We start from the raw sequence: 144,179 nt of genomic DNA, 5'->3' as shown, positions 1-144,179 counted from the left end.
CCAACCTAGCTGATTCTGTGATTCTGTGATTCTGTGTTTGAAGGTTCCACCCCCCATTGCTCTCAATGTAGTTTTTAACAGTCCATTGTAGCGCTCAATCTTCCCAGAGGCTGGTGCGTGGTAGAGGATGTGGTAGACCCACTCAATGCCGTGTTCTTCTGCCCAGGCATCTATGAGGTTATTTTGGAAGTGAGTCCCATTGTCCAACTCAATCCTCTCTGGGGTGCCGTGTTGCCACAGGACTCACTCTTCAAGGCCCAGGATGGTATTCTGGGTGGTGGCGTGGGACACTGGATAAGTTTCGAGCCATCCAGTGGTTGCTTCCACCATTGTGAGCACGTGGCGCTTGCCATGGCGGGTCTGTGGCAGTGTGATGTAGTCGATCTGCCAGGCCTCTCCATATTTATATTTCATCCATCAATCTTCATTCCGCTGGGGCTTCACCCGTTTGGCTTGTTTGATTGCAGCACACGTCTCACATCCGTGGATGATCTCTGCGATGGTGTCAATGGTGAGGTCCACCCCTCAATCTCGAGCCCACCTGTATGTTGCATCTCTGCCTTGGTGGCCCGAGGTCTCATGGGTCCACCGGGCTATGAACAGTTCACCTTTACGCTGCCAGTCCAAGTCCACCTGAGCCACCTCGATCTTAGCAGCCTGGTCTGCCTGCTGGTTGTGTTGATGTTCATCAGTGGCCCGACTCTTGGGTATATGGGCGTCCACACGGCGCACCTTCACAACGAGGTTCTCCACCCGGGCTGCAATATCCTGCCATACTTCAGCAGCCCAGACGGGTCTACCCTTGTGTTGCCAGTTGTTCTGTTTCCATTGCTGCAACCACATCTACAGGGCACTTGCCACCACCCACAAGTCAGTGTAGAGATAGAGCCTCGGCCACTTTTCTTGCTCAGCAATCTCCAAAGCCAATTGGGTAGCTTTCACCTCTGCAAACTGGCTCGATTCACCTTGTCCCTCAACAGCTTCAGTGGTTCGTCATGTGGGATACCACACCGCAGCCTTCCATCGTCGATGTTTTCCCACAATGCGACAAGACCCATCAGTGAACAGGGCATATCGCTTCTCCTCCTCTGGCAGCTCGTTATATGGTGGGGCCTCCTCAGCACGTTTCACCTCCTGTTCTGGTGACATCCCAGAATCTTTTCTCTCTGGCCAGTTTAGGATCACTTCCACTAATCCTGGGCGGTCGAGGTTCCCTATTTGAGCCCGTTGTCATTTACTCCACGTGGCATCTGTTGCATGATGTGTGGAGGAAACCTTTCCTTTGAACATCCATCCCAGCACCGGCAGTCGGGGTGCCAGGAGGAGCTGTGTCTCAGTGCCGACCACTTCTGAGGCAGCTCGAATTCCTTTGTACGCTGCCAGTATCTCCTTCTCAGTCAGTGTATAGTTAGCTTCAGAGCCTTTGTATCCCCAGCTCCAAAAGCCTAGAGGTCGACCTCGGGATTCCCCAGGTGCTTTCTGCCAAAGGCTCCAGGAAGGGCCATTCTCCCTGGCTACGGTGTACAGCACGTTCTTAATCTCCTGCCCTGCCCGGACTGGCCCGAGGGCCACTGCCTGGGTAATCTCCTGCTTAATTTGTTCAAAGGCTTGTTGTTGCTCAGGGCCCCATTTAAAATTTTTATTCTTGCGGGTTACGTGGTAGAGAGGGCTCACAATCAGGCTGTAGTTTGGGATGTGCATCCTCCAGAACCCCACAGCGCCCAGGAAAGACTGAGTCTCCTTTTTAGTGGTTGGTGGGGCCATGGCTGTTATCTTGTTTATCACCTCCATTGGGATGTGGCGACGCCCATCTTGCCATTTTATTCCTAGGAACTGAATCTCCCTTCCCGGCCCCTTAACTGTCTGTCACTTGATGGCAAAACCAGCCTTCAGGAGGATTTCAATTATTGTCTTTCCTTCTCAAAGACTTCCTCAGCTGTGTCCCCCCATACAATGATATCATCAATGAACTGCAGGTGTTCTGGAGCCCCACCTTTCTCCAGTGCAGTATGGACCAGTCTATGGCAAATGGTGGAGCTGTGTTTCCACCCCTGGGGCAATCGATTCCAGGTGTACTGGATACCCCTCCAAGTGAACGCAAACTGTGGCCTGCACTCTGGTGCTATTGGGATGGAGAAAACGCGTTGGCGATGTCAATTGTGGCGTACCACTTGGCTGCCTTCGACTCCAGCTCATACTGGAGCTCTAGCATGTCCAGCACTGCAGCACTCATCGCTGGCTAAACTTCATTCAGGCCACGGTAGTCCACGGTCAGTCTCCATTCGCCATTAGGTTTTCTCACTGGCCATATAGGGCTGTTGAAAGGTGAATGAGTCTTGCTGATAGCCTTCTGGCTTTCTAGTCGACAGATCAGCTGATGGATGGGGACCAGGGAATCTCGGTTAGTGCGGTACTGCTGCTGGTGCACCGTCTTGGTAGCAATTGGCACTCGCTGCTCTTCAACCTTAAGCAACCCCACCACCGAGGGATCCTCTGAGAGGCCGGGTAAGGTGGACAATTGCTCAACCTCCTCCAGGGCAGCTGTACCAAAGGCCCACCAGTACCCTTTTGGGTCTGTCACTCCGGAGATGCAGATGGGTTCAACTCCACTGTGACTTGATGGCATCAGGGTGCACTGTGCGCCAGTGTCTACCAAGGCCTTATATGCTTGTGGGTCTGATGTGCCAGGCCATCGGATCCACACCTTCCAGTAAATCCGATTATCCCTTTCCTCCACCTGGCTGGAGGCAGGGCCCCTCTAATCCTGCTCACCATCACTCACTTGTTCTAAGAATGACTCCTCCAAGAATGACTTACTGGTCCCCTCAAGAGGGTCAAGCATGATGTTAGCCATTCTATTCTGTCTGCGGGATTTCTGACTGGACACTGGAGCTGCGTCTCTCTTGGAAGACTCCCCTTTCATGGTGGTCTTCCCTTTCAGCTGCTGTACTCATGCAGCTAGGGCGGAAGTGGGCTGTCCATCCCACCTCCTCATGTTTTCCCCATGGTCACAGAAAAAGAACCACAGGGTGCCCCGTGGTGTGTATCTTCCACTGCCCTTCTCTTGGGTGGGGAAGTGCCTGCTTCTAATGGCTGAGACATCGTCCCGTGCAGGTGGAATGTAGGACACGTCCTCTTCCACTTTCTGGAGCCTCTGAGACAGTTCCTCTACAGCTGAAACCAAAGCATGTTGGGAGGAAGGGAGATTTCCCTCATATTACCGGAGCTGGATAATCACTTCATCCACTGTCTGAGTCTGGGTGTCTCGCCACCAGGATGCTACTGCTAATGCTTTGGAATGTGCCTCTGGTCCACTTTGCAGGAACTTCCGCCACATCGACTGTGTGCAAGGGGCCTGATCTGGATCCATTGGTGACCGCTCATCATTCAGATCAAACACAGTCAAACACAGCCAATTCCCTGAGGTTTTGAATGCCTTTCTCCATGTCGGTCCACTTGCCTAACCGACACAGAGCATCATCTTTGTAGGGGTACCTCTCCCTCACACTGAGCAGGAGTCGCCTCCAAAGGCTGAGGGTTTGAGCCTGTTTCCCTATTGCCTTTTCAATACCAGCCTGCTTGGCTAAAGATCCCAACTGCTTAGTCTCTCTCTCCTCCAATTCAAAACCAGCAGCTCCACTATCCCAGCATCAGAGCAGCCAGGTGCAAATTTGCTCACCTGGAAGGCGGCTGAAATCCTTCCGCATATCTCACAACTCACTCAGGGATAGAGATCGGATGGTTACCTCTGGCTCTTCCTCCTGCTCTCGTGATGGGCCTGGTTCATCATCACCTTGTACACTGCGAGAGGATTTTTTGGTATATTTGGTTTTCCGTATCGGGGCGACTGATATTGGTACTGCTTGTCCCTCTGGCCCAGCTGCTGTGCTGGTGGAGGCGACTGGTACTGGCACTGCCTGTCCCACTGGCCCAGCTGCTGTACCAGTAGGTTCACTTTCAGATCCTGCAGCCCTTTCTCCCCCTTGAGGGCAGTGAACAGTGTTAAAGATGACACGGTAGGCATGGGCAAGCCCCCAGCACATCACAAGGATTTGTGTTTCCCGGGGTTTGTCAGACTGGCAGCACACCTTTTCCAAACACTCCACCAGTTTATCATGACTCTGCACTTGTTTGGGAGTGAAATCCCAGAATGTTGGGGGTGACCACTGACTCAGGCACTTGCCCATCTATTCCCACACACCTTGCCATTTATAACTATCTGCCCTCGGGGCAGGTTTCCGGGTGGTGCCATTATTGGAGAAGTACCGCATGGCCCAAAACAAGATCTGGCAGTCATTGAGAAAGCACTGTGCTGTGAACACAGTGGCCAGGATGCTCCAGGGATAGCTGAAACTCTCAAAAACCGAGAGGATCTCTTCCTCTGGCTCACCCATAGAGGGGGTGAGACCCCAAACAAAAGCCCAGGCAGCAAACAGGTACCGGTTCACCCCCACAAGCAGCGATACAAGCCCATTATAAGCAGTCTGCAGCCAGTACAGCAAAACAAGACCCTTGATACATTTTCCACCGACAACAAACACCAGCACTGGGAACACACAGTGGATATAAGGATTAATCCAGCCCCACCACGCAAGCAAATTGGCCAGCATTGCAAACGTTTCTTATCAAGCAATACAAATGAGAACAGAAAAAATTGCACCTAACAGATTGCTCTAACACACCTTCTCCTCTTGTCCTTATTTCAGCCCTCCAGTGCCCCACGTTGGGTGCCAAAAGTTGTGGTGGTTTAGTCCCTGCCTGTGTCTGAGAACACGCGGCCGCTGCCCCTCCCCCACAAAGGGAGTGAAATACAAAGCCCCGGGGCTGAGATAAGGAGAGGTTTAATACAACAGTGCAACAGCAACACAACAAACAATAACAATAACAATAACAATAACAGTAATAACAATGAACAGAGCAAGATATGTACCGATACAGCAGTGAGAGGAACGGCTGCACAAACGCACGCACTCACCAATTTTTCCCGCGCTTGGGCACCCGGAGCTGACGTCAGCATGGTATATGAATAACCTGGCTAGAGCTTCCCCTCCACTGCTGGGGAAACTTAACCCTACCCTAGCTAAACCAGGACACTTAGGAATGCTCAAGAGAAGAGAAGTTACCTTTTCTGCAAGGTACATTTCCACCCCTCAAAATCCCTGGGAAGCGAGGACTCAATAGAGAGGAGTGTTACAGCCTTGCTATACTTTGCCTTTGAGTCTTTTTTGGTGTCCAGAAAGGCACATGCTCACCAGACAAAGGTGTACCTCTGTATTGGTTTTGCATGACAAGGTTTTGGTAGCAGGGGGGCTACAGGGGTGTTTTCTTTGAGAAGCCGCTAGAAGCTTCCCATATGTCCCATAAAGCCAATGCCAGCCAGCTCCAAGACGGATCCACTACTGGCCAAGACCAAGCCAACCAGAGACTGATGGTAGCACTTCTGTAATAACATATTTAAGAAAGAGGGAAAAAAACCTGTGCATCAGCAGTTTCAGTCAGAGAGAGGAGTGAAGAGTCTGTGAGAGAAACAACTCTGCAGACACTAAGATCAGTGAAGCAAGAGAGGGAAGAGGTGCTCCAGGTGCTGGAGTAGAGATTCCCCTGCAGCCGTGGAGGTTAATGGTGGAGCAGACATCCACCTCCAGCCTGTGGAGGACCCCACACCAGAGCAGATGGATGCCTGAAGAAGGCCGTGACCCCATGGGAAGCCCATGCTGGAGTAGGTTCCTGGCAAGACCTGTGGACTTGTGGAGACAGGAGCCCACGATGGAGCAGGTTTGCTGGCAGTGACCCCACGCTGGAGCAGACTGTTCCTGAAGGACTGCACCCTGCGGAAGGGACCCACACTGAAGCAGTTCATGAAGAGCTGCAGCCTGTGGGAAGGACTCACATGGGAGAAGTTTGTGAAGAACTGTCTTTTGTGGGAGGGATCCCATGCTGGAGCAGGGGAGAACTGTGAGAAGTCCTCCCTCTGAGGAGAAAGGTGCAGCAGAAACAAAGTGTGATGAACTGTCCGTAACCTCCATTCCCCATCCGCTGTGTTGCTGCAGGGGAGGAGGTAGAGAATTTGGGAATGAAGTTAAGCCAGGGAAGAAGGGAGGAGTGGATGGAAGGTGTTTTAAGATTTGGTTTTATTTCTCATTATCCTACTCTGATTTGATTGGTAGCAAATTAAGCCAGTTTCCCCAAGTCTTGCCCATGACAGTAATTGGTGAGTGATCTCTCCCTGGCCTTATCTCAACCCATGAGCTTTTTGTTATATTTTCTCTCCCCTGTCCTGTTGAATAGGGGAGTGATAGAGTGGCTTTGGTGGACACCTGGCATCCAGCCAGGGTCAACCCACCACAACCTCACTGCAAAATCCAGTCCCGCAGACATGGAGAAACACAAAACACACAAGTTACACAGAACAGCTGAGTCATAGAAGGGGTGAACAGTTAAAGTAACTCTTTTTCTACCTGCTCCCAATACAGGTTTTTCTCCAGCACCTTGTGAAAATTAGGCAGCTCTGGAGTAGAACTAGGAAAAATAGAAGATGAAAGTCACCATAGGTATTTTGCTAAGAGCTTCTTTTAAAGTTCTCATTAATCATACAGCAATTCTACATTCAAAACCTATCCAGCAAAATGTCTGCAATTTCGTTGTCTCAAGATGAAAGGCAAAGAATGGTAACACAGTTTCCTCTTTCCAGAAAGGAAGTGGGAGGAGGGTTGGCATAGATGTGTATAACAGAAAAGTGGCTGGTGAAACATGTCACAGTGTCCTCTGCAAACATACTGTCAAGTGAATGTAGAAAAAGGTCATCTTCCTGCTGGCTGTCAAAGAGACTAACCAGACCAGCAGCTGTATTGGTGAGCACAGCTCAAAAGAAGGCAAGGTCTTGCATTGACTGGTGACACTCTGTTTTGCTTGCATTGCAGTTTCAAGGCTTGTTAATTTAAAGGGGAAAAAAGTTATATTCCAGTGGATATGCAACAGTTGCAACAGCATTCAGACTGTGCGAGGCACTTTCTACAGAGGCAACACAGAGTTTTACATAACCAGCTCCCACTTCAGGCTCTCCTGTAGGTATGCCCCTGCCCCTCATATTTGCAGCTATGCTCCAGCATGTTTCTCCAGCAGCTTGGCCTTACATAGCTTTTCAACATGATCAGCATGTACACCCATCTACAAGAGAGGCAGAAAGGAGGATCTAGGAAACTAGAGACCTGTCAGTCTGACCTCGGTACCAGGGAAGGTCATGGAACAGATCATCTTGAGTGCCATTACAAGTCATATAATGGACAACCAGGGGATCAGGCCTAGTCAGCATGGGTTTATGAAAGGCAGGTCCTGCCTGACAAACCTGATCCCCTTCTATGACAAGATGACCCAACTATTGGATGAGGGGAAAGCTATGGATATCGTCTACCTGGATTTTTGAAAAGCATTCGACACAGTTCCCCATAGAATTCTCAAAGAAAAACTGGCTGCTCATGGCCTGGATGAGCGTACGGTCTGCTGGATCAAGCACTGACTGCATGGACGGTCCCAGAGAGTGGTGGTCAATGGAGTTAAACCCAGCTGGTAGCCTGTCACAAGTGGTGTTCCTCAGGGCTCGGTGTTGGGACCATTTCTGTTCAACATATTTATTGATGATCTTGATAAGGACATAGCGTGTATCATCAGTAAGTTCACAGTTGACACCAAGTTAAATGGGAGTGTCGATCTGCATGAGGATAGGGAGGCTCTACAGAGAGACTTGGATAGATTGGATCGGTGGGCCAACGTCAACAGGATGAGCTTCAACAAGGCCAAGTGCCAGGTCCTGCACTTGGGCCACAACAACCCCATGCATTGCTACAGGCTTGGGGAGGTGTGGCTGGAGAGCTGTCTGGAAGAGAAGGATCTGTGGGTTCTAATTGACAAGCAGCTGAACATGAGCCAGCAGTGTGCCCAGGTGGCCAAGAAAGCAAATGGCATCCTGGTTTGTATTAGAAACAGTGTGACCAGCAGAAGTAGGGAGGTGATAGTCCCCCTGTACTCTGCACTGGTGAAGCCACACCTGGAGTATTGTGACCAGTTTTGGGCACCTCAATATGAGAGAGATATCGAGGTGCTGGAGCGAGTGCAGAAGAGGGCGACGAAGCTGGTGAAGGGCCTGGAGAACAAATCCTATGAGGAGTGATTGAAGGAGCTGGGACTGTTTAGTTTGAGGAGGAGAAGGCTGAGGGGAGACCTCATCACTCTCTACAACTACCTGAAAGGACATTGTAGAGAGGTTGGTGCTGGTCTCTTCACAGAATCACAGAATCACAGAATCATCTAAGTTGGAAAGGACCTTGAAGATCATCTAGTCCAACCGTTAATCTAGCACTGACAGTTTCCAACTGCACCATATCGCTAAGCGCTATGTCGATCCTACTCTTAAACACCTCCAGGGATGGGGACTCCACCACCTCCCTGGGCAGCCCATTCCAACACCTAACAACCCATTCTGTAAAGAAATGCTTCCTAATATCCAGTCTAAACCTTCCCTGGAGCAACTTGAGGCCATTCCCTCTTGTCATATCACTTGTTACTTGGTTAAAGAGACTCATCCCCAGCTCTCTGTAACCTCCTTTCAGGTAGTTGTAGAGGGCAATGAGGTCTCCCTTCAGTCTCCTCTTCTCCACACTAAACAATCCCAGTTCCCTCAGCCACTCCTCATACGACATGTGCTCCAGACCCTTCACCAGCTTCGTTGCCCTTCTCTGGACACGCTTGAGTAATTCAATGTCCTTTTTGTAGTGAGGGGCCCAAAACTGAACACAGTCATCGAGGTGCGGTCTCACCAGTGCCGAGTACAGGGGTAAGATCACTTCCCTGTCCCTACTGGCCATGCTATTGCTGATACAAGCCAGGATGCCATTGGCCTTCTTGGCCATCTGGGCACACTGCTGGCTCATGTTCAGCCGGCTGTCAATCAACACCCCCAGGTCCCTCTCTGACTGGCAGCTCTCCAGACACTCCTCCCCAAGCCTGTAGCGCTGCTGGGGGTTGTTGTGGCCCAAGTGCAGTACCCGTCATTTGGCCTTATTGAAGCTCCTCCAGTTGGCCTGAGCCCATGGCTCCAGCCTGTCCAGGTCTCTCTGCAGAGCCTCCCTACCCTCGAGCACATCAACACTCCCACCCAACTTGGTGTCGACTGCAAACTTACTGAGGCTGCACTCTATCCCCTCGTCTAGATCATCAATAAAGATGTTAAACAGGAGTGGCCCCAAAACCGAGCCCTGGGGGACACCACTCGTGACCGGCCGCCAACTGGATTTAACTCCGTTCACCACAACTCTTTGGGTCCGGCCATCCAGCCAGTTTTTTACCCAGCAAAGCGTGTGCCCATCCAAGCCTCGAGCAGACAGTTTCACCAGGAGAATGCTGTGGGAAACGGTGTCAAAGGTCTTACTGAAGTCGAGGTAAACTACATCCACAGCCTTTCTCTCATCCAATCAGCAGGTCGCCCTGTCGTAGAAGGAGATCAGGTTTGTCAAGCAGGACCTGCCTTTCATAAACCCATGCTGACTGGGCCTGATCATCTGGTTGTCCCACATGTGTTGTGTGATGGTACTCTGGATGAGCTGCTCCATCAACTTCCTGGGCACCGACGTCAAGCTGACAGGCCTGTAATTTCCTGGATCATCCTTCCGACCCTTCTTATAGATGGGCGTGACATTGGCCAATTTCCAATCTGTCGGGACCTCCTGGTCAGCCAGGACTGCTGGTAAATGATGGAAAGCAGCTTGGCGAGCACCCCAGCCAGCTCCTTCAGCACCCTTGGGTGTATCCCATCTGGTCCCATAGACTTGTGTGTGTCTGTGTGATGCAGTAGGTCACTGACTGTCTCCTGGATTGCGGGGGCGGTTCTCCTAGTCTCTGTCTTCCGGCTGAGGAGGCTGGATTCCCTCAGTACAACTAGTCTTGCTATTAAAGACTGAGGCAAAGAAGGCATTAAGGACCTCAGCCTTCTCCTCATCACTTGTTACCATGTTTCCTCCTGCATCTAGCAGAGGATGGAGACTCTCCCTGGTCTTTCTTTTGCTACTGACATAGAAACATTTCTTGTTGTCCTTGATTGCTGAAGCCAGGGTAATTTCCAGCTGGGATTTAGACTTCCTGATTTCTGCCCTGCATAGCCTCACAGCATCTTTGTAATCACTGTGAGTGGCTAATCCCTTCTTCCAAAGGCTGTAAACTTTCCTTTTCTCCCTGAGTTCCAGCCAAAGCTCCCTGTTCAGCCAGGGTGGTCTTCTCTTTCACCGGCTTCTCTTACAGCACCTGGGAATCGCCTGTTCCTGAGCCAATAACACTTTCTTCTTAAAGAGTGCCCAGCCTTCCTGGACCCCTATACCCTTCAGGATCGTCTCTCAAGGGATCCTGTCAAGCAGGTGCCTAAACAAGACAAAGTCAGCCCTTTGGAAGTCCAGGATGTCAGTTCTGCTTAGCTCTCTCCTGGCCTCTCTAAGAATAGAGAACTCTATTATTTCATGATCGCTGTGCCCTAGTCGTCGTCCGACCGTCACATAATCCACCAGTCCTTCTCTGTTCACAAAGAGGAGATCCAGCAGGGCACCTTCTCTGGTTGGTTGTCTCACCAGTTGCGTCAGGAAGTTGTCTCCCACACATTCCAGGAGCAATAGAACAAGAGGGAACGGCTTTAAACTGCAACAGGGGAGGTTCAGACTGGACATTAGGAAAAAAATTTTCACAGAAAGAGTGGTCAAACAGTTGAATGGTCTGCCCAGGGAGGTTGTGAAGTCACCATCCCTGGATGTGTTTAAGGGTCGTTTAGAAGAGATGTTGGGGGATATGGTGTAGGGGACAACTTTGTAGAGTAGAGCTGATGGTTGGACTCGATGATCCCAAGGGTCTTTTCCAACATGAATGATTCTGTGATTCTGTGATCCCTTTCCTTCTGAAGGAGAGGTCTCACCTGGTAGTAGGGTACAGCATAAGGACATTTATGACTCCTCAGGAGCACTGTGCCTTCCTTGCAGACTTCATGGCATCTCTTACCAACTGGTTTCAGCACTCTGTACTCAAGTGTTGAGGTTTGAACTCAGCCAGCAGCCGGACGCCACGTGGCTGGCTGTTCACCTCCCCCCTCCCCAGCGAAATAGGGGAGGGACAAAAAAAAAGAGAATTGGTAGGTTGAATAAAAAGAAAGAATTTACTAAATATAACAAGAGAACAACAGTAACAATAGTGAGTCCAAAAACAAACAGGTGAAATACAGCCGTGGCTACCGAGCGCGGCCACCGCCCCCACAGCAACACGCACCCAGTACGGCGACCGCCCCCACAGCAACATGCACCCGCACCCTGCCGACCGAAATCCTGGAGTGCCCGAGAGAGCCCGCCCCCCTATATCCCTGGGCATGACATCACATGGTATGAAATACTCCAATGAAAGTTAACCCCATCCTGGTCGAAACCAGCACATCAAGTGTGTTGGATTTCATGAGTATTAATCTTAATTACCTACTTTCCCTTATGCATAGGAGGCAGCTTGACTGCAGGACACCTGAAGGTGAGCCAAGTTCCCCCCATTTTCCTCTCCCTCCTACTACTGTGCAGTAGTTGCTATAATCGCCATTCTTTTACTCTGTATAAATGGCAAATTTTCAGTCTTGTGAAGTCATCAGCCCCAAGGAATTCTTGTGGCTAGAAGATTTCCCAGTCTCACCACATGTGCTTCAAAAAGGGCTGCTTTGTGTCTGTTTTGAACATTCACACCATATATTTGCAATGGAAAGATACATTGCAGATAATATGTGTAATATATGTCATGCATAATAGCTTTACCTATAGATAGATAGATGGATATGTATATTTATATTATATAGAATTATATAGATAAACATATATTTTTCAGTATCTTCTTGCCCTTGCACCAAAAGGCAATGGTTATTTTCTGGCAAACCTCTGATTATATTTTTTCTCATGTAAATTTTGTCTTCATATTTGAAATCTGCAGTAATCTCTGAAGATTAATTCAACAAAGAGATGCTATTGGCCACTGCTAGAGGACATTTTTCTTTTAAATTCTGATAAACTTAAGTGCTGCTCATTAATTTCTGTGTCCCAGAGGAGTGCCTGGAGCTTGCAGAATAATTTCCTTCCAACAACTTGCACAAAACTTTGAACTGCACTTTGGATTCAAGCCAGGTTGTCAGGGTTGTTATTCATTGTAACTAGTAAAAATGATTCTCAGCTGTTTTAAGTCAGAGACATCTGAATGACTTTGGTGGAGCTGTGCTCATTTATCTTGACAGCCGAGTAAATACCCTGTAATAAGAACTAACAATGTTGATGTATCAGTCACTGTTACAGCAGTTATCAGTGGATTTTGAATTACTCAGAGGAGGAAAGGCAAAAGGAGAAAGAAACCTTCTTGCAAAGACACTGTAAGCTAGCTGCCTAGCTCATGACTCCAACATTATAAGCCTCCACTTTCATGCACCTTTGTGCTCACACACTTTTGTTTTTAGTTTTTCACATAATCCACTAAGCAACCTGTGGTCACCAGTACTGGCTAAACCTATCTTCTGTCACTATAGAAGGTCCCTCCTTGGGTCTTTGCAAACAAGAACTAAAGCAAAGCCAAGAGGCAGTTACTCAAGAAAGAAGCAGCAATCAATAAAGGGGAAAGGGGCATGCTGAGGCAATGATGCTAACACGCCCCATCAAACAGTGACCACTATTAAGAATTGTCAGTGGCTTGAGGCACAGAAGAAATCTGAAGAGGCAGGCTATTGTGTCCTGCTGTGCTAATGCCTCAGGCTACCTTAGAGGTGACTGTTGTCTGACATGTGAAATTCATGACAATTCACTTTCTTCAGTAGAAGGTATCTGCTCTACCATATACCCTGTCAAAGAGAAGCAGAAACCCTAAAAAAGGTTGAAATTGTGGCCAAGTTCTTTCCAAACCAATTGACTCTTCCTCTCAGCCATTGTCTGCTTGTAGAAGGAGCACGCAATATTCACACTGTGTCTGAAGAAACATGAGCTAAGCTGTGACCTTCAGCTCCTTGCTGCATGGAGTGTTTGCTTTTAAGATGTTGTCTGGCTTGCAGACCCTGAGCCCTACTGGTCAACCTATACCTGAGGTGCACAAGCCTGGGAGATCAAACCTGTCTTTTCCCCATGTGTGCTTAACTCCTGGTCTAAGCAAAGACAAGCTGACACTGTCCTTCTAGCTGTTGTGGGTAGGTGGCTGACTCCATGGTTTTGATGTAATAATCTCTCTTCATATAAACCTTTCTCACTGGCATAGCTAGACAATGATGTCATTCTTCCCCTCAAATAAACAGAGTTCCCAGCTCTTAAAATCAAAGGTAGTCTCTTCTCATATTCCCTCTGTGCTAGATCCCAATGTCTTCTAAGTCTGCATATTTGTTCCCGTTGTTACTTCCGATTGATTTTTAATGTGTTGCATTTGATTTTATGTTTCCACATTCATCCTGGCCACCTGATTAATGTGTTCAATAACAGCAAACTTGAGGTGACACACCCCAGCAGCAAGTCAGGCCTGTTAATATGACACAAAGATTTTTGTGCTCTGCATTTTCTGACCTCAAGACTCTTTGCAGTGGCTGTAAAGTTTGGCAGTCAATCACAGAATCACAGAATCATCTAAGTTGGAAAAGACCTTGAAGATCATCTAGTCCAACCATTAACCTAACACTGACTGTTCTCAACTACACCATATCCCTAAGCGCTATGTCAACCCAACTCTTAAACACCTCCAGGGATGGGGACTCCACCACCTCCCTGGGCAGCCCATTCCAACGCCTAACAACCTGTTCTGTAAAGAAATACTTCCTAATATCCAGTCAAAACCTTCCCTGGTGCAACTTGAGGCCATTCCCTCTTGTCCTATTGCTTATTACTTCGTTAAAGAGACTCATCCCCAGCTCTCTGCAACCTCCTGTCAGGTAGTTGTAGAGGGCGATGAGGTCTCCCCTCAGCCTCCTCTTCTCCACACTAAACAACCCCAGTTCCCTCAGCCGCTCCTCGTACGACATGTGCTCCAGACCCTTCACCAGCTTCGTTGCCCTTCTCTGGACACGCTTGAGTAATTCAATGTCCTTTTTGTAGTGAGGGGCCCAAAACCGAACACAGTAATCGAGGTGCGGCCTCACCAGTGCCGAGTACAGGGGTAAAGTCCGTTTATTGCTTTTGAGGTCTCTTGCAGCCTTTGTGGACCAAAGCTTGACTGGTGTAGTTCAGTGTGGCTCCATTGACTTCAGTTAAGCAACACAGATTTCTGCCTACTGAAAATCTGGGCCTGCATCTTTTTCTCTCTCTCTTCTGCCTTCTCCTCAGAATCTCTGTAAGGATTAAGGAGACCTAGGTTTTCAGTAGGCGGAATCCTGCTGAAGAGCATTGGGTGATGAGCCCACACCACTGTTAATGGGAGCGAGACAGCAAAATGTCTTATCTGTTTTGCAGATTTCACCTTTAATGTTTAGCAAGTGAAGTGGATTAGTTCCTTCAGTGCAGCAATAGGGACTGATCCAAAACCATCTCAAGTCAAGTCAGTTTTGCATTGATTGGGCAAGTTTCCTAACCATCATGATGAGCTCCTCCCAGTCCAATATGCAGCCCCCACAGAACTGCCTGGCTTCTCACCTATTATGTCTTTAGTATGAATCTGAGTGCTATAGACCTGACTCAGCAGCTATCAAGCATTTTATTCTCTTTCCCTTTTTAATGTTAAAAAAAAATCAATTGATTGTAGTTTCCACCTTTATTTCACTCCTTGAAATTAATACCACTATTACTGGAAGAACACATTGCAGAGCCTGCTTTTCTCTTCTGGTGTTATTTTTATATACCACTTTCTCTGGAAACGTTTTCATCCTTGCTGCACTGGTGTTTAGTAATATTTTAACTAAGGCTTCAGTGCATGTGAGGCCAGTATAACCTTAGACACGTGTTGTCCATCTGAAAAGAGGGAAGCAGAGTAAGTGAGGGTGGCAGAGATCAGGATTTGAGGTAAACATCATGTATGTAATGGCACAGTCTGGAAACTGAACTGAATCATTGGCAGGTGAAGAGAAACAAGCAAAACTAGAGCATAAAGCCATCAGGTTTTCAGATCTTCAGAGGGATAGCAAGCAAATTAACTTTCTTTCCTGCTGCTCCCATAGTCCTACTCGTTGAGGGTCACCTCTGCTGGCTGAACAGATGCTGTCAGAGTGGACCCAGAGAGTCCTGTAATGGCTTGTGCTTGTGATGGCACCTGAGGTTATGGCCAAGATGCTCTCTCATTCCAGATGATACTGCATAAATTCAGAAGGAAGCAGCTTCTTTCCAAATCCTTAGGGTTTAAGCAGGCAAATAGTAAGAAGGGAAATAAAGTCACAGACCCGGCTGTGACAAAGGGCCTCAGAAATTCCTATTGTCCATCCAGTACTTTTCTAGTAGAGAAAAATGACTCTTCCCCAACAGGCTCAAGAGCACTCAGTCCTCTCCTCATGTCTCCTCTCTACTGGACAATGGTGAGGTTAATCCTACAGCAAGAGAAATGTTCCTTTAAAGGGCCTTGGTCAGGTTTGCTAAAGCCAGCTCATACCAGGCAAAATAGATGACATTGCTCTTAAGCTCTGAAAGCAATACATTGCTTCCTGGGGCACCTCTGAGCTGCACAACTGCCAGCACGGAGGGCCTGCCAAACACAGGCATAAAATGTGCCACTTGTGGTTGGAAGCATGGTTATGGTATAGTTGGACATGCAACAGGGAGAGGGACAGAGGGTCCTCTCTATTTCCACTCCAGCGCCTTGGGTCTGAGAAGCACTTTCTTGTACCAGGTGCTGGTGGGGGATGCAAAATGCTGTGGTGACATGAGGCAGCCAGCTGGCTTGCTGAGGTGATGTTCATTTTGTTGAGCTTGGCTCGGCCTTGAGCAGCAGAAAGAAACAGTGACACCATTTCCCAGAAGTTTAGCTGGCAATAGTGGTGGTTGCAAGTGCTTAGCAAAGTGTCTTGTGTCACATTTTTCTAACAAACAGGGGTCAGGTCCCTTCTGCTTGTTACAATATAAATAACTTAATTGGATCTTTGAAAAAGAGAGAGAAAAGAAATCTAGTAGCCTGGGAGATATTTTATTATTTCTTTTTTTTTTTTTTTTTTTTTTTTAGTATTAAAAGTATAACTCAAGCAGTGCTGGCACCAAGATGCATAATCCACTTACCAGGGCAGAGAGGACTCTGGAGCTGCACCACAAATGCATCATTTGATAACCCTAATGAAAAAGACAGCAATCTATATCTGCAAATAGCATTAGAGCAGACTTGGTTTGGGGACCAAAGGAAGCTGATGCTGAATTTATGAGGCAGACATCTCAAATATTTGAGACCAGTGCTTTCTTTTCTCTGTTTTGTTTCATCCTCCCTTATTTTTTTCTTTTTTAATAACTTGACCCTTTGTTTGGGTCAGCTCTTAGGTTTATAATCAAAACAATTTAGTCAAAAGTCATAGAGTGAAGTGGGCCTGCCTTGCCTCATGGGCTGAGTGGGATCAGCCAGCTCTTGCTCATTTACCCTGCCCTGCAGGCCTTGCTCCATCGCTTCATCTCTTCACAGTGCAGGTGCTCTGAGATGCACACACCACATGGATCCATGACTGCAGTGTCTGCTGCTGAGCTGGGGCTGGAAGAGTTACAGGGCCAGACAGCAGAGACCCCATCCAGCTAAACACTAGACAGGATCCTCTCCAATAGAGAAGTCCCATGTAATCTTTCTCTATCCTATCTCACATTGTCCATCACATGGTTCCTAAAAGGAGCCTCCTAAAGGAGGAGTGAGCATTTTGAAGGAAATATGTGGGATCTGAAGGGAACAGCCATGGATAAAAGAGTGTAAGAAATGGTCTACTACTGATGCACAGCAGTCCTCTTGGCCAGTATTCTGTCCCTGGCTGTGGCAGTAGGAAATGATGTTTAGGTAGAAGTCACAAGCCCATCCACTTACCTGAGTTTCTCCAGTTCCTTTGTGAGATGTCTGCTGTCACAATCTCCTGTGCCAGCAGGTTCCAAAAATTCCCTTCCCCTCTATATAGAAACAATTTCCTTCTTTCCTGTTTTAAACCAGTCCCCTTGGCCCCAGTGTTGCAGGATTTGGTGAGCTACAGTTCCACTTTAAACTTGCCCTTCACTTTACTGATTTTGCATGTGCCTGTCTCATACCCTTCAGCCCAGTCTCAGACTAAAAACCCTCAGCTTTTTTAGTGTCCTTGAAGGTAGTTTCTCCATCTCCACGGTCATTTTAATTGCTCTTCTCTTTCTGATCTCTGCATCCAGCATGTCTTTCTTGGAGACAAGAGGGGCAAGACCTGCACTCTCTGCACAAAATGCAGGTGCATCAAGATTTTCCCATTTACACCCTTTTCCAGCTCGTTGATGGACATGCTGAATAAAACTGGTGCCAGCACTAATCTCTGGAGGATCTTCCATTAAGCCCCATCAGGCAAAAGGAGCAGTATGCAGCTTTACAAAACCATACTGGTTATTTCTCAATACACTGTGTTTACCCATGCACTCTGTCACTTTAGTCTTGACTGCAGACTTCTATCATCTTCTCAGGAGTGTAAGTCACCCATTGGTTAGTAGTTCCAGCAGTCACGTGACACCCTTGCTGACATAACCCCAATGACAGGTTATGAGCCTTGAGCAGCAAGAATCTGCAGGTTCATACCTGAATTCCCACTCAGCCCTCCAGTGAATGCCATCTGGTCATAGGAACTTGTTAACATCTTACTAACGAGTAAGGCTTTCAGGCCTCTGGTGTTAGAGTAGACCAGCACTTGTAAATTTTGCCCTTGCTCTGTCTCTTGGTGTATGCCAAGCAACTAGAATTGCAGGTAACCCTAATTTTCTCTGTGATTGTGTTCTTGATTTCTGTACTGATCCTTTCTAAGACACACCAAATGTTAGTCAAATCCACCTTGTAGGCCATGCCAGTCTGAACAAGGTGCTTTTTCCCAGCTCAGAGCTGGCATACTCCTCTATGACCATTCTCCTCTCCTGTGCCAGCAGACAAGCTGCATTATGAAGAGGGATAGCCAGTTCTTTCTGCATACATTTTTCTTCTCCTGAAAGCTCTACCAGGTCCTTACCACCTACCTCTTCACACTATCACCTACCTTACTGACAATTTGAGGCTCTGAATTTCTCCCCTAGTTTCTCAGCCTCACACAAGCCAAGGGATTTCAGGCATTGCTACCACAGAGATCTCAACCTCCAGTCTCCAGTTTTGGCATTGAGACGGTAGAGTTCACCTCCCAAGGTGAGAGTGGCTTAGAGGAACAACAGTTCACAGGCAAGACCCGTTGTAGTGCTGCAGAGAGTTCTGACTCATGATGAATGGGTGTTAGTGATGGCCCAGGTACGCAAGGACCTGCTGATAATTCTTGATCTGATCCTGCCAGTGGAGGCCTGGCCTCACAGATTTTCTCTCCATTCAGTGTTTTGCATCCCGTAGCAAATTTCCTTGATTTCTTCAAGCATGTCTCTGAGGCATGCTGTCTGAGACATTTGTGATAGCAGCAGGAAGGACACCTTGAGCTGTTAAAAGCTTCTGGCCTCTTCACCTCTGTTGTTCTTAACATCATGGATCACTTTAACAGGATTGCTAGCAAACCTTAGAGGAACAGCTGCGATCTGAATGGGTTCAAACAGTGGAGAAGGGTTTAGCTCAATCTCTCTCTTTTAAAGAACACAGAGTGATAGCAGGACCCTCAAGGCTCTTGAAAAGTCCAGGGATTAAGAGTACGTAAGTTTTTGTCCTGGTTTAGCTAGGATAGGGTTAAGTTTCCCCAGCAGTGGGGGAAAGTTCTAGCCAGGTTATTCAATACCATGCTGACGTCATCTCCTGGCGCCCAAGCACGGGAGCGTGGGAGAGTCAGTGAGCGCGTGCATTGTGCGATCTCTCTGTTCTCACTGCTGTATCGGTACATACCTTGCTCTGTTCATTGTTATTACTGTTATTGTTATTGTTGTTGTTTGTTTTGTTGCTGTTGCACTGTTGTATTAAACCTCTCCTTATCTCAGCCCCGGGGCTTTGTATTTCACTCCCTTTGTGGGGGAGGGGCAGCGGCCGCGTGTTCTCAGACACAGGCAGGGACTAAACCACCACAACTTTTGGCGCCCAACGTGGGGCACTGGAGGGCTGAAATAAGGACAAGAGGAGAAGGTGTGTTAGAGCAATCTGTTAGGTGCAATTTTTCTGTTTTTATTTGTATTGCTTGATAAGAAACTTTTGCAATGCTCACCAATTTGCTTGCGTGGTGGGGCTGGATTAATCCTTATATCCACTGTGTGTTCCCAGTGCTGGTGTTTGTTGTTGGTGGAAAATGTATCAAGGGTCTTGTTTTGCTGTACGGGCTGCAGACTGCTTATAATGGGCTTGTATCGCTGCTTGTGGAGGTGAACCGGTACCTGTTTGCTGCCTGGGCTTTTGTTAGGGGTCTCACCCCCTCTATGGGTGAGCCAGAGGAAGAGATCCTCTCGGTTTTTGAGAGTTTCAGCTATCCCTGGAGCATCCTGGCCACTGTGTTCACAGCACAGTGCTTTCTAAATGACTGCCAGATCTTGTTTTGGGCCATGCGGTACTTCTCCAATAATGGCACCACCCGGAAACCTGCCCCGAGGGCAGATAGTTATAAATGGCAAGGTGTGTGGGAAAAGATGGGCAAGTGCCTGAGTCAGTGGTCACCCCCAACATTCTGGGATTTCACTCCCAAACAAGTGCAGAGTCATGATAAACTGGTGGAGTGTTTGGAAAAGGTGTGCTGCCAGTCTGACAAACCCCGGGAAACACAAATCCTTGTGATGTGCTGGGGGCTTGCCCATGCCTACCGTGTCATCTTTAACACTGTTCACTGCCCTCAAGGGGGAGAAAGGGCTGCAGGATCTGAAAGTGAACCTACTGGTACAGCAGCTGGGCCAGTGGGACAGGCAGTGCCAGTACCAGTCGCCTCCACCAGCACAGCAGCTGGGCCAGAGGGACAAGCAGTACCAATATCAGTCGCCCCGATACGGAAAACCAAATATACCAAAAAATCCTCTCGCAGTGTACAAGGTGATGATGAACCAGGCCCATCACGAGAGCAGGAGGAAGAGCCAGAGGTAACCATCCGATCTCTATCCCTGAGTGAGTTGTGAGATATGCGGAAGGATTTCAGCCGCCTTCCAGGTGAGCAAATTTGCACCTGGCTGCTCTGATGCTGGGATAGTGGAGCTGCTGGTTTTGAATTGGAGGAGAGAGAGACTAAGCAGTTGGGATCTTTAGCCAAGCAGGCTGGTATTGAAAAGGCAATAGGGAAACAGGCTCAAACCCTCAGCCTTTGGAGGCGACTCCTGCTCAGTGTGAGGGAGAGGTACCCCTACAAAGATGATGCTCTGTGTCGGTTAGGCAAGTGGACCGACATGGAGAAAGGCATTCAAAACCTCAGGGAATTGGCTGTGTTTGACTGTGTTTGATCTGAATGATGAGCGGTCACCAATGGATCCAGATCAGGCCCCTTGCACACAGTCGATGTGGCGGAAGTTCCTGCAAAGTGGACCAGAGGCACATTCCAAAGCATTAGCAGTAGCATCCTGGTGGCGAGACACCCAGACTCAGACAGTGGATGAAGTGATTATCCAGCTCCGGTAATATGAGGGAAATCTCCCTTCCTCCCAACATGCTTTGGTTTCAGCTGTAGAGGAACTGTCTCAGAGGCTCCAGAAAGTGGAAGAGGACGTGTCCTACATTCCACCTGCACGGGACGATGTCTCAGCCATTAGAAGCAGGCGCTTCCCCACCCAAGAGAAGGGCAGTGGAAGATACACACCACGGGGCACCCTGTGATTCTTCCTCTCTAACCATGGGGAAAACATGAGGAGGTGGGATGGACAGCCCACTTCCGCCCTAGCTGCATGAGTACAGCAGCTGAAAGGGAAGACCACCATGAAAGGGGAGTCTTCCAAGAGAGACGCAGCTCCAGTGTCCAGTCAGAAATCCCGCAGACAGAATAGAATGGCTAACATTATGCTTGACCCTCTTGAGGGGACCAGTAAGTCATTCTTGGAGGAGTCATTCTTAGAACAAGTGAGTGATGGTGAGCAGGATTAGAGGGGCCCTGCCTCCAGCCAGGTGGAGGAAAGGGATAATCGGATTTACTGGAAGGTGTGGATCCGATGGCCTGGCACATCAGACCCACAAGCATATAAGGCCTTGGTAGACACTGGCGCACAGTGCACCCTGATGCCATCAAGTCACAGTGGAGTTGAACCCATCTGCATCTCCGGAGTGACAGACCCAAAAGGGTACTGGTGGGCCTTTGGTACAGCTGCCCTGGAGGAGGTTGAGCAATTGTCCACCTTACCCGGCCTCTCAGAGGATCCCTCGGTGGTGGGGTTGCTTAAGGTTGAAGAGCAGCGAGTGCCAATTGCTACCAAGACGGTGCACCAGCAGCAGTACCGCACTAACCGAGATTCCCTGGTCCCCATCCATCAGCTGATCTGTCGACTAGAAAGCCAGAAGGCTATCAGCAAGACTCATTCACCTTTCAACAGCCCTATATGGCCAGTGAGAAAACCTAATGGCGAATGGAGACTGACCGTGGACTACCGTGGCCTGAATGAAGTTTAGCCAGCGATGAGTGCTGCAGTGCTGGACATGCTAGAGCTCCAGTATGAGCTGGAGTCGAAGGCAGCCAAGTGGTACGCCACAATTGACATCGCCAACGCGTTTTCTCCATCCCAATAGCACCAGAGTGCAGGCCACAGTTTGCGTTCACTTGGAGGGGTATCCAGTACACCTGGAATCGATTGCCCCAGGGGTGGAAACACAGCTCCACCATTTGCCATAGACTGGTCCATACTGCACTGGAGAAAGGTGGGGCTCCAGAACACCTGCAGTTCATTGATGATATCATTGTATGGGGGGACACAGCTGAGGAAGTCTTTGAGAAGGAAAGACAATAATTGAAATCCTCCTGAAGGCTGGTTTTGCCATCAAGTGACAGACAGTTAAGGGGCCGGGAAGGGAGATTCAGTTCCTAGGAATAAAATGGCAAGATGGGCGTCGCCACATCCCAATGGAGGTGATAAACAAGATAACAGCCATGGCCCCACCAACCACTAAAAAGGAGACTCAGTCTTTCCTGGGCGCTGTGGGGTTCTGGAGGATGCACATCCCAAACTACAGCCTGGTTGTGAGCCCTCTCTACCACGTAACCTGCAAGAATAAAAATTTTAAATGGGGCCCTGAGCAACAACAAGCCTTTGAACAAATTAAGCAGGAGATTACCCAGGCAGTGGCCCTCGGGCCAGTCCGGGCAGGGCAGGAGATTAAGAACGTGCTGTACACCGTAGCCAGGGAGAATGGCCCTTCCTGGAGCCTTTGGCAGAAAGCACCTGGGGAATCCCGAGGTCGACCTCTAGGCTTTTGGAGCTGGGGATACAAAGGCTCTGAAGCTAACTATACACTGACTGAGAAGGAGATACTGGCAGCGTACAAAGGAATTCGAGCTGCCTCAGAAGTGGTCGGCACTGAGACACAGCTCCTCCTGGCACCCCGACTGCCGGTGCTGGGATGGATGTTCAAAGGAAAGGTTTCCTCCACACATCATGCAACAGATGCCACGTGGAGTAAATGGGTTGTGTTGATAACACAACGGGCTCAAATAGGGAACCTCGACCGCCCAGGATTAGTGGAAGTGATCCTAAACTGGCCAGAGAGAAAAGATTCTGGGATGTCACCAGAACAGGAGGTGAAACGTGCTGAGGAGGCCCCACCATATAACGAGCTGCCAGAGGAGGAGAAGCGATATGCCCTGTTCACTGATGGGTCTTGTCGCATTGTGGGAAAACATCGACGATGGAAGGCTGCGGTGTGGTATCCCACATGACGAACCACTGAAGCTGTTGAGGGACAAGGTGAATCGAGCCAGTTTGCAGAGGTGAAAGCCACCCAATTGGCTTTGGAGATTGCTGAGCAAGAAAAGTGGCCGAGGCTCTATCTCTACACTGACTTGTGGGTGGTGGCAAGTGCCCTGTAGATGTGGTTGCAGCAATGGAAACAGAACAACTGGCAACACAAGGGTAGACCCGTCTGGGCTGCTGAAGTATGGCAGGATATTGCAGCCCGGGTGGAGAACCTCGTTGTGAAGGTGCGCCGTGTGGACGCCCATATACCCAAGAGTCGGGCCACTGATGAACATCAACACAACCAGCAGGCAGACCAGGCTGCTAAGATCGAGGTGGCTCAGGTGGACTTGGACTGGCAGCGTAAAGGTGAACTGTTCATAGCCCGGTGAGCCCATGAGACCTCGGGCCACCAAGGCAGAGATGCAACATACAGGTGGGCTCGAGATTGAGGGGTGGACCTCACCATTGACACCATCGCAGAGATCATCCACGGATGTGAGACGTGTGCTGCAATCAAACAAGCCAAACTGGTGAAGCCCCAGCGGAATGAAGATTGATGGATGAAATATAAATATGGAGAGGCCTGGCAGATTGACTACATCACACTGCCACAGACCCGCCATGGCAAGCGCCACGTGCTCACAATGGTGGAAGCAACCACTGGATGGCTCGAAACTTATCCAGTGTCCCACGCCACCACCCAGAATACCATCCTGGACCTTGAAGAGTGAGTCCTGTGGTGACACGGCACCCCAGAGAGGATTGAGTTGGACAATGGGACTCACTTCCAAAATAACCTCATAGATGCCTGGGCAGAAGAACACGGCATTGAGTGGGTCTACCACATCCTCTACCACGCACCAGCCTCTGGGAAGATTGAGCGCTACAATGGACTGTTAAAAACTACATTGAGAGCAATGGGGGGTGGAACCTTCAAACACTGGGACACACATCTGACAAAGGCCACTTGGTTAGTCAACACAAGAGGATCTGTCAACTGAGCTGGCCCGGCTCAGTCAAAACATCCACGTGTTGTAGACGGGGATAAAGTCCCTGTGGTGCGCATGAGGGATGTGCTGGGAAAAATGGTCTGGGTTAGTCCTGCGCCGGGCAAAGGCAAACCCATCCACGGGATTGTTTTTGCTCAAGGACCTGGGTGCACCTGGTGGGTGATGCAGAAGGATGGAGAGGTCCGATGCGTACCACAAGGGGACTTGATTGTGGGTGAAAACACACCATGAATTATAGTATGCTTTTGTTAATTTTTCTTTGTTATTGCTAATTGCTAAATGGCAGCTGGATGTGACGCAGATGGTATAGAATAAAGGGGTGGATTATGTCCTGGTTTAGCTAGGATAGGGTTAAGTTTCCCCAGCAGTGGGGGGAAGCTCTAGCCGGGTTATTCATATACCATGCTGACGTCACCTCCTGGCACCCAAGCGCAGGAAGAATCGGTGAGCGCGTGCATTTGTGCAGCCGTTCCTCTCACTGCTGTATCGGTACATACCTTGCTCTGTTCATTGTTATTACTGTTATTGTTGTTGTTTGTTGTGTTGCTGTTGCACTGTTGTATTAAACCTCTCCTTATCTCAGCCCCGGGGTTTTGTATTTCACCCCCTTTGTGGGGGAGGGGCAGTGGCCATGTGGTCTCAGACCCCAGCAGGACCTAAACCACCACATTTTTAAAAAAACACCTCTAAATGCCAAGACTGTTACTTGCATTTATTTTGTGAGTTCTTCCTTACACTCTCACAATAATCTACAGGTGGAAATTGCAGAGTTACAAGCTAGAAGGAGTTACAAGCTAGAAGGAGTTACAGAGCTACAAGCTAGAAGCCATCAGAGAGAGAAAGGAAAGCTGGAGCACCTAGCAGGAACAGCTGGACAAGTGCAAATCAGCTAGAGCAAGCAGCAGCATTTACTTGCCCAGGAAGACAGTAAACAAGTCCTAAGATGTTACTGATAAGAAATAATCAATATATATATATCCATATATCCATACACACTGGAAATTGTGTGATTGTTTTCTATGGTACCTGGTTTTCTTTGTGCTATCTTTCTCTTTTCTCCCTTTGATAAACTTATGTTTGTTAATCCATGCTTTTAAAGGGGAAAAGTTAGTTTAATCCTTTTTGTTTAACCTTTTTTGTGTTTCAGTCTCAAATCCTTTTATTATGACCACTAAAATTGAAAAACAGCCATTGCTGCTGCAGTGAGTCCTGGTGAAAAGCTCCCATATGCTCTTCTCAAGACCCTCACCTGAAGTAAAGCTACGTGATTCTGTTAAAAGAAGTGAAGAAATTATTCCAGGAGCTGGAACACTGGCTCGCATCTTGTGACAGTATTGAGCTGGATTATGAACCCATTTATCAGCCCAGAAATAGGCCATGGTAGGCAGTCATTACCACCTCAGATTTCAGTACGGTTTGAGCCAGGACGTCATAGGAAGGCATATTACTTGTGCATTGAATGTCTGGGTTTTACGGGAATGTAGCTACTATCCTCACCACACTGCTGCTACACCTTCCCTGGGTATCACGCTCCTTGCACCAGTTCTCACATGTGTAGCACACCTGACTGCAGGATTTTGATGGCTTGGAACATATCTTTAGCTTTGCCATTTAATGGGCTTGCTTCATCTGAAGCATCTCCGGAGCCATCAGGGGCGATATCATGTAGGGCTCCTCCTGGCTGGGCTGGCTCAATGCCTTATGCCATTGCCACCGTCTCAGGCTGCTTCGCTTGCTGCCATGAGACCAGCAGGGCTGCCTGTCGGCATCAGCTGCGTTTATTAGTCAGTCTCTCAATGGCTCAGAGGAAAAACATCCCTGGCAGACCTCAGTTAGAGGGAACACCAGTCTTTCCTTTTTACCAGTAGGTAGAAAATAAATTGACTGCTTGCCTTTTTTTCATTTATGTACATGAAAATATGAGTCATTTTTCTTTATAAAACTTCAAAAGCTTTCAAAATTGCTTAAAATCAAATTAGGTGAATGTAGTTAAAAAAAATAGAGCTGCTTTTTGAAGGGAAAAGAAAACCCTGAACCAGTGGAAATCCTTATCTGAGCCCTGGGGAAGAGAGTGTTTTGAAAAGGCAAAGTCAGCTTGAGAGAGCAGTCACTTCCAAAGGTGCAGAGAGACTATTTTCCTCATTCTGGAACACTTATTTGGCTGTTCAGAACTGAGAACTGAAAGGTAAAAAGAAGGGCAGAGAAGTTTAATTTTCCTCTTCTAATCTAGGAATATAAACAAGATGTAAAATGAGATTTATTACTGTTAAAACCTTGAAGGTCATTATGACCAGGAGCTAAATTCAAATCACTGGCTAAGGATTGTATTAATTTTGTTTAATAAATCACTTAATAAATCACCTTCTCTTTTGTAATGTGCATATAGTACTTTATGTAATTACAAAGGAAAAAGAAAGAAATGAGATACCTTTGTTCACACATACAAAACTCTAGCTGAAATGCTGTTTCAGGGCTAACTGAATGCCAGTTCTCTTCCAGAAGCTGTTTAACCAAGATCACAAGAAAGAACCATTAACTAGGAAAAACAAATGGGTTTTCATCAGCCTCCAGCATCATAAAGAAAGCAAAAATTATTAATCTGAATAAACATGTTCAACTCAATTGAATGAAGAATAGCTGTGGGTCCTCAGTTTATCCCCAGCTCAGCCAAAAGGTATGTTGAATTTTATCAGCAAATGAGAATCAGACTTTCTTTGAGGAGAAAGAACCCTGAAAGCTCACACATAGCAAATTGTAAGCAATAATTTAAATTGAAGCTCCCTGTTTTCTGATTTAAATCATGATTAAACATGATGTTTTAAATCATCATGATAAATGAATTTACCCTCTTGTCAGGACTCTCCTTTTTAAAGGAGACACATCTAAATACTGTCAGAAAGGCTCAGCTATTAGTCAACATAGGCCTCCTAGAGGCAAAAAAAAAAGGTTTATTCCTGCTTCCCCATTTCTCTTTTTTCATCTAATTCTGTTTTCTTCTGTTGATTTTGTTTCTATCACAGATACTCAGCTTCTTTGTCATAAGTAATGTCACCTGCAGTTAAAATCATGGTAAGCAGAACAAAGATTGTCAGGAGCACGTGGTAAAGATATATATTAAGAAAATGCAGATGAAGGTCATACTTTGCCTAGGTTTTTTAGGATCCATGTCCATGTGAGGTCTCCCTCCCACTCAGCCTTGTTTTTCTGGTTGCTGTTTTGTGGTGCTCAGACCACATGAGACCCAATATACCTGCCCAGACCAACCATGAGACTTGTGGCAGAAGATTCCCCCTGCAACCTCCTTCCTCCCAGTGCTACCCCGCAGGTCCCTATGCCTCAGGAGTGGATGACTGCTTCATGACTCATGTCATCAGTGCTTTGCCAGTTCATTGCATCCTGGGACGGCAAGGAGATTTGTTACCTCCAGCAGCCACTGCAGCAGTCAAACTTGTCTCGATCCTCTCTGCCTGATTTTAGGCACCACAGTGCCCAGGCACAGAGGGACAGCTTTCAGAACAACACAATCAGCCCACCTGAGGACCCAGGCCCAACTGCACGGCAGCACAAAGCCTGACTTTCCGTGGAAGGGGGGACGGCTGCAGAGACACTCCCATGCCCACATGCCGTCAATATCTCTATGCGGGTTGCCAATTTTTACCTTAATGCAATATTGCCTCAGTCCACCAGGGGCCATTGCAGAAAATTCTTCTCCATCACTGACCCTGGTTTAATCTAATACAGTGCTCTTCTGAGAAGGTGCTCGTAAACACTGCTAAGAGTGCTTCAGTCATCTTTGGTAATTCTTTTGAATTATTTTATGTATGTCTGTCAGCAACCAAACAAGGAGGTAGACTCTGTAAGTTTTTACTAAAACACCTTTTCCATTAATAACCTCTAACTGTCCATTTATTAGTTGCATTTTGTCATGCAACTTCTGGTGGGGTTTTTTTTTGCTGACGGTCCGGTATACTGAGGTTTCAGTTCTTTTAAATAACAAATAAGAAAACCCAAATGAGGAAACCCTGGCACATAGCAGGGATCTTTGTCACACACATGGATTGTTGACACACCAGGGAGGCAGAAAGGTGATTACTGGGGAGAACTGAGCAGTTGACAGTGACAGACAAGCAACTCCAGCACCTGATGACTGAATTGAGTGTGGGAAGGCAAAACTTGGGGTTTTGTCAACAACCAGGGCAGCATGCAGAAATGGGACTGTCCTTGCCTGCAGAAATCAGGGAAGATGTGCCAGACCTTACTGGTTTAACTGCACAGTCTGATGCCATAGGATGTCAAGCTGCAAATTAAGCTTCAGAAATGTAGAACAAGGATCAATCACATTTCAGTTTGATCTTGAATGGGATACCAATATGAATATCATAACATTAATAATGACCTGTGGATTCTTCTTGTGAAAAGGGAAAAAGTCACATAACATTAAATACTTGCAAAGCAACACTTACTCATTTTCTTCATTTGTGTGAATAAACCATAGTATTAATATGCAGACGCCTATTAATTCAGTACTATAGTATTAATAATGTAAAGAAACTGATGTAGTATTATTAAACTGATCAATAAACTGTAGATAATTGTTGTTTGGGAGTAAGTTTTGATGTTTGTAAACACAGCTTCTCATAATGAAGTGTTTTAATGGTGTTGTATGGATTTGTCATCTTCCTTTTCTTCCATTTGTGCTTTCCTGCTGTCACTGACATTGTCATTTTGTAGTTAGCTTACTGTGCAGGCATCCCAAAGAACCTGCAGTGGACTGAAAGTGAATATTACCATTAGTTGCTATTTCTTGGAGCACAATGCTTTTTAGGATGATAACGGGAGGGCCATATTCATAGGATCTTGAGTGCCACCAGCGCCGTTGAACTCAGTCCCCTGTTGTGTCAGGCAATGCAGAGCAGATATGTATCACACACAGGACAGAAGGCTACCTATGTCACGTACCCTTCAGGTGCCTCAGACAGCTTCCTGGCACAGCCTAAAGGACATACAGGCTGGTTACACATTCACAAGCCAGTGCTCTGAATCCAAGAGAAACAGTAGCTTCAGGTGATCTTAAAACCAGATCACACTCCATTGTACAGAACAGAGCAGAAAGAACATCTGCATCTCTCCACAAATCTGTCCTGAAGGGAAAACTGTCTTCTGAACCCAGTCTAAAGACTTTTGTTAAGTCTGGCTGTGTTGTAAAGATGCACCAGAAGCATCCACAGCAGTGTAAGGCTCATGCCATATGAGTCCTGTCTTGACTATGGTCAGCTCCAGGAGTGGAGCTGAAGAACAGTAACATTCTTCACATCCTTCTTCTATAATAATATTAAAATAACACACAGTCTGGTGTGAATTTGTAAATAAACTATGAAATGGTTCACGTGCTAACAATTCAAGGTTTATTGAATCTGATACAATGGCAGTTTTCTCATTTGCTGTACAAAGATGATCTTGAAGAGAGAGCAGTCCATAAACGCAGGCACACTGAAAGGCATTCACTCACGCCCACATGTGCCCAGGCTGCTTGCCAATGGGGTACCCCTAAAGTTCAGCCTCTTCGGTCCAGAAGTCTGAACACTTAATTCACTTCTCATTCTCATAAGTGTTTGGCCACATCATTCCCATGACTACATGTTACGGGAAATTAAACAGAGCTTTGAGTACCTCTTTCAAAGAATACTTGAGAATACTTGTATTTCATCCAAGGAAGCATGAAGGATTCCCTGGGCTGACAAGGCAGGAACCGCAAGTGACCATATCATAAGCGGTTTCTCATATGAAGGATCACGTATTTTAGTTTCCCTGCCCAACTACTTAGCTGAGATACCACCCAAGCAAGGGCTAGTTTCTCTTTCTTTACAGGTGAACAAGATGCAGAGCTCATATCCTGCTCTAGGGGAGGTTCACCCTTTTCAAGAGCGATGCAAGATACCAAAGCGACCAACACCACAAGGGACAAAAATCACTGGTGGGCTCACCAGAGGGGTTTTGCCAGAATGATTTTTGATGTTCAGAAGAATGAGGGGTGTGTGATAAGTAGTGATATCAGTTCTGAGGATGTGGTTGGCTGAGGCATCAAGAATGTAAATGCAGGCTAATCGACACAGGATGTATCAACCATGAAATGCATCTGCAGGGCTGAGTCAGTCCCATCATCTCTCAAGGTTATGTTGCCCCATCTGTTAACAAGTATCTGGGACAACTTCACATCCAGTCCTGCTGCTGTTTGGGGCATTGGGATGCTGATGCACAGAACAGTATTTCGGGTACCCACAGTCACACCTGCTACCTGTGGCAGACCAAAGGACAGACCCAAAATTAAGCTACCTCCACCCATCCACCCTGGACACCCTTCATGCACTACAGCTGCCATTCAGCCCATGTCAGAGCAGATCTCAGGACCTCCTCTGAGAACACTGGGTCTGTCACATACCAGGGGACATATCTGTCCTCCTCCTGCAGCAGGAGGGAAGCCAGATGTGGGGGTGTGGCCCTGCTTCATCACTGTTGGCTGTAGCATGGTGCCTGAGCCTCTCTGTTGCTCAGGAGTTGTGGTGCCAGTGAGCAAATCAAAGCTTTCACCAAGCAGTGTTCCCACGAGGAGCAAGAAAGAGGCTAAGTGGGCTGCAATCTTGGGAGGCATGTCCCTGACTCGAAGGGTTTGAGGTGGGAGCTAAGTGGGTCAGGTCTCCCAGTCCCTCAGTAGCAACTGGTGCCTGAGAAGAGAGGTAGTATTGCCCATGATCCTGGGCTCAGTGTTCAGTGCCTTTTTGAGAAGACACATTTCTGCCCCTCCTTTCCTCTCCATTAGAAGCCTGGCACTTGCTCGTGATTCCTCTGCTCTTCCCCTCAGTAAACTCAACATTGACATTCCATTGGGAAATGCTGTAAAATCCCATGTTGCGCTGTGACAGTCTGAGTCACTTCTGTGCAGAGCCACAGGTGACAGAGATAAAGGAGAATTCATTGTCAGAGGGCTGAGATTTGACCACACGCTGCCTCCCTCTGAGGAAATACTGCAACTTCTTTGACTCTGTGAAGCACGGTCATATCTGGGCCAAGTGAGGAAAAAAAAACAAAAACAAACCAAACAAAGAAACCCCAAACCAACAAAAATCACATGCAAAAAATCTACTGTTTTGTCCCCTTACAGACAAATCTAAGGTCTCAAAACTGGCCTTTCCAAGTGGCAGAGCATTCAGATGTTTCCATTTCACGTGTTGAATTACTTAGTCTCTTTTCCAAAGAAGATGTCCTTAGCAAAAGATACTCCATCAGGACATCTGCTTGACCCTGCAAAGAGCCTGGAAAGAAGTGCTGCCAAGGATAATCTCCTCTGGCACCTTAGCAGTAGATTTGGCCACAGACAGGGGAAATGCCCTCAGGAAGCTGAATACCTCCATGAAAATGAGAAACATCTTTCTGGTGGCTTTTACCATGAGTACAGGTACAAGTACCTTTATGTAGCAGCTCGTGAAGAGGTACAGGACATGTGCTCTCCACTGATGCTGGAGTGAACTCCAAATGTAAAATACTACCTACAAGACTGAAGAGACAGGAGTCATGCAGACACTTTGGGCTGACTCCACAGCAACTGTATCTGCTTCTCCAGAAGTGTAAAAATTTATATAGCCTTCCAGCTTTCCATAGTGTCCAAATCACTGTTGCTGCCCCTATAGAAAACCTCTGGATATCTCCCCTCTCTCAGCACCCCAAGAGATGGTTTCCTGCCCAGAAAACTAGTTTTTTGCTCTAGAGCAAAGCCCTGGTGGGAGGTAGCAGGCATGCCTTTTGGACACGTGGGAGAGGGGATGCTGGAACAGCTGCAGCATGGGGGCACAGACACACCCTGGTAACCCTGCCCAAAAAAAGTGGTTGGCTCTGCAGTCACCACCATCTTCCCACAACGCCACTCAGCATTTGAATTATCTACAGTTTTCTGTAGATACATGCTGTGGGCTGGTGTTTCAACTGCTAAAGAGCCCTTACCCTGAATTTACATTTACACTATTCTGATGACATACAGAAACTTCTGAGCAGGATTAAATTACATTACACTTACTATAAGCCCCTTTGCAATGCCCTAGCAGGATTTGGTATCCAGTAACTCATGATTCCTTAGTAACTACTAAGTAACTACTACTCATGATAACTTAGTAACTACCACTGACCTCCTTGCGCAAGATGCAAGAGGTCTTTTTCCACATGCAAGCCACAAGCCGTATGGTGAAGTACCATCAGGTGTGCTGTGCAAGCATGTAACAGGGGTAACCCTGACTGCAGTTAAACTATACTCTAGTCACAGCAACTACTTACCTTCACTTGCATGTCTTCAGGCCCAGTTTTAGGCCCCTATGGTAGTGAGATATCCTCATATCAGGACTTGGCACTCCAGACTGTGTCACAGGGGTGACAGACATAACCAAGGATGACTCCTGAGCAAGATTACCTCCTCCTGATGCCATACGCACCTGAGCAGCACCACCCCCAGAAGACAGATTCATGTCAATACATCTAACCTAACTTGCCTTACCTTAAAAACAGCTCAAAGTTGTCTTCCAGAGGTTTTCAGGTGCATTATCAGCAAGCTTAGCTCAACCTTCACACCTCTCAACCACTATCTTCTCTGCCTCTACCCAACAAACCCCAAAAAGAGCCACCAATTTCCTTCCAAAGCACTGCTCACAGTCACGGCAATGAGGCTATCCCTGGGGAGCATCCTTGCCCTGTAGGGTTGTGGTGGTTTAGTCCCTGCCGGGGTCCGAGACCACGCAGCCGCTGCCCCTCCCCCACAAAGGGAGTGAAATACAAAGCCCCGATCTGAGATAAGGACAGGTTTAATACAACAGTGCAACAGCAACAAAACAAACAACAACAATAACAGTAACAGTAATAACAAAGAACAGAGCAAAATATGTACTGATACAGCAGTGAGAGCAGAGAGAGATCGCATAAACGCATGTGCTCCCCGATTCTCCTGCGCTTGGGCGCCAGGAGGTGACGTCAGCATGGTATTGAATAACCCGGCTAGAGCTTCCCCCCCACTGCTGGGGAAACTTAACCCTATCCTAGCTAAACCAGGACAGAGGGTTTGGTAGAGGGGGAGGTGCTGCAGGTACAGCAGTGGCCCCTTGTGAGGAGCTTCTCAAAGGTCTCCCAGCTCCAAGTTGGACCCGCCTCTGCACCAAGGCTGAGCCAATTAGCAATGGTGGCTGCACCTCTGTAATAACATATTTAAAAAGGAGAACCTGGGAGGAGGCGTTGGAGTTGTGAGGAAGAGATTTGGAGACACCTATGCAAACACCAAGGTCAGTGGAAGAAAGGAAGAGGAGGAAGTGGGGAAGGTGCACTTGTTCTGCTCATAGAGGTTGCCAATTAAACTCAGACACTACAGTGAAAAGAGTAGGCTTATTTTCCTGTTAATAATTAAAGGATATAATGAAGTAATACAGAAAAAACATAGTAAGAAAAATAGAGAATAGTACACTTAATTATTACTATATACAGTTAATTATAGAAAATAAGAATAAGCAAGGCAACGCACCTAATCATTACTACATGATGGGGAGAACAGTGATTAAGAAAGATACATCACCACATGCATACATTACAGATCCCCAGTCACTGGGGAGCCCTGGTTTCAGCAAGGATTTGGACTGCCTGTCCCGGCAAGTGGGGAGTCCTACGTGGTGCATCCATCTGTAGGTGAGGCATCCAAAGTCATGGCAAGAGGGTCCAGCCTTATATACCAAAAACCAGCAAGTCAGAATGACTTGCACTTTTCTTTGAGTGGAAACATCTGGTTTCATCCTCCTGTTGGATTCCACCCAAAGCCTGGCCAGGGCTCAGGGGGGAGAACCAAGGGAGTTTCTAACAAGGCCAAACACTTGGGTTCTCAGTCTTGAACAAGGCTAAACAAGGGAAGTTGGATACACATTCTCACAGAAATTCATCCTCACTACTAACTACATTTTGTCTAAGCTACATCTTTCACTAGTGAGCATACATATTTCATTAATGATCAGATACTAATTAATAAACACTAATGGTAATACAGATTTTACTAATTAGCAGATACTAATAATGGATAACATTTGGTTGTGAGGTTCATCTAGAGGTCAGCTTTGTTTCAGGGCCTATTATTCAGGCCCTAGAACTACAGCACTGGAGCAGACATTCCCCTGCAGCCCATGGTGAGATGACAGGCTGTCCCCCTGCAGTCCATGGAGAACCCTTTGATGGAGCAGGTAGCTTGTGCCCAGAGAAGGGCGAAAGTCTATGGGAAGCCCCAGTTGTTGTTGTTCAGTCTCAGAGGACTGTGACACGTGGGAGAGACCCACACTGAAGCAGCTTGGGAAGAGTTGCAGCCTGTGGGAGGGACTGTTCCTTCCCCCCATTCCTCTTCTTCCCCCCATTCCTCTTCTTCCCAGGTTCAGCTTTGCCCCCCATTTCTCCACTGTGGCACAGGGAGGGGGTTGGCAGGGAATGGGGGGTGTGGCCAGTCCCACTGCTCCTTCCACCTCAGTGAGAGGACTCCTCGCATTCTTCCCCTGATCCAGTGTGGGGTTCCTCTCATGGGAGACAGTCCTCCACAAACTTTCGTTCCCTTTAAGATGCAGTAATATTTCTCACTGTCCTTCTCACTGTTTGTTAAGGGGTGGGGTTGTTAGTGTTTGAATTAAACTGATGTCCTTTTTCTTCCCCTAACGAATCTGTCTTTTGTCCATGACCATAATGGGTGAATTGTCTCTCCCTGACCTTATCTTGATTCCTGAACCTTTTGTTTTATTTTCTCCTTCCCATTCCTGAGGGGGAAGGGGTGAGCAAGCATCTGAGTGGTGCTCAGTTGCCCTCTGGGCTCAAACCATGACAGGCTGTGGGCTTGTCATTAGACCAAACAGTCCAATTCTGACTTCTCAGACAGAAGAAGAAGGGTTTTTCTTTAAATCTAAAATTAAGTCTTTTTAGGCAATGAAGGGGCCTTTTCTGGTCAGTTTGAATCTACTTCCTTTATTACCAGGTTTTTTGTGTGCACTGCTTCCACCCCTGGAATGGGTCTTCTTGGGTTTCTGTGGTCTTTGCACAAAATAGACAGCATAAACAGAAAGGATGGTGACTCTGGAAAAATGACAAAACAACCAAATGCGTCAGTCAGGAACAGCGAGTAATAGCTTTAAATGCAAACAACTATTAGCAGCACATTTTAGTGCATTCATAATTTACACTCCATGGAAAGTTTAATTTATGCAAAATGAGAATTTTGTGGCATAGTTACAAAAGGCACACATGATCCTAGGGATAACAGATCTTTAGCGAGCCTATGACTTCTCCTGGGGAGCCATACGCTGACCGCCAAGTCTTGGTTTCATCACAGGTCTTGCTGTACAGTTTGTACAGTGTCTTTCTCAACGTGCCAATGCTGGGACAGGAGTGCAGTATGAGAGCATTTCTTCATCCATATAAAGAAAAAAAGGTATTCTGAGGTCTATCTAGGCTAAAGAAATACCTGAAACTGCAAAGTGTGCACACCAAAACATTCAGAAATGTTGCCATCAAGGGAGAAAAATACAATTATCTTCCAAGTCTTATCATCCTGGAAGGCTTGCTGGATTTTTACCAAAGCACTGTCACTTCCATCTCCAGGTTGCAGCTGCTGCACCTCAAGCCGCCTTGGACCCTCCCCTGCCACAAAGACTGCAGCAGTCAGTGTCCACTGGAGGCCCAAGGACACATGCTGGTGGGCCAGAAGGAGCTGGCTTCTCTGCAGGCAACACACAGCATTGAAAAGGAGATTAAAGAAACTACCAAGCTGCCCTGGAGCCTGCAGCAAAGCCCATCAAGCAGAGATGACTTTGCTTAGGCTTGTCCAAATCTGCTGTGTGCAGCACGTTTCAGTGCTCTGAGCTTACTGCCCTACTTTTTCCTCCCACCCTGGGGAACCATGGGACCACAGACCTGCATACCCAGGGGACCCAGGGCCCAGGAAGGTTTCTTTCTGTCTGAAGCCATCAGAAAGCAACATGCAGACTCTTGCTATTTAATGTAGCTTTCTGTGTATAGAAGACTATCAGACTGGCAAGTCAAATGCCCCACAGGTTAGAGACACCAGATGTTTGCCCCATGCCTCGGCAGAAGGATACAGCCTCTGGCTAAGTCTCTTCGATAGTGCTTTTCCCAGACTCTCACCTCACTTCAGGTTCAGAATGGACACCAAATGAAAGAAAGCAGAAGGAAAGTCATTTGTGTTTGTGTGTGGTTTTGAGATGGGACTGAGAATGCAAAATGGATTGGGCTTAGTGTTGCCCCAACTTCCCATAATATTTCAGGGCAAACCCTCTGTTTTTAAAAAGACCAGTTACACAAGTGTTCTTCACTCTACTTTAATTTGCAACCTTAGCAAACTTCAGGTAAGTTTTTCCCTTCAGAATATATGTATATATATTAAACAAGATTTCTTTCAACACATTTGATTGATCAGATGCAAAATAGCCATCTCTACACCCTATCTTTTTCCAAGGCCAGAGAGCTAAGAGATCAGCAAATGGCTGTAGGTTTTTAATAATTAATTCATTAACCCTGAGTCTAGGAGACACACTGAAAACAAGGTCTGCACATGAGAGTTCAATAACAGTGGTTTAAAAACACTTAGGGGGGAATGTCAGCCAGCAGCACACAGCAGCATATGTCCACACCATCCCACACTACCTGGCCTTCTACCCTTCCTGCTCCTGGAGGAAGTGCTCCTGTGAAGGGTCATTCAGATGAGCTCTCTCTTTCCATTAATTATGCAGAGAGAGTCTGGCTTTAACCTCATTCTGTTTTTCGGAACAGTCTCCACAGAGCTGTGCAGTATGTCACTTTACTATGTCAGCTATATGAAACTAGTGACATGCTTTTCTACAGAAGCACGCAGCCACCCTCATTGTATTTCATGTTAAGCTAACTCCTCACTGCTGACAAAACAGACTATCACGTGCTTTGCAAATGTTTTACCAGCATGAAGATCTTTGGCTTTCTTCAATGCCTGCCCCAAGCAAGCAATTGGCTTCATTTCTCTGTAGAATACTGAATGAGGGAGGAAAACTAGGATTTGACCTCTGTAGCCCACAATGCACAGTTGTGCACCCACAGCATAGGATCAAGGCTTGTCTTGCATTGAAATGAACACAAAGTCCTCCTTATATTTCTTTTCTCATCATTTTCCCAGTCATTGACTTGCTGTTCATTTTCTGGGGTAAATTCTCCACTGTTCCTCTAATGTATGCCTAGCACAGCAATCTTATATGATCTGCTTCCACCTGTGTTAACACCTCCACCCCATCAGGTCTTCCTAAAGGAAATGAAACAAGGCAAGTGTGTTGGCTAGTGTCAATGTTAAGGGGATTTTTGGAGAGTAAACAAAGATGCAAAAATGAACCAATCTGGGAAAAACAGGTCGAGTGGACAGAGTTCAGAGGAGGAAAGAAATTTTGAGCTTGAAGTCTGTGCACACTTGGGATCAAAGCAGTGTAGCAGGAGACACCCCCATCACTGGAGTGCTGCAAGAAGGCAAGGCAGAGCATGGTAGGTAGAGGATGAGCCCGACTGCACTGCACTTTGCCATGGGACTGGGGATGCGGCTGTCAAGGGCTTGTGGGTAATGGTGAGAGGAGGGACCAACACAAGGGGTGGTGTGGGGGCACGTGCTGCAGACCAGCTCACCAAGAGGTGAGGCAATTCTTAGACAGTTGGAGGAAGTCTCATGATGGCAGGACCAGGTATTCTCAGGGGACTTTTCCCACCAACAGTAACTTCTGGAGTGGCCCCTGGCTGGGGTACAAAAAAATCCACTGGGAGTGGAGCCAATTGGGAAGCATCCCCACTGGGGTGGAGGGGATGCTGCACCACAGGCAGAGTGCGCAGGGCAGGGATGGTGATGAGGGGCAGGGTCAGCCACAGCTCAGTGATTGCCCAGCAGGTCCACAGGGACAAAGCAGGTCAAGATTGAGACAGAAGTCCAGAACTTTGGTCAGGGTCAGCACCATGGCCAGGCACAGACATGGCACAGCTCAGCCCAGACAGGGACTCAGGACCTCAAAAGCAGCTCTGGCATGACAGCGGGAGTTCCAGGTGAGGCTTCTCCCAGCTCATTCTCACGCTCACCTTAGCTGCTTCCTGACAGCCTGATCCCAGGTATCACTGCACTGGGTCTGAGGTGACCTTGAGCACAGGCAGCCAGACCCCAGGGAGGACAAAGAGGACTCTCAGGCCCCTGACACAGCAAAAGTGAAGTGGGAAAATGTGAGCAAATGTTTGCAATGAAAAAACAACCCCCCTGTGTTTTGTTTCCCTACACGACCAGATGCCATGGGAGGCACAAGGGCACAGGTATGTCAGTGGGAGCTGGTGGAAGGCAGAGGATGAAAGTAAAGAGGCCAGGGGAGTGTAGTGGGGAGGGTAAAAGCAATCCCTGCCCCAGTCCTGATTTTCCTTGTGGACAGGGAGAGGGAGGACCATGTCCAAGGTTGACCTCCAGAGTTGCCTCTTTCACCAGGCTCTTCCAGTCCTGTCAGGATGGCTGCAAATCCTCGGAGATAGCTCAAAGCTGAATGCAGGCATGTTCTGAAGGGGCAGTCTGGTCTCTAGGTTTTGTATTTCTGATGCAAATCCCACTGCAGGCTCAGAGGCCACTAATATGTACAACTCCTGAGGCACCTGATGGATATGGGCTCAGGGGAATAAATGCAAGCTCAAGTAGGAACTGTCTTTGTGTCTTATATCCCACGACAGGGGAAATCAGGACAGCTTGTTACCACTATGCAGGAGGTTAGGAAGCATGCACTCACTCATTCATCCAGAATCAGCTCTTGTTGGAAATACAGTTTTTCTCAGCTCTTTTGCTATGGCCTTTCTAAGGCAAAAAGAAACTGAAAAAGAAAGGGTTGTGCCATCCAGGATATATATAAGCCTGTCAAACAAATTGAATTCCTCTGTTGGCTAGAATTACAAACCTGTACATGGCATGAAGGCTAGAAAATCAGCTAAAAAAAAAAAAAAAAAAAAAAAGACAGAATGGTCAGCTGTTTCTGCTTATTCCTTCTCAGAACAGTAGGGGGAGAAAAGAGATCAACTTAAAATTCAGGAGTCTTACATTTCATTAGCCTGCATAAATCCTTGCCATAAGTCTCCCAGCGTGATGTTCACTAAGACTTCTCTCCACCTAGCACAGGAAAAAAGGCTCTAGAGGGTGATGAAAGACCAAGAGGCCAAATTTATGTTGCTGTGGGAGCCAAGAGCTTAATGTTTATCCTCTAGAAAGGATGCATTGTGGCAGGATCTTGTGATGCTGAGTGACAATCATCAGTACACCTTCAGCCAGCTGCTCTGGAGACTCATCTTTCTACTGTGTATAGCAGTGGATGAAGATGTTACCTCTTCTGAAACACCTGCTGCTGACCACCAGTTGCTGACCACCAGTTACTTCAGTGTCCTTTCCCTCCCACTCCACCAAAGTAAAATGAGGGATAATCACCATATACTGAGATAAATATCCATCATATCTTTGGATAATATCTATCAGATTGCTCAGGAAGCTCAGGATATGACAGATTCCACCATGGAAATGAAAAAAAATCTTCACTTGTGCAGCTCCTGAGGTTTTTGAGATTGGCTTGAGATTTTTCACAAAGCAGACAGCAGATCGTCACCAAAAAAAGTTAGTCCTTCATGCTGCAGATATTCTTTGCCATCCTGGGAGCAGAAACAGAGATTCATGGCAATGCATGGGGGATTCAGCAGTTCCCTTTGCAAATGTTTGGGGTTTATGTCCAGCTCTTGGTCCTGATTTAGGAAAGCCTCTAAGTCTGGTGTTAATGCTACTTCCCTGAAGGGTTTCATTTGTGGAGCTTAGTTATAATTTGCACTGTAGATCACTGGGAAAGAGTTTAAGACTTGTCCAACAGATGCTGCGTGCAACACTGGCAAAATGCTAGTGGTGAGAAATTTTAGTGGGACTGTTTAGCTTAATCAAAACTAAGTACATGCTCATAGAAACAAGGGCCAATACTATAGGGTTTGTGGCTACAAAACTGGTCTTTCTCATGCTAGATTTAAAAGTAATAAAAAATTCACCAGCTATTTGGAGAGGAAATTTCTGTTGAGGAAACTTTTCCAAGGTAAGCAAATTTTGCAGCTGAATTTTTTGGTGTAAATGCTATTCACATCCTTCCCCATGGCTACCCATTCATAAAACAGCCAGATGCCTGACAGCAATCTTAAAATAGCCTGCTACAAGGAACAATTCCATAGAAATTATCAGACAGGTGAAAATCTGCCTTCCCAGCAATGTGAAGAACTTCATATTAGTAGTTATATTTGCCTGTGTCATCATACACGGGCAAGTGTATGACTGACTGTCCCTCATTTGAATGGCTCCATCCAGGTAATGCCATTTAGTAGATCCCGTGGAAGTTGACTCCTCCATAGACTGAGGTCAGAAGAATTTGGGATGAAAACTGCAACAGTCTGCACACCAGGCTAAGGCGTGTCCTTCAGCAAGTGATGACCAAGATCACCTAGGTTTTTTCCTTGTCAGATAAAGTAATTTGGGGTTTTCTGTGTTAAAACAGGGATGCTGCTTGCCTGCCTCTCCTTGTGCCTATTGAAGCACCCATGGACTCTGTTTCATCCCTGCCCTTTCAAGCAAATAATTCAATGTTTATATGTGACACAAATACTAGTCCATCATCAGAAAGGCAAGAAGGTAAGTCAGATTGAGGCCAGCCCTATTTCTGGGGAGTGGAGATATTCATGTGCTCTGCTTATTTTTAGCAGAAGATGTGGGTAAATCTGAGCCAGCACATTTCTCATTCAATGTCCCTGGACACTAACAGATGGTGCTTCCTTGTGCCAAGCACTAATGCACTTTACATTGGCACTCAGTGCCAGGACACAGAGCCCGCCAAGTCCCTGCTAAATCTGCTGATGCCAGGAAAATTGACAATAAATAGCTAGCCAGGGACACAGTCCTAAATTTTTCCTCTACCTCCAAAGAAGCACAGAAGTTGTACCACTGCAATGGTGTCAGCTGCTCTCCAGCTTGTGGTTATCAGTGCAGCAAAGAAGGGTCCTGGTCTGGGGGAAAAGAGGTCCTGAGACCATGAACACAGGTATGTATCCAAAGATAGAGGGAGATCCATCCATCCATGGGAATTAACTGTGTGTTTAAAACTGGGCTTTAACAACCTTGACAAGTTGTGCCTTAATGTTCAAACATCTGAACTAATGCCAATTAATATGAATAACATCATTCTAAATATAAATAAATATATGTATGTATACATATCACCTGGCAGGGTGATTCTATTGTTTAGCACTTCTTAGTACCCCTTGAGCACTGAACATAAATTCAGTCTTACAGGTCTACTTCCTCTGGCTCCCAATCTTACATATGATAAGGTCACCTACAAAAGAAAATTCCACAGACTCCTCTGAAGAGCTCACTCTGTTTTACAGGTTGATATGTTTATTCTTTGAATACAAGCATCCAAAATTCTTGAGCTGTAAAATTCCTGTTCCTTTCCACCAGGTTCCTTAGCACCCAGGCTTCTTTCTTGGATTGCTCAAAGCTTGGCATCCACATCTCTTGGAGAGAAGTCCAGCTGTGGTTTGAAGATGAGAACCAGAATGCCTCTGGTTTAGGGCAGCTCAGATGATTAACCTGAGCCCTCCAACTCTGGGGCAGCCATCCCTGGCAATGGAGAGAAATAAAAAGGCTTATTCAGGGACGCCGGCAGACAGAGAAGAAAGGTGCTATGCCATTAGTAAACTATCAAAGCAAGTCAGTGATGCTTTCTTTCTCACGACAGGCTCTAGTCATGTCCCTATGGATGTCAGAGGAGAAGTTGTCCCCAAAATGTCTAGGACAAGACCAGTCATGCTGAAAAAATCCTGAGTCTCAGATCAGGTCTGGCTGCATATGAGCAGCACCAGCACACCCAAACTGAAATTCTAAGGCAAGGAGTTCTATTTTCATAATTATATTCTGTTTCCATCTTAAATATGTACACACTTAATGATATTTTTTTAAGGACAAAAAACAAGTCATGAATCTGACCAGGAGAGCACACTAGTCTTCATAACCTTGACTAGAGAGACACAAAAGCATGGGAAAGGATTATCTGTATGCAACATTCTATACCATTCCATGGCTGTATTCCTAACTCAAAGAGAGGACATCTGTCCAGATTTGCACCAGATTCAAACAGGAAAGCCTGGTTAAATGTAATGCTTACCAGTTTGCCTTCCCTATCACTTCAGCTCACCTTAGTAACATCAAATGCGTTCTTCATCTCCCTTCTACTGGCTGACCACATAGTGTACTGCTCAGACTGTGACCAGCTAAAACATGGGCTAATGGATACAGGAGAGCTGTAGGATACTAAAGCCATTGACCAGTTCCATTACTGGACACAAAAGGGTTTTTTTGATTCATGATGATACGTGAGCTTGTGGAGAGTTTAAAAAATGGCTACCGACTCTTAGTATGTAAATCTGGAAACTTTAAAGTAATGTGGCAATTAAAATGAGTATCCATCAATTCAGAAATATATGTGGTGAGAGTTTTAAGCTTCAGTCTAATTCTATGTAATGCTCTGTTTACACCATCCAAATCCACCACAGCTAGTAGCCTCGGGAGACTGATGGTGCCCTTGAAATGGCCTTCTGATGTCATGGCTGGCATCCTTGCAAGACTGCTGGGATGCTCAGTGCTGGGCTTCCTGACAAGACAGTCATTTCTAGCTGGTCTCCATCAGCATAATTTCAAGAGGATTAGACCAGGAGGAACAAGTCCAGTTCTTCTCACAAACACACAACCTGTCTTAAATATCGATGTTTCAATGTTTAGTCATCAAACGTGGCTACAGACAATGGCATGTTGTCATTACAGGTTTGAATGTACGCACACATACACAGACCCAGACAGTCATAAAGTATTTAAGTCAGGAGGGATCTTGAGTGATCATCTAGTCCAGTTCCCCCTTCCAAAAAGGTCTAATCATATCTAATTGCCTAGGGCAGTATTGTGTTGAGTCTTAGAACACCTCCAAGGACAGAGATCTCACAACCTCTCTGGGCAAACTGTTTCCAAAATTTCCAGGTCATCTAAAGGAAGTCACCAAGTTAGGCTACTTTCTGTAGCCAGATAAAAACCTCCTCCCTGAACAATTTAAGCCTTCTGCTGAAATGACCACCAGCTCAACGATAACTGTGTATGAGCTCAAGCACTGCAGCAGTATGAGGAACACATGCTTTGGCCGTGCACCCACATATTTTGCCAACACCTTTTGACGTGACGATGCACAACGCAATGGCATTGCAGTACCAGTGATTGTAGGCTGGCCAGAAATCTGGTAACCAAACTTCCTAGGACAAATCTAAGCCCACTGCCATTTTAAAGCCTCTCTGAGACACAAGGACAAAGTCACATGTACCTTATGTTTCCTTCTGATGTTTTCCCACACTCTGTTACACACCATGCACTCAAAGGTGTCAATGTAATTATCCTGGGTGCTATCTTGCACTCCCCACTTGCGTTCCTTCATTGCTGTAAGTAGCCTTGGGTTGGAAATGTCCCCTTTCAGCTTCCATTGTAGGTAGGACTCATATTCTTGGTCATTTGTATCCAGTGCTTTGATATAGTGGGCCAGCTCCTGAGGATGTGAAAAACTGGATACCAGGATTGCACTTTTGTTACTAGGAAGCCAGTCTACAATGCTGGGAGACCCAAAGTACACCGGTACCACTCCCAGCTTCAGCGGTCGCCAGAGTTTTTCAGTGATGTAATCTTCACAGATAGCATTTTCAAAAGCAAGAATGAACTTGTACTGTGCCAGTATTTTATAGAAGTTCCCATCATCCATGGCAGTTGGATTTCTGAGATGCTGAGGAAGGTCTCTGTTATGCAGACATTCCCCATAAGAGTCTACTTCAATGTGACACATCAGCTCACGCACATAGCTGTCCCGATCAGAAGGAGGGTTGCAGTCAGACTGCACATATACAAGTGGTGCAAGCCTCTTCCTCAGGCTGTTCTTCACCTGCAGTGGGATCATGTACCTCAATGACTTCAGGACCTCTACACCCTCAAGGTACTGAGTGGTCAATGGTAGGTGAGAATGGCGGCTAAAGGTTGCAGTGTGGTTGAACAGGGTGATGGTTGGTTCGTGGAAGAGTTTGTAGTTGTTTTTTGGCGACTCTTCATGGAAAAGGGCCCAATCATGATAGTCTTTACGAGGGAGGGGTAGGCTGTCTATACTGAAGTCAGTACCTAGACAAAAGCAAACAGTGTTTAATCTGGCCCTATCTATCATGCAACACTAACTGCAATGACACAGAAGTCTAGTTTTAATCAAATATCAGCCCTACAGCCATTGCATCTATGACATTACAAGGCAGTATTGCAAAGAAAGCAATTCATGCAAAAAGAGGAGTGTTAGGACAGACAAAACCGAATTTGGCAGCAGAAGAATCTAGAGAATGGGGATCAGTAGTTAATATTAGAAATGGTTTCCTTTAAGGTCATATTGGTTTAAATGCCTCTCATTTCAAAGGCTCACTAGGAATTTTACATTTTAATGCACTGAAATTAGACTAATAAAATGCTTAATAATCCCATTTCTGTAAATAGGGGAACAGATGGTACTCCCTCTATCTATGATGTGAAGGAAATGGTTACTGCAGGGCTCAATTTGGTTCTAGTAGCAAAACAACAAAAGGATGCTAAAATGTTGGACAGGGTTAAGGAGAAAAATTACAAGAATGACTTCAAGTCTTGGAAAGACATTGTAGTATAGAGGCTTTGGAAGCCAGTCTATTTAGTTTATCAAAGAGAGCTGCCTATCAGATACACAAAGAAGTAGCTTCTGGCAGAAGATGGCTCCTCAAACTAATGCCAATAGTAGAAGAACCATATGTAAACTCTAAAAGCAGAGCACTGCAGTTTCTTGCATCTTCCTGTGAAGACACTGAGCCTCCAGAACAACTTAGGCAAGATGTGGTGGAAGCTTTAGGACAAACCTAGAAGCCTTTTCTCAAAGGCTGATCTGTGCAGAACTGAATTCAAAATACCAGCTCGTGAATCTGACCCTTGCTCTCCCTTCAGTACTGCTGTAACACACTCATACAACTAGCCTTACTGCAGATTAAATGCAAATCTTCATCAAGACACTTCCTCACTGTCTTGTAACTGTATCTGTTTTACTTAAGTACAAGCACTGAATATACAAAACTTTTAACTGGTATTGTCAAACAAGGGAGGTTCATAAACTGAAACAGTGAAGAGCAGGTTCAGAAAACACCACAAATCCCTTCTCTTTGGACAAGTTATTCTACCATCCCAGTCACACTTGTAATTTTTCACTCTGTTCTACACTTGACCTAAACCACTAACAGGAAAAAAGAGGGAGCAAGCAAAAGTCTAACACAGAATTTTGATATAAATACTAATGTATAAAGTAGGAAAAAAAATGCCCAGTGGTCTTTGCAGCTGCACTAGCCTGCCAAGATGACTCCAAGGATGACCTTATAAAACCAAAATAAGACTTCACTACTGCAGTGAAGATAGATGTTAGTTGCCAGTGACATAAAGACTCCCTATAGCACAAGATCCTTCAAGAGCATCGGGTGAGTTTTTTTAAGGCTACTAGGTATTTGACCTTCTGTTTTCCACTGAAGGGTAGTCCCAAGCCCTCAACACTAAAAGGATGAAGGGCTGTGCCACTCACTGAAAAATGCAAAATGCTATTTGCTGCCTCTGTTTTTGATGTGTTATAGTGATACAAGAAGATGAGGAAAACTGAAAGTGAATCATATTCTCACAGGGAAGCTTATAAGGCCTATCTGGCTTTGAAAACACTTTGTTCTAAGTGATGCCCAGAAGAGAAGCAGCAGTGCATATAGACAATAATGAAATGCTGTGGTTTGAAACCATAGCACTTCAGCTCTGTCTCTCGCACGGCTGCTCCCTCTTTAAGATAGTATTGCAGGGAAGAGAGAAGGAAAATGCAGAAAAGATTGAGACAATGAAAGGGATGAGAGAGAGACAAAAATGCAACACGTAAAACTTACTAAACAAGGAGACAATTAGGCAAAGAGAAACTTACAGAAAAAAATACACTATGGATCAGAGCACATCAGAATGACTGATGCTAATATAACACTTAACCTCAATCCAGCAAGAAGACAAATAGCTTTTAAGGATTAAAGGGAAGATAACATCAGCATGTTCTCTATCCCATGAGAGGAAGGAACTAAAGGAGCTTATGAGGGGATAAAAAAAGCTCAACAAGACTACAATTATGAGCAATTTCAACTTCCAAGCGATTAATCAGGAAGTCTTCGATATGTGGCAAAGTGCAGAAGAGAAAGACAGACGCTGTCAGGAGATGTTCTGCATCTTAGGAAACATCTTTCATTCAGAATTCATAATCCAAGGACTCAACACCCCAGCACAGAAAAGTTAGACATCCTCCTCCCTTAGGAACAACACCCCATGAGGCTCTGACAGCATGGCACCAGATCCAGTTCATGCTGATTCAGTTGCATTGGTAGCTCATGCTACACAGAAAACTCTGTGAAGTATGTGACACTGAAAAGGTGGAGCTGGGAATCCCTACCAAAAGCAGAGGCAAAATCAGCAAGTGGATGCCACATCTCACCTCCAGACAGGAGATGGTGGTACTTGACATCATGTACATCTAGGGGCTTCCCAGACCAGGACAGTAAGTCAGGACAAGCTGCAGAAAAGAAGGTGTTCCTAGGCGGGCAAATATCTGTACCCCGTATTTTTGCATACTGTTTTGCCTAATCTTTGGATCATTCTTCTCTTGACTAGTTCACTGACCAAGTATTAGGGGGAAATTAATGCAGTTTCTTTGGAAAGCAAAACGGTGTCCTAATCAAACCTTAGCATGGAAATGCAGATGTTCAAGTTTTCACTCAGCAGTCTGTTTAGAAGGAAGTTGTGGAATAGAGAAATCTGCCTTTTTGCAGGACTGCAGCGCAGCGCATCAAGAGGGTGGGTGTGGGGGGGTGGGTGGGGGTGGGGGGGTGTGTGAGAGAGAGAGAGAAGCTTTTCTGTACTGATGCAGCATTTTTATCACCTTTGATACCATCTATGACCCTTGTTTCTGCAGGTTTTAGCATTGTGAGATTATTTACTGTGGTTTAAAAAAAAGTAACATTTTTGCATATTTTGACACTTGTCTTTATACAGTTCATAGCTAGCATCACCAGAAAAAGAAAAAACTACAGGGAGAGTCTTTTGCTCAGTACAAATAGTCCTTTAAAAACAAGTAATTTAACCTTCTGTTAACCTTCTACAAGCCTGCTAAAAATGAATAGACCTTTTACTGCTGAAATAGAAAAACAGAATTACTAGCAGAGACCAAAATCACCAGACTTTACAGCCTTCATGTGATGCAAACCCAGCTTTCCTTGTCTTTAATTGGGTCAGCTTCTCATTCCTTTGCTGCTATTCCTTTGCTTTCATGCTTGACCACTGTATTGTCAAGTGACAAAGCTGATGTACTTGGAGGTCTGAAAAGGTTAGTGTTGAGAAGTTTTTGGTTCAATGTTAACAACCAAGCTAAAGGCCATTCTCTCCTATATTTCCAGTTCACCTGTATCCTGAATGAGTGAATGAGATTCAGGATTTTGTTTTATTTTGCTTTGTTTCCAGAACTGAATTTGCCAGTCAGAGAAAAGCATTTGGCTTTATTTTTCCATCTAAAATTCACTTTTTCTCTGAAAAGCAACTGTCTAGGAAAAAAGAACAAAATTAACAAAATAAGGCTTACTTTTAAAAGATGCATCTTTTGTGGTTTTCAGACTCACTTTACAGTGGGAAGTTTCTGAGGCAGCAGAGCCAGACCAGCTCAGAAAGTTGCACTAGCTGCTGCTCTCTGTGCAGAATCAATAGGTTTCTTTCACTATTTTCCATTTACAGTCTGCTAGCAATCTCTTGGCACATGAGGCAGCAGAGCTGCACAGTTACCAGTGAGGGCATTATTTTAAGACAAAAGACTTGCACAAGTGCAACAAAAACGTTGCAGAACCTCTGCTAGGGGTGACACACCAGAAGACTGAAAAAAGCTGGCTTGATCTCACACCGTCTTTCCATGACTTGGCAACTATGGGAAAATACCTCTTCTCCCATAAACACGGAGCACATGTGATTAGAGAGCAGCATGAGACAAGGCAACAGTCATCCCACAGATGTGCCCGGTCAGTTTTCAGAGTACTTTTACAGACAATGTGCATCTCTGGATCTCTACTTATGGGATTCAGCACCAGGCAAAGTTTAGCACGATGAGTTGTGCAAGTCTCCTGCTCTCAGTAATTGCCACCTAGATTATTTAATCTCTAAAGGAAAATAAGTGGGGAGGAAGGAAAGTTACTCCTTTAAAAAGAAACAGATCCTTACCATAGAACAGAAATGCTCTTGTCATTTGATTGTGTTGGTAGGTCTTGTTGATAGTAAAGAAGCAAACATCCTCTCCACACTGACCCAATCTCCCTGTCTCTCCAGTCAGGGGAGACCACCAGAGCAGGACGGGATAGTGATTTACATCAGTCTCTGTCTTCAAGCTACTGTGAAGTTCCTGCTTCTTAAACTGAAAAGCATGGCTCTCCAATGGCCCACTGTGTAAACTGGAGATTACTACCACCTTATTCTCTGAATTGCCCAGTTCAGTGACAACCTTCAGGGAAATAAACATACATATCACAGCACATCACTGTCATTAGCCAGGACATCTGCTTGACAAATCAAAAGTTTAAGCATCAAGCACTAAGTCTGCATGTGAAGTTTCTGTCAAGCAAAGCGGATGCATTTCACTGACTGCAGCTATCATCCAGCTGATTTATGTCAGAACAGCAAAAGCTTTAATTTGACTTTGTAAGGAGGCAGGAAATACATTTCTGTACTGAGATATGGTCACATCACATATGATTTAACAACACAAATTCTGCTTTCTCCCTGGAAAAAAAGCACAAAACCAAGATCAGCCCTTTTGTAGCCAGGTTTCTTCTGGAAATTAGCTGTAAAAAGCCCATGAAGTTTTCATGTCTCTGTGCAACCATCTGTACTCACCCCTATTAATTTTTAAGCCACTGACTAAATAAACCAGGTGCTGACAGGTCTTAAAGACAATGTGACTACAACTTCATGCCTAGGTAGAGGGAAAAAATCCCATCTGTATGCAGAGAAGTTGAAGACCTACTAGTATGAACTATCATTTACATATCTGAAACACTGTGAGGAACCTTAAAAATTCTCCACCCATAGGAGAAGTCTCTAACACTGCTCACCATCAGCCATGAGACAGAAGTCCCCAGAAAATATGTGGGATTTCTGGTGGTCATGAAGCCACAACTTTTTTCTACAGGTAGTACCTGCCATAAAAGTGTCATGGGGCAGAGAAGTCTGTTGAGAAAAGTGACAGGCATGGTGCCAGCAGGTATTGCCACAGGATACATAGCTCCTGCTCTTAGCTTTAGTGGGGCAAAGACATTCCTGATACCATGCAAATGGCTTTTTGTGCATGCACCTTCACAGGCAATGCATAATGCCACCTCAGGAACAGCTGCAAGAACGATGGGGGAACTCAAACCCACCAGACAGCTTTGGCCACAGCACTTTCACTTATCGGATGACTATGAAGGAGGATATTGGGAAGCAGGAGAGTGTTGTTTATATTAAGTGGTTTGAAAAACATTTATCTTCCCTGATAGCTTTAATGCACATACCCATTTTGCTGTTTGCTGTGTCATTCACTCTCACTGTGTAACAAAATACACTGATTGTAGCGAGACTAAATAGGCTCTGTGCAACACGGGGTACTGGGACAGCACACCCAGGAGGCTGTGCAAAGTGCAGCTGTACGGAAAAATACAGAAAACACTCCCACATTGGTGAGTGGACAAGATACTAGCTGGGGAAAAGATTCATATATCTAATACCCTGACAAGATATAACTGCAGCAATATAATTGAGATAAGTCTATAACTACCTCAGGTCCAGGTTTCTCCAGGAACACGCTCCTTCTTTGCTTACAGATTTTGCCTTGGCGGAATTTAAGGAGTCTCTATATTTGCAGAGAACTTCTAGCCCCTCTCTCTGAACAGCTGGGGGTTGATACACTCTAACTATATTGACAGCTCATGTGCTACAGCAGTCCCGGCATTAGGGCACCAAGAGTCACCATCCAGTGAACACTCCCAGGTAAGAATCCCAGCTAGACACAGGGAAGCTCTAACCAGCTCCAAACCTGCTTAGCTGTGGAGGTGCAGCAAAGTCACAGACCCTCCCAACAAAGGCCCTAAAGACTTGCTAGCATTGCTCCTATGCTAAGACAGCCATATCACCTTTGGATGTCTTGTTCAGGGGAACAGAACTGAAAGTGACCATTGAGAATCAGTGTCTGCCCCCAAGAAATGGCTCCAATGTGGAGTAGGCAGCTGGCCTGGGAGAGCTTCAGAGGTCCTTCTGCTGGCTCCACTGGGAGTTACCTGAGGAACCAGAGCCTCAGTTCAGAGCACAGCCCAAGCACAAGACATCTCTGGGGCAGATCCTGACCCTCTCATGACTGAAGTCTCCTACAGTCCCATGACTGCCAGCCACGGATGATTCAATTTGTCTAAAAGTTGTTCTCTTCTAACAAAAATCTAGGGTATCCTGCACCAGCCACAAATTAATATGTCTCTACATTGATTTTTCTCTCATGCATTTTTTTACTGACCAGCTACTGGACTTCCTAATGGTAAGAATGGCCTTTAAGTCAGGACTGATGGACAGATTTCCACTTATTGATGTGCTCAGATTTCCCTGGTCTGTTTGCCACATTAGTATGAAATGGGTCCAGCCTTGACTCCCTGCCTAATGAGGTCAAACACATGAACAGCGGAGGCAGTGCTGGATGGAGGCAATACAACATGGCATGGTGTGGCATACCACTCCTGAGAAATTTCTCCAGGAGCTGAGGAGCTAATCAAGAAAGGTGTTCTTTGTGTAATGTCACTTCTGGAGTCAGCTATTAGCACCTGGCCAATGCTGGTTTCTTTAAACACTACTCTTAAAGCACAGACTTGCATGGAAAATGTGTCGTCTTCAATGCTCTCTCTCATCTGCCAGAATTGTGTCATACTTTGAGACTGATCTCATGCATCCCCCTTCCCTTTGCCCCTGTACCTGGAGCGTCACCACAAGGAAAAAGGCAGCTGCAAAGCAGAAGCAAGATGCCCACAGTTTCTTCCTCCTCATCCTAATCATGCTGCACTGCCAGGCCTTCCAGAGCAGTTACAGCTAGGCATTAGGAAGACCAGCGTGTTTAAAGTCTTCGGCCTTTGCTGCAGGTCTTTCCCACTCCATCCTTACTCGTCTTCATGGTGACCACTGCTGAAAAAAGGTACAGCATTAATAAAGACTGCTCCTCAAGCTCAATGGTTATCTTGATGTCTACCCATAGATTTCTGTAGACGCCAGAGCCACATTTTGAAACAGCTACCCAAAAGGCAGCCGGCACAAAACAGCTCTCTCATGCACAGCCCCAGGCATCTACTCTCTCTCTGGTCATCTTGAACTTGGGCATCCTCTATAATCAAGGTTACACATACTCTCATCCTTGCAGTCAGCGTAGAGACACTGATGGGCCTGGCTCAGTCCTGTCTGGGAAGGGCAGCCGTTTTCCTGAGTTTCAGATGGCAAACTGTGCTGCTTTTCAGCTGACTCACAAACAGATTGAGTGATGAAAGACACTTCTTCCCTGGGCAAGCCCTGAAAATGCTTCTGGAGGAGGCACACAACTATCTGGCCTTGGGACTTACTACACAACAGTCTTCTGGGACTTATGTTCACCAGCGTATCTAGCCCAATACATAGAGAAAATAATCATACAGCACACAGATGAACTCTCTCCACACCTGAAAACATTTAAATTTAACGTTTCCCTTCCCCTGTAATCTACATCTGTGCCAGTCTGACTTTCCTCAAATAACCCTTCCTCTTCCCCAATGCTTTTTTTAGCTTTCACAGAGCCCTACTGTTTTGCTGCAAGCTGGATGTTACTGTGTGAAAATCCCAACTCCTGACAACAGGAGTTGGTGCAAACTCCACCTTTGTCTTAAAAGAAAAAGAAAAAAAAAAGAAAGAGGATGAGAGAAAGGTAAGACTTTACCTTTCAACACAGAGGAGTAAAGTTTGGAAATGTGTGCGTTCTAAAAGCTCAGAAAGCAGAAACATACAAAAAAATTGTTTAATAAAATGCTATTTTAAAACATCTCTTTAGAGATGTGCCCTCTGTAATTTAGGCTGATATTCCATGAAAAGTTGTATGTGATTATATTGTCTCCACGTGCATGCACCTGCCAGCTTTCCCCCTATCCTAATCTAACTCACAAAGTTCTAAAACAAAGTCCCTGACAAAGAGGGATGGGTCCCAAAACTACTGCCTGCCATAGTGCTAAGTCTGTGGCACTGGCAGCTAGAGACAAAAGAATGATCCTGGTTCTGCTTCCACTGCAACATGAGTTCTTCTCTTCCCAGTGACCATCAGAAAAGCCTCTTCAGTAAAACCTCACATGAAACCATGCTGTGTGAGTTCTGCCCTGCATAGGACAGGTGCTTTTGAAGATTTTGTGTGGCACAAAAGTGCATGGTTGCCAGCTGAGTGTTTCGCAAATCAGGTAGGATCTTTTGTAAAGCCTCTGCATCTTCTGTGACTCCTGCACTATAGCCAAAATAAGGCACCAGGTGGGGAAGGGGCTGAATTCAGCCCACAGCTGTGTTGGTGAAAATCTACTCAAGGCACACCCTGGAGCAGAACAGTATCTTTAATACCACATCTCACCCTCTGCATGGCAAAGAATAAGACTCCAATGACCCACTGAATGCCCCTCTATGCCCTGCCTTGGTAAAAGTCTAGTAATAGTCACATTTTCAGGTATTCTAGAGGGGCAACTGCCCACATCGTAGGTGTGCTGTACCTGGGTGTTACCCTAGGTCATGGCTTCATTCTTGCATTTGCAGCGCCCAACACTCAGTACTTCTACCCAGTCGTGCGATGAGATCCGTTTTTGGAGTGGGCCACACAAGGCTCTGTTCTGTCCCAACCTCGCGGGCAAAGCTGACCTTGCAGCGATTTCCCAGCTCGGTCACACTAAAGGGAGGCCCTGAGGACTTGAGGGAAGAAAGAGATCACCACCCCCGGCTGTCCTGCTGGAGCAGCAGCTCCCTCCAAACTTCCAACCAGCTCTCCTTGCCGCCTCTCCAGGAAGGAGAGCCCTGCCTCTCTGCATTTCTCCGGGCTCAGCATCCCAGTCGGTGCTAAGCCTGTCCCCACAACGCCGCCCCTTCCCTCTCCGAGGCTCAGCCTGTCCCGCAGCCCTGGGGGCTGCAGCTGCGGCACTGCTACCCGGTCTGTCGGGCATCGTCCAGCCGGGCGCCCCCCGCTGTACTCACCCTGAGAAAGTCGCTCCCGCCTCACCGCCGCCGTTCCCCTCTGGTTGGGTGTGAGGGGGATTGGGGTGGGTTGGTGGGGTTTTTTTTCACTTTGTTTGTGCACCTACTTGGCGCACGGAGGAAGGCGGGGGACGGGCGCTGGACGAGTGCTGCGCGGCGCCCCGCGGCGGGGCGGGGCGGATCCGCGCTTCCCTCCGCCCAGCTCTGCCAGCCGCGGGGTGGGGGGGGTGTCGACTCTTTTCTGGGTCCCCTGGCCCTGAAGAGGAAACTCAGAGGGCTAATCGGCCTGAGAGCGCCATCACTCCCCGCATCTTTCTGCAAGTCCCGCACTGCAAGAACTCACACACCCCCGAAAATAAATCCGTCCCTGTCACTGATTTCTGTAGCTGTTAGCATAACAACTTTTTTTTCGTTTTTTTTACAGCAGCGCCGTTATTTTAGCCGGTGCTACCCCAACGAGGACGCAGACTGACCGCATCAAGCCAGAGGGCTGTCAGGAAAAGAAACGCGTCACGGAAGCTGGGAAGCCTGAGGCGGCTGGAGAGCCGGCCCCGTCTCACCGGGACAGAGCGCATCCCTCGTCCCGCAGGCGCAGAGCTGCGGCACGCATCCCCTCTGAGACCAAGCCTTGCTCCCAGCCTTGCCGAGGCGTTCCCGCAGGGCCGTCCGTAGCGATCAGGAAACAGTCCTGGCTGCCCGCTCGGTGTTTCCAGAGGCTGGGCCCCTCTCTATGCAGTTTTTGGCATTTGCTGTTTGTCGTGAAAGGTATTTCCTTGAAAGGCTGGTTCTGCTGGCTCAGGCCAGAGCCCGTATTTATCCACCCAATGCAGACACATGAACCATGCGTGTTTGTATTTACAACACATCTATCTCATACAAACACATTAACAAAGAGATACCTGATACCTACACACTTCTGCATATGTACTTTTATTTATACACAATCACTGGAAAGTGCCAGATCTGCTGCTTCTAACCAAGACATGGCAGGCAGGGGAGGTGCAAGGGGTTGATTACCTGGGGGAGTGGGGAGGAAGAATCGAAGAGGCAGAGGGAGCACCTGATGTGCCTCGACTGAAATGCATGAGTGATGTAAATTAAGACCTTTGACACCATTTCCCACAGCATTCTCCTGGCAAAACTGGCTGCTCATGGCTTGGATGAGCGCACGCTTTGCTGGGTAAAAAACTGGCTGGATGGCCGGACCCAAAGAGTTGTGGTGAACGGAGTTAAATCCAGTTGACGGCCGGTCACGAGTGGTGTCCCCCAGGGTTCAGTTTTGGGCCACTCCTGTTTAACATCTTTATTGATGATCTAGACGAGGGGATAGAGTGCACCCTCAGTAAGTTTGCAGATGACACCAAGTTGGGTGGGAGTGTTGATCTGCTCGAGGGTAGGGAGGCTCTGCAGAGAGACCTGGACAGGCTGGAGCCATGGGCTAAGGCCAACTGGAGGAGTTTCAATAAGGCCAAATGCCGGGTGCTGCACTTGGGCCACAACAACCCCCAGCAGCGCTACAGGCTTGGGGAGGAGTGTCTGGAGAGCTGCCAGTCAGAGAGGGACCTGGGGGTGTTGATTGACAGCCGGCTGAACATGAGCCAGCAGTGTGCCCAGGTGGCCAAGAAGGCCAATGGCATCCTGGCTTGTATCAGAAATAGCATGGCCAGCAGGAACAGGGAAGTGATCTTACCCCTGTACTCGGCACTGGTGAGGCCGCACCTCGATGACTGTGTTCAGTTTTGGGCCCCTCACTACAAAAAGGACATTGAATTACTCGAGCATGTCCAGAGAAGGGCAACAAAGCTGGTGAAGGGTCTGGAGCACATGTCGTATGAGGAGCGGCTGAGGGAACTGGGGTTGTTTAGTCTGGAGAAGAGGAGGCTGAGGGGAGACCTCATCGCCCTCTACAACTACCTGAAAGGAGGTTGCAGAGAGCTGGGGATGAGTCCCTTGCAAGTAACAAGCGATAGGACAGGAGGTAATGGCCTCAAGCTGCACCAGGGAAGGTTTAGACTGGATATTAGGAAGTATTTCTTTACAGAACGGGTTGTTAGGCATTGGAATGGGCTGCCCAGGGAGGTGGTGGAGTCCCCATCCCTGGAGCTGTTTAAGAGTCGGGTTGACATAGCACTTAGGGATATGGTGTAATTGGGATCTGTCAGTGTTAGGTTAATGGTTAGACTAGATGATCTTCAAGGTCCTTTCCAACCTAGATGATTCTGTGATTCTGTGAAATTGCACAAATGCACACAGGTCATCTCCTGACTCCATGGTGGGTCATGCCTGCAGCCTTCCTGAGAGGCTCACAGAGGTACCCAATGGACAACCTAAATCGAGCCCTCTGCGGCAGTTTAAGTGACCCCTTTCATGCTGGCTCTTGCCCCCTTTCCTCCATAGCTATGCTTGCTTGCAGGCCATTTGGAGCAGCACCCACCTCTTGCTGCACATACTGGACAATGGAGCTCTGATTTATCTCTGAGCTACCATGCTGAAAACTAGTAACTGAGATTGCAGCGCTACAACATGACAGATTTATTTCATAGAACCGTAGAATGGTTGGAAGGGACCTTTAAGATCATCTAGTTCCAAACCCCCTGCCACGGGCAGGGACACCTTCCACTACATCAGGTTGTTCAAAGCCCCGTCCAACCTGGCCTTGAACACTGCCAGGGAGGGGGGATTCACAACTTCTCTGTGTAACCTGTTCCAGGATCTCACCACCTTCACAGTAAAGAATTTCTTCCTTATATCTAACCTAAATCTACCCTCTTTCAGTTTAAAACCATTACCCCTCATCCTATCACTACCCTCCCTGATGAAGAGTTCCTCCCCCTTTAAGTACTGGAAGGCTGCTAGGTCTCCCTGGAGCCTTCTCCAGGCTAAACAATCCCAACTCTCCCAGTCTGTCCTCATAAGGGAGGTGCTCCAGCCTTCTGATCATCTTCGTGGCCCTCCTCTGGACTTGCCTGCTGAAGCAGGTCCATGTCCTTCTTACGATGGGGGCTCCAAAGCAGGACACAGTACTCCAGGTGGGGGATTCATGAGAGCAGAGTAGAGGGGCAGAATCACCTCCCTTGACCTGCTGGCCGCACTCCTCTTGATGCAGCCCAGGATACAGTTGGCTTTCTGGGCTGCAAGTGCACATTGCCAGCTCACAGTCAGTTTTCCATCCACTAATTCCCCCAAGTCCTTCTCCACAGGGCTGCTCTCAATCCACTCCTCGCCCAGCCTGTATTTGTGCTTGGGATTGCCCTGACTCATGTACAGGACTTTGTACTTGATCTTGTTGAACTTCATGAGGTTTGCACAGGCCCACCTCTCCAGCCTGTCAAGGTCCCTCTGGATGGCATCCCCTCCCTTCAGAGCATCAACTGCAACACTCAGCTGGGTGTCATCAGCAAACTTGCTGAGGGCGCACTCAATCCCACTGTCCACTTCACTGACAAAGATGTTACACAGCGCCAGTCCCAATACTGACCCCTGAGAAACACCATTCATCACTGCTGTCCATTTGGACATTGAGCGCTTGACCACTACTCTTTGAGTGCAACCATCCAGCCAATTCTTTATCCACTGAGTGGTCCATCTGTCAAATCCATGTCTCTCCAATTTAGAGACAAAGATGTCATGCAGGACAGTGACAAATGCTTTGTACAAGTCCACATACATGACATCAGTTTCTGTTCCCTTATCCAACAATACTATAACCCCATCATCAGGCATAATTTGCCGTTAGTGAAACCATGCTGGCTGTCACCAATCACCTTCTTATTTTCCATGTGTCCTAGCATAGTTTCCAGGAGGATCGTGGAAAGGATTTTTCCTTCACTCTTTGTTTAGAGCTTCATTACAGCTCTCATCCTATTTGTTGCTTCTTCCCAAAGGTCCTAGTTGCCAGTCATACTTTTAAGTAGAAGCTTTGGGTGGGGTCTTAATGTTCTCTGTGAAGTGTGGTTACAGGTATCAGACATGTAACGTAAATGATCTCCACTAACTCTGAGCCAGGAGACATATGCTAGAACTTTCAAGTATTATTTTGTAAAGCAGATCTATGCTAAGATAGACTAATGCTTTTGCAGGCCTGACTAAAGCTTTCAGAGTGCCCCAAGGCTGCGAGGATTGAAGCTAGCATGCCACAAGAAGTGTGCAGTTCAGTAAATTAAACTGAGCGGTTAGGGACAGATCAGAAGCCTAGTACAGTTAATAGAATGATTTGCTGTGATCCCACTGGGTTTTGGTCTGGTCCATCACTTTAAAACTCAGTTATACTCATGGCTTTCAAGCTTCCTAACTTGCAGACTCATAAGTTGCTCTCATGAGGACACAACTTGTTTGTAACATGCTTCAGCTTCCTGCAACAGGCTTGCTTTTCTCAGTTACCATTCCTCAAGCCTTTAGAAGCAGTCCACAGACTCCAACACCCACAGGTTCAGACTGAAAATGCAGAAGCTTGTCCTAAGGGCAGTGGGATAGCTATCCTATCTGCTGTCTGCCCCATGTTGGACCAGGTCCATCCAGTGGCTGGCATCAGAGAAGCTCACTTTTGTTTCTTGTCCTGCTATGCCACTCTGAGGAAATTAGCTCCTATTGCAGAACCTGGCCTGTCTGTAATCCATGTACCAGTATAAGCAGCGGCAATGCCAGGTCATTACCTGTTAGTTCTGGAGGAAGCACGAACAAAAAAAACCAAATTGTTGCTCAAACAGCAGAGCTAATAAAGCATTCATAAAGATCTGCGTCTCAAGTGTCCTCTGCCCATGCAGAGCTATTGGTGTCTAATGAACTCACAATGCAACCTTTGCCTCAACAGGTCAGGAACAGTGACTTTCCTTTCTGCTCTGTCTCTTACAAAACAGGATTTACTGCCTTTGAGGTTTCTCTCACTCATATGTGCACAGTTTCTCTGATCTGGTTATAATATACCATGTTCCTTTTTAGGCCTGTCTTGGTGCTTCTTCTCGTTTTTCAGAATGTTCTGCATTTTATAACTTTCGTCTTTCACTTAGCTACTGCTGTATATCCTCTGTCTCTAGGTATGTCTTTCTCCATTTCCTTTCTGTGCTATTCATAGTCCTGTAGTCCAAAGCAACCTTTCAGTAGATTGTTCTTTTTTTCCCCTCCCTTATGATATTACTATAGTCTGTATTACTGTAATATCCAGAGGCACTAACCAAACTATGCACTCCAGTCACTATACAAACATCCCAGCAGAAACAAATGAAGTCCCCAAGTGTACCATTAAAATGGGGCAGAAAAAAATCAGAGAGGCAAGGAAAGCACAGTGGTCAGGTAACTTCCCAAAGGAGAAAAAGCTGCTCTGTGACAGAAGAAGCACCTACAGGCCCAGTTCTTCCTTGTCCTGGATCTTGTGTTTCGATTTGCAGCTGAGCATTTATACTCCCTCATTTCACCTCTGGCAGCATTCTTCTTTCCATAAAATCACTGTAAAAGATGTGACACACCTACAGTCCGTTCAACTTCATCACCCCAGAATTAAAGACTTTAACCTTTTCCACCACATATAGAATGATTTCCCACCTCCCTGAATATACAGCACAGATGCATGGCCCTTACTATACGTGTGCTCTGCCTGTCTTTAACCCCCTCCTCCCCAAAGCATCTCAGCATGCCCTGGATTATGAACCTGTAACATCGGGTCAGTTGCTTTCCTAATGACTTTCTTCAGCTCTGCTACTTTGTTCTACTGACCAACATCACTTCAGAGGATCTCCTGCCTTCCACAATTTCACCCACTGGTAACAACTGGCTGTTTCAAAGCCTGCTCTAATTCCACCTTTTACAGAGACCAACCACATTCCTCAGCCTTGCCCTGTCAGAAAGTTCGACTGAAATGGTGCCATTTTGTGAGTTTCCACTGGGGAGGAAACACAGCTCACCATTCCTGCCACACCACAGAGCCTGAGCATCGGTAATGCCAGGGACCTGCTATTTGCAGCGTTCTAACTTTCCACCTCAGCTGCTGCAGCAGCATTTCCCAGAACCTCTTGTCTCCCCGTGCATTCCCACGGTGTCAGTCTGGTGCTGTTGGTCTTACTGCCTTGCATCTGCAAACCCCAATATTGGTGCTAGAGTGGGTTCTCACAAGAAATACACTACTGCTGGCATGAGAAATGCCTCCCTTTGCTTTTTCTGTCTCTGATTTTAGTTTATAGTAGTGTAAACCAAGCATGAAGTACAACAAATACCAGCCACCCAAGTAACAGCTGAGCACTGCCCTATAATGTGTGGGCAGGGACGTGACCACTGGTCACTGCACAACGCTGGTAGACCCTGCTGGGTCTACAGGTTTTCGTCAGGGCATGGTGGAACGGGAAAAGTGAACTGGAAAAGTACCCGGGGCCCGGGCCGACCCAACCTCCCGCCGCCTACCCCGGTACGTTTCTGACGGTTAATTAGCAGACCCGTGGATTAAAACTCCTCGGGGCGCAATGCGACCCCTGGGCGCTGCAGCTGCCGGGTCCGCGGGGGAACCGCCCTGCCCGGCGGCGGGAAGGCCCTTGCTCGGCCCCTGCCGCACAATCCCCGCCCTCCGTGCCAGGGGAGGCGATGGCGAGCCACGCGACGCTCTGCCCCGCCGCCGCACCGCCCCGGAAGCGGCAGCGGGGCAATGGCGGCGGAGGGGACGGCGGTGGCGGAGCTGCAGCCGGAGGGGGAGGGCAGCGGCGAGCCGGAGAGCGGCTTCGGGCAGCTGCTGGAAGAAGAAGAGGAGGGGGAGGACGCCAGCTACGTACTCTACAGGTACGGCCGCGGCGGCACAGCCCCCGAGCGGCCGAGACGAGGGTCTCTCCGCCAAGGGCACCAAGGCGGTGGCGTGGCGTGGCGTGGCGTGGCGTGGCGTCGCGTCACGTCACGTCGCGTCACGTCACGTAAGGCGCGGGACGCCAGGGCCGGGGCCGTAGGGCGGCAGCGGGCGTGTGGCAGCGGGCGTGTATCGCGTATCGCTGAAACCCAAGTCACAGCATTGCGCCTCTGGCAGTCTGAAGTCGGGTGATTGATTACTTTCCCGAGTTGTCTTACAACTGGATTTTGATACGATTACATATGCCAGTACCTCCTTTACTTGTTTATGTGCTGGTCTGTGTCATAGACAATAATATAGCGACAATAATAGCGACCGTTGGGAACAAGGATGTGTTGCTGGACATAAATTTGTGCGTGTAGTGGTTTGATTAGCATTTGGTGCTTTTCAGAAGCATTGAAAGAACAAAAGCATCTATTTACAGGGACAGAAAGGAATGGGCAGACGTTGAACCTGTCCGTCAAAATGATGGGCCAAATCCTGTTGTTCAGATCATCTACAGTGAAAAATGTAAGTTTTAAACCTGTTCTACGCTGAAAAGGTGGTTAAATTTCTGTCTGACCTTAGCTTAGCTAAAGCAACTTTCCATGTTTTCGATAACATTTTCTAGCATAGTACTGTGAAAAAATTAATATTTAATGTGTTATGGTGGTAGTACATGATGTATTCACCAAGCATCTCTGAAGTTTAATCTTCACCTGAGGTGTTACTAGCCACGTTTTTATTTTAAAATCTTGTGGCTTAAGAGGTAATACCACAGACAGTCTGATTCTCATAATAAGGCATTTCTAGCCCACAAGTGGAAGAGATATGTATGAAGCTACTGCATCTGGGAAAATGGTGTGAGTAGCAGCAAGGAACTTTTCTGATTGTTTGGCTGTTATTCAGATGGTGTATTTTTAAGGCATTTTTGCACCTTTTCAGTCTACTAATCATTTAGAGGTTTCAATCAGCAGTTCTGTTAGAGCAATAATTTTAAAGAGATAGAGTACACAAAATAGGAGGTAACTTGAAAGGATTACTAACCTTAGCCCCTAATCAGGCTGTTGTCTCACAACCTTGGATAAGATGCTGTTATCTGTTTAGTTCAAGATGTCTATGATTACTTCCGGGCTGTTCTGCAGCGGGACGAGAGAAGCGAAAGAGCTTTCAAGCTAACAGCAGATGCCATTGAGTTAAATGCTGCAAATTACACAGTATGGTAAGTGATAATCTCAGGATTATTTCTATCATCATTTGATTGCCAACCTCTTATGTCTCTAATAATTTTGTTAGTCTAATCAGGGCACAACTAGTTGAGTTTACAGAGAGCAGTAGTATAGTCTTCCAGTGAACTTCTAAATAAAGCCTTTGTTCAGTATTTTCTGTGTCGCATTTTGATTCGGTGGTTTTCATTCATTTGGCTTTGAGGATAGTATCAATCAAGGTCAGGATTAGCCACAAAAAGAACTTTGCTGTTTAAAATTAGATCACTTACCTGATAACATGGCCTTGGCAAAATGCTGAAGATGCCCTTGGTTGACTTCAAGAGGCAGCATAAAAGCACGATTGCTGTCATTTCTTGCTAAATAATTGTATACTTATTAAATAGTGCATTTTAGAAGATGTCAGGTTAATCTTCAATTAGGTGATGAATAAACAGTGCATTTCTGATACTCAGATTAGGCCCTTTTAACTTGTGAATGCTAACAAGTACTTCTTGTATGTCTTTATTCCACTGACTTGCATAAAATCAAAGTTTACATTATTTTAAGCATATAAGTCATAGTTTTTGTGATTATAAGACTAGTGTGGGTAAACAGAGGATTGAATCTGAAACGGGATTGTTGTTATCTTAGATAACATAATGTTATGAGCGGTTGTATTCCAGTTCTCCAACTGTTCGATAATCGAATGACCTGTAGCAGAGTTGGATACATGGCTTAGTTTTTTGTACTCTTTTTAACTCAATATCTATTAGAACTGTGAACAAAGGTTCGTCTGTGTTCTTCTCTGTGAATTTTAGGAAAGGCCTGTATCAGTGTTCAAATGAGTGACATTTTTATACAGGCATTTCCGGAGGGTCCTCCTGCAGTCTTTGGGAAAGGATCTCCATGAGGAACTTAAGTATATTACGGCTATCATTGAAGATCAGCCAAAGAACTACCAAGTCTGGTAAAATCATATTTTCTTTTCAGTTCTTAACGTTTTTGCAGATAATTTTTGTTTTGTAAATTGTCTAGAATAAGTTGTGATCATTGATCCTAAAAGTTGTTAAGAGTTGCTTCCTGCATCTACTGCAGTGGTAGTAGTGGAGGAGTTAAATGGAGTTGCATGGGTATCTCTGCCTCTTTAGCTAAAGTCCTCTTCAGCAGTTTGTTCTAAACATATGATTATGACATGCTAAAAAATCTTGTTTTCTTTTAATTTCAATCTTTAAACTGTCAAAATAAGTCTAACAGATCAAAAAAATGACTCATGCAAAGGCAAGGAAAAAAGCAAATAGAAATTAGTATTTTTTCTTTCATTGGCTTTCGGAGTTTGCTCACCTGTTGTTGGGTTTTTTCCCAAGCAAATGGGCATAGACAAAACAGCAGTGTTGTTATTGCTAGAGAAATTATGTAGTACTGGTAAATTTTATTCTGCTGAAGACTTTGGCTATGAGTGTTAAAAGTGGAAACAGTTCAAGTAAACATAACTTGTCTAAAAGGAGGTGATTGGCCAATGTGTATGTGTAGTTAAAATTTGTTATAGTGTAAGTATGCATCATGTATTTGTTGGAGTCAACTGAAATGTTTTGGTATATTTAATTTGAAGTATTCAACTAGTGGGTTTTTTCTAAGTAGTAGAGTTGCTGTATGCTGTTTTAATACAGACCACATGTTCACAAAAAATTTTTAGACTATTCTAAGCATAGTTTTCTCCTTTTGTCATTAGGCATCACAGACGGGTGTTGGTGGAATGGCTGCAGGATCCATCCCAAGAGCTTGAGTTCATAGCTGACATTCTTAACCAAGATGCCAAAAATTACCATGCATGGCAACACAGACAATGGGTTATTCAGGTATTGTATCCACAGAACTCTTGGTTTGCTAAAAAACCTGCTCAGGTGTCTTAAATACAATCTGAATTGCATTTGGTTCTTTGTATCTTAATGCTGAAGGGGGAAAAACAATTGCATTTTAATGTGTGGTAGAGGTTAGCTATAAACTTGCCTTTTAGGAAGCGAGTTCAAAAAGGTCAGTCCTTGACTGCTTACTGTTAGGTGTGTGAATTTAATGAAGAGCTAATACCATTGTTGCAACTGAAGAGTGTAGTGTGTTCCCAGTGCACCCTTTCTTATTTTTCTTTGAACTTTGTGTTGATTTCTTTAAAAAAGTCTCTGTATCTAATGTTCAGAGAACTTAAGAGCAAGGAGAACATACTTTAAAAAATAAAAACTTTTGATTATGATATTCTGTCTTTCTTCTCTTTACATAGGAGTTCAAATTATGGGACAATGAACTGGAATACGTAGACCAGCTTTTGAGGGAAGATGTGAGGAACAACTCTGTTTGGAACCAACGACACTTCGTAATTTTCAATACCACTGGCTATGATGATCCAGCAGTCCTAGACAGAGAAGTCCAGTTAGTAATGCTGTTCATGCTCACATTAAACATTCTCAATGACATGAAAGCAAAGGAATACTTTGACAGTCCCTGTGGGCTTGTCTTTCCTGTTTTTAATGCAGTTTTTGGGCTCACTCTCATGACTAGCAGATCAAGTGTTAGTGCATGTATAGATGTGTTCAGAACCGCTGTTCAGTAGTACTGAAGCAAACTATGCTTGCCCTGGGCGAGCTATTCTCATGAATCTCTTCCCACCCTGCTGTTTATTGTGCAATCAAAACTTTTGGCTTTATAAAAAGCCTGTAAAGTGTATAGGTGACTATAAAATCAACTGGCTATAGTGGAACAGCCTGCAGAAGATCTGTGACACTGGAACCACATAACTTGCACTGTTCATTAGTATCTTACATCCTACCCCTAGAAAGCTTGGAAGGAGAGGCACTCTCAGTGTTATACTGAACTGCTGTTTTAGTAGTACAGTAACCACAATGATTTAAAGATAACGTGGACATGAATTGTAGGAAGAGAAGTTGCCTTTCATGAGGAATTTGATGCAGCTGGAATAAGAAAGGAGCTTTCAGGGGTATGTGGTCAGCACAAAGACAACTGTCTGTGAGTTGGCTTGTTCTGAGGAAACTGTTGAGGAAACTGTTGAAACTGTTTTGAAGTGGTATGTTTGTAACTGAAGCAAACTGGGTTTCTAAACTGAAGACAAACTGGGTTTCTACCCATTTATTTTATTACTGATGGTAAGGGAAGCTTCCTTGTGTGGATTTCACATCTCAGACCACTGATCAGGGTTGATGGTTATGAGAAAAGGTTTGTCTAAAGTGAAGAAGCAATGAAAAGAAGGTACTGCAATTTTTCAGAGTTATTATTGAGAAGAAAGACTGGGTCTCTGAATAGGTCCATTGGTATATTGTTCGTAGGGGATCCCAGCCTCCACCACCTTTCATGGTTGTCTTTGCAAAGTGCTGTAAGTTGTACTTCTCTTTCAATTTATAACTTCCCTGCAGCTTAATAAATCTGATTCATTTCCATGACTTAGGCTTGGATATTTACAGCTTTTTCTCTCCAGAGGTTAAATCCAACACCCTCCTTTGATCCGTTTATGCATGGTGCTGTGTTCAAGATAATTGGATACCATCTTAAGAATCAGACTGTCTAAGGTTAAGACTTCTCGGATGTCATTATAGAACCACAGTTGGGCTGCTTGTTGCTTGATAAACTTGATCTTTGTCACATTGACTGCAGAAGGTTAAAAAAGTTTTAGTGTTGGCTATGGGTTTTTTCAGTACTGTTTACAGAACTTTTTATCAGTATCTGCTGTCTCTGAAAATCAGCTGCATGCCTGGTTGTGTTGGGGAAGGGCAGAAGGTACAGTTTGTTTTGTGAAGGTGAAATGTGGCTTTGCAACTGTATGGCAGGTCCCTCTTGTTGCTTTGCTTTTAGAGAAGTTGCCTAACTGCTACTTTAAAAGAACTGCTGCAGAAGGCTGTGTAAGCTGAAACCTCAAGCTCTGCCTTTCTGTGGGTTTGGTTAAGTGCAGCCTCATGAAAAAAGTTCTGCAAATACATACAGAACATACCACGTGCAGTCATATTAAGACAGTGCCCCCTGGGCTTCGATTACTCCAGTCCTTTGCAGCCCCTTGCCATTTCTGAGCATCAGGACACAAGTTACTCCTGTAGCATACCGGGATAGCATGTCATGTTGTTTCTTAGTGTTACTGCTCATAATTTTGAGAACTCTTTCACTATTGTATAAAATGCAGCAAATGGAACACTTCAGAATTTAAAACAGTTCTCACAGTGTCTGCCTCTCCGAGACTTGCAGTGATTACATTGCGACACATTTTTGATCTATGACCCAGCTGAGATGATCTGCAAAAAGACTGAAATACAGACTAGAGGGATGTATTTGGGAGTGTCTGAGCACATTCAGATAATTTCTAACTGCATTGTTAGTGGTTGCATTCATGACCTGTTACCTTTTTCTCACAGATACACTCTTGAGATGATCACAGCAGTGCCACATAATGAGAGCGCTTGGAACTATTTAAAAGGGTGAGGCATCCTTCTCTGTGGGGCAAAGAGAATATCTGTGGGTGTCTTATGCCTAGCTCTTAACTGGAAAGAGCTTGTTGCTTTTCGTTCTAGTGTTGTGTGCTTAAGCAAGTAGGCAAAAACCTCCACAAGGGGTTAATACATGAACCTAATTTCTCTGTAACTTTCCTCAGAGTTTCTGGGCCTGTTGAATCCCACAAGAATCCTTGTGGGAGGATTGCAAGTACTTCTCATGTTTTTAAAAACTTGACTGGTAATGTTACTGGGTTCAAGAGCATAGAGTAGGAAGTAATGAGCATGCTTTCAGTCTAATTTCTGTTCACTTGAGCATAACTACACTAGCTTACTACAACATTAAGCTGTATTATTGCTGCATGCTGCTTACTTTCTGCCTTACTTGTTTCTGCCTACCCTTATTTCAAAACTGATTTCCAAATAAAGGAGTCATAACAAAAATGTAATATTTCACACTGTATTTCCCAGACATTGTTTCAAGCCTATTACCCTCTGTTCTAGGATTCTACAGGATCGTGGTCTTTCAAAGTATTCAAATCTGTTAGAGCAGCTGTTGAATTTACAGCCCAGCCACAGTTCACCCTATCTGATTGCCTTTCTTGTGGACATATATGAGGATATGCTTGAAAACCAGTGTGATAACAAGGAAGAAACACTAAATAAGGCATTGGAGGTACGTTTTGAGAGCTTGGTTTTGCTTCTCAGAGATGCCATCTTTGCTCTTGTTTTATATCCCAGCAAGGTGGTATTGATTTTCATAAATGGAACAGGTTACTTGTTAATCACAGGAGCTCTATGAAGAGTTGCACGTGGAAGCCAGATAATCACAAGGGTCTCATAAATTTATCTATAAATAATAACTTGCCAATTACAAAATCACTGTAAGTTTTCTTCACCTGGTAGTAAAGGAAGGTTTCTAATACTGCCTGCATAAGAAAGGAGATATTTGAATAATGGAGTTTCCAGTGCTAAGTTTGTAGCATGAATTCACTTTCTTCTCTGAAGGTTAATGAATCTTGTTCTCAGAGATTCTGTATCTAAACAGAATCTCAAATTCCCTTTGCACTTCTTAGCTCTTTCTAAGAAAGCTGGCAGAATTAGCTTAAAGGCCAGCAGGCACTGGGGACATCAGTAAGGAATGTCAGGCACCATTTCCTACAGAAAATAAATGACTTCTAGCAGTACTGCTTATCTCCCTGTGCTTCATATTCAGGGAACTCACTGTAGGACAGACTGGAACTCAGAGTAGTTAGAGCTGCAGTTCTTGCCTGGAGTCTCTGTGTTCCAACATCGTTCTTTCTCAAAATTTTTCCTTTGTTGTGTTCCAGGACCAGAGTGTAAGTGTGTGCGGGTGTACCTCCCAGATTCATGTCCCTTTATACTACTTCACTGAGTTTGACTTCTTCATCTATTTAGGCATCAGAGCTCCTGTTTCTCAACTCTGTTTCACTGAGTAAGGGAATGTTAACTGCCTAATAAAAGGGAATTGAGTAGAACATTTGTAGGCAGTGTTCATACCATATAAATTTTACACAGCATCTCCTGTGAGTAGGGTTGACATCTGCTGCGCCTCACTGCTCACCCAGATCAAAATAAAACAAAAATTAGAACATGTAGAAGTATCCATATAGCACCAGCTCTAACATGTTTTGAGAGAAGGTTACTGACTTGCATGGAGAATCCTTTTGGGACAGTCTGCTAAGAGAAAAACCATAAACAAAATTATCTCCTGTCAGTCCATCAGGAGTACTGAAGATTTAAGTGCAGGATGTTCCCCCATTGTTTCAAATGAAGTGGTTTACAGCCTACTGGATCACTAAAAGCTTGTCAGGAAGTCACAAGTGTACTGTAGTATACTGCAGGCTGAATAAGCTGGGGTAGATTATGAGTGGTAGGCACGAAAGGAGTCACGGGGAAGAAGTTACAACTGAAATTGGACTGGAGAGATTTTTTGTGCAGTGTCAGATTGGTTGACTACCAATTGGAGTTGACATCAGTTTGAGGTCATTGGACAGTTGCAAATCTGGTGAATAAAACAAATGTTGCTAAGAAAGGCATTTATAATACTGGCTGAAGCATATATTGTATACATTTTATAATTAAGTTTCTGTAAACTTTTGGTATAACACTCCAATCTCTCAATTTTCTTTCATAGTTGTGTGAAATTCTGGCTAAAGAAAAAGACACCATCCGAAAGGAATACTGGAGATATATTGGAAGGTCCCTTAAGAACAGGCACAGCTCAGGCCCTGAACAGAGCACACTGGCAGACAAGCAGCAGTAACTGGACATGGAAGAAAACAGAGTTCAGCTCTCAAGCTGTTCTAAAGCAGTACTAAGTAGGTTCATCAGCTAATTTAAAATCCAGTGTAGTATTCCCCTGGTGAAGAGGTATTGCAATGAAATAGGAGTGCAGAGTGCTGTATAGTCTTGGGTCACTGCTGCTACTGGTGATAGCTCTGTGTGCAGTTAAGAAATGTATTAAGGGTTAATTATTGAAATGTACCAAATAAAGGGTTTGTTTCCTAATAATAAATACATAAAGTTATACCTACTATATATAAGGCACTAAATGAATTTCTCATGTCCTGGCTTACCCACTTGTGGTTCCTAACAGACACATCAGATGCTGCAGTAATGACTGCCGGTAACTTCACAGTAGTGGCTATAAAGTAACATACTTGTGGTTAGCGCAAGCAGGCGCTGCAGTTGTTGCCTTATGTGGCAGCAGCTATGCAACACTGACAGCACATGCTATTGTATGAAACTAACACCAAGTAATTTTGTAATAAAAATAGATAAAGCATTTGTCTGAAATTTTTTAGTGTGTTTCTTTTGGTCTTTAAATGTGCACAGTCTGTTCTTCTCAGATGCTAATAGAGATAAAATATTCCCTTTAGGGAGATTGGATTCTATTGCATTGAGGTGGCTTTTGCACTGGAGTATTCTCATCCCAGAAAATTTCAGTATGCTTGATGTATTCAGTGGAGCTTTGAATTCTTATCTGCACAGTCAGGAAAAATGCTTTGGGGATCCGCTTAGTTTTTTCTAGGAGTTCTGTTCAGACAGCTGCAAGTCTGAAATTTTCTTTTTCTTCGTCTTTTGTAAACAGACCAAACTGAAGTCATAGGTCAGAAGAGATTATAACTAACTGGTTATGTTACGTTATCTTCACTGAACTTGAAGGGAAGGAATGGTTTTATTGGACACCTATTTGCATTAAATGTCTTAACCTTGTTGCTCTTATAGGCTTTTCATATTCAGCCAAGAACTACTTTTCCTTTTCTTTGTGAAAGGTAGAAGGCCTCTGCAGTACAGAACTGTAGAGTGTGTGTACCTGTACAAGAAAACTGCTGCATTTGCCCTGTTTTCAGTAAATGGCTATTGTAAATTGTGTTCTTAACATAGAGTGCTTGTCTGATATGAAGTATTTTCTTGGAGGTGATCTTAAAGGGAACAAATAAGTACTAGTATTTATTCCATAATATGAATAGTCTTTCTGATACTAAACATTAAAAGCTGCTGCTGTAAATAATGTAGTGGAGATTTTAAATGATTGAAATACATTAATGCATTCTTTAAATTTAAAACAATATCTGAAAATTTTTTATCTGAAATTTTTTAATGCTTTTGCCACTTGCCCAGCACTAAAGAAAACATCTTTATAATGACATGTCAACATTTAAAATGGACATGAATTTCAAACTTTTGGAGATTTGTTATCTGCTTTTTTTTCTTTTTTCTTTTTTTTTTACCACAGTTGAAGCTCCAGCATAGAACAAAAAGTGTATGTTTCTACCCCCATTAATTGTTCCTAATTGAAACTACACTAAATACAGAGTACTGATCACTCAGGATGTTCAAGGTCTTCAGTACCTTAAAATAAACATCATCAATGAAGAGGGAACAGAATTTGTCCTCTGAATATGGTGTTACTAAGTTCCCGTATCTATAAACAAAATTCAGAGGGCACTTGGAATAAGGCAGAGTATTCTGTAAAGACCCTGGCATGAATTTCAGAGGCAATAACTCATCCCAAGGTAAGAAGATGAACAGTGTCCACTGGGACACTGTATTTTGGCATATGACCTCTCAGTCACTTGTGGTCTGAGGAAAGATCTTAGATTTAGCCCTACTGTGCTTCTGTGTCAAGAATGGTGGGATCTTCTGACAAGCCTCTTAGACTATTTTATGGTGTGGTCAACTTACAGCATTCTCATGCTTGAAAATGATGTGTAGAAGTAATCAGTAAAGAGTCATTTACTAACAAGGTTAATACAGTTTTATACTGGTTATACAAGCACAGTGATAGTTGCAAAGATAATGCCACTTCTGAGATAAGTTTACCAATGAAGGAATAACCAGATATGTACGCTAACAGAAAAATATCTCATCTCATGTAAAATAAATGTCTGATCAAACAAATCATGCAAATCCTAACAAAAAAACTTGCTGGAGACTAGAGTCCATTTTTTTTTTAAAAAAAGTCACTATGTTTTAACAGAAATGTTCATTTTTTTCTTTCAAATGTTTATGTTTACTGTCATTCGGATTGCAAGGAAGCTCTAAAAATCTCTTCAAAAGGCACCTCAGTTCTGTGATAGTCAGCCATACTCGGAAATACTGAGCTGAAAGAGCTGGGAAAACAATAGTCTGCCCAGCCAGGTTGCAACTGCAGCTACCAAGAGTTTAATTTTAAAAATGTGTCTCAGACAGAATCTTTGTATGGTAGTGGGAGCTTGACAATATGTACGGGCTCTAGAGGGAAGGATCTTATGGAAGTGTTAGATGACTTTAACCTGTAGGCATTGGTACTGACTACCTATGATAAGAGGAAACACCAAACTGATTTGTTCTAAGGGTTCACCTGTACAAGAACACTTAACTGTTGTTACTGATTGTGTGTAGCGATGTGACTCTTGTGTACGATTTTATTACTGAAGAACTGTGCCTAAATGGAAAACTGTATTGGTACAAATGTCCCTTGTAAATCAGTGTAACTGGAACATTCAGTGTAGTACAGAGAATTATTAAAGCATATGAAATAATTTCCTATGCCTGCTTTCATCAAAGACTGATCTTCTTGCCCTGGTCTAGCTGTGCCTGTCTGTCTGTCTAAGCTGGTATTGACTGCCACCTTATTGTCTTTGCAACTTGGCTGACAAAGCAGTGCACAAGTCCTTCCTAATCTATTCAGTACAAAACCACCTCAGCTAGCACAAAATGCTTCTGTCAGTTGCTGTCTGGTTGTGCTGAGGCAGATTAGGAGTGTGCTGTTCAGCTGGACCTTCTGTGAGAGCAGTATCCTCCAGCAGGGAAGCAGTGAGGTTTCTAATCACTCCTGTCACACGAAATACTTCTGTCCAAGAGCTAGCAGGCAATTCATGCAGTGGAGTGGTGATGAGGGGCTTATAGAGAGATGGACCCCTACAGGAGCACAAAATGGCTTAAAAGCTCCTGTGGCTTTTAGAACAAAGGTGTAAGGGAACAACACTAAGTGATTGTGTGGAGTCATCCCTTATAGGCTCACATGGAGGCTTTGCAAATGCTAGTGGACTTGCCCATGTGCAAGTTCAAACTAGGCAGGGGAGATATTGCATCTGTGATTTTCTTGCCCTGTGCACAAGAATGGAGAGAAAATATCTTTATTAACACCTTGAGCCACATGTCTGAGATGTTGTCCCAGATACAGCATGGTGGATGCAATAATATAAAAAATGCTCCTTAGCCTAGCTCATGCCCTTTTCTGAACACCAGTGCCTTCAGCACATTAGTAGACATTGTGGGTTAAGATGGGTGCTTTGCACTTTCTATTCCACATCTGGTTTTATTTGGTGATTACCCCTGCGGCTTTTGGGTTGGCAGCATGTTTCCCTAGTGTATCTTCTGCTTAAGGGAAATTGATATGGAAAACTGAGATAAGATGATGTTTGGCTGAGTTTTGGCAAGCCTGTTAATGTGGCAGTATGACATTTTACTTCTAGTCCACAGGTGCCAAATATCCTTCAATATTTCAATTTTTTCTTGTAAATAACCATCTCTATTAAATACCTCAGGTTGAAAGCATTTTCTCTCCCTTTAAGGCTGTACTGTTAGGCTTTTGGTACAATATATTGTAACAGCAAAGGGTAAAAAAAATTACATTTGAATGTAAAAACCACATTACTTTTGTCTTATAACAGGTCCTTTCCAGAATCCCTAGCAGTCTGGACTGTTCTGTATAATTCTAGTCATGAATAACATTGCCATTTTAAAGTACTCTGTGTACATACCAGAGAACTCAACAGATGAACTTGTGGCTCCAAGACCGGTGTTACCGTCAGGGCTTTGGATTTTTCAATCATGGGTTGGTATACAGGGCACCAGACCTTTTGTCATTAGATGGAATGCACCTGTCCCAGAGGGGGAAGAGGATCTTGGGGCAGGAGTTAGCTGGGCTCATTGACAGAGCTTTAAACTAGATTTGAAGGGGGAAGGGGGCAAAACATCTGCCCATCTGAAGTGCATGTATACCAATGCACACAGCATGGGTAACAAACAGGAGGAGCTTGAAGCCATGATGAAACAGGAAAATTATGATGTTGTGGCTATCACAGAAACATGGTGGGATGTCTCCCATGACTGGAGTGTGCCTGTTGATGGCTACAAGCTCTTTAGGAGGGACAGACAAGGAAGGAGAGGTGGTGGGGTGGCGCTGTGTGTTAGGGACTGTTATGATTGAATACAAGTGTAGTGAAGACAGGGTGGAGTGTCTTTGCGTTAGAATCAGGGAGAAGGCCAACAGGGCAGATGTTGTAGTAGCAGTCTACTATAGGCCACCCACCCAGGACAGAGAGGTGGATGAAATATTCTGTAGGCATTTAGGAGAAATCTCACAATTGCTTGCCCTTGTTCTTGTGGGAGACTTTAACTTCCCAGACATCTGCTGGAAATACGACACAGCAGAGCGGGACCAGTCCCAGAGATTCCTGGAATGTGTGGGAGACAACTTCCTGACACAGCTGGTGAGAGAACCGACCAGAGAAGGTGCCCTGCTGGACCTCCTCTTTGTGAACAGAGAAGGACTGGTGGACGATGTGGCGGTCGGAGGACGACTAGGGCACAGGGATCATGAAATAATAGAGTTCTCTATTCTTAGAGAGGCCAGGAGAGGGCTAAGCAGAACTGCCATCCTGGACTTCCAAAGGGCTGACTTTGTCTTGTTTAGGCACCTGCTTGAAAGGATCCCTTGAGAGACGATCCTGAAGGGTATAGGGGTCCAGGAAGGCTGGGCACTCTTTAAGAAGGAAGTGTTTATGGCTCAGGAACAGGCAGTCCCCGGGTGCTGTAAGAGAAGCCGGCGACAGAGAAGACCACCCTGGCTGAACAGGAGCTTTGGCTGGAACTCAGGGAGAAAAGGAAAGTTTACAGCCTTTGGAAGAAGGGGCTAGCCACTCACAGTGATTACAAAGATGCTGTGAGGCTATGCAGGGCAGAAATCAGGAAGTCTAAAGCCCAGCTGGAAATTACCCTGGCTTCAGCAATCAAGGACAACAAGAAATGTTTCTATAAGTATGTCAGTAGCAAAAGAAAGACCAGGGAGAGTCTCCATCCCCTGCTAGATGCAGGAGGAAACATGGTAACAAGTGATGAGGAAAAGGCTGAGGTGCTTAATGCCTTCTTTGCCTCAGTCTATAATAACAAGACTAGTTGTATTGAGGGAATCCAGCCTCCTCAGCCAGAGGACAGAGACTGGGAGAACGACTCCCCCGCAATCCAGGAGACAGTCAGTGACCTACTGCATCACATAGACACACACAAGTCTATGGGACCAGATGGGATACACCCGAGGGTGCTGAAGGAGCTGGCTGGGGTGCTCGCCAAGCCGCTTTCCATCATTTACCAGCAGTCCTGGCTGACCGCGGAGGTCCCGACAGATTGGAAACTGGCCAATGTGACGCCCATCTATAAGAAGGGTCGGAAGGATGATCCGGGAAATTACAGGCCTGTCAGCTTGACTTCGATACCCGGGAAGCTGATGGAGCAGCTCATCCTGAGTACCATCACACAACACATGCGGGACAACCAGATGATCAGGCCCAGTCAGCATGGGTTTATGAAAGGCAGGTCCTGCCTGACAAACCTGATCTCCTTCTACAACAGGGCAACCTGCTTATTGGATGAGGGAAAGGCTGTGGATATTGTCTACCTTGACTTCAGTGAGGCCTTTGACACCGTTTCCCACAGCATTGTCCTGGCAAAACTGGCTGCTCGAGGCTTGGATGATCGCACGCTTTGCTGGGTAAAAAACTGCCTGGATGGCCGGGCCCAAAGAGTTGTGGTGAATGGAGTTAAATCCAGTTGATGGCCGGTCACGAGTGGTGTCCCCCAGGGCTCGGTTTTGGGGCCACTCCTGTTTAACATCTTTATTGATGATCTAGACGAGGGGATAGAGTGCACCCTCAGTAAGTTTGCAGATGACACCAAGTTGGGTGGGAGTGTTGATCTGCTCGAGGGTAGGGAGGCTCTGCAGAGAGACCTGGACAGGCTGGAGCCATGGGCTAAGGCCAACTGGAGGAGTTTCAATAAGGCCAAATGCCGGGTGCTGCACTTGGGCCACAACAACCCCCAGCAGTGCTACAGGCTTGGGGAGGAGTGGCTGGAGAGCTGCCAGTCAGAGAGGGACCTGGGGGTGTTGATTGACAGCCGGCTGAACATGAGCCAGCAGTGTGCCCAGGTGGCCAAGAAGGCCAATGGCATCCTGGCTTGCATCAGAAATAGCGTGGCCAGCAGGGACAGGGAAGGGTTCTTACCCCTGTACTCAGCAGTGGTGAGGCCGCACCTCGATGACTGTGTTCAGTTTTGGGCCCCTCACTACAAAAAGGACATTGAATTACTCAAATGTGTCCAGAGAAGGGCAACGAAGCTGGTGAAGGGTCTGGAGCACATGTCGTACGAGGAGTGGCTGAGGGAACTGGGGTTGTTTAGTCTGGAAAAGAGGAGGCTGAGGGGAGACCTCATCGCCCTCTACAACTACCTGAAAGGAGGTTGCAGAGAGCTGGGGATGAGTCTCTTTAACCAAGTAACAAGTGACAGGACAAGAGGTAATGGCCTCAAGTTGCACCAGGGAAGGTTTAGACTGGATATTAGGAAGCATTTCTTTACAGAACTGGTTGTTAGGTGTTGGAATGGGCTGCCCAGGGAGGTGGTGGAGTCCCCATCCCTGGAGGTGTTCAAGAGTTGTGTTGACATAGCGCTTAGGGATATGGTGTAGTTGGGATCTGTCAATGTTAGGTTAACAGTTGGACTAGATGATCTTCAAGGTCCTTTCCAACCTAGATGATTCTGTGATTCTGTACAGTTACATGAGTACACTCTCTATGGGTGCCTACACAATATAAGCAAACAGTAGATGAAATCTGAAGCAGAGAAATCTCTAAAGTAGACAATGATTTGCTTTTCTCCACAATATGTTATCTGATGCTTAAGTGGTTCAAATAAGGATGATCTCTACTAGCAGAAGTCACAGTGTGAAAGTGACAGGGTCATTTTCTCTATTCAACGCTTCTTTGCTCTTAGCATCCTTTTATTTTAATGCATCACTTAAGAACATACACTCTTTGGATACAAGGCTTTTTGAAAATTAGGAGCCTATTTCTGGACCAAATGTGATGCTGATGACTCTGTTGAGAGAGGAATATGTTTACAAGTTCTGGGCCTCCCTTTGCTTGCTCTGAAAAGAATACCTTACCTTCTGCTGCTAGGGTGGGCCCTGAATTTGTAGAAAAGAGAAAAAAAAGCAGGAAAAAAAAAGGGCGTTCTAGTACGTAAAGAGGCACACAAGTGTCTGCATGTGAGCATTCAGGACAAGGCTGCCAAAATCGAGGGTGCACACACTTATTTAGGTTTATGTAATTACTTGGCATGAAGATCTAATTGAAGCTTCACCAAATTTCAATGGGAACACTACCTCAGGATGTCTAGATGTCTGTGTGAGGTGTCCTGTGTAAGCTTCTTGGGGCTAGGACTTTGTGCTCCATTATGTGTGTCACCCATCACTGTTCCTCAAGAAGTCCTGCAATATAAGCCTACATAAGATTTCAGCCTCGGGGAATTAAAATCTTTGCTGTATCATTTTTCTGCTGCAGCACAGCAGGGAAGTGAACATTAATCGCTAGATGGCAGTGTGAAATTCACCCTGAGTTCATTGACGCCGGCTACGTGCAGGCAAGGAGAGGTGTAATTAGGACAATTCATTCTCCATACAACTCCACTAGTTTCACACCTGGTAATTAAACACGGAAGAGCAGCTGCTTGGTAAGTCAATACATAGCACCACAGAGGGCTCAAGCACAAATATTCTGGGAGGGTCTAAATGGTCATCTTCACTAAAAATTGTTGGTGTTAATCGGAGAGCAATTTTTCATTAACTGAAATGATGTCTCCTCTGACACTGGACACCTTGTACCAGATCTGGACTCTGTTGAGTCCTGGTGATCTACAGTAACCATGTGGCTAAACCCCTCTACTCAGAGCATGGGTTTTGTGGCCAGTTTACACCTTCTGGAAATGTGCCTCCAGAGTGCTACACTCACGTACCTTCACAAGCTGGGGAGTTTTGGTCCCCTAAAGCCAGCCTTATTATGGTAAGTTTCTCTGATCCCTCTGTAAGGAAGTGCTGGCCGTTGCTGGTTGTTTCTGTGAACACAGGTTGAAGAACAAGAGGACCTTCTCCTGCTTTTTGGGAGACAGGGGAGGACTTGGGCCTAACTGAGGAAATTGAGTGTGCTGTTCCAGGTTCAAAAGCGGCTGCATCGCTCAACGGGAAGCAGGACTGAGGACTTTGGTGAAGAAGGGCAAACACAGACCTCTCTTCCTCACCCACTGTTTTGTTGAAACTGAGTCTTGTGGGTTGTCACCACAGTGCAGGGATTTTAGCCAAGCCAGCTTGAGCACTCAGGGCTCCTCAGGTACAGCTGCTTCCTATGTGTGTATGCATTGAGCTACCAGGACATGCTACCATTACCCCCTTCCTGTGAGAATAATGCTAGCTCTGGTACCTCCACCTTTGTCTGAAATAGTTGGGTGACAGGTGTAATGCTGCCGTATCGGTACTGCTCATGAGCCTTGATCTTGTCACTGCAGAAGAGGCCTTGCTGTGCTTGGGCTTCTCATTCTTTCTGGTTTGAGTTGCTCTGTATAGGTGTATTTACTTCAGTGGCTTCCTGATGTGTCCTCTCCATTGTCCAAGTCATCTCTCCAACAGACCCAAGAACAGCTGAATAAATGCTTGTGCTGCTACCAAGTAGCTTTGGAAAAAGAAAAGGAAAAAGGAGCTGTGTTTGTATTGTTGATGTACATGCCCTTCCTCTTCTGCCAAAGCCTGTCACTAGGACAAGAAGGTGGCAGGTAGATAGTCCTCTTCCCTTTTCAGAGCCAAGGTGCTTATGCACATCTGTCCTTGCTCTAGGTTCCAGTCACACCATGAATGTGAGTTTTACTCCTGGTAACACATTCTCCCTGTACATCATAGCATATGGTGCTTACTGGCTCTGCTGACTGCTTCTTGCACTGACAGTTTCTCTGCTGCAAAATGAGCCAAAATGACCATTTGCAGGTACCTACAGTCCAGGTGCATGGCTGGTGTGGAGGGCTCCCAAGCATATAATCCTTTGCAGCACTATGCCATCACTCTGCTACCAGTTGAGTGGTAGTGCCAATCATCTTGCTAAGTTCTTTTAGAAGTCTAGCCTGCAAAGATCTTGAGTCAGCTGAAGGCTACAATGAAAGGAGAGTGTTCAGTATTTTAAATGGGCAAATGAAAACCAAAAACATCTGTTTTTAGAAACACATTTTTAAATGTCAATGTTGACCATTCTTTAACTGAAAAAATAAAAACTTGTAAATTGAGAATAGAAAACTGCTTGGTTTCTGACCTTCAGAGGGGAAATGTATGAGAGAGATTTGGTTTAGGTGAGACTTAATTTTTTGTTAGAAGGAGATCTGGACAAAACTCCAAAGGCTGGATGAGTTCTGCTTGTCGTTAGCAGTGTCTCAGGCATAGCTAGGTCCCTCTTGAAGCTGAAATTTTCTCCTGTGTCATTGTGGAAGGAAGGGGAAGATGAGGGGTGACTGGGTCCAGGGCAATCCAAAATCACTACTCATGCATCACTAACAGCAGCTAAAAACATTACAGGAAATTATTTCAGGAGAGGGATCTGCTGCTAAACCAGACAGAGCCACCTAGCATACCCAGCAGTTCTGTGAATTTGCAGTAAGAGCAGTGCCTTCCCTCCAGGTTAGTCTGTATTGACTTTCTCATTTCTTTTTTAAATTGCTAATACATTGGTGGCTCTGTGCTTGTCTGAGCTACGCAGGCTCAATTTTACAGGGAGAGAAGGGAAAGATGAGATATAACCCATTTTACTGCAGGATTGCTACTCAGCAGCCATGGCCAAGACATGACCCTCATCCCCTGAGCTTTATATCCCATGCTGCCAGCTTTCAGTTGTCACTTTATAGCATGGGCTTTTTACAGCAGAAACCACATGTCCTCATATGTTTGAGAATGCCTGGTGTACCTAGAGATGCCCCCCCCCCCCCCCACTCCAACAAATTATAGCAGTCTGTTTGTCACCACAGGAATTTCACCTGCCTTCTGTTCTTCAGGTCCATGCCTGTATAGCAGACAGAAGCAGTGCAGGGCAATACTTTCCCGTGCTTTGCCATGCTGCACTTACTCTGGTTAGTGCTGGAGTTGAGATTTTGCAGTTACTTCTAAAGGGCCCCTTTGCTCACAAGGATCCTCATGGAAAAGGACCCCTGCAACCCTCCCAAGTCTTGGGCCAATTGTGGAGACTGGGGTATGTGACTCCATACTGTCCCACCCATCACATGATCCCAGCAGGTGAGTTGAGAGGTCTAGGCATAAGGTAGCAGTTGGCTTCAATTCTACTGAAATAGAGGCATACAGATCCAAAGATTAACCACTATGCTCTGCAAAGAGCAGCTTGTGTCCTGTATCAGATGGCAGCATCCACTGTAAGAACAGGCATAGAGAAGCACTCAGAAAGGTCAGATAGGGTCACTCAGTGATTTGAATTCACAGGGAGTCTGCCTAAGAGCAGGTATTGTTTTGAAAGGGGGTGAGGATAGCAGAGAAGAAAAGGCTAGAAAAAAACAGAGGGTAATAAAAACCTAGCTCATAGCTGAACTAGTATTGCAGTATGGCCCCAAGAAACATGGGCATAAAATATATCTGGGTAGCGGAGGAAAGAGTGTTTACAGTGATGAGCAGATATTGTTTTATTTGCTTCCTCCTGCTCACAGAAACAGGGCTTTGTGAGTAAACAGGATACATCCCTGATATCTACTCTTTGCTGGAACAGTGCTTGGGACAGTGTTTCTGATTCATTCACACGGAATGGAGTAAAACCAGTCACATTTGTGGCTATCAAGTAGAGGAATATCAGTTGGTTCAGCAGTGACTTCCCAAGGAACAGTAATAATAATTTCAAGGAAGGATAAATTTACTTTTTCCTCTTCTGAAGAGAGCAGAGGTGGAATTTGTAGAATTTTTAAAAGCTGTTTCTATTTCCTACTACATGTAGGTCCTGTAAGAACAGTGTGCCTGCTGGAACCATGCCGTTTCAAGGGTATGTGGTCAGTTTGGAATATTTTTGTAAGAGGACAGAATGATTTGATGAATTTTCAGTGTTCATTTTGGCTCAAATTCTTCATAAAGCTTTGGCCAGAAAAGTTGGAAAGAGGTATCTGGGGCACTTTTAGTTTTATATCAACATCTGGTATCTTAACCAACATCAAAAACTGCTGAGAAGAATGAAAGCTCTCAGTAATGAAGGATAGATCTGGGATAACCTCTGAATGCTAACTTCAAAGTGGAATGGTCTGGAAAGGTGGGGAAATTAACAAGGGAGTTCCCAATTTTGCCAAAGTCTAGATATATTTGCTGATAAAAGGAAAAGAGCAGCAATGTATTAGAATTCTGTGCAGTGCCTGCATGCATGTCTGGCTGTGTACAAGTACCTATCAGTTTAACCTCTTCACAGCACCTGTCCAGCTTCCAAAAAGATTTTCTGGGGAGAAGGCAGTAGTTTCATGGTATGTGCAGGTGAACATGGGGGCATCACTGCTCAGGAAAGACAGCAAATATGACTCTACATCTGGACTGTGTGTCTGAAAAATGGAACAGCTTCTATAGCTGCTGGTTACCAGTGAAGTATGGGCATATCGGTGCAGCACTTGCATTGCACACCCTAGTGGTGTCCAGCATTCAAAAAGAAGAGTTCTAACAAAAGTTTAAACTGATGATGAGCATTTTATAGGATATTTAGTTGTGCTTAGCTCAGTTTAACTCCAAAGCCAAATACAGTTCCCACAGCAGGGATGTCTCTGCTAAAAATTCAAGCCCTGCTCTCTTCCAGCAAGATGCTTGTATTCCATTGCAAAAGCTCTAAATGAGACCCACTAAGCAAAGGTATCTGATGTTCCTGATGACTCCAAGTTTGCTTGTGCTGTTCCTCAGTGCTTTGGGCGCTTCAAGTTGGATTGTGAGACACTGTCAGTAGGCCTGGGAACCTGAAAGGATTCAGTTCACAAGAAGTATTTATGTGGAAATAGCATTTCCTATCTAGCATACAGCCACAGGACTCCCAGAGTCTGTGTCTTCTGGTCCATTAGCATGGCAGAACAGTTGTCCATGGTGCAGACATCAGAACAAAACAGAAGATGCTAGGTATGCAGAGTTGTTTCAGGTCTTTTCTTATTAATTAGAAAGCAGCAAGACTGTCTTTCTGTTTGATTTTAAAAGCCTTCTTTACAGATCACGCTGAACACAGTAAGCAGCTCTATAGCATGTTGAATGACTACTGAGCAAGAGAAGGCATAAAAGTAGCAGTTAGAAAAAAAAGTGTAGTGGAAGGCCCTGACATGTGCCAGTGTGCAGATTTAACACTTGAGCATGTATCTAATCACAGTTCCATATTTATCTTATGATGACCTGACTGATCCAAGCAACTGATTTATGTAAGTTTTATACCACTGTGGTGACAGAATATCTTACCTCCAAGTGTGAAGCTGAACCATCAAACCGACAAGGACCTAGCATTGTAGTGGGGTGCCCAACCTTGGTAATAAAAAGTCCAAGTAAAGTGAAGCAGAGATCACTTCCTCAAATAGATGGAGCCTGGTAGGGACTGCACTGAAACAAGTAAAACCACTGTTTAGTGGGCTTTCAGTAGCCCACAAAGGGGTGAAAGATTTCAAGGAGATTAATGGACTAAGCAACTCCTAATGGAAAAGTTTTACCACTCAGGAGCTCTGCTCTAGGATGTCACTATTAAGTTTAGTACCCGAAACTCTTCTGCTCTGATCCAGACACTGAACCCTTTCACAGTGGCAGCTAGAGGAACTGCACAAGGCCACACAAGCATCTCTTCCCTAATTCAGAGGGTTTTATTACTTCCAGGCAAAAATTTTATCATCTTATGATTTCATGTTGGGAAAATTCATGGATTTTTCTGTTTCTCACTGTGGCTTATACAATGGCCTAATTAGCTATGAGATCTGGGTCTCTAATCCCTTGCCTGATTCTGACTTTGAATGACCTTGGGTAGGTAAATTTTCATTTCTCAGCTTGTGTTTACCCGTCAGGAAAATACTAATGTTGAATTTTTTTTCCTCACAGCTTTATAGTGAGTCTTACCTATGGATTATTCTGCTGCATGGAATAGAAAAAATGAGAAAACCGATTATGGTAGGCTCTTCCCTTAGGGACAGAAGGATCCATCCACACCAGAACTTTATAAACCTCACTAAAATCTTTCTTTCTCATTCTTCCTGGGGAATAACAGCATGTGGGTTTGTGAAACAATATTGTTCAAAACAAGGGCAGTACAGGCTATTGATTACCAAGTTGATGTTAAGAAGATAAGAATATTTCCTACTGGTGGGCATGACCTTGTAAAGGATCTTCAAATTCTGTTATGCACCTCCTTCCACACCAGCCAGAGTTGTCACATGCTCATCTCTGGGAGCCTGGGCGTCTTACATTTGCAGTATTTGCTACATTTGCAGAGGAGATTATCAGCAAAATTCCCACTGAAGGATATAATGCACATGCAGGCATATTTTAATGTGATTCCAAAAGTACCAAGGCTTTTTTCTATACTGTCTCATTGGGTGTAGATACTGGCCTTAAGGCAAGAAAACAGTTATTATATAACAGGGTTACAGTTTTAATTTTGGACTGGAGTCTAAAGATGGAGAAGAGGACACAGAATTCTGCTTGGCTGCTACAGGCACCAGGGGTGTTTCAGAAAAGTCATGTGCTGAGAGGCTCACCAGGATGTGCTGGACCATGTGCACTCAAGGGACATCCCTGTGAATACACTTAATAAAGGCAGGAAAGGTTATTAAACCATTTTGCAACTGAAGCATGGAGAGATGAGGTGATTAGCCCAAGGTCTTCCATGACCAAAGACTGAATCTTCCAGGTCCCAGTGAAATGCCTGGGTTGCAGTCTGTATTTTACCAAGTGCATGAGAAGAAGCTCCTGTGGGAGGCCATTCTGCCAGAAACTGGGTAAAACTGAGCACAGGCCAAGACAGCATTGTTGTGCTCAGAGTGAGGCAGAGTTATGTACATAGTGAACCACAGCCTCACACAGAGGTAAGATATTGCTAGTCAGCTGAGTTACCAGCTTGCAAGCTAGCTTGCTCTTCTAGGGACTGGAAGGTAGCATCAGCCAAGAGCACCTGATGGTCTGTATTTTGCATTTGGGTGGGATAATTGTCATTTGCAATTAAAAATGCTGGTGCTAAAATCAAGTAGTAGGGCACACAGGACCCACTGCCCCACTCTGTGCACTGTTGCTGTGAAATGCTGGCAAGATGGGCAGAGCTTCACCTCCAGAACTATCTTGGAGATACCACTTTCATAGTTTGGTAGTGAGTTTTATGACAGTTGCAGACTTCTCTTCAGTTTCTTGTCATCTGTGGTGTCCTTCTTGCAAACTCCTTGCATGGTCACTGACTCTTGCCCAGCTTTCAGAAGCAGTGAAGCCATTGATTCCCATCAGTCAAAATGACCCCCAGTTTCTCCTACAGCTTATCAAGACACAGGTACTGCTTGCTTCCAGTGAAACTGCCCACAATCCACTGGACTTTTAGATAGACTGGATCCAGGTTACCTTCTCAGTAGGTACTGTGTTTATGAAACCACACGTGGCCAAGGGAAAGACAGAAGTGAAGCAGGTGGCCAGAGTACAGGGGACAGATGTGTGCATACACATGTAAGGGGGAGAGGCAGAGGCTAAATAGTATGATTGGCATGGGAGGGAGGTGGTGCAAGGAATGAGGTTGACACTTATTCCTTTCAAATCTTACTGTTCATTCCTGCCTTTCACTGCAGCTCGATGCTTAGGCTGCTCTGGCATGTGGGCCCTCATGGCCTTCGAATGAGACTAATGAGGAGGTACTTCACCAACATGACTGTATAAGAATTGCAAGTCTGAGGCAGACATATGGGGGCCATGGCATAAGATGGTGAAGTTGAAGGTGTTGGACTGGTAGAGATAAAATACTGAGGAATGCCATGAGAAGGTTAGAAGATGAAAACTTATATGAAAATGAAGGAAGGTGGGAATAGCATGGACAGAGATGAGGGAGATGGTGCTATCTGGGATGGAAGCTGGGGGGACACCAGGAAGTTATAGCAAGAAAGGCAGCACAGAATCAAGATGCTTGATGCATGTACCCCATACATCTGAACCAGGGAAGGAACACAGCCCTGCCACAGGTTTTTCACTCATCTCAAGACTAGACTGCTTTCATGACAGGGCAGGAAGCAACCATGACCGGACAAAAAGCTCTCATGGTGGGAGAGAGACCAAGACATTTGTCTGGAGTATGATGACACACTGCACGTGGGACGTCCTCCTCCTTACTGAGCTGGAGCCTGACTGGAACACACTCTTGGCAGGAGTGCTCTGCAGGCCCGACAAAGGGGGAAGGGGGAAAAATAAGAAAATCGGCCCTGTGCCTGCCCTGGAGTCCGCAGCGAGCCGTTCCCCACAGCTGGCAGAATGAGTAACGCTATCAGTGGTTGAAAAATCGGTTCGGTGCATGCGCACTGCTCTCTGCCACTCATATATACACACACACATACACACCCCCACCCTCCTTTTACATAAAACCGTGTGATTAAGACCTGTCCTCTGGGTCAGATTGGTCTTGTTGGCTACTTTGCTGCTGCCAAGCTCCGTCGCCTTAGCCGTTTCCTCGCCCGGAGCCCGCCCCATCGCCAGACCCCGCCGCCGCCCTCAGCTCCCGGCCCGGCAGTCCGCGCGGGAGGGCCGCCGCCTCGGCGGAGTATTTCCTCTTCCTCCCGAAGGGAGGCCGGGGCGGGAGGAAGGGAAAGGGGCCGGGAGCGCTCCAGCGCGGTGGGCAGCCCCGCCGTCGCTGCGGCAGCGGGCGGAGCGGAGCGGGAGGCGGCGCCAGCAGCTGGCGGGGCCCAGAGTCCCCGTGTCACGGCGCCCGGGAAGCCGCTGCCGCCGGATCCGCCCCACGCAGGGCGAGCGAGGGTGGAGGTGGAAGGAGGCCGTCTCCTCGCCGCTTCTTGTAGTTTTGCCTCCTTCCTGGCCCTGCCCTCGGCTCCTCTCCCCTCGTACCGGGGCTCCGTGCGTGCGGCGGCTGCGGGGGGCCAGGCCGCAGCGGCGCCCGAGCAGCCCGCGGGAGCCCCCAGACGGGCCTGGGCCGCCGCCTCTGGACTAGGATGTCCCGACATGAAGGTGAGCGGTGCGGGGCGCCAGGCCGCGGTGGCGGGGGCGCGTCCCGGGGCCCGGCCCGGCGTTAGGGCCTGGCGCGGCGCCCTCTCAGGCCGATCATCATGGCGCCGCCGCCGCCGGGAGTGGGGCCCGCGGAGCCGGCGGCGGAAGGAGGCCTCAGCAGCGGAGGGCGGCGGCTGGGCCCCGCTCTGCAGTGTCATGGGAGGGGAGGCGGCCGCGGCCGTTACGGCCTGTCTCCCCGCGCGGCCTGCGGCAGGCCCGGCCGCCTCCCCCGCCGCTCCTCCGGACGTGGGGCCGGGAGCCGGGAGGCGGTGGGGAGCTGTTCCGCCCCTCTTCTCCCGCTCCTCCGCCTGAAAGACGGGCGTGCGGGGCGCCCCCGGCGGGCACGGTCCGGGTGGGCGGCGGCGCAGGGCGGCCTGCCGACGTGTCGGCCGCCGCGGCGGGTCAGGTCGGGCACGGCGCCCCGTGGGGGCGGCGCGGCAGGGGGCCGTGCCGGGAGGGCGGCCTGGCACCCCGCGAGAGCGGAATGGGAGCGGGGGCCCGCTTGGTGCCCGAGGTCGCGCCGGGCGGGCGGGAAGAGGAGCCAGGCCACGGTGCAGGGCTTGGGAGAAGAGGTGTGCGGGCAGCCTGCGTGGCCCTGCCGAGGGGTAGCTTGTGTTCTGGTAGTGCCGGGAGCTGCCTGTTTCTGTTTTGTCTTGTGGCAGAGGAAACCAGTGCTGATGTAGTGACATGTTTGGAGGCGTTAAGAGAAACGATCAGAGAAATGTGTGTGTTTGCCCTGGTCCCACTGTGTTTACCGCCGTGGTTGGTAGTTCAGAATTAGTCAAAAGGAGCAGAATGGAGAGAGAGCTGGAAGCTAAGAAAGGAATTTCTATAGAAGAAGATGGGAGTGTGAAAACAGGAGAAAGTCGCTTGATTTTTCGGTCCTTTCTTAACGGTGGGTAAGGTGCTTGGACTAGTATTGGAATACTCTGTAAAACCAGGGTTTGTCACCTGAAAGGATAACTTTCTGCCATGTTAGGAACTTAATTCAGCACCTCTCTCCATTTTCTCTCTTATCCAATTTCTCATTTCTCTGTTTTACCTAATCTGAAAATGTTTTGACAGAAGCCTTATAGGAGAATTCAATATTTGTGGCTAATTATGTTGGCTTCTAGTTGGTAGGTGCTGGCCAGTGGTATATATGATGGATTTTCAGTGTGCTGTCACAGTTTTGCAGACTTCTTGTCTGTGCAAGTATGTGTGCTTCTGTATCAAAGAATTGTCTTGCCTTCCCTGAATCCACTAGCTTTTTTTAAGTTAAAATTAAGTTAGGGGTAATGAATTATTTCTGTGACTCTTCATACACACACACACCCCCCCAAATATCTGTTTTCCCAAGAAGGTGGAGATGCTGCGTTTCTTTATGATTAAAGATGCAGTTTCTAACAATAGTGAATGGAGTGACCTTTAATCACAAAGTTGCTGTTAGTGACATTGTGTGTTTATGCAGTCTGTGTCTGCTGTGATACTTGTATCCATGATGCTCTCTTTAAAGTACTGTAGTAGAATACAAGCTTTTTCTAGCCTGAACAGGTTAAAAATACGGTAGTAGTATCATGTGTTTGAACTGTCATAAAAGATGGTGATGTTTGCTAAAAAGACATTTCAGTCCTTGAGCAGTTAAGACAGAGAAAATTTCAAAGTAGTTTTCTTTGTAAGTATGTTTCTGATGAAGGCTATATCATAAGTTGTGATATATATTGTGTGTTAGGTTCTGTTTATAGCAGGAAAAATTGCATTTCCTTGCTTGTATATTTGTTGATGCTTTTAAAAGGAGTGTCTTAACAAAGCCAGGCTTAATACTTTGTTTCTGAAGCAGGTTCATCAGTGTTTGTTCTTTCTAGATGTGCCTAGTTAGAAAGAATGGAAATAATTGTCTGTCCTCATAAGTGAGGGTGAGTTTTGGTAATTTTGTATCACAGATGTAGACTCCTCACGTGTGTATGTGCACACACACACATGCATGAGTGAAACCATGAGAACCCTGTGAGATTAAAAATGACATCTGTCACTGTGTCCTTGTGATACATTTTCATTAAAAATCTAGTCTGTCTCTTACCTTCTCAGTGAGTCTTCTGTTCACACTATAGATGTTTTGTTTTAATCACCTTCAGTTATAGGGTTAGAGTAACTCATATTAATATGGAAGGTGTGCTTTTCCGACTTGATGGAGAAGAGGTTTGGAGACTTAATTTTGCTATAAATCTGGAAATCCTTACAGAATAAACACTCAAAAGTAATTCTTGTTTCAGATCTGTATTGTGTCAATTCACAGCTGTCAGTTTTTGATCCAGTGTAACTAGTTTGGGGAGGGCTGTCTTAGAAGAATACAGTATAGGGAAAAAGCAAGTTTTAATCATGTTTAATAAATTATATCTTTTCTGTGTGTTACCTTTGAAATGGTCCATCCTCAAAGTTACAAACAAGACTTATTGATTGTTCCTGACAGAATCTGGATGCTGTACCAGTCTTATGATGGGAAAGCATGTCTTTGGAAGGGTAAATGCTGCAGAAGTTGGAATTCCAAACTCTTGAGACTTTAAATAGACCAAGAAGTATCTGAAGGAGATTTAAGCTTACTTTCCCTTGAGGTTTCTTGACTGTTTTCTTTGATGTAATAATCCATAAAATACAATTGGTTGTGGGTTTTTTTAAAAAGAAAAAGATTTTGTTATCCTTCAGAAAAATTCTGACAGCAGCCTACCTTTTTACTGTGCTCTTATTTAACACATGAGTTCTGGGCTCACATTTCTCCTGAATTCAGGGAAACACACACAAACCCAACACATGAGCACAGCTACAGATTGAATTCTTGTTGCTCTTGCTTGAAATATTCATTCAGTGTTTGAGAGACTTTGTTAATACTGTCAAAAGAGTAGCTGTTAGTGTTTATCCACCTCTTCCTGTTGATAGTTGTTTCTACTTCTTCAAAACCATTTTTGTTCTGTGATTTGGTGTTAAGAGACTAGCTATTCCCTGCCTTTGGTTTTCTAGAATGCAACATGAGGTCATCCCCTGGTCTTGAATTTCATGTTGTTCTCTTTATAGGATTGACATGCTGTGTTTCTCTGGGCTAGTCCCTCTGTTGAGGAGTATGTGGTGGTGTAATATGTGGCAGCCTGTGAGGAGCAGATAGGTAATTTTTTATGCTCTAGAAAGTATATCAGAAGATATTTTGTATATTACACATTTTCTTTCTGTGGACATGCATCCAGCAATGATTCTCTTCTATGGCAGTAGACACCACCCAGGACAGCAGAAAAGTAGAGAATCGCAACTTCTGGGAATATCATTAGAAGACCCATTTTTTGCAACTTAGTGAAACTAGGTTGCTGCAGAATTACTGGTCATACAAGGGCCTGGCTGCAGGTTCTGTACACCCAGCAGCTCCAGAGGGCTCCCAACACCACACCACCTGCACCACTTGGTTCTTGGTCTTGCAGACTGCCTCCCTGTCCCAGCATACTTTGTTTCTTATTTTCACTAAGGGACACATTCTTTAAGCTTCAAAGAGCTAGCAGCAATTCAGGTGGTCGTTGTTTTTGATGCCGTATGTCCATTTGTCAGCATTTCTTACGAATCAGCAGAGCTCTGCAGTTAATCCAGTCCCAGGTGAAGTAAAGTTGAGAATGGATGGTGGTTACAAAGCTAGGAATGGAGAGCAGTGACTGCCAGGAGCATGTGGAGTTTCCAAATGTTCTCGGCTGGCTTCAAGCCCTTTGTATTCTAGGGAGCTGGAGTCTCGGTGCTCCTCTTTTTTGTGGGTAGTATGAATGTCTTGCATTAAGATCTTTAAAAAGAGTGCTTATTTTTAATAGAAGGATAAATAAGTACATCTTAAAAAGAAATACACAGAACTTGGTCTTTGAAATTGAAGAAATCCTAGAGTTACACTTGAATTCATACCAACCTCTTGAAAACAGCTAATGTAAGGGTAATGTTAGCTCCAGTCTTCTAGCTGTACAATGAACAGATTGGGAGTCTGGGCTGATGTCATCTTCTGTGTGTTCATGATACAAAACATAAATAAAACTTTATCCATAACAAACTTTTTGAAAACATTAAAAGCAAGAGTGATTCCTGTCCCTTGTAATTATGCAATAGCTGTGTCATACTAAAGCTGCAGAAGGGTACTACAAACTTCTGTCAAGACAAATAACACTCAGCAGTTGATACATAACTTTTAAGATTTCATGTAGTGTCAGTTATAGAATTGCCACTACATAGAGAATTAATCTATTTTTCCATGTAAAGCTCTTAATTCAGGTAACAAGGCAACATGTTTTTCATACAAAGTACTAAAGATGCTGTGTTGGTGAATTTATAATGAAATATGCATCTATGAGACCAGTCACAACTTGCTGCCTTCTGATGCATTTTAAAACTTTGCTTGCGTCTTCTCCAAACATGGAATTTTGCTATTCCACAATACAGAGTAATCACAAATTCTTCTGTATTTCTGTTACTTAAATCTATTTTGTAGAAGAATAAATTCAGATTAAGTTGTATGTGTAATGTAAAACAGTGAGGTTTTTTGAATTTGCACCAATATCTGAAGCATTTTCTAACTTTGTATGTCAAAGTATTTCATACTGTTGTTAGTTTTACTCTGTGGTAGCATATTAATGCATATAATTACAGGTGTAGTGCAGTATCTGAAAACAAGTTAGTGTGATAATTTAACTAGTGAGAGCTATGTTTAGGACAAAAAGTGTTAATATTAAACATAAACAGCTGCAAATGTGATTAGAAATACTGGGACACAGTAATTTGCTTTATTATTAAGCTGTCTGCTTTCACTAAGAAATTGAATCATCATTTAATAATTAATAGACCTGGACACATCAGTGATATTTTAACTGGCAAGATACTTACTGGTTTTGAGAAAGCTAGGTTTTCATTTTAAAAAAGGCTTCTGGCTCTGGTGGTTTAGGAAACATGCTGTGTGTGAACCATATGCTGCTGTCCCTGTGGAGTCTGTGAACAAGGTCCTCCAAAAATACGTGTAGAGACCATTTTTTCTCTCAGAATTGTGATAGGAAATAATGCCATGGATCAAATATTCTTTGGGAAACAGGAGAAAAAGAATAGATTTAAGTGATCAGTGTTGACAGGTTGATAGCCAGTATCTTAAGCAGAAAAACTGAAACAGAACTGTGATACTTTTAACATTATTGGGTGAGGATGAAGAGAGACGACAATGGTGAAGTAACTTCCAAATGTTGGTTTGAACTAGTGATAACTAGAAGGGATTCAGGGGAAGTTTAGAGAGCCATGCAAGTTGCTTGAGCTGTACAGGGCAAATAAAGTTTGTACACGTTAAATAAAAAGAAGAGAGCTTTTCAAATACCTTTGCTTGTTTATATTACTGATAACACTTGAGGAGGAGTTCTGTGTGTCACTGTTCTTTGTTGCATCTTTATTGTTACTTCAATTACTGTTAAGAAATGCAAAAATGAATAGTGATTAATAACAAAAGTGTTATGACATTCAAGAAGCTGCTGGACACAGCAGCAGATTTGAGGAATAGCACTCGAAGTTGGGATGTGCCAGTAGTTGGTTGCACAGGCAGCACTAATTCAACCTTCTTTGAGTATCTGCATTGTGTAATTACGCAGCTGCGTGTTATCTACTCTATACCACTCCTGCCTCCTTTAGGGTTCACAGGAGTGTTTTGTATGTTAGACCACTGCTCTGTGTTTGGGAGTGTACCACAAATGAGCAGGTAGAGGCATTGCAGAAAGGAAGGATGGTTGAGGTGTTGACAGTGGACCTTTGTTGTGAAAGTTGGATCGACCCTCCTGTCCTCTGCTGCGGAGTTCATGTGAACTGCCAGGCAAATCACTTCAGCAAGAATTCAAGGGTGACTATTAGCTGTTTGTTCCTTATGCTATGAAGGCCTGATTCAGGATTTTGGAATCTGAGCATTCATGACTGCAACTGTAGTTAAGGAAGCAATAAGATTTGAAGATTTGAAAAACACTTAACTCTGGAAAATCAAAGATTCTGGCATCTCAGATTGGGCAACTGGATTCAGTGGACTTGCAGTTTTAATCTTTACATGCCTTGTTTTCCCTCTATTTTGGGAGAAGGAAAATACTGTTTAGAAGTGTTGCTAAAGTGTTGTGCATTGATATTTGTGCTGCGCTGTAATACTACAGAGAAGTGCTTGCAGGGAAAAGGCAGTGAGAAAATCCATAGTCAATGCAATTTTTTCCAAGTATGTGATGAGTAAATGCTCAGACTGAGGAGTGATGATAAATAGAGACTTTTCTGTTTGTTTACTGAACACCATATGCCCTGGTGCACTGAGTGAGGTGGTATTTTTCTAGAAAGGAGTATAATTGTGTTAGATTGCATTGCCTATGGATTCTGATCATGAATTGATAGGAGGATACATATATCTTAATATCAGTGAGGTTGTGAATTTTTGTGGGTTTTGTTCTTGGAATCATTTAAGCTAAATTCTCTACACACAGTGCATTCTTCCCTCTACAGGATTTGGAGTAGATGAGCAGATTTGGTAGCTGTAGGTTCTGAAAATGGGACTTGTAATGGAGAAGAGGTATACAAGCTTAACTATAGGCAGTAGTGTCCCTCATCCATGCAGAAACACTGTTAAGGCACTATGAGCAGCTCGGACACGCTGAGTTCAGAGAACTCAAAAAGAATGCTGTTAGTGACTCAGGACATATATAAAGGGGAATTACTGCATGGATAGAAACTGGAAAGGTGTTTATGTCAGGCTGATACGGAGAGGGATTCTGAAAGAGAGGCATCATCTGTGTAAGAGTATGTAATCTCCCTTTCCAAGTACAAGAACAAGGTATTTAATGAATTCAAGAGGGTGATTAAAAGTGAAGTGCTTTTTCATACAGTATGTAATGAGATTGTGGAGAATTTTTTCACTGAAGGTTCTTGAGGCTACCTAACTGCTCTTTGTCCATAGTTGTCAGAATTGTATTTCAAAGATGTGTGCAGGTGACGGTTTGATTTCTGTCACTTGAGGTCATTGGTTGCAGCTTGGAATTAATTTTTAAGTACAGATAGAAGTCATTGGAGCCTCCAGCGTATTTGGAAAAAATGAATTGTTTTCCCCTAGGTTTTTGTGAGAATGTAGTTTGAGCGAGTGTTAGGGGGAAGATGGATTTGTTTGTTGGAATTTTAATTTTTTTAAATGTTAAAATACTTAAATAATTTTTTAAGGCTTAGCGTCTTAGTCTATGATTTGCTTTTGTATGAGAATTACTCTTTTTATTGCCCATTTGTCACCCTGCAATGAGTTTTGTGAGTGTGTTAAGTCTTTCTATTGTGATTGCTTTATTTGGAGATTCTAGGAGACACCCCATTTTCAGTTGGAGACCTGGGTAAAACTACTTTATTATAATTTAAACAGGGAACCTGGACATAAGACACCATGATATTTCTCCCATTTGCACATGGGATATCAGGTAGAGATTTTATGTCTTGTCAGAAGGCACTTAAGAAAGTCTGCTAAAGATAAGAATTAGTGGTCTTGTACACCATTGCAGTGTTTTATAGATGCAAGTCTGTTCTTCCTAGTTTTTGACTCATTGTGACATATACTGTTTGCAGCTATCACTTTGTACAGCTTCCCTATTGTATTTTAAATTTATTTTTAATTTCAATATTCGCATAGAATTTCACATTTTTATCAAAATACTGTTGATCCTGTTCCACATTTGATTTGGGTCATCCCACCATCATTGGTGACAAAATCCAGCTGAAGAAAGACATTAGTTAAAAAAAAATCAGTTTTTAAAAAATATATTGCAAAAGTAAGATGAAGCAACAATCAAAGTTTAAAAAAAAAAAATCACAACTCCATTTGTTTTCTTACCTCAGGTCAGATTCGGTCTTCCCCCATCACTTCTGCCACTTCGTGGTGCCAGATTCTTTTTGGGAGGCAATGTTTCTTGTCTTGACTGACAAGAGGTGCTGTCTCTGGTAGGATAAATTATCTTCTTTGCTTTCCTTCTTCTTTGTCTTTGAAATCTTTCACCCTCTTATTTCCTTATCATTGCTCTTCTTTCCCTTTGCTGTGGTCTCCCTCTCCTACTTTCCTCCTTATGGTGCTCTAGGGTGGGATTTTCAAAAACAACTGGAGAAGCTGTAGACCCATATTGGGTTAAGTACAAGCCTGCCTCTATAAGCCTCTTTGAAAAGCAGAGCTCTAGTGTTTCTTGGTAGCACAACTAGCCCTCACTTATTTCAGAAAATAGCTATTGCTGAAAATGTGTTTAGGCAGCGATTTCTCTGACCTATTACATAGACAGATTTGTGTTTTGTTTTTGTTAGGGACAGGTGGCTTTAGTAGTGAAAATTTTACTTACTAGTCTAGGTTATGACTGATGAATTCTTTAATTATTTGTTGAGGAGAGTCATTGTTCACAACACTCTTCAGTAACAGTTGATTCTTAGTGTAAATGGCGTTTAAGGTCTGACTTCTTTTGGCTTATTGATACTAAAGCAGCCAGTATTCTTGGCTGAAGGTGATTACTAATACTATACTTTGAGACTGTATTTACCCTAAAAAAAAGTGAAAGGGTGATGTGAAGTCTTTATGTATAAACAGTTAGTGTAGAAATTAACATGAATTAATGTGACAGATGGGATAAAGTGGTTTGATAATATCAATATTCATATTAGGAATGTAATTTTAAACCAATTTCTAAACAAATTCTGTACCTCTACAGACCAAGAGAGTTGTTCTCCAGATGCTTGATAGTATGGCAGGAACTTCAGAGCAGCTTCTGGGAGTAAGCACCTGGGTGTGTCTCTAGAACAACATCAGAATTACTTGGACACTGAATGCAGGTGTCCTGGAGGTTAGCTGGATGGAGAGCTGTGCTCTGAGCTGTTAAACAGGTGATATTCTCTGGATACCTATCTCAAGTATCCTAGCTCCAGCAGCAATAGATCATACAAGATTTCCAATGTCAGAAGTGTGTTAGGATATAGTCATGTAAGGACTTTTTATGTGATTGTCAGTAACTTCTGTCTTTAATTCTGAATAAATAATTCCGGGAAGAAACAATGTTCAGTTTTACTGGTAATATACTTTTTGCATCTTATCACTTTGTGTGTGTATTAACATGCTTAGAAATTGGTGATCACCTGTAAAGAATTTGAACTGTTGTGAGTCTGACTTATAAACCTTTGTCAGTTGGACATCCTTTTGTGATAGTTAGAATGAAATTAGCTCTGAAGAAATCTGTGGCTTGGGCACAAAGGCTTGTCTGTGCTTAGGGTACCATCATCTCACTTTCACTTCAACAAAGCAAATGTTTGAATTATTGCAAATATTTGCATATGCTTTTAATATACGCAGTAACAATGAGATGTGCCTAACACAAACAGTGTTTAGTGTACAGGTATTATGTGTATATCAGTATGCAAGCTGAGGTGTGGATTGTCTCTGCAAGTGGAAAATTTCTGTAATGAGAAGCACCTTGTGATTCACTGATGAAATTGAGTCTGAGAGCAGCTTCACCAAGAGTAATAGTGGTAGAACACAGGTCACAACTGGACAGACATAGTTCTACCACTGCAGATTCCAAAGTTTCTTCTGACTTTATCACTTTGCTTTCTGAGAGTAAATAAGGCCAGTGACTTCATCACCTGAATTATTGATAGTATTATTTTTTCACATGTCCAGAGTGGACTCTGTCCCTAAACCTAGCTGTGGAAAATGAGGTAAGATTGGGAATGAGAATTCGGGGATGCTCTTGAAGACACCTAAGCTTTGCAAAAGTAAGCTATAGAGAATGCAGAGCTTTCTACATCATTACTAAACTTTTTTGAGTCTAGATGTTCATAAGATAGCTCAGGTGATCTTGATTCTATACCTGTCCCCTGTTATTGATTGTACTGTTCTGATAAGATGAAAATGTCAGTTCGTGTAGTTTGATCTCTTGACTGTGCAGTTTGAAGTTGGTTACTTCTGCTGTAAACTGGCACCAGTTGTATTTGTTAATTATATTAGATACCTTACCGATTTAAGATGACTGAGTGTTGGCTTAGGAGGAGGTCAGATACACTTTTCAACTCTCTTCTCCCTTGGTTATCTTCAATTTTGGAAAACTGCAAAGGTGAATAAACCTATTTGCCCTCCTGAATGCAGAAAGAATGGATGCTATATGATCTGCAAGTATCTTCTCCCGGATTGTTTTGGCATAAGGCCTGTGAATTTCCAGGCAGGATCGGAGAGCATACCAAATGTTCCTTATTCTGGAAGACTTCTGTGAGGAGCTGAGAAAACAGTTTGAGATTTTGCTATAGAAGAGTGGCTTTATAAGTGACGATTTGTAAGTAAGATTGCCTAGAATAATTGACTGCTGTTAGAATTTGTAGTGGTAGAGGTTGCTATAGATAAACGTTCTTGTGTTATTCCAAACTGCTGTGTGAAGTTTATTTAGAAGCAGAGGATCTGCAAGATACAAATTCTCAAGATTAACTGAAGATGTCACATGAAAAAAATAATTTAAATGGAGGATTTTAATAGGTTGTGTGGTTGTTTAGTAGTCTGTTATGATATTACCCAGCTCTTAAGTATTAAAACCAGTTACTGGGAGGTGTCATTCTCATTGTGCCTCAAAACTCAGTTAATATTTTGTTCTTGGAAGCATTAGGAATTCAAGGAAACTGACCAGAAAGTTGGAGTGGATTGTTGAGAGTTACATGCCAGAATACAGTTGTCTAGCCATCAATTAAGTACTTTGGGGTGATAATTGATTGAGGTGCAGGACTCCAGACTCTAGCTCTGAGGAATACTATGATGTATTTTTTTTCAGAGCAAATATTTCATGTCAGCAGCTGATGAATTGTTTGTAGTGCTTACATTAAACTTTGTGTTGAGCTTTTTCCAAACCTGTTTTTCCTTTCTTCCATTGTCCTTACTCACAAATTAATGCTTTTGAAGAAAGCAGATACTTTCTTAACTTGTGTAATATGACATTGCATTAAAGGTCCCTAATCTGTAAGATGACACTACCTGCATGCTCCTTCATAGTGCTAGGCAGTTGGAGATCTTGGCATTGTATAGAAGTTGTAAAGGTCCATACTGTAGCTTCTTCAAGTTAATCCAGGAACTCTAGAGAAGCTGCTGGGACTCTAAGGAATGTCTCAGAAATGAGAAGCTGCAGAGGAAATACTCTGAATGATCTGATGACCTATATTCAAGATGAAGCAGACCTTAGGGGTAAAAAAAACTAAAGAAGTTGTGTGTAAGTAATAAGGTTGCGAATACTTTTGTTTTCCTATTGCAACAATTGTAAGGTGTCTTCTAATTGTACACAAGAAAAATGGACTTGCTATTTGCTGTACTGTAGGCTCTAAGTTGCTGTATGTGACTGTTAGCTGTACTGGAAGATGCCTGCTAATCCAAAGGAAAAGATTCAAAACTACCTGTAAAATATAGCCTGTGTGGACAGTATTTCAGGTGCAGTGTCATACTGAAAAATTAATGTATAATTGTAAACTTTGGGAAAGTAAGAGGTGCTTAACTGCTTCTGAGTTTCATTGCTCTGCTGAGAGGTATATTGGTGAAGTAAGGTAACTGTGAGCTTTAGCACATGCAGTTTGGAGGAAAAGCAGTTAATGCTTGCTGTTTCCTGTAGGAGCTGGTGCTTTGTAACAGTCGATAGAGTGCTCAGAAAACCTGTTAAAGTAACAGTCGGCTTAAAGTTGTACTAGGAATGTGGACATTCTGTTCTGCTGAATGGGTTGAAGGTCTCTCTTCATCCTTGCTCCCCAGTGACCACCGCCTTGAAGGCTGTCAAGGTAAATGGATAGTTTCACACTCATACCCAGTCTCAGTTATGGCTATCTAGACTAGAAAGCTGTGCAATTTTAGTGGTAAAACTGGTTGCATGTTTTACATGCATTCTCAGATCAAACTTGAGAATTCAACAGAGTGTGCAGTAAAGCAGTCTTAAAAAAACCTGTGTGTTTAAAGAAGGTACTAACTATAGAAGATGCAAGTATCAGGGTGAATGTTTTTGCTCATAAACGTCTCAGAACTTGAAATAGCTCAGCAGCTTAGTGGGCGAAAACTACTATTCTATGTGGAATTCAAACTGAGTCCAGTGGGAAATGAAGGACATGGCTTATAACTTGGTCTGCAAGTGTAAAGAAAAAGTTGTTTTCAGTGTTATGAATGCACAGTATCTGTGCTTCCAAGATTTGGAAATAGACGTAAAACAGTGAAAGTATCTCTGGTATCTCCACCTTCCCCAGCTTCATTATGTAGGCCTTAGTATATTTGTATTATAACACTCAATTTTTTTTTAATAGGCATATCACTTAAAAATTTCCTTCAGTGCAGGTATGTCAGATTTGTTTGTACAGTTGATTCTTCCCTTATCCTTAAAATAGTGTTTCGTGCATTTTGTAACTGCAGCATGGCATCTGAGCCTATAGTAAGGAGGAGTGAGACCTAACAGGCTTTGATGCTCCCTCTCCTTATTTCTTAAATTATGAAGTGAGGTATGTTTTACCTGTTTTGATAGAATGTTGTATTATTGGGCACCTGCTTTATTCTTGTAGTTCAGCAAATAAAGAAAAAATCTTTGTATCTTGCTGTCTGTTAGTTTCATTTAGAAAAACATCTCTTTTGTTAAAGCTTAATTTCCAAATTTTTAGAACTCTGTGGGAAATGAGGTTTTTTTTGTAGTTATCATTCAGTTGTTAATATAGGTTCCTGTACTAAGTGTTTCCCTGCAACTGTATGTTTTAGACTTTTTATCTGGCTGTTGATCCTTTGTGCAGATGCAGTTTTCCAAATGTTTTTGACATTGCTTAATTCTGAGTGTCTTATTCTAGAGCAAGACTGAATGACACTGTCTGCTATTCAGAATAAGGGTGAGGGTCTGCAGAAGGCTTTTTGTCTGAAGCAAGCTGAGGAGAATTGTACCTATATGATTCTTGTGGTGTAAGTCAGTGCTTGACAATTTTCTTCATTAAAATTTAACATGAGGATTTGAGACTCCAAATTTTGGCAGGATAGAACAAAAATCTAATTTTTTGGTCTTTATTCTGCCTTTTAGTGTTTCTACTTGCAACAAAACAGTTACATTGAAACCACAGGGATTGTTTTCTTCAAAGTTGTTTTTTCCCCCTCCAACTGAGAATAGGTGCTCTAAATACTGACCTTAATATTTTTTCAGTTTCTATACAGTTAAAAATATAGATTGTTTTTTCTCTTTGAAATTGTACGTGGCTGCTTTCAGTTCTAGGAATAAAAATGAATGCTTCCTTCCTGTCCTTAAATTTCTTAATATGATTGGGATTTCATGGCAGAATAGTAGTGAAGCTGATGAATTTGTTTCGTGCTTTCTACAGTTAATTGATCCCTTGTTATCTGGTTTGACAGATTTTTTTTTTATATTTGTCCCAAGTGATGCTTTCCTTTTTAGTGTGTTGGATTAAAAACCCAATTGTGTAGTGTTTTTCCTGAGAATCAGGTTTACTTTGAGGACAGATTTGAACAGAACTGTTTTTCTAAAGTAGTTTTTCTTAAATTAAAAAAAAATCTGAAGAGATTGAGCTAATTACCATAAAAAGACTTAAGTACTGAAGATTCATGAACTATGATCTATAAATCAGTGATAGCTTTTAGTGTTTAGTGATACTATTTAGGAAAATGATCTGACTGATTATTTTCAAACAGGGTGGTTAGGAAATTATTCTGAAAAGTAAGTTAGATATCTATGTGTAAAGAATGGATGGGACTGTTGGGGAAGTGGTCAGAAGGTAATATTCTGATAATCTTTGGTTCTTTATGCATATGTGGTATAAGAAGAGAGGAAAAAAGAAACTACAAATAATAAAACTAAATGAAACTCTTCCAAACGAGAGGAAGAAGGAGAAAGGTATGCATTTGGTATGGCTAGCAAATGACTGGGTTGCCAATCCAGGGAATGTATGACCAATTAGCAAAGAAGTGTGTGCCATGGAGAATCAGAAAGGGGAGAGGAGTGGAACAAACTCAAAGCCTGACCAAAGTAGGCATGAAACCTTTTTTACTTTAGGTTATTGCATTTCCCACAGCACTTTTCTGGTATAGCTTTTACATCATAAGCAATTGTAGTTTCTGCAGGCATGTTACCAGCCTGAGAAGCTGTTCTCTGTAACAAAGAGTGGGTGTAAAAATGGTTGCCAAGGCAGTCTGTTTATGTTCATAGTAAGTTAAATGCCTGAGAAAGCTGAGAGTAGAACATTGCTACTACTTAATATACTGTAGGCTTTCAGCTTCTTATTGACTTTAAAAAATAAATTTGTGTTATCATTCTGTCTTTATCATTCTCTGTCTCTGTTTTCAGAGAAACTCAATAATTTTTTGCAAGTTCCTAGAACTCTTATGGGGTGTCAAGGAAAGATAGATTCCTTTTATGATATTGTGGTGCCATTCAAAATGGTGATCTCGAAGGCCTCTCACTACAAAAAGGACATTGAATTACTTGAGCGTGTTCAAAGAAGGGCAACGAAGCTGGTGAAGGGTCTGGAGCACATGTCGTATGAGGAGCGGCTGAGGGAACTGGGGTTGTTTAGTGTGGAAAAGAGGAGGCTGAGGGGAGACCTCATCGCCCTCTACAACTACCTCAAAGGAGGTTGCGGAGAACTGGGGATGAGTAACAAGCGATAGGACAAGAGGTAATGGCCTCAAGCTGCACTAGGGAAGGTTTAGACTGGATATTAGGAAGCACTTCTTTACAGAATGGGTTGTTAGGTGTTGGAATGGGCTGCCCAGGGCAGTGGTGGAGTCCCCATCCCTGGAGGTGTTTAAGAGTCGGGTTGACATAGCGCTTAGGGATATGGTGTAGTTGGGAACTGTCAGTGTTGGGTTAATGGTTGGACTAGGTGATCTTCAAGGTCTTTTCCAACCTAGATGATTCTGTGATTCTGTATGCTGTAAGCTTGAAAGTGTTCTTGTGCTCCTCTCTGTAAATTCAGTTGGGTGATAGGGAGGAATGCCTGCCTGGGGTCTATCAGCCATCACTGGTTTCTTTAGTGGAGAACCACTTGTTCTCTCCCTCCCTATCCCAGCTGCTTTCTGGATGTGTTTTCCTGACATGAGAAGTTTATGTATTTCCAGACCACCTTGTGCAAGTCTTTACTGTAAGTCTCAGCTATTGTGAGACATGCTGTAATCACAAGGTATTAGTGTGAGAACTGGAATGCTTGCTGCATGAAAACTTTTTTGCCTTTCACTTCTAGCTTCGTGGTTGCCCAGCCAGTGCTGCCTGCTTTCTGCATTGCTGCCTGTGCTAAATCTTAACCTCTTCTCTGTGCTGCAGGGGAGGAAAGCTTGCCATGTTTGCCTCTTTAGGTAATGTTTAAGAATAAGAGGGTCAAGAGTGAGTCTGATGGTGCAAAAGGAAGTAAAGCTGAGTGTGTTCCAGACACCAGAGCTATGCATAGGGTGTACCTAAATTGAGTACTTTATTTCTGCTAACCTTCCAACAAAGGTAAGAATTTACAAGGAAAACTAATGAATTTTGCCTCTGCCAGGTGTGTTGAATATTGATGTTTTTCTATCTGCCTGAAACAGTGGCTCATAGAAAAAGGAATCAAGGCTAGTGAATCTTCAAGCACTTTAACTTCTCAATTGACCCATACTACTCAGTTCTCTCCCATGCCTAATTGGATATGAGACTTGTTATCCTTGTTTGCTTTTCCTTTTCTGTCACTATTTTTCTTCAGTTTCTCTGAACACTGTAAACCAAAATATGCAAAGGTTTATTTTCTGAGAAGACTAGCTCTTAATTCTTGCAGGTCTTGACAGAGAAGTACTAGTTCTTTGGTTTAATTTCTCTTTAGGATTTTCTCAGTGTTTCTTACACCTATAAAACTCATTTGTGTGTAATGCTATTCCCTGCCTGCCGTTTCCTGCCCCCCCCCCCCCCACCCCCACCCCTTCCACAGCCCAGCACTCTTTTGGTGTTTGCCTGAGCTGCATATTTCTGTTGACTGTTTACCCCTGAAAGAAAATCAGGAACCTGGGCCTGTTCTATTAAATTAGAAACTTTGCCATTGATTTTACTAGATACAGGATTTAGCCCAGTGCTGTTAGTGTTATTTTCTTGCCCTGGCACTGTTTACAGCTTCCTCAGTTTAAGTATTTTTCCATTAATAGAATTCACATGCTGTTTGCCATTTTCCAGATTAACAGAGATGTTAAATAAGATCATGTCTGGTGCCAGTTCCCTTTGCTGCCACATTTTAAACTTTCTGCACGGTGATAAACATGTTGCAATTTGTTTGATTTTAATGTATTTACAGTACTTCAGCAGGCTTTAATGTTGTGATGGTTTTGATGGTCAAATTAAATTATATTCATTGAATGATAAGAAACATGTGAGACAGAGGATCAAATATTAAATTAGAAATCCAAATCTGCTTGATCAAAAATCTTTACAATATACACTGTGTCTAGTTCTGCTTTGAAACATGTCTGGCAAAACCTTTCACTGTGAATCATTTCTCATGACAGGTTAAGAATTCTGCTGGTTTCTAAATATTTAGATATGTTAAATGTAACACTCTATTCTGAGAAGATACTTGACACTTTTTGTTGAAAATACAGAAGTCTGTGGTACTCTGAGAGAAAACACCTTTGTGCTGTAGGAGGCCAGGACTTAAAACTGTAACCTAGTTTTCCCTGTCCGAATTTAGGGAGCAACTAGTGAAGTGTCTGATCAGGATATGAAGCCTAGAAAACACTATTTAGATTATCAGTAACTAGTTAATATGCTTTTTTTGCCTGATATATCTAGAGAGAGTGGTTTGTTTCTCTTTTGTGGGGTTTGTAGTAACTTGCAAAAGTAATAAAACAGAAAATATAAGGCATAGCAAATATTATTCTAGGAGGTTTTGAATGTTATATCTTTCTTCCAGTAAAGGTGGATTCCACAATTGTATTTTGCTAAACAAAAGTCCTTAAGTAGAAACAGGGTAGGCTAGTTAAAAAATGTGTTTTGAGAATTGGTCTTCTGCAGCTGCTTTCTCATATTATCTGAAGGAGTTTTCCAGGACACTTGTGAACTTATTAAAATTTTTCCATTCATGCTTGCTTTCTGTATTTTGGCACAGGGATGTGCATTATTTTGTCTTTTCAATGTAGACAAGTTTGTTCTCCGTTATGGAGGATAGGATGATATTCCACCTAACTTGTCAGGAAAGTAAGTTTTTTTGCATCATAGGCTGTATAGTGATGCTTGGTGAAAGATGTCTAGACTGTAAGTCCAGCGTTTTCAGCAGCCACTAGAGCAGTTTCTGGTTTATGTGCCTGGCATCCCAGCAGTACAGAGAGATGGAAGAATCTGCAGATTTGTATGTAAAAAGTTTGCCAAGAAAGTGATTGCTCTTTTTTTTTATTGTATAGAGAGAATACATGTTTAATATTGACAAGAACTGATTGAGTTCATGTTTGTGGCTTGTACAGAACCTATTTTGGCCTATTTCAGGTAAGAATAAATAAATGAGTAATATTTAAACCTCAGTATTTTTATAGTATCTCCTTTATTACTGATTTGGTACTTGGGCAAATGAACTTTACCACAATTTTTAGACAGTGGTCAATAAATTAGTATCGATGTTTTTTGTTTTATTGGAATTTTTATTGAAAAGGTGGTGTTTATTAAAAAAAAGTTGGCTGCACAAGGTTTGCTAGTTGGCTGTTATGTCATCCATCTGGGGTGGCAAGAAAAAAAACTTCCCTCTTTCAGCCAGTTTCAGCTAAGGTAGTAATGAAACCACCAGTGTTTCTGGGATCTATTTTAAAAAAGGAAAATGTTCACTTGGTGTTCGTATGTGCATTGATAGTAGCAAAGTTCTTGGACCTGCTGATTAAACGTCATTAGTGGCGTGGAATGCCATCTACTGGGCAGTATGGTCAGTACATATGAGATATGTAAAACCTTCCTGTGAGCTGTAAATCCCAAAGACTGCTTAGGAGTTTTTTGATTAAGCTGTTGAAGAACTACAGATACTTTGTTAGCATTTCATTATGTTTTTTGATGGAGTAAAAATAGCCCTACTTATGTGTAGATATTGTGGCATTTCTCTCAAAGTTGGATCTGGAGAAGAAATGTTGAGTGACTTTTTCAGTATTAATTTTCGATGGTGTTTTAGGGAAATATAAATGGTTGTAAAGGTCGTCTTGTTCTTTGACTGATTTTAGTACTACATTATTAAAATAATTTGTGTAATCAAATAGAAATGGGTGGACTGACTTATAAAGGTTACAAATTCAAGTTAGGAAGCAGAAAAATGAAGCTAACTAGCACAACTTTATTTCATCCCTTACCTATGGGCTTTACGATAATGAGTTTAATTACTGGGCCAGATACTAGTTTGTGTCTGGGATATTCTTCTCTGACTGCCTCAGTGCACAGGATGAGCTGCTCTGAGGATTAAGTAGACACATGTATTCTATTGCACATCTGAAACAGAGATATGAGGCCATCAGCTGTGTGAGGTTCTTGTTGTGGTGTCAGAATTGGAAGGCATGACGAATGAATTGGGGAATTCCAGAGAGAAAAGGACAGTTTCATGGGATCTCTCTCTCCCCCTCCCTGCATGATTCCTGCATAGCATTGAGCGTGCTTTGCAGTGCTTACTAATCACTTATTCTTGATGCCCTAGATGACTGAAACTGTTCTGTGTATAACTTTCACAACTTGGGATGCAAAAGCAAAAATGGAAAAACTTTTGGTAGCAGGCTGACTGATGCTCATGTGTTAGAACCAAGGCTGAAAGTTGCTGGGCCAACCATACTGCTCGATTCTTTCTTTTGAGACCAGCTCTAGACAAGTACCAGACACTGCAAGTAGGCTTCATGAAACTTGTTAACAACAGGGAGATGACAGGATTAGGGGATCTGTTTCTACTCCAGGCTCTAGAGAGGAAGAAGTGCTATTCAGAAAACAAAAGCCTTTCTGGTCTAACCTAGGCCTGATTCCCTCCCTTTCCTCCCTGCTTTCTTTCCAGTCCTAAGTCAACATCATCCCTGCCTGCAGCTTTAATCCTACTACCTCTTTTTGTAGACGTGTTAGTCTGGTTGCTGCTTCCACTCTGCTATAGAAGATAGTGCATGTTCAGCCCTGTCGCACATGAGATGTGTGAGGGAATGGTGTGTTTTTAGTTACTTCAGGGGTATGGTGTGCGGATTTTCTGTTCAGCACTTGGAGCTACAAGTGTGATGGAATATGTTTTTGTGCTGTAGGTCTCCTTGATGTCTGTTTTCACAATCTGCTTTAGTAAATGAAAAAGAAAAAATAAACAGAAATCAAAGTTCTACAGTTTGGCTGAATTTCTGGTGAAATTTTCACAGAAACAACAGAAGCTTCTGTTCCTAGCTAGGAATTAACCTCTCAAATTAGGCAGTAGTCTGCATTAAGAGATGAGGCTATTAAGAAACATTTGACATTTCAATTTTTAATGGTATCAAATGGCATATATTTTACCATCTTCAGTCTTAGAAACAACTGAGCAACTTCAGTGACAACAGTCTTCACTGTTTGAATACTTCACATGAAGGCTTCATATGAGTTTTAAAAGTTTTCTACTGATTAGTGGATAGAATTTTCTCTGAAATTCCTAAAAATTAAATGATACATCCATAGTATTGATAAAGTTTAGCAGCTCACATTGTTTGAGGCAGGAACATACTCCAGTGTCTCTGTATAGCTTATCTTTGACCATATGTTCTTCATAGGAAAAAAGACCTCCAGAGATTTTCAGGTCACTTTTATCTGGGTCAGATTATTGGGCTTCTAATATTATTATTCTGATTGCCCATTTTATCTGAGGAGGCCAAGTGGGGAAAAAAACCTTTTCTCTGTTACAAACGGGTGTTCATCCAAGACAGTAATGGCTTGGGACATTCAGGACACTTCAACTGGTGTCATACCTTTGCTTGTAACTGTAAAAACAAGCTAATACTGATGTATGTAGTATTTGAACCATGTGTCTGTCCAGTGTTATCTCTTCATTATGAAGTCAAGTTATGTGTTCCCTCTGGTCTCCGTTAAGCCCATGTTGCTTTTGTTTTAGTTAATTCATAGCAAAGCCAATTCTATGTTGTAAGAGTAAATTATATTTGGCTATCAGAATCAAAGTATGAAGGGTGCTGGGGATGGGGGTGGTCCTTGGTTATTTTTTTGTTGTTGTTGTTGTTTCTTTTTTTTAAAAAAAACATTATTCAACATGTTACATTTAAAATGCTTGTGTGATAATGTCTTCCCTGAAGTCATTCACCTGGATTTAGGGGAAGATGTGAGATGGCTTGACATGAAAGTGGTAAGAATTTTGTATTGAAGGATAAAACATTTTATTAATGGGACTGTTAGGTATCTCCTGATTCATTTAACTCAAAATGTGAAGCTGGAGAGGCTAAGACTGTTGATGCTGCGAGGGAATACTGCTGAAGAAACTTTCAGACCTTGAAGTTCGATAATTGAAGTGAACCAAAACTCCTTAGGCTTTTAACACAATGGTACCCTCTAGTGGAACAGTGTTGCATTAAAAAAGCCCCAACATTACTTTTTGAGTGAGCAGCAAGGTTTTAGTTAGATATGACATATGCTATGCAGTATATGTGACTTGTATAGCAATAACAAAGTAGAAGCAGCTTTGAGGAAGCCACCTCTATCATCTCTGATAATGAAAATGTAACTAAATGTAACTAAAATGGATATTTCTTACTCTGATTGCTCCAAATCTTTGCTTTGCAAAAGGTAAAGCAGAAGGTCTCATTGAATAGCAGTTCATTCAGGGTTAATACGATTTCATTCAAGGATTCTTTTAGAAGTCACTGGTGTTTCATGCAAGTCAGAAATGTATGCTGAGTATCTAAATCCTTGTCACACATTTTTCAGGCTACTCTTTTGGTTGTTTGTTTGCTTAATCAAAACCTGTGGTTAATATGCATCCAGCTTAATCTGACATTCTTGAGTCTGTAACATACCTGTGTTTGCAAACGTAAGGTAAACAGAGGGAAATGTTGGATAGGCATCTGTTGAAAGACGTGTTGTGCTGATTGAAATATGTTATCTTTGAGAGTTTGAGATTTGTGCAGGGAAAGGAACTTGGTATTTCAGTTGATGTAAAGATACAAGTAGAGAAAAATTAAAAACAAAATCAAAGCTTTGATAAGGAAATAAGTAATTACTATAGTAGAAAGAATAGGGTGGGAAGAGGTTATTTGTGTAGGTATTTCAGTTTCCAGATCCCAGATTGTATAGACAGGTGAGGTTTTGACAGCCAAGTAGTAGGCTTGAAAAACAGAAAGAACTGTAGCAGACCTGACTTTGAGATTGTTGTAAAATGGGAAGAATAAATGACGTAACTTCTGGAGAAGAGGTCCTACTGGATTTAGGAGGAGGTCTGGGGATTTAAGCATGGGTTTAGCTCCCAAACTGAGGCTTTTAATTTAATTACAATTTTCCCTTTTGTGGTTTTCATTCTCTGCTACACAAATGGATATAAAGGTAACACAGTACATTCCCTTCTGTCAGCTGCTTTCTTGAAGGGAAGGATGTGGTGGTTGTGGCAAAATGTTAACCTTGAGAGAATAAGAAAGCATACTGTCTCTAACATTGTTATTCTCTTGGTCTGACTTCACCAGCCATAGTGATGTGTTATGCTAATGTTAGTTTTTTCTGTTTGAATCAGATTGTAGACTTTCTGATAATTGATCATAAAAACCAAAATGAATCTGCTGCTCGAAGACATTGTACATTTCCACTGGAAATGTTCTTAAGTTTTAAATACAAACTTTATGATGCAATTTATGTTTATGGCTGAATTTCTCCAAAGTTAACATGACAAAGTGTAAGGGAATTGCAGTTTGAAATGATATGGAGAAGTATTGGCATGAAGAAAACATGTAAATGAAAACTTCTTAAGCACAGGTAGGAATATATGAGAACATGTGACAGGAGGAGTTTGAGTGTTGTAAAGAGGCTTACATCTTCATTAAATCAACTGTTTTGAGCTTAAAGGAAAAAAGTAGGGAGAATATGACTTATTGGAGAACCATGGCTTAAGTAGTTCATCTGGAAAGCTGTTAGCGTCTGGCACAGACTCTAGGTTAAACTAGTCTGCTTATTTCAGTGTGATGTCTAACTCTTGTTTTCTAGAAGGTTTAGTAGGCAATAAAGACTTGCAGTGTTGCCAATGTTCGATAAGTGTTTTCTGTATAGCATGCATTGTCGGGGAGATATGGTTGCTGCATAGGTAAAATTTTGTAGATCTCTATATGGGAAAGAAGCAAACAAACCAGCTGAAGCAAAGAAATTCATTCTACAGAGTTAATAAGCAGGTGTTTTCAGAAGGTAGGTTGCTCTCAGTGTCCATCAAACATTGTTACAGATCCTTCAGAGTTTATGGATGAAGCTTCAGAGAAAAGCATGTCAAGTGAGCAAGATTTTTAAAAAAGACAACTTTGAAGATGGTAACAGAGCCATCCTTAAAATGTAGGGTTTTGAGACTATTAATGAAGGTTCTTGAAATATTTTCTTCTGATACACTATTCTGTGTAGAGTGATGCTTTCAAAGTAGATACTGAGTGAGGCAACTAAAGAAATAGGTTCAGTATTCATATAAGAACAGTGCTTAGACATTAGAAACAATTAGGTAATGCTTTAAGTTATCCCTGTAGGTAAAGAAGCTGAAGGAAAAAGTATAAATAACTTTGTCCACTGTTCATCTGAATGTGATGATGCAATTGTTTCAACAAGTATCAGAGATTTAAAAGAAATCGCTTACTGTTGCATTCCTGTGTTGTGTGGTAAAGCTGCTGTTCAGATGCTACAGAGTGGAGTAGCACAACAAAAATTGCAGAAAAATTTCTGTAATTAATACTAGTCTTCTGAAAGTTAGGCTTAGAAAAGTAGGAAGGCTAATGTGTCTATTTAATTCTAAGCAGTTTTATTTCTCTAAAGTTGTCTGTGCTTGTACCAAGATACAAAGAATGTGTCCTAGCTGATACTGAAAGAGGATGGTGATCAAAATCTTGCCTTAATTGTATACACTGGTTTCTTTCCTTGAGGCCCTTAATTTGCTGCTGCAGTTGAAAGAAGTCTGTGTTAGACTTGACAGATTAAAAGATGATGACATTTCTTCTGCACTTAACTAAGTAACCAAGAGAGAACTGAAACCACACAGAAAAATGAAAAGCTTTGGGAGCTATAAGGCCTTTCTTTGACCCAGGCTGTGTTGACTACCTTACAGTGCAAAGATTGAGCTTGAGAAAGAAATAAGGTGGAGAGAACTGATGCAACCTAACTTCAAAAACACCTTAACTTTTTTTCTGTTATTTAAAATGGAAAAAGGTCCTAATTTCTACTCCACATATAATGTCAGGGACAGTTAAGGTATTCTTCAAAATTATTAGGAAGTGTAAAAGTAAAGACTGAAAAGCTAGTGGATTTTTGTTAGTGGTTGCTTTGCTTATTGTTGTTTTTTCCTACCATTTGGCCCAAGATTTCTAACTGAACAGTCAAAATACTGGTCAGTGATACTAGGTAAAGGTGCCTGTAGGAAGGTACCTCTGAAGAGATTTTATAATGTAACCTATTATTATTTCAGGTGCTTGAGTTTGCCCTTATTTTACTTCAGGAATTCAAGATTCTCATTTTGGGAGAGCAGTGTCTTCTAAAGACATAAATAACTTAAAAATCGAGTCTTGTGTCAGCTGCACATGTCAGATGTCTGTCTCCTTTTACTTGATGAGAGGCAATAGCAAGGAATCTGCCTCTTATTAACAAAAGTGCATTTATTGCTGTTTTAAAGCAACTTTTTTTGTTTACAGGTGTCAGCTGTGATGCATGTTTAAAAGGAAATTTTCGAGGTCGCAGATACAAGTGTTTAATTTGCTACGATTACGATCTGTGTGCAACTTGTTATGAAAGTGGTGCAACAACAACAAGGCATACAACTGACCATCCAATGCAGTGCATACTAACAAGAGTAGATTTTGGTAAGTGATAATTTCAAACTAGTGATTTATTGCTATGTTGTGTCTACAAATACAATATGGATTTTCATGTTTCTACTTACCACTTCCCCCATTAGCACACTGATAGAGCAAATTCTCGTCTTCTAAGAAACAAGCATGCTTTCTTTGAATTTAGCATACAAGAACTGATTTATATATATTTTAGTTGGTGCATATGTATTTTAAAATATTTTTTATTTTGATCTGTTAACAGCAGGTTGTCAGACTAATAAACATACTTAATATCAATGACTAGTCCTAATTAACTTCCACTTCAGAAGATGTGGCAACCTTCTCTCCCCCAGTATGCTTTACATAAGTGCCACAGTGTACAATCAGAAAAATGCTGGTGAGATTTTGTAGGGATGTTATTCAATGGTGGTTTATGTGGGACTGTTAGGTACAGCAGGATAGTGATGGGCCGTACTGAATATAAAAGATTAGTGGCAAGGGCTAGCATGTAGTCATCTTGGAAGTCCTTTGAAGGTCTAATTTAAGAATTATTTCTGACTGTAAAGCCATGTCAATACTTAAAATAACAAAAATTTGTTCTTGTCTCCTGTCCTGCTGCTTGTTTCTATTGCATCATGTTTTTAATAATTTGTATTTCACAAGATACTTCTGTGACAACCCTCTGCTCTAAGATGTTGCTGGTGCTGGATGTGAATTTTGGTTTTGTGTTAAGCTCACAGAGCTAGCATTTTAATAATTATTTTAGCAATTTTTGCTGTATTCTTTAAGTTTTGAATCCTTTAAATATGATTTCTTAAAAGCTGAAGTCTTATGAACTGTAAATTACTACTTTACCTTTTTGATTAAAACAGAAGTAAAATCTACTTCTTTATTGCTTTAAAGATTAAACAATAGCTATATATGTAAACATGCAGTTGGTTTCTCAAAACAGCCTTTGAATGAAGATGTCTTCCATTTTCTTTTAATTTTCAGGCCTCTGCTTGCCCTAAGACTGTCTGGTCATGACTTCAGAAATCCAGGCCCTGGGAATCCAGGGTTTGGAAGGAAATAATTAAATGCGTTATCAAAAATGCATGCTACCTTTTTAGCTTGTATATGTTTCTTCTCAGGCTTCTGTTTTTTTGGTCTCACTAATGACATAGAATTCTCTGTACAGTATGTTAGTTCAGGATTCTGGTCACTGAGATGCACAGTTCAAACTTCTTAGCCCCTTAGCAATAGTTATTCTTGGATGTTGCACACGGGCTAAAAGGACAGCATTACTGTAAACATTAAATGTTCATTGTAGGGGTACGAGGACTGAAACATGCTTGCTATGAAACCTTAAGCTAACATTAAATGTCAAAGCTTTCAGTGTACTTCAGTGAGGAAACTTGTTCTAAACACTACTCTCTTAAATGCCTATCATCAGAGCATTCATAAGAACATTTCTTGCAACTTGGATATTTCTATTCTGGAAGTTTTGATAACCATATCTTTTGGTTTAATACATTTTATTTGTACGTGTAGGGGCAGAGAGGGGTTATTTTTTACTATTTTAAGTCTCCATAAAGCATGCAGATGGCAAGGTGGAAAAATGTTCACAGTGAAGTATTGAGATGGGTATTAGAATTCCAAGGGCCACTTCTGCATTGCTTGGTGTTTATGCTACTGTAGCTTCTTTAAATAAGAAGAATAAGAAAACAAGCTCTAGAAATTTCATATGGGTTGATATCCAAGCATTACTCCCACAGAACCAGTGTTAGGAAGAATAATACTGCAACTCAGCTCTGCAGCAAGACTCCTGGTTTGATTTGATTAATGCTGTAGAACAAGAACAGGAAAGAATACATCACCACCAATTGTGAACCACAGCAAATGTTGATGACAGCCTAGTACTAGTGGCCTTGTAAGCTTATACACTGAAGAATGAATTAGGGTATATTTATAAATAACATACTCCTTAGGGCTCAGGAAGCTCTGTGACACCATTCTTAAAATGTTTTTTATTTTACAGTTCCCTTTAGAATGTAAGAAAGGCATAAAGAAGTGTGCACTTACAGTATTATACAGATGCTTAGAGAAGCTACAGTAACTTTTCAAAGAGTCTTGTGTAGCCAAGGAGATCATGTGACTTTGAGGGACATCCAAAAAATCAGGAGCTAAGGAATCTTAGGTTTAATTAGAAAATCAATAATGGTAGAACTAGTAGAATGACCTGTTTCAGTGTTGTCGGGATAGCTGTACTCTAGTGAGTATTAAAATTCATTAAAGAAGCAGATATTAATGGGTTGAAATAAAATCATCTCACAGGTAAGATTAGCAATGTAAAACTAAATGGCATAGAAGTAATGAAGTCTTCTGTCACTTCCGAGTGATGTGGGAAGCCAAATGAAAGGAGAATGTCTTCTAATGTGTGACAGTATGAGTAGGGAGTTTTCCTAAATAAGGAAAACTTCAGTAGAAACACAGAACGGAAGGCTGTTAGTATAGGTAGGTGTGTGAATTGTAGTTTACATGGCCATTGACAAACTTCAATACTGTTGTCTGTAATCAGGTTTGATTCAAAGGTATGACAACTGCTTTTAATAGAATGAAAACTTACAGTTTTTGCTGATGGTGGGGAGGGAAGTGGACAGCTGGTCAAAGGTGAGTGTTTTACCAAGAAGTAAGCAGAGTATGGGATCATTCCAGTGCAAAAGCACTTCAGAGGAAGTATCATTTTTCTGATTTTTAAAAGTGAATGTGGGGATCAGTGGGTGACTTGCTCAAGGTCCATCTGCAGCTGATGAAAAGGACTGTGTACCTCTAGTTCCCATCACTATTCTGGCCAGCACTCTCTATATGCAGATAACTGTGGAATTTGCTTAAGTACTCTGTGTCTAAAGCTGTGACCAAATTCAGGTTTGTGGTGGACAGCTAATCACATGGATGATCCTATCTGTCTTGGATTGTTTCAGTGTAGAAGTAGTTAACATATTGTTGTGGTCAGAGCCTGGAGGGCAACTGAGCACCACACAGCTCCTTGCTCACTCCTTCCCCCTCAGGAATAGGAAGGAGAAAATAAAACAAGAGGCTTGGGAATCAAGATAAGGATAGGGAGGGATGACTCACCATTATGGTCATGTGCAAAAGACAGACTCATTAGGGGAAGAAAAAGGACATCAATTTAATTCAAACACTAACACCACCACCACTTAAGAGCAGGACAGTGAGAAGTATTACCACATCTTAAAAACACCTTCCTTCCCACCCCTCTCTTCTTCCCAGGCTTAGTTTGGCTCCTGATCTCTGTATGGGGTTATGGTCAGTCCACTACTCCTTCTAAGAAGGACTCCTCACATTCTCCCCTGCTCCAGTGTGGGGTGCCTCTCATGGAAGACCAAGGACTGTCTTTCTACAACATGAGTTCTTCCCATGCGATGCAACTCCTCCCAAGCTGCTCCAGCGTGGGTCCCTCCCACATGTTGCAGTCTTCCCAGCGCTGAACTACAACAGTGGGGGCTTCCCACAGAGTCCTAACCTTCGTTGGACACAGTCAGCTGCTCTGGTGTGGGGTCTTGCATAGGCTGCAGGTTGGCATCTGCCACTGGTGACCTCTGCGGACTGCAAGGGCACAGCCTGCCCTCTCACCACCGGCTGCCGGGGAGTGTCTGCTCTGGTGCACTGCTGCCCCCCCCTCCCGCCTTGCTAAAAAAAACCTATTTGCGTAGGTTTCTCCTTCACAAGTCCAACTCCTCCTCCCATGTTCTCCTTTTTAAATATGTTATCACAGAGGTGCAGCCACCATCACTAATTGGCTCAGCCTTGGCCCAGAGGCAGATCCAACTTGGAGCTGAGGGAGCTTCGCAAAGTTTCTCACAGGGGGCCACTGCTGTAGCCCCCTCCTCAGCTACCAAAAACCCCTGCTGCACAGAGAAACCCAACACACATTTTTTTGCCTCAGTGAAAATTCTGATCAGTTTTTAGGATTCCTAGGTACTGTAGTAATGTCGCAGATTGTGTTGCAGGAAGATGGACTTCTTCAGGTGCTCTGAAGGAGCTTTTTGTTGTCATCTTGATATTTTTTTGATCATTCCTCCCACCCTTCCTCAAGACTTGGACTAGTATAGGAGCCCATATGAGAACACCGAAAACAAAAGCCCTGGTGATTCTGGCTATGCATGTATTCACTCTTGTGCCATCTGGTTGGTATATTTGTCTTTCAGGAGTCAGTGTATGACCTAGTATTAATTTTGAAACAAGATGGGATCCAGAGCAATGGCAGTGTTACTGTTCTTCAGTCCCCACAAGAGACACTGGAAAAAACTTTCACACACACCAAGAGTGATATGCTGCAGTAAGAGGGACAGAGCTTAAAATAAAATGCAAAGTCTCATATGTAGTGACAAGTGGCCTTTAAAGCACAAATCCAATTAGATTATTTCTGAGGGGTCAAATAGTAGAATTGGAATAGGCCTGTGTAAAGAACAGGAATATGCTTACCAGGCAGTCGTCGTACTTTTGTTCCTTCTGTAGGACAATTTCTCAGGACAATGGAGAAGTTCAGAGCAAACTTTCCGGTTTTCTTTCTCCTGAAAAAGAATCCTAAGCTGTTAGGATGCTTTATGATTTTAAGCATGTGGCTTGCACATTACCCCCACCCTGCAGGTTGTACTGCAAAGAAAGTAATACAAATTGTTAGTAGAAGTCTCTGCCAAAATCATATAGTGTTACTTTTATTAAAGTACAGAACAAGTGTACCTTCACTTGTCAGTTCAGGTCCTTATGTGACAGAAGATCCTGCCACCTTTTGTGCCTAAGCCTTAGGCAAAGGAAGCTACTTAAGTAATGGTTTCCTTGATAATGCGTAGTGTGAGGTCTGACTGGATTCACCAGAATTCAGCTTGAGGGTTTTGTGATATTTTTTTTTTAACTGCTAGAACAAGATCTGTCTGGTAACTGCATACCTTGATAAGTCAGAGCATCATAGAATAGTCTAGCTTGTTTGGAAGGGGACACCAGAGATCATCTGATCCTGCTTCCAACAGAAGATTGGAACATAAGTTGGGCTATCCCATCAAGTCAAGTCTAGTGTTTCCATCAAGGGACACTTCACCACTTCTGGTGAACCCTAGATCCTCTCCATTCTATTTCAATATATGTCTTGAATTGGAGAGAACAAAATTGAACCCTGTGTTGCTGGTGTTGCTTAGGAAGTGTCAAGTAACATGGGATATCACATCCCTTAATCTGATGGTTGTTTTCTTATAGATTTAGCCCAGGTCATTGTTTGCTTTCAGTGACGCAGGGGCTCACTGCTGGCTCATGTTTGTCTTGCTGTCCACAGGGATCAATTGGTCCTTTTCAGCAGAGCTGCTTCCCAGCTGGTTGACCCTGCCTTTGAGCAGCACCTGCAGTTTTGGCACTGCTCAGTACTGGCAGATGGGCTGCAAATTCTCCCTCATCTTCAATAGCATCTGTGCTCATTCACAGCTTCACCATGTGGTTCTTACTGTTGGGAAGCAGCAAGACCAGGACTACTCTTCAAGGAATAACAAACTAGGAGCTGAGGGTGACCACAGCACAGGCAGGGGCAGTGTCCTCACTTGACAGTGTGCAGGGCAGGGTTGGTAACAGGAGTGGGTCTAGTTGACAGTCCCAGACAAAGCAAGTATAACAAGTCAGCTCTGGGGTTCATGAAACCCATCCAAGGCAGGGAGAGGGCAGGGTGCAGCTACAGCATAGTTCATGGCCAGATGGTGAGACCTTAGATGTAGCCCATAGGTAGAGGGTGTGTGTGGAGGTCTGCTTTGAGGCTGGTCAAGGCAGCTAAGGCCTGTTGGGGAAACAAAACATCTGGCTCTCTGAATACCTGCATGTAATCATTGTTAGCCCTGCCAACGCATTTCTCACAATGAAACAGCTCAGTGCTTTGTGGCTATGAGGTTGAATGCTGAAATTGGTGGCTGATGAAACTGCATGAAGAAAAATGGAGGCTGTGCTGTTCTTCCTGCTAGACATAGCTGTACTGGAAACTTGCTGGAAGATTGAAATAGTGATGTTCTGGTTGGAAGGAATGAGCAGCAGTTTACAGATTAAAACAAGCTGTCATTTTACTCCAGTGGACGTGGCTCTTGCACTGCCTTTGTGGTGGAAGGGAAGAGTTCCAAGTGAGGCGGGTAAGGTGGGTAGAGATCACACCTGTTGAGAGTAGATCCCTCCAGTCTGTAAAACAGGACAACATTGGTTGAGTAACAGAATATTAGTGTCTAGTTGAATATTACAGCTGTATCACTGTGTATCTTTGTTTCATAGGATAATTCTGGTTGGAAGGAATTTCTGGGGTCTTTTGGTCCAACCTTCTGCTCTAAGCTGTGAGGTCAGACCTGGTTAGTCAGGTCTTTGCCTACTTAGGTCTTGAAAACCTCCAGGAGTGGAGATGGCACAGGGCCTGTTTGGGTATCCTGTTCCACTGTCTGTCTACATGGGGAAAACGTTTTTCGTGATATCCTCTTGTCTTCCCGTACTGCAGCACTGTGAAGAGTCTGGCTGTGTCTCCTTGATCCTGTTTCTGTAGGTATGGGGGCAGCTGTTAGGTGACCCAAGCTGTCCGCTCCAGGCGGAACCAGTCCTGGCCCTGCACCCTCTCCTTGCAGGGTGAGTACCCCAGCCCTGCCATCTTAATAGCTTTCTGCTGAACTCACTTCAATTTGACGTCTCCCCTGTACTAGGAGGCCTCAAACAAGGTGCAGTGCCTGCATGAGTCTGGGTGCTGAGCCGAAGGGATCACCCCTACTCATATTGCTCTAGGCACATGACTGGCCCCTGCTCATCTTGCTGCCCATCCTGCACCCAGCAGCACCTCCTCAGAGCTGCTCCCTGGCCCTGCTGGCATCCTGCCTGCCTGATGCAGGGCTGGGCTGAATTTTGTAAGCTTGCTGTTGGCTGGCCCATTTCTTTATGCAAATATTTATAAGTTGAAGGTAGGTAAGCATTATTTCTAAGTTTATAGCAGAATATCTAGCAGGTTTTAGAATGTTTTTCTGTTCAGAAAACCTGCAGCAAAACAGAAAAGCAGTTTAAACAGTAATACTGTTTTGAATAGTATGACTCCTTGATGAGTGATACAGGAAAATACATACTTTATAAGATGTGGTGTGTTGCCACCATTTGGTTTCTTCAAACATTAAAAAAAATTTCAAATACACTACAACTTTTATAATACCAACATTTTTATCTATATGTTTATATCCAATTGGAATTACTTACATGAAGAAAAGTGAAACTAAAATTCCTAACTGCTGTGTCCCCTTGTAAAGAAATATGTCTTAACAGAAAGCAAGGACAAGCTGTTATAAAATGTAGCCCTAAATCATCTTGAAAAATTGATTTTTTTTTTTAATCTAAGGAATCCTACTGTTCTTCTGTCTCATTACTAACCTCCTGCCAAGTTTAAGAATGTGTTAATTAGATTTAAATGTTAAGTACAAGTAGTCTGTAGCTATAGATGGATAATAAAGCAAAACTGCTCATATTTTTGGTTTAGTTTTCACATTAAATTTGGTTGTGTTTTTTGTTTTTTCCAGGAAAAGCTATGGTGTCTAAACACAGTTGAATTTGAAATCTTAGCTTCATAAACTGTTGTTGAGTCCTCTTTAGACAGTATTCTGATCCTTTTACTCCTTTGTAGTCTACTTCTAATTGATAAGCAGTGTGGGGTAATGAATCCTCTCCTAGAGGGATGTGATTTAGTCTGGTTTTCTTTTTCACTAAGCAACATTGTCTTCCTAGCCACTTTGAAGAGTGCTTCAGAGGTTGAGAGGAGTTTGAAGAGGTATGAACTACCTGATTTTGTGTAGGAAGGTATTTAGAAAGAAACAAAATAATTAACTGAAAGATTTCTTTATGGCCAGAAGGGATAATTCTTTGATCATGGGCCAGTTGTATCATAACAGTAATAAAAGTGTAAATGAAAACAGTAATATAATTGTAGGTTGCTTTGCTTCTGCAGCCATGCCAAATTCTAATTTTTTTCCATACTACCTCTAATTGTTACGGTCTTTCTTAGCAAATGAGCCTTTAATAGTCAGTAACATGACTGTTAATAATTTTTAGGATTTTTGATGTACTTGTAAAATTGAAACAGGTGGAGAAATATCCATTCAAGTAACTTCAATGCTAAAACTAGACACAGAGATTCATGGTATCACTTAATTACCAACCTCTTTTTTTTTTTTGTATAGTCTTAAAGAAAACTTACTTGGTGACCTGTATTTTAGATCAGAAAAGAGATAGATTTTGATTGTAAGAGGGGGAGAGAGATTAAAGTTCAGGAGCAAAAAAGGAAGTATAAACTTTCAAAGGAAAAATTTGGATTTGCCAATGACTGATTTCGGTTCTGACAGGTGCATTTTTAATTTTTTTTTCCAGATGAAGGCATACTTATTTGACATATGCATGTAAGTTTGCTGTGTATTATGAGAAAGATGTGGGAGGAGGTATGAGTGGGAGAACATGCAAGAGTATAATCAGGACACTAGAAAGAACTGAGATTTTTATTTTTTAATTAATAAATGGCTTGTTTCATGTCCTCTAAAAGCAAGGATTAGAAACACAGGATTTGACAGTACTTGTCAAATTTCTCCCATCTGTGATAGGACAGTATGTACTGCTGGAATTCTTGAAATCTGGACTGACATAACATATCTAAGGAAAAGATATTTTCACCTGCATATTAATTTATTTACCACTCACCTCAGACTGGGTGTGGCCCTGTGCCCTTTGAGCTGGGAAGTTGGAGTTGGTACTTCTACCTTACTTGAAAATACTTGTATTCATGAAGTAGTGGGGTTTATAGGTAGAGGTTTTTAGACAATTTGATAATTTTGAGATATTTTTAGGTAGTAGATGCAAAAGTTACTCTTATATGCAAATCCTCTAAAGAATAAGATGTTGAGCCCCTTTTTCATTAGCCTTGCCCCTTTGAGTCATCTTTTGTTTTATCCCAATCAGTATATAACATGCCAGGACTTGGAAATTTTCCAGAAACGAGTCTGCTCAGCTAGAGTCCTCAAATGAAAATTTGACTTGGTTTTGTTGCATGTATGTGTGTATGTTTGCAGTGATGGAGAATTTCAGTTTCCAATCAGTAAATAGGTATTTAATCATCAACATGAGGGTCATACCAAAGCTTGAGGGGAAATTAGAGGATCAGCTGAACAAACTGTCATTAGTTTTTGATGTGTTTGCGGCTGACATTTTTGCTGTTCCCACAGGTATGCAGAATTTTTTTGCACAAGTTCTTGTTATTATGTTTCAGAGAATAATACAGTGTTTCTATGGCTGTTTGAGGCAGATTAAATGCAGTTAAATTTGGAATTCTTCTTAACTGTTCAGTTCGGAAGTTTGGCCATATTTCTAAGCTTTGGCTCTGTTATATCTTTAGGACACTGAAAAAGTGAGAACTGAAGTTTGCATTTCCTCTCTGCAATGATACTGTAGAAGTAAGAAAGCTTTTTGAATCTGTAACAACTTGTGTAATGAGCTGCCTTAGTTAGAATTTTTCTTCATGTAGTTGCAAGGAGGATTCTTTCATCTGTCTTCATTGGAGCATTTTGCATTTATCTGTTCTAGTCAACCATCATTTTGAATCTTTTGCCTTACAGATATATTTTTCTGAAAGAATATTTGTTCCAGAGTCTGTATGGCTGATCCATTCAGCGACTGTTTTAGTGACTGCTTAAGAACATTATCCCATGTAAACCTTGTTCGTGCTTTCCTCATTTGAAACCCTGACATGTGTAAGTTTGTCATATTTGAGTATGCTGCAGCGTATTGGTAATTTTTTTTACCCACACTCAGGTTTTTGACTACATCAGAATGGCAGTCTGAGTGTGATTCTTGGAGGAACTTTCAGAGGAGTACTTAGTGAAATATGTACTGAAGTGGTACTGCTTAAGAGCTCCAAAACCTTGAAGTTCTGTGAATTGTGTATACCTCCTGTGTGTTGTATCTGAAACAGTCTCCATAATACCTCAAACTTGGAGCAGGTTAATTTTCATGTAGGTCTTTATTGTATATCATGTAAATAAGAAGAGAATGGAAGACTTGGAAACTCCTGAAAAATGTGTGTCCTGTAACTTTAGAGAAGCTGTTCAAGTCAAAAGGTAGTTGTGCATGTAAGTAAATCTAATTGGTTCATCCTTGTAGCGTGATGTTGCTTAACACCTGTACATAGAGACTGTCAGAGTTCTGAATGCTAATGGTGTAATCCTGCCTCAGACCCAGTTTTTCTGGTCACCTGCTGGAGTAATTGTAGCACCAATCTACTCATATAGAATAGACACAAGCTTGCTGTAAGTAATGGATGAGAACTACAGATAGTTTTAAAAGCTTTGACATGGGGGAATTTGCTGTTGTTCCTGTTTTTGATCATTCAGAACACACTCTAAAGGTGATTGATACTTAAGTTATAAACCAAACAAGCAGATTGAAGAGTTTGTGAGAGGCTTTTTTCCAATCCGGCAGTATTTTCATCTTCAGTTGAATATGGTATATTTAAATGTTGGCCAGCAACCTCTCCTGGAAATGTGGGAAGATAGACCTTCCTCTCCAAGCTTCACTGGTTCTTGTCATGGATTTATAGGGGATCAGGTAAGGACAGATGCTTTGAATTAAGACATATCACATGTCTTGTTGTTAGGATGCCAGCTGAATGCCTGACAACCTGTCAAGGAATTGTCCATTGTTCCTGTGTTGGGTGACTCAGCTGCAGTCAGAACTGAGTCCTGATACGTGTTGTGCAAGGACCTTTGGGATTTCCCTTTAATAATGATTCCAGGCAGCTGTTTGTCAATACTATTTAGACAACTTTCAGGTAGCAGGGTGGGGGTGCTAATCCTTTGGACATGTCTTCCAGTTTACATTCATGCTGACTTTTGGTCTGTATAGTTCTGTTTCAATCATATCTGATATGCAATTCCATTCTCTAATGAAAAGTTACTTCTGTGCCTTATTGTATAAAACTTTTAATGGAATATCAAATGCTGCCTTGGAGAACTAAGACTTAATTGGCTGGGAACTTTTTACTTTGGATAGTTGGACATAATGTTTTCCTCATATATGTGAATAAATGAACCAAAGATTTAGAATAGTGCTCAAGCTTAATGTGATAGTTAATTTGATGAACCAGTTAAAATGCGCAGTGTGTCAGGTAGTGTTTCTTCTTTGGCAAGACTGTCTGTCTACTTGGACATTTCTTACCATGCCTGTTAAAGGGTTATCTTTCTCTCATCCTCCAGCATTTAACTTCTCTGGAAGCAGTTTCAAAATAAGGTGTACAGGGACTACTGAACATAAACTTTAATCTGCAGTGTATTCAATCTTGTTCTCTATCTTTAACTCTGCATATTAGTATGTTACTAAGAAAGTAATTTCCTGTATTAGTCTTGTAGTATTAGGTTTCAAAACCTAGTTATGTGTAAAATACTATCTGTTAATATGGGGCATTATAGATATGTACATTTTTAGCTTAAACATCATTTTTTGTAAAGCTGCAGAAACAATAATGTTGTTCTGCTCTTCCTAGTCATGTCCTAAAGAGTGGTCAGTAGCAGATATCATAAATCTTAGGAAGCTGTAACTTAAGCCATCAGAAGGACATACTCCTAATACATTGGATAGATTGATACTGCCTTGTGGTGCAGAACATGAGTTCTAGTATCTGTTCAGACTTGTCCAATTTTTATTTTATATCAGAACATTCATAATTCTATGAAAATATTTTCTCTAGGACTTACTACAAGTGACTGAAAAATGTCAGTGAAAAGATTTTTAAATTACTTGCTGGAGAAAATCACACTTTTTAGCTTGATGTGAATGTGAAGTTTATTTGTCATTTCCTGTTGAATACATAATACCTGCAGAGGATGAGAGAGAGAAGCATTCTTTTCTTTTCTTGCATGGTTTGATAAATTTTCATGTAAAGTGTGGGGAACTTCTATGTTAGCAACTTAAAAGTGCCTGCTTTTCATCAGTAGTGCAAAAGTGCTTAAATTCAATACAACTTAAAGTTGTTACTATTGTGTAACAGATAATCAGATTCCTTTTTCACTATCAGTCTTTTATATTATATATTTGAGACATTTCTAACACTGCTTATTGTAAAGTAGTGGTTCAGCTATGGCATAAATATTGACATATGGTATCATGGAGGACTTTTAAATTTTAATCTAAATTTTTGAGGTACTATTGAGAGTTCAGCTTTTGAAAACTCATCTTATGACTGAAAAATACCATAGGTGACCCTGTATGTGGGATAAGAAGGGTGAAGGAAAAGCGAAGATTTGGCAATATCAGCATCATTATCATAGGAGTTTTTGCTCCTAATGAATATTAGAAAACTGTTATATTTGCTAATGAAAATGAAATGTAGTCTGTCTGTTTTTTGTAATCAGTAATTGAACACTTCTGGAATATCAGCCTATGACCTTTATGCAAGATTAAAATAGCCATTTCAGTTAAAAGCAGATTAATTGGGCAGTGGTTACATGGAAGTACACTTACAAACAGAGGTTTACATGAAAAAAATAAATTATGCTACTGCTTTGAAGTAACCTCTATTTAAACACTTTCTGTTTCAGATTTGTACTATGGTGGAGAAGCTTTCTCTGTAGAGCAGCCACAGTCTTTTACTTGTCCTTATTGTGGGAAAATGGGTTATACGGAAACATCTCTTCAAGAACATGTTACTTCTGAGCATGCAGAAACATCAACAGAAGTGGTAAGAAGTTTCAGAACTGGATTTCAGTTGTGGTGGAAATACATTAAGAAGAGTCTCTCTTCTGGAAAATTGGTACCCTCCTGTTCTTGTTCTTTTTTTTTTTTGAAGCATGAGTTCATTTAAATGCTTTGTAAGAAGACATACTACATTTGACAGTGACATTAAAATTCTGTGTTTCATGGGTATTGTAATATAATGAGCTTGCTTTCTTCTTTTATGGTTGCTGTTTGGTTGTCCAGATGTAAAAGCTGCCATGTTTAGGAGCTTATTATCCTGTAAGACAAAATTTAGAGTGTTTTCATGGTTATTCTGTATATCTGTGTCTCCCTTTTCACAACCAGTATGTAATTGTCCTGGAAGCTCATAGCTGTGACAGTTTTTTGTAACAGAGAGAAGAAGACATACAGACAGTTTCGTGTGTTTTCAGATAGCTTTTGTGATGGACCTGGTATATCTATGCAGTGAAAGCTGTCATTCTTTTGAAACTATTGTTAAAGCAGGGTTTTTCCCCCATCCTTAACCATTAGGACACTTGACATAGTTAAAACCACACTTAAACAAGTGTCAACAGAAATACTTTAATCTGAGATGTTAGCTCCTGGTTGTCTTTTGGAGTAGAAGAAACTAGGTTATCAGAATGACATCCAGGGTACTCTTGTCTGGTTAATTGCTGTACCATAGATTCCTAGAAAAATGTGAATGCTTGAAGTTGATTACACATTACTAATATATTGTAAAGAAATTACCTATAAAGAGGTTTTTCTTGTGGTTCAAGTCCAGAGGGCAACTGCTCAGCTGCTTGCTCACTCCTTTCCCCTTCAGGGATGGGGAACAGAAAATAAAACAAAATGCTCAGATTCAGACAAGGACAGGGAGACATGACTCACCCATTATGGTCACAGGCAAAAGACAGACTCAATTGGGGGAGAAAAAAAGAACATCAATTTAATTTGAACACACCACCACCAATTTACCAATTGAAAAGAGTAGGACAGTGAGAAATACAACCACATCTTAAACACCTTCACCCCCACCCCTTTCTTCTTCCCAGGCTCAGCTTTGCTCCTGCTTTCTCTACCTCCTCCCCTCCAGCGGTGCAGGGGGTCAGGGAATGGGAGTTGCAGTCAATTCATTACCCGTTGTCTCTGCTGCTCCTTCCTCCTCAGCGGGAGAACTCTTAACGCTCTTCCTCTTCTCCAGTGTGGGGTCTTCCATCATGGGAGACAATCCTCTACAAACTTTCTCTGATGTGAGTCCTTCCCATAGGCTGCAGCTCTCCAATGTGGGTCCCTACTGTGGACTCCAGTCCTCCCAGCAACAGACTGCTCCAACACGGGCTTCCCTCAGAGTCCCAGCCTTCCTTACATGCAGCTACCTGCTCTGGTGTGGGATCCTCCATGGGTTGCAGGTGGGCATCTGCTCCACTGTGGACCTCCATGGGCTGCAGAGGTACAGCCTGCCCTCTCACCACAGGCTGCAGGGGAAACTGTGCTTGGGTGCACCTCTCCACTCCCCACTCCTTTCTTCCACTGACCTTGATGTTTGCATAGGTATCTCCCTCACAACTCCTCCTCTCAGGTTCCCCTTTTTAAATATGTTACCATAGCGGCTTGGCCTTGGCCAGAGGCAGATCTGACTTGGAGCTGGGGGAACTTGAAGAAGCTTCTCACAGGAGCCACCTCTGTAGCCCCCTCTCCCAGTACCAAAACCCTGCCACACCCAAACCCAACATAGTTCTCTATTCTGATCTTCTAGTTTGCTTAAATTCCAAGGAATTCGGTGGAAGAAAATTAACCTTTCCAAGCCTATTAAGGATCTTGTGCGAAGGAGTGATAGTGGAGGTGCTTGTCTATGTTTTTGAGACTCAAAGGTGTTCTGGTCTTTCTTAAACATATGAAGTGAAATAGCTTACTTCACAATCAGTTGCAGTGTAGGATCATAATTTAACTTAGCGACACATTGCAATTTTTATAATCTCGATGAGTTTTTCTTTAACTTTGCAGCTTTCAAACATGGTGTCAACCGTTGAAAATTCCATGTTTGGATGACTTTCTTTGGTGGCTTGGTATTGCAGTTCTGACTTATACCGCTTGATGTCAGTGATATGTTCCTGACACACAATGTTAAGATTCTAGGTTTTAAAATTTGACACATCCTTGTTTGCAGCTGTGACTTCTAGAACTCAGTACATAAAGCCTAAATTTGTGATTCTAGACACCTGCTACTCCACTGGTTCCTGAAAGAGTTGTATGTGTACAAAAAAAAATTACTTCCTTTTTGTGAGTCAGTCTGCAACATTGTTATACCTTTGTTCCAAACAGTGATAATCCTTGAGTATGATTGTGAATGTTTGTGCTAAGTTTTGAATCTAGCTTTTGTGATAAATGTTTAGTGTGTATTCACATAAAACTGCTTGGATACTGCAGTCTAGTAATGTAGCCTTTCACTGTCTACAGTAAAAGAGGAACATATTACGGATTCTAAATGTTTGTGGTCTTTGGCTTTCAAGCAATTATTTCTGTTTAGATGCTGAGCTTGTAGACCTCTTAGTATCTCTGTCCATCCAAAGATGTGGTTTATTTTAGATATTTATTTTTAGATCTTTAAGGGAAGTTTACAGGGACAGAATCACTTTTGTTTTATAGCCCCCACACCACCCCACTCCCTGTTTTTCAAAGAATGAGTCAAAGAATTTTTCATCCCTTAAATTTTGCCATTTTATGTTCGCAGTGTCACAGAGAAGACATTTACTTTCTGATTATTTTTCTCAGGTATTTGGCATTACACCACTTTGGCAGTACACCGCTATTAGGTACTTGTGGGCAGGAATCACACTGACTGATGTTGGAAGGGACCTCTGGCAGTCATCTTGTCCAGCCCCTGCTCCAGCAGGGCCATCTACAGCTGGTTGCCCAGGACCATGTCCAGATAGCTTTTTAATATCTCTGAGGATAGACACTCCACAGATTCTCTGGGCAACCTGTACCAGTGTTCAGTCAATCTCACAGTGAAAAAGTGTTTCCTGATATTCCTGAGGAACCTCCTGTGTCTGAATTTGTCCACTGCCTCTGGTCCTGTCACTGGGCACCACTGAAGAGAACCTGGCTCTGTCCTCTTTTCACTCTCCCTTCAGGTATTTATGTACATTCATAAGATTCCCCCCTCCGAACCTGCTCTTCTCTAGGCTGAACAGTCTGTGTTTTCTCAGCCTTTCCTTATAGGAGAGATGCTCCAGTCCCATAATCGTCTTTGTAGCCCTTTGCTGGACTCTCTCCAGTATGCGCATGTCTCTCCTGTACATGAAACTCAGAACTGGGTACAGTACTCCAGGTGTGGCCTCACCAGTGCTGGATAGAGGCAAAGGTTCACCACCTTGACCTGCTGGCAGTGCTCTTCCTAATGCAGCCTAGGACACCATTAGCTTTCTTTGCTACAGGGGCACATTGCTGGTTCATGGTTCACCAGTACCCCCAGGTCCTTTTCTGCAAAGCTGCTTTCCAGCTGAGTGGCCTCCAGTGTGTGCTGGTGCATGGAGTTGTTCCTCCCCAGGTATAGGACTTTGCACTTCTTCCTGTTGAACTTCATGAGCTTCCTCTTGTCCCATTCTCCAGCCTTATGAGGTCCCTCTGAATGGCAGCATGGCTCTGGCCTATCAGCTACTCCTCCCAGTTTTGTCATTAGCAAAATTCCCACTGATAACCACCCTCTGAGCCCAGCCGTTAAGCCAGTTTTTACTCCACCTCACTGTCTGCTTATCCAGCCTGTGCATCAACAGCTTGTCTATGAGGTGCCTATGGGAGATAGTGTCAAAGGCCTTACTGGAGTTCAGGCAGGCAATATCCACTGCTCTCCAGTCACCTACCAGGCCATCCACTTCCTCACAGAAGTCTGTTAAGTTGTCAAGCATGACTTCCCTTGTGTGAAGCCACACTGACTACTCTTGATTTTCTTGTCTTCAATGTGTCTGGAAATGGTGTCCAGGATTAGCGGCTCCATCACCTTCCCAGGGATTGAGGTGAGCTGACCAGCCTGTAGTTTTCCTCAGGTCCTCCTTCTTGCTCTTTAAGATAGGAGTGACATTTGCTTTACTCCTCACCCAGTTGCCATGATTGATCAAAGATTATTGAGAGCAGCCTCACAATGGCATCTTCCAGTTCCCTCAGCACTTGTGGGTGTATCCAATCACAGCCCATGGACTTAAAGTATGTCCAGTTCCCTTAAGTATTCTCTAACCTAATCCTCTTCCACCAGGGGAATTTCTTCCTTGCTCCAGACTTTTTCCCTGGTCTCTGTGGCCTAGAATTCCTGAAGGCTGGTCTTGTGAGTGAAGACTGATGCAAAGGAGGCATTCAGTACTTCAACCTCATCTGTGTCCTGTGTAACCAGGTCCCCCATCTTTTGCGCTATGGGCCCAATAATTTCCTTAGCCATCTTTTTGTTGCCTGTGTACTTCTAGGAGCCCTTCTTGTTGCCTTTGACATTGCTCACTGGTTTCAATTACATTTGGGCTTTAGCTTTCCTTACTTTGTCCTGGGATGCTCAGATAATGTTTCTGTATTCCTCCAAGGTTACCTAGGAGGGTAACCTCTATATGCTTCCTTTTTGTGTTTGAGTTTGGCCAGGAGAATCTTGTTCATCCATGTAAGCCTCCTGACACTTTTGCCTGACTTCATATTCACTGGGATGGAGCACTCTTGAGCTTGGAGGGGATGATCCTTGAATATTAACAAGCTTTCTTGGAGCCCCTCTACCCTCAAGGGCCTTATGCCCTGGGACTCCTCCAAGCATGTATTTGAAGAGGCCAAACCCTGCTCTTCTGAAGTCCAGGGTTGTGAGCTTGTTTTCATCTTCTTCCTCCCTGCCCTCAGGATCCTGAACTCCATCGTCTTGATGTCACTGCAGCTAAGGCTGCCTTTGACCTTCACATCCCAAATGAGTCCCTCCTTGTTGGTGACTATGAAGTCCAGCAGAGCACCTTGCCTCATTGGCTCTGTCACTTGGAGGAGGAAGTTATCTATCATCAGTGCAGTCCAGGAACCTCCTGGATTGCTGTCATGCAGTGTTGTCCTTCCACGAGTTACTGGGATGGTTGAGTCCCCTGCGAGGACCAGGACCTGCAAGTGTGAGGCAGCTCCTATATGTCTGTAGAGGGCTTGATCCATTTGTTCTTCCTGGTCAGGTGGCCTATAGTAGACACCCAACTATAATGCCACCTTTGCCTGTCCTCTCTTTAATCCCAAGCCATAAACTGTCCATCAGCACTTCTTCCAACCCTGGGAGAGCTTTATGCACTCCAGCTTCTCTTGCATAAAGGGCAAGTCACCCTTCCTCTTCTAAAGAGACCTCTTCCTCTCCTTTCTAAAGAGTCCATATAACTCTGTTGCACACTCCAGTCATGGGAGAAATCCCACCATGTCTCTGCAATCCCAAGGAGGCTGTAGCTCTGCAACTGCATGCAAATCTCTTTAACTTGTGGTTATTCCCCATGCTGTATGCATTAGTATACAGGACTTTGGAGAGGCACCACAGCCTAGTTGAGGTCTCAGAGAGGAAGTCCAGGACGAGAGTTTGATGATATTTCCTCAAAGGTGATTGTTTTAATTCTGGGTACTTTAATTGAAAATCACACTGGTGTCTATGGGAGTAGTCATAAATTTTGATACATTAAGTCTCTAAGATTACACACTATAAAGAATAAATCATATGATTTTGGTGACTACTAAAACCTCAGTAATTACCAGTATTTCTTCACCAGTGCTGGTCACACTATTTCTAATACAGGCTAGGATGCAATTGGCTTTCTTGGCCACCTGGGCACACTGCTGGCTCATGTTCAGCTGCTTGTCAGTTAGAACCCCCAGATCCTTCTCTTCCAGACAGCTCTCCAGCCACACCTCCCCAAGCCTGTAGCAATGCATGGGGTTGTTGTGGCCCAAGTGCAGGACCTGACACTTGGCCTTTGTTGAAGCTCATCCTGTTGACGTTGGCCCACCGATCCAATCTATCCAAGTCTCTCTGTAGAGCCTCCCTATCCTCATGCAGATCGACACTCCCACTTAACTTGGTGTCAACTGCGAATTTACTGATGATACACTCTTATGTCCTTATCAAGATCATCAATAAATATGTTGAACAGAAATGGTCCCAACACCGAGCCCTGAGGAACACCACTTGTGACTGGCCACCAGCTGGATTTAGCTCCATTGACCACCACTCTCTGGGACCGTCCATCCAGCCAGTGCTTGACCCAGCAGACCATTCGCTCATCCAGGCCATGAGCAGCCAGTTTTTCTTTGAGAATTCTATGGGGAACTGTGTCGAATGCTTTTCGAAAATCCAGGTAGACAATATCCACAGCTTTCCCCTCGTCCAATAGTTGGGTCATCTTGTCATAGAAGGAGATCAGGTTTGTCAGGCAGGACCTGCCTTTCATAACCCCTGTTGACTAGGTCTGATCCCCTGGTTGTCCATTATATGACTTGTAATAGCACTCAAGATGATCTGTTCCATGGCCTTCTCTGGTACTGAGGTCAGACTGACAGGTCTATAGTTTCCTCAATCCTCCCTTCTGCCTCTCTTGTAGATGGGTGTCACATTTGCCACCCTCCAGTCCAGTGGGACCTCCCCAGTTAGCCATGACTTCAGGTAAATCATGGAAAGCGACTTAGCGAGCACATCTGCCAACTCTTTCAGCACCCTTGGGTGTAACCCATCCGGTCCCACAGACTTGTGTGCATCCAAGTGGTGTAGCAGGTCTCTGACCACTTCCTCTTTAATTGTGCTGACCTCATTCTGCTTCCCCTCCCCATCTCCTAGCTCATGAGGCTAGGTGCCCAGGGAACAGCCAGTTCTACTGCTAGATAAGATGTCATCTCTGAATCTCATTTCAGAACAGACACAAATTTTCTATTGTTGCATTGTACTGCAGCCACTTTCTCGGGTTTTGCAAGGCAGTAGCTAGGCTCCTTGTACATGAACTGTAAGGACTAGGTTGTTGATATGTTACTGATAAAATTGAGGAGAGCTTTTCTTGCAGTAATAGACAAAAACAGACAACCTAGGACAGTCTGGTTCCTGTTTCATTCTTGAAGATTACAGTGTCTCTTGTTGAGGTTACAGAAATACTGTCATTTAAGGTGGTTACCTTGTATTTAAATAGGGAAGTAGTGGTAATATAAGCAGACTTCTGGAAACTGGCAGGTATTCTGTGAGCATGATTGACATAGGACTTTGCAGTCATCTTTCAGACGTCATTCAGGGTAACATGATTTTTTTAATATAGAAGTTCATAACTTCAGGAGAAACTTCTGATAGTGTTTTCCTCTCATCTGCACCATTTGTTCATGTGTGTTCTGTTAACAGTGATTTTTAGTTGTCATGTTTCATCTGTGACACTGCAGTCTTTGTGTTTTGCCAGAGTTTACGCTTAACAGAATTTGTGTAACAATGCTTGGGTAACTTTTCCCAGTCAGACTGTTCGTGAAATTTAGTTCATGTTTAGAATTAGGGTTAGGATGCTTGCTCTTTACAACCTTTTCTTAGCAGATTTTTTTTCTGAGGGCTGTCTCTCTTAGCAGGCACATACACGTCCTTCATAATGCCATTGTTCTGCTAACAAAAGAACTTTCTTTTGCTTCCCTGCTTTCAGAAGTGTGTTGTTCTTCTCATGTTGGGGTTCTGCTTCCTCGGAGTAGCTTAAATGAAAACAAGATTGCTTTGAGGTGTTGTCTCCTGTTGGTATGAAAGACATTCTCAAAGATTAGGCAGCTTATAAATAAGTTTATGGACTTCAGAACCATCTGTCCAATATTCATTCCTGTATCCCTACAGGGTGATATGTTGGCATAGTTGAGTATTTATTATATTATGCTGTAATAAGATGTCTTTGCTCTGTAGCATGTCCGCTTGTATGGCTTCTGTAGTGGTGAAAAATATGGGAAGAGATGTTCTCTGAAAAGAAATGCTGAACATTGAAAATAAAGGGGAAGGGGTTGTAGCAAAATGCTTTATAATGTCTGGTTTTCTGCTTAGAGCTGACTACAAAAAGTAAGGTGGCATTCAAGATGTAGCAGCTGCTGTGAAAAAGCAATGGAGATTTTATAGTAAACTTATTTCAAGACCTTGTCCTCACCTCCATAAGAGTGAGATAGGTGTGTGTGCTATTATATAGGTGTTCTTAACACCCACAGTCTTTTGATATCTACTGTCAACAACTTAAGCATATGCATGAAGAGCACAGGGAAGCTGGACTTTATGTTGCAGCCAGAGTTGCTCCATAAAGTCAAGACTGTTTGACTGTGAGGAACAAAGGTAAATTCATAGACAGCAGTTGCATTTAACTGTCAAAGTGCTGTTAATTTGAGCACTTAACATTTGGGGAATAATTATGTGGAATTATTTTTTGTCTGCCATCTGTAAAACTTTAAAATTAGTCTGCAAAATATTGCAAAGAAAAATAGAAGATGCTTTTCAAACTATTTGTGGTCATTCAGAAAATAAGTCGTAATTACGGAAATTGTAACGGCACTATCTATTTAGTTAACGTGTATTTTGGCTTTAAAAAAAGACATCGGTGCCTTCTCCCAAAATACTGTTGTGGTAGGGATATGGAGATCAACGCTTTTGTCAGACCTGTAGTTATGCACTGTCTGGATGGGTGGTCCCAGTTTGATACTTTAACAAATACTTACATTAGTTTCATTCTGATTCCTCTGGGATGAGTGTCAAGCAGGCAAATAGTAATCCTGTGTAATCAGACTGCTGTCTGTGGCAGAATTGGCATACAAAGACTAATTTTCAAGATATTGCAAATTGCATTTCAAAACTCTAGCTCTGGTTTTCATAGCATTCTGAAAATCATAAAGATGCCTAAAATAATTTTTTCACTTGAATATGTTTTCTGGGTCTTTTGAATATATTGCTATCCAAGTGTTTTTGAGTACCTAGAATGTGATTTTTCTTTAAAGCATAAGAATCAACATCTAATGATTGACTCAATGATGTGAGTGTCTATTTTGTGTAAAATTTGTAAAGCTGTTTTTTTTCTCACTTTATCATTTCAGATTTGTCCAATATGTGCAGCATTACCTGGAGGGGATCCGAATCATGTCACAGATGACTTTGCAGCTCATCTTACACTGGAACACAGAGCTCCTAGAGATTTAATATCCTTTCCAAGTTGAGGCAAAAGGGCTAGACTGTTTCATGTAGTAGCAATGATGACTTGTTTTGATTTTTATAGTAAAAGGGTCATACCTCTGGTTTTCCTGGAACTTAAGCTGCTAAAGATCTGTATGTCAAAACTAAGAAGGTTCATTTGCTAGTTTAGAAAAGTATAAATACCAGATTGTGAACAGACTGTAGGTATACTTGATAGTGCTTTTTGCTGTAGCAGTGAAAATGTTTAAAGAACTTTGACACTGAGAGGTTTTTCTGTTTGCACTGTGGTTTATCCTGCCTGATCGTTAGTCTTTATACTGCTTTACGTATCCAGATTCAGTACTCTTTAAATATTTGTGACATGAAGATGGTGGTCTGAGAATGATTCAAGCTTAGCTGGTTTTGACAAATGGTTTTAAACTTGCTAAACTACTTCTAACACAATGTTTTAATAATATAATTTCATAGTGTTACTGAGATTTTGTAATATAACTCAGAAAACTTAGATTTCCTGGGATTTCAGTTAGCTTAGCAACAGGTTATACAGAAGAGCATATGCTGAAGAGCTGGAACTATTGGCTTTTTTAATCCTTGATCTAGGATTTTCTTTTTTTAATTCCTCCCCCCCCCCCCCCCCCCCCCCCCCGGATTAACTGATGAAATGTATTTTGGTTTGGGCTTTTTATTTAATGACGTGCAGGGTATGTAGCCTACATATAGTAAGTAATGTCTCTGAAGTATTCCTTTGTGTCTCATTTAAACAAACAGACAAAAAGATTGTTATTACTTTGATAGTGGCTTTTTTGTTTAAAGATTTCTTTTTTTAAAAAAAGGAAAAAAAAAAAATCTAAGCCCTAGCAACTAGAGTTCGTTACGCTAGCAGCAGGGAGACAGTGTTGAGGAAGATGGCTCTGTTTCAGTTTTGATCGTGTTTGATTACATTTTAAGTTTGCTAGAGTTACCATGACTTAGGGTCAGGACAGGCTAAGGCCTCATGTTAATTACTACAGAATAATTCAATCAGTGTAAAGGAATTTGGACGTTTATTTGCTCTGCAGAGGAGTAACTAATAATGCTAAGAACACTACAAAGTTAGATAAAAGCAGTTATCTTCACCTTTCCCTGTGGACAGGAGCGGGGCTCTCAGTGGTTGGGAGGATCAGGGTGCTGAGTGCAGTGGCTCTGGCCATGTGAGCTTGATCCCAGGTGTCCAGGGAGGTCCTCCATGGTCAGATGCCCCCCAAGGCAGGGTCTTGTCATCCTCCCTTTCAGGTAGAGGTGGATGAGATTGATGAGGGGAGAGCATCTTCCAGACCATTGGATCTTTCCTGGCCTTTGGATGGCTTTTCAGTGTTGCTTGATAACTGGTGTAGTGAGTCACTAAGCAATTCTTGTATCAGTTTAGTTCTGCTCTTTCTACCAATTGTGAGTTTTTCATAGCACCTTTCTAATATGCTTTTTTCCTAACAAAATTTACATCCCTACTAACTACATAGCAATGTACCAAAGGTCAAACTGTGGGCTTCCAACATCAGCTTAACTGCTCTGTAGTCCAGGAAGCTTAAATTTTCCCAATTAAGAGTGAAATTATTTCCTACTGAAACAAACAAGATGTTTGATTAGAATTCATGATTCTGCAGTTTTTTCTCCCCCTCCAGTATCAGAGGTGCCACCAGATAGATGACTTTTAGTTTGGTAATGTTTGAGCTAGCAAAATCAATCTTCAAATGCAGAGTAAGGCTTCAATGTTGGTCATACCAAAATGGATCTATATTGGATATATTTTGGGAATACATTGTCCATGAGTCAGTATTAAAGACAATGCATGTAGAATTTTCTGCTTGTACACTTAGTGATCAGTGTTGTCAGGTCTCCAAAACCTGGTAAGTGTATCTTGAAGTAATTATTCCATGCTGGGCTCTACATCATGTCTAGCAACAGGCAGATCTGAAGTAGGAAAAAAGGAAGAGATGCCCCTTTTCATCCAGGGTCTGGTGGTGTAGGAAGGAATAACTGTCAAAGTCATGGAGCTGTGAGAGAGCTGGTCTCTAATACCATTATATTGCTGTTCCAAACATCATATGAATTTAAAGCTGTACAGAACAACTTTCCATGCTCTGTAACAACCTTCATTTACAAAAAAGAGATGGAAAGAGAGAAGACTCTTTGCTTGCACTTTCTAGAGTGAAGATTTCTGTTAACTTGAGGTAAGCTTTTACTGTTGGGTCTCCTGGAGTTATGAGGAGTGGCCTCATCTTCCAAGTATTGATTAGACATGTGTGGGCTTTTTTGGTTTTGTTTTTTGTTTTTTTCTTAAGTTGTCCCAGAAGGCTGCATGTGTTCCATGTTATAAACCTTGTGCAACCATTGCAAGGTATGTCCTTTATTCCTACAGTCTAGGGACAGCTCTTTAAAGCCCAGTTTCTTACTTCAGCAGGAAAATATTTGAAAATTTATTAAATACAGCTTTCAGCATCTCAATCATACAAATAGTTCTCACGTGACTATTCAGTTTATCTGTTTGTCACAAATTAAGATTTACAAAGGTTTTTCTTACTCTAGCATACCTCATGAGACTTTGGCGCACGCTTAGCTAAGTATTTAAAGAATGGTTTATCTCAAAACACTTTAAAAGCTACAGTTAGGAAAGTTACACCACAGTCCTGTGTCTGCTTGAAAAATCCCCCAATACTGGCCTTTTCTACCAGGTCTAGTTATGAAAAGCTTGCCAAACATCATGGGGACATTAGTCCATCTAATACAGTATCTCCTCTCCAGCGGCATCCAGTTTTAGTACACTCAAGAGGTAAAGGCATTCTATGCTAGGCAAAGTATGTTCTGTGCCAGGGGAGATTTTCCTCTTACACCCTAGATATTAAGTGGTTTACACTGTAGCATAACTAATGGGTTTGAAAGAGGCAAATGTTCTCTAAAATCTTTATGTAATAGCCAGAAGTTCTTTCTTGCCATGAGAAGTCTAGTAATTTCTTTCAGTCTTAAGTTCTTGACCTCCATGATGTCCTGAGGTTTTGCACTCTGTGTTTTATGAAAAGTACATTGGATATTACTCTTATACAGTAATGGATACCATATAAGTAGTAAGCATACTATTAATGGCCTCAAGTTGCACCAGGGAAGGTTTAGACTGGATATTAGGAAGCATTTCTTTACAGAACGGGTTGTTAGGTGTTGGAATGGGCTGCCCAGGGCAGTGGTGGAGTCCCCATCCCTGGAGGTGTTTAAGAGTCAGGCTGACACAGCGCTGAGGGATATGGTGTAGTTGAGAACGGTCAGTGTTAGGTTAATGGTTGGACTGGATGATCTTCAAGGTCTTTTCCAACCTAGATGATTCTGTGTTTATAAAAACAAAGAAGAGGGGAGGGTCTAAGCTAAAAGTCTAGTAACAGTAAAATAAAATACTCAAGCCTATGCTATTTCATTTTGCACTAGTGAATTATACTAGTGATTTTTAAAATAAAAGGAAGCCTTATCTGGACTGTCTTGGAAGAATGAATGTTAATAACTTTCTGACAAAAATAATCTTTAAATAATTTGTTGATTGTCTGAATTTATATGAGAAAGTGTATAAAAGGAATGACTTGAAATATACGCATCTGATACGGACAAGTAGGGTAAACCAGGAAAATGAAAGGCATCATTGTCATAACTGGAATTAGTGGTATTTGTTTGGCTGAAAGAGGAAAGGTGAAAGAAAGGGGTGTGATGAAAGTGCTGAATACTCCAGAAACCTGCAATATCTTAAGGACTGAAGTGATAAAACTTGGATAAAATCATGAAGCACAGAAGTCAAAAGGAATACAGTAATTATTATGCACTTTTGATAGGAATGGCAATAAACTTTATTTTTTTTGATACTTAAGAATTGGGGAGGGAGAATAAAAACCTTATGTCTCTGTAATAAGCTTGGGTGAATATACATTTGTCAGTTTTCAGATTACTGAGTAGAAAACTTTGATCTAAAAAAACTTAAGAAAATAATGCTGATGTTTTGTAGACACTATAAAAAGCTGGAGAAACACCGGGAGTTTGGTGTACACAGCACTAGGTATCTTGAGCTTAGATTAGTATGTCTTGCACCATAGCTACAGTGTAATTTACCTTTGCTTTAGAAGTTGAATCATTATTTTAGGAGTGAGGAACAGTGCACACCTGCGTATTTCACCCATCAAATGTCCTTGCTGTTTAATAGTCAATGCCAAACAGTTCTGTTTTCTTAACTTCTTGGTTACGATGAATCCAGTGGTGTTCGGCACGTACGTAGGATGTTCCACCCAGGCCGGGGTTTGGGAGGCCCCCGTGCACGTAGATCAAACATGCACTTTACTACCAGTTCCTCTGGTGGGCTTTCATCTTCTCAGAGTTCGTATTCTCCAAGCAATAGAGAAGCCATGGATCCTATAGCTGGTAAGAGCTGTAACCATGAATTTTACCCTAGTTTCCTTCTTACATGGAGGAGTGGTAATAGTTGCCCTGCGTTCTGTTGTTATGAATCTGCATGTATAGGTGTGTTCCACAGTGCAAGTGTGATTGATGGCTGCTTACAGGTGAGCGGTGTTCTTGGCTGGGTTGTCAACAGGGCCTGTGCATGGAGATGCTGAAACTGCTGCCTGTAGCTTGTGCTTTTAATCCTAGACAGTGTAAGGTTGTTCCCAAACCTAATCTATGCACAGGTATATATTTTTTACAAGTGATTGTGTCCAACTTCCATCACCTATTTCAATACATCTCATTTTAATTGTCATGTGGATAAAGGTGTTTATGGAAGAGAGTATCTGTCTCAGTGAAGATGAAATTAGCCGAATTTGAGTATTAACAGACATTTAAAGTATGTTCAGTTTGCATTCAGGCTGCTGTATGAATGACAGACTTGCTAATATCATGCCCTTTTTTTGTGTACTTGGAAATTCTTACATAAATGTACTGTTGCAAGTATTTGCAGTGTATTTTGGTAAAGTTTAGAAAAAGTGTGAGGGGGAAAGGGTGTCTCATTTTCAACACCAGAAAATAATGAAGATGTCTTTAGGATTCCCAAAAATAACTTATTTGGTGTATGTTTAGCTCTGATGTGAAAATAACTTTTTTTACAGGAAAGAAAAAATAGAGAATGAAGACAACTCTGAAAACAAATATAATTTTCCGTAGGGGGAAAGCTAAACATGTTTATGCAGTGGTCTTTGACCATACGAGTGCGTCAGGGAAACCTCAGAATTTCTGTCCTAATCCACCTTTGCTTCAGATGCCAAGAAGTCATAATGCTTAAACTGGAGCTTCCTACTTATGTTGAGACTTCTTCAGGGGGAGGTAGACAGAAGCCAGCTTAATGAGGCATTGGCTCTGAAAGGGGAGCTGTGGCTCCACTGCCTTCCTTAATCATGGTCCCCTTGCCTGCCTTCTACTGGCTCTGGTGCCCTGTTGGCCTGTTGTGACCTGATTTAACTCATTAAATTAGCTGGGACTAAGTATCCCATCAAGAGAAGAAAATAAGTTACATCTTAACTATCTGAATGATCTGAAAAGAACTAGAGTTTGTTCAAGGAGGGAGGCTGTTTGTGACGCCTCCAGTGCAAGACCTTGACTTTCTCTTACAAGAGCAGCTAGTTCAACTCAGTTAAATGTGGTGTAACTGCTGAGGTTTGTTTTCAACCTCAAGGCCTCCCCACTTAACAGCATTAAATGTGATATAAAATGGCATTCTTCTGAATCTTTTTTTGGTGGAAGCTGTGTTTTTGCATTCAGAGTTCAGTTGCACACTGAGCTGGATGCCCTCCTTACACCAAGACACTGTCTCAACCTCACACCTGCTTCCAAAATACTGTTTTGCTCTATTGTAAGGTTTAACTTATGCTTTAACTTGCAGTGAGAATAAATACATCTGAATCCTGTCTGGAAGTTTGATATGTCTTCCCTTTTACTGGAGTAATAAATAGGAAAGACCATCAGAATTTTTCTGATTAAAATAAATGGAGTTTAGAATACATTACACATTTCAGATGTTTTTTCTCCCTGTGGCACTTACTAGTAATTGCAACGGAATTAAGTTATTTAATTTTGATATTGCTGTCACTGTTGGTAAAAATGACTTGACCGTCCTGAGTTCCTGATGTGGAAAACAACTGCATTTTGCTTTATTTCCTCAAAGAAAGCCTTATTTAGAAGGATTGTATTTTGTTAATGCTGGAAGGAAAATTGACCTATATAGTAACTTTGTAATGTAGAGATGAGGGGCAGAAGCAATATCATCCCCTACTTCCTCTGCCCTCGTATCAACTACAGCAAGCAGGTGATATAAGAAGTACATTCTGCACAGGGTGTAGAAGAGATTCTGCAGTAATGCACTGAGCAGAAATTTGCTGCTAGTATTTATTTCAAAAAATTCTTTGTGGATGAAACTTGCTATAAGCATTCCATACCTCTGAACTGGAAGACTTAAGGACAGAGGTTTTCTAATTGCTAGGCTATCTCCGTACTTTTAGCAGAAATAAAAATTCATACAGCAGAAATGCTTGACCACTTCAGTTTTGATGTGAGGAAATGCTTTAATATGTTTTTCTAAGTAAATATTTTTTTGAAATGTTTGAAACAATGGTATGATGTTTTCTCTGTTTGCTGCAGCACAGCTTCCCTCTGAGATACTGGGAAGGTGAAGCCTATGTTTTGAGGGAACATTTGTTGAGAGGAAGATAAAATCACCAACCAAAGCCAAAATTAAGTAGTTTCTTAGTCAATTGCTATTTTGACTTGAAGTTTCAGAGAGCTGCTGCAGAGGACATCATTTGCCAGGCATTCCCTGTAGATTGGCTCTCCTGTTATTTTGAAGGCATTACATTTTGACTTCTTATTTGGAATAAATCTGCATAAATAAGTCTTAATCTTCATTACCCTTTGAGACATTTAATGCTAGGACTTTTTTCAGGAGCTCCATGGGCTCTTCAGCATTGTTTGTTCTTTGATTTTATTGATTGAAAAAAGGAGTTTATGCACTGGAACTCAAGGTGTATTCATTCTATTGTGTAATGCTTATTTAAGATCTTTCATCACAGAACTTTCTCTTCTCTGGCAGAGCTTTTATCTCAGCTATCAGGTGTGAGGCGTTCTGCAGGACAGCTCAACTCCTCTGGCCCTTCTGCTTCTCAGTTACAGCAGCTGCAGATGCAACTGCAGTTGGAACGACAACATGCACAGGCAGCAAGACAACAACTGGAGACTGCACGCAATGCAACTAGACGCACCAACACGATCAATGTCAGCACCACTATGACACAATCTACAACAACAACCAACACATCTAACACAGAAAACAGTCAACAGACTATCCAGAATTCCCAGTTTCTTCTTACAAGGTAACTTCTACCATTTCTGTTTGCCTTAGTCCTGATAGAGACATAGAGCTCGATGAAACTTCTTAGGCACATGCCCTTGTAAAGCAGTGGCTGATCAAATATGTCGCAGAATTAACAGGCTAATTCACCATACAGAATATAATATATTCATGGTAGACATCAACAATGGTCACAGAATATGTAATATATAAAACTTGCTTCATCCGCATTTGTAGCATGAAAGTAAAACTGGTAATTTAATATCCAAGAGTAGCAGTTTATAGCTGGTGAATGGGAAATTATTATGCTTTTGGAAAGCCAGCTCCCAGAGCTGGCTGCAGAAATATCCTGTGGTGGTCTAGTGCTGCAAAAAGGAGAGGCAATCTCACAAATGCACTGTACTTTTTGTGACACAGCTAGAATGTGTTCAGAGGATTAGACATGAGTATGGATTTCTGCAAACCTTGAAAAGGAGGCTGGTTTTGGGTTTTGGTTGAATAAGTTAGTCATGGCTCAGGCAGGGGACTTCTGCCAGATCCTTCAAGTCTGTAGCCAACATACTCTTGCTTTTGTTTGCATTTGTAACATCTTTTCAAACCTGCTGTCTGTCTGCTTCTAAGCAATGCGTAAACATTAGTTGCTGCATCTCAACTTCAGGAGGAACAAAAAGAATATTTCTTAACTAAATTGTGCTTATTTCCCCTACTACTTCCAACAAAACAAGTGCATTTCCAGTGATACAAGTATATACGCTGGAGTCATAATGGAGAGGGAGAGAGTCAGAAGATAGTATTGTTCAATAGGAAATTGATCTTTAGTAAAAGCTGGAAGTTGAATAGCCGTTTATACATAAATTATTTGCTTTATTATCGAGTCTCTAAAATAAAGGATGCCATTAATTAAGAATATTTATCTGGCTTAGAAATTATACTTGGATCCCAGGGTTATTTTAAAGAGAAGTCGCCCACTATGCCATTCCAGTTCTTTTAGAAGGTTGTCTATTGACATGAAATAATAGTTTTCTACATCTCCCTGGCCATGCCCTGCCATACATACTCTTCTTTGTTTGGTATTGTGAAAGAGTGTGGGTGTTTTAACAACTCTTGTGTCAAGAAACCTGGATTTGAGTCAATCTGATTTTTGTCAAAGGCAAAATAACACCATGTGACATCTTTCAATCAAAAACTCATTTGAGAAATTTAATCAGAAGTACCTGCAAGTGTCACAGATTGTGACTTTCAGAGTTGGATTGAGCAATTTCCTTGCCAATCAGGGCATGCATTATGACCTAGAAGTGGTGGACTGAACGTTCTATTGTGCTTTGGGAATCCTTAGGCTTTACACATGCAGTCATCTATTTTGTGGCATATGTGAATTCAGAAGTTGACCTAGAAACAAAATGGGCACATAATGAGTCTCTAGGAAATCACAACAGCCCTCCCTAAATGACCTCTGAATAACAGGAAACCTCACAAATAGTTTATTTTCCTCTAGCTTTAGGCTCAACTTTGAATGCTGTTGTAGCAACAGGAAAGGGGTGGTCAGAGGTTGCCAAAGCTGTACATGTCGAAGGGCAAGCAGGACTGTCATGAAGGAGTGGCTTTTGAGTGCCTTTTGGTGCCTGTCAGTAGTGTCATCAGTGAAATGGGCTTTTACCAACTGCCTGTCTTCTCTTCCCTTGCTGCTGTACAGGTTGAATGATCCGAAGATGTCGGAAGCAGAGCGTCAGTCAATGGAAAGTGAACGGGCAGACTGCAGCCTGTTTGTTCAGGAGCTTCTACTGTCCACTTTGATGCAGGAAGAAAGTTCCTCCTCAGATGAGGATGAGCGGGGGGAGATTGCAGATTTTGGTGCTATGGGCTGTGTAGATATTATGCCTCTAGATGTTGCTTTAGAAAACCTAAATTTAAAAGAGAGTAATAAAGGAAACGAGCCTCCTCCACCTCCTCTTTGATGACATCCCACTTTGCAGACAATGTCCTCTGTGCTGTATTTGCCAATGAAAGTGGACAACAACTATCTTGGGTTTGTTTTGGTGATTGTAATTTCAGGTCTGTCACTCTTGTTACATTGTGTACATTCAAAAGAAAGAGAGAAAAGATATATATGATAATCATTTCCACTTAACTAATTTTTACTTCTAGCAGGTAAATGTAGGCTGCAGTGCAGAGCAAAAAGCTCTGTGTCCTGTACCTTGACATGCAAAAGGCTCTCCTAATACTCCACATTCAAACTGAAGAGGAAAATGAAAAATCTCTAATGAAGCTGCTGTGTGTATTTATGAATATTAATGAATAAAAACTGCTTGGATGGTTTACCTTAACTACTGCATGACGTTTTTTGCAGCGTGCATGAGTTCTAGTGACCTTGTCATTTAAAAATTTAAATACAAGGAGTTAAACTATAAAAACCCAAAGCTTTCCCATTATTCAAAGGTTACATGACAGAAAGGTTAGTGTTGACTAGCAGTTTGTGGCCACAAAGTAGCTTTTGAATAATATGTAACAGAATGACATCTCTATGTGCTGTTCCTGCACAGGATGGAGACTCTGCAGTGGGATATATTGTCATGACCAGGGTGTGGCATTTTGCTGTATGTGACCATTGTGTTGCCCTGTTAGCCATCACCTCAGTGTGGAGTTGAACTTCATTTTATGCATCTGTAGGAGACACAACAGTAAGGCCACTACTGGAAGCTACTGCAAGGGGCTTTTGTGTGCCCTAAAATGAAATTGTGTTCACTTTTGTTTAAAGTTTTTCATTTTTGTGGTTGTTAATTTTTTTAATTGTTAAATATGTTTTATTCAGGTGTAGACAAGTCATATATTCGTTGTGTTTTAAAAAAAGTTAACCTGGATCATGTTATCTTAGTTTAAAAAGCCTTTCACCGTCTCAATCATATTTTGAGTTATTTATGTATTTGCTTCATAGTTTGCAGAGACCTGTCAGTATCAAGAGAGCTTGAGGATTTGGATTCCAAGATTATCAGTATATTACAATTGAATTCTTAATGTTAACTTTAGCACCTTTTATTTATTGTTTCTTTTGGTTATTTTTGCTGGTATAAAAAAGTTGAAAAAGCCTTTTAGTTGAATCATGCCACCTACACGCCTATACTGTTAACTGGTTTGGAAAAAAAGAGAGTATGGTGTTCTTGTGCATAGATGTTTATAGTAGCCCCAAGACAAGGACGGAAGGGATATAGTTTTGATTTTCTTTCCTTTTTTTTGGTGGGTTTTTTTGAATGTAAAGTTAGATTATAAAAACAAAAGTGCGCACAGCTTCTGACGAAAATTTAAACTATGCTGATCATAATGGTGTCTTTCCAGATCTTTCTCACCTCACCCCCTCTCTCTTTCTCTGTATCCTTCCATCTCTGCAGCATTGCTAGCATTTTAGAGTAAATTTACAGACTTGAACACCAGATGGTGTTCTCAGCAGAACTGTGATGTGTATGCTAATCCAAAATAACAGCAGCAAAAGAAACAACCCTGTAGACTTTTTTTTTAAATTCTCAAATCCTGATTGTTTCCACATAGAGCAGTACTAGCTTTGTTTTCTTTTAGTCTCTGCAACAAAAAATGTTTCAAGGGAAACTAAATGAGACCTCTGCTTATCTTGAGAGTTACCCCCAGTAGGAACTTTTTTTATTGATTGTTGAGGATTTTCAAAATTTTTTCAAGCTGTAGTCTTTCAAACACATCTTCTGCACATTACAATAAGACACACGGTTCAATAAAGCATTTTCAAGACTGTTGTTCAGTTGATTTTCTTTGGTTTTGATGTATTACCCAGACAGTTTTGTTCCTGAAATTTTTGCAGCTGTCTTTAATTCCAACTGTATGCAAAATCAGTTCATGTAGAAATCCTGTGTGATTTACTCAAACATGTTTTAAAACCACATGCTTTGGCAGGTGATGAAGTATGTAACCCTGAACTCTTCACAGGTAGGTGAATTCAAGTTTCCATGCAACAAGATGCATTTAAAATAGGTTCTTCTCAGTGTGTTGTTACTTAAAATTGGTGTATGGCTGGTCTCCAGAGGACACTTGCATTGCATGGCTTCCAGACGCCAGTCCACTTGCTTTGAAGAGGTTTGCAAAACAGTATTATCCATGTTTATTTAGAGACTGAATATATGGTGACTTGAACTTAAATATATACTTGAACATCACATTAACTTTTACAAATCTTCAATTGTTTGGGGGTTTTTAGGTTTAGAAATAATATGGAATGGCTACTAGGAAGCTCTTTATTCTAGTAGTCTGCCAATTCTTATTTGCAGGGGAAGTGTTTTTCCTTCACACAGTAAGCTTTGTCAGAATAGTATTTTTTTGGGGGTATTTCCAAAACATTTGTGTTTATTTTCAAGGTGCTCTGGTTTCAATGAAAATAGCCTTCAGGAGCTCTGCAGGAGAGTTACTGCCTTTTCCCTGGGAAGGGAACAAACCCAAACAAAAACCCCAAACCCAAACATGTACCATAATTTCAGAAAAGGAAGCCTTAATACTTTGCACTCAAAATTCATGGAGTGCAGTGAAGCCTGTATCAGATGCCAGTGTTTGTAAACTACTGGTGCAGCTGGTGGGGACCCTCACAGAGGTTTTGATGCTGAATATACATTCCCTTGACGTGCATGTTCATAGCTGGGCTGGGACAGGTCCCAGGCTGCCTGTGATATGTGTTGTGCCTGTGCACTGCTCAGGCACCTGGCATCCCCCAGATTGCTGATAGTGCATCAGAGGCTGCCTTGTCCTTTACTGTGCTGTCAGTGGAGAGTGTGCCAGGCCTCATGCCGGTGTCAGCCTTCAGCTAGTAAGGACTGTCAGAAAGCCTTTCTGGGGAAGGGGGCAGACAGCATGGTATGTTTTCATTGCCAATATTTTACAGCAGTTGAAAGTATATGCAGACTTGTTTGAAGGTGCTGTGGAACAAGACCGTCCATGGAAAAGTTAATTGGAATTGCACTATGTTCTGTTAGTGATCGGCTATAATCTAGGGTATGTTATTTTTTTTCTGTTTGGCATTGACCTAAAGACAGACCTCTGTGGTGTGATAAACAATGAAAATTCATTTTAACTTCTGTCCACCATGAGTTGTACTTGTGGTGGTTATGGCTGCCTTCATGAGTTCCCTGCAATGTTTAGGGGGTGGGAGTTGATTGCATTTTGTTTGTGGGTTTTTTTTTCCTTTCTCTACCCTTGTCTCAGGAAGGGTTTGTAAGACCTTCCTTCTTGGTGTGGAGTTGTTCTCCCAGGTAGCTTGTGGACATTGTAGCTTGGCCCAGAAACCAAACATCTAGATGTGTGCACATTTTGCAGTTTTGAGACGCTTGTCTGTTGGGAAGGCGTAAAGGCAATGCTCTGTTACCAGCCAGAAGTCCCAGGAGGCAGAGGTGCTCTGCTGCCTTCTGGGGCTCTCAGAAGACCTGAAATGGAAGCAGTGGATATATTTGGTATGTAAAGGCTTTTTCAGTTACATCACTTAAAAGTTCCTCTTCCCTGCAATACCTAACACACTTCTGAATCTGCCTGATTTGTCAAAGAAATGGGACACCTTGCTGTTTTGAGACCATTTTATTCTTTCAGATGCTAAGGAAGAGGGACTAAGTACACATGCCTAGCACTGGTAGAATCTCTCCTCTGCTGTGCTGTGTCCTGTGGTGGAAGGGTGGAGTGGCACTCCCCTCCTTGGTGGTCCTGCAGTCCTTGCAGCCAGTCTTGTGCATCCTGCTGACAATTGCACTGCTGACTCCTGCTTCCAGAGCAGAGTGGATACAAATGTGCTGGGCTCTGCTTTGTTGCGCAGAGGATCTTGAGACAGGCCTATGTGCACAAAGGGGAACTGTAAAGAGGAATTGTGCAGCTTCCAGCTTGTGCTTCTGCAAGTCCTTTTAACACAGCTGTGGCTGTTGCCTCCTGCAAGAGTATCTAACACAAGGATAAATGTACTTAGGATACAGAGGTAAAAGCTACAGCTGTGGTGGGGTTAGGGTGAGGGGTTGGGTGGGCCACAGTGTCCCATCCCCCCCCACCCCGGGCCTAAGGAAAGCGTAAGGAGGTGACTGTTGCCTTGCAGGAGTTAATGTAGAGAAAGGAAAGGGAGAGGGGAGGCGGAGACAAGGGATGCTGATGTAGGTCTCAGTGCAGGGGGAGAGGGGGGGAAATGACAGGACAGCA

General features: G+C 43.2%; 3 protein-coding genes across 3 annotated transcripts; 2 read left to right on the top strand and 1 right to left on the bottom strand.

Annotated features, from left to right (window-relative positions):
* Nucleotides 1–41,453: 41,453 nt before the first annotated feature.
* On the bottom strand, nt 41,454–53,576 carry POFUT3 (protein O-fucosyltransferase 3). The gene is made up of 5 exons (XM_074855973.1): nt 53,448–53,576; nt 51,180–51,383; nt 48,414–48,690; nt 43,423–44,258; nt 41,454–41,678 (listed from the first exon to the last, which is right to left on the bottom strand). The coding sequence occupies exons 2-5, from the start codon at nt 51,258–51,260 to the stop codon at nt 41,454–41,456; spliced, it is 1,419 nt and encodes a 472-aa protein (XP_074712074.1). The 5' UTR covers nt 51,261–51,383; nt 53,448–53,576.
* Nucleotides 53,577–60,060: 6,484 nt separating this feature from the next.
* Nucleotides 60,061–70,986, top strand: FNTA (farnesyltransferase, CAAX box, subunit alpha). The gene is made up of 9 exons (XM_074855591.1): nt 60,061–60,206; nt 60,692–60,777; nt 61,354–61,468; nt 62,317–62,421; nt 63,184–63,310; nt 63,727–63,875; nt 65,861–65,923; nt 66,440–66,611; nt 68,094–70,986. Exons 1-9 carry the CDS (start codon nt 60,076–60,078, stop codon nt 68,220–68,222), a joined length of 1,077 nt encoding a protein of 358 aa, XP_074711692.1. The 5' UTR covers nt 60,061–60,075; the 3' UTR covers nt 68,223–70,986.
* Nucleotides 70,987–79,558: 8,572 nt separating this feature from the next.
* On the top strand, nt 79,559–140,323 carry KCMF1 (potassium channel modulatory factor 1). Its single transcript, XM_074856924.1, is given in 9 exon segments — nt 79,559–79,572; nt 84,162–84,405; nt 84,407–84,725; nt 108,601–108,768; nt 121,362–121,501; nt 130,564–130,665; nt 134,911–135,085; nt 137,742–138,021; nt 139,693–140,323. Coding segments are annotated over 9 exon segments (1,704 nt in total). The 3' UTR covers nt 139,955–140,323.
* Nucleotides 140,324–144,179: the final 3,856 nt, after the last annotated feature.

The sequence above is a fragment of the Strix uralensis genome, chromosome Z (assembly GCF_047716275.1).
Source record: "Strix uralensis isolate ZFMK-TIS-50842 chromosome Z, bStrUra1, whole genome shotgun sequence".
Taxonomy (NCBI): Eukaryota; Metazoa; Chordata; class Aves; order Strigiformes; family Strigidae; genus Strix; species Strix uralensis.
Note: the sequence above shows the minus strand (reverse complement) of the source record. Positions and strands in the feature narration are given on the sequence as shown.

Excerpts from the sequence above, each read along its gene's own strand:
- POFUT3 (XM_074855973.1), bottom strand. The coding sequence starts at position 51,260 with ATGATTAGGATGAGGAGGAAGAAACTGTGGGCATCTTGCTTCTGCTTT. Across the intron at positions 44,259-48,413 it reads AAGAGCATTTCTGTTCTATG|GTACTGACTTCAGTATAGAC; the intron begins GTAAGGATCTGT and ends GCTTTTGTCTAG. Across the intron at positions 41,679-43,422 it reads ACATCAGAAGGAAACATAAG|GGATGGCTGCCCCAGAGTTG; the intron begins GTACATGTGACT and ends CTCCATTGCCAG.
- FNTA (XM_074855591.1), top strand. The coding sequence starts at position 60,076 with ATGGCGGCGGAGGGGACGGCGGTGGCGGAGCTGCAGCCGGAGGGGGAG. Across the intron at positions 60,207-60,691 it reads GCCAGCTACGTACTCTACAG|GGACAGAAAGGAATGGGCAG; the intron begins GTACGGCCGCGG and ends ATCTATTTACAG. Across the intron at positions 60,778-61,353 it reads GATCATCTACAGTGAAAAAT|TTCAAGATGTCTATGATTAC; the intron begins GTAAGTTTTAAA and ends TTATCTGTTTAG.